This window comes from Manis javanica, chromosome 17 (genome assembly GCF_040802235.1).
Source record: "Manis javanica isolate MJ-LG chromosome 17, MJ_LKY, whole genome shotgun sequence".
Lineage (NCBI taxonomy): Eukaryota > Metazoa > Chordata > Mammalia > Pholidota > Manidae > Manis > Manis javanica.
Window position 1 is genome coordinate 31,810,270 of NC_133172.1, and position 144,179 is coordinate 31,954,448.

General features: G+C 38.1%; 2 protein-coding genes across 7 annotated transcripts; both read left to right on the forward strand.

Moving 5' to 3' along the window:
• The first annotated feature begins 21,014 nt into the window (after positions 1-21,014).
• Positions 21,015-39,041, forward strand: CNEP1R1 (CTD nuclear envelope phosphatase 1 regulatory subunit 1). 2 transcript variants are annotated; one of them, XM_036998458.2, is made up of 6 exons: positions 21,015-21,133; positions 22,209-22,280; positions 24,656-24,729; positions 33,854-33,963; positions 34,085-34,139; positions 37,685-39,041. In XM_036998458.2, the coding sequence occupies exons 1-6, from the start codon at positions 21,109-21,111 to the stop codon at positions 37,724-37,726; spliced, it is 378 nt and encodes a 125-aa protein (XP_036854353.1). In that variant the 5' UTR covers positions 21,015-21,108; the 3' UTR covers positions 37,727-39,041. The 2 variants fall into 2 exon arrangements, with proteins under 2 accessions (XP_036854353.1, XP_073081600.1); XM_073225499.1 differs by lacking the exons at positions 21,015-21,133; positions 22,209-22,280; positions 24,656-24,729 and adding an exon at positions 32,485-33,076.
• Positions 39,042-50,930: 11,889 nt separating this feature from the next.
• Positions 50,931-94,471, forward strand: HEATR3 (HEAT repeat containing 3). 5 transcript variants are annotated; one of them, XR_005056054.2, is made up of 18 exons: positions 50,931-51,269; positions 51,385-51,557; positions 53,258-53,345; positions 54,521-54,633; positions 57,236-57,345; positions 59,569-59,709; positions 61,190-61,467; positions 65,479-65,569; positions 65,675-65,832; positions 66,107-66,189; positions 67,788-67,924; positions 73,367-73,455; positions 88,611-88,754; positions 91,036-91,212; positions 91,914-91,991; positions 92,871-92,979; positions 93,261-93,417; positions 93,681-93,814. XR_005056054.2 is itself a non-coding variant. In XM_036998479.2 (16 exons), exons 1-15 carry the CDS (start codon positions 51,132-51,134, stop codon positions 91,989-91,991), a joined length of 1,998 nt encoding a protein of 665 aa, XP_036854374.1. In that variant the 5' UTR covers positions 50,931-51,131; the 3' UTR covers positions 93,681-93,806. The 5 variants fall into 5 exon arrangements, 3 of the variants coding, with proteins under 3 accessions (XP_036854374.1, XP_073083069.1, XP_036854399.1); XR_001854624.3 differs by lacking the exons at positions 91,914-91,991; positions 93,261-93,417 and having other exon boundaries at positions 93,681-94,471; XM_036998479.2 differs by lacking the exons at positions 92,871-92,979; positions 93,261-93,417 and having other exon boundaries at positions 93,681-93,806.
• Positions 94,472-144,179: the final 49,708 nt, after the last annotated feature.

Consider the following 144,179-nt stretch of genomic DNA (forward strand, 5'->3'; position numbering starts at 1 on the left):
AACCACTAGTTCATTCTTGGAGTCTCTGAGTCTGCTGCTATTTCGTTCCTTCAGTTTTGCTTCATCGTTATACTCCACAAATGAGGTAAATCATTTAGCATTTGTCTTTCTCTGCCTGGCTTATTTCACTGAGCATAATGTCCTCCAGCTCCATCCATGTTGTTGCAAATGGTAGGATTTGTTTCTTTCTTATGGCCTAATAGTATTCCAATGTGTATATGTACTACATCTTCTTTATCCATTCATCTACTGATGGACACTTAAGTTGCTTCCATTTCTTGGCTATTGTAAAAAGTGCTGCGATAAACATAGGGGTGCATAGGTCTTTTTGAATCTGAGAAGTTGTATTCTTTGGGTAAATTCCAAGGAGTGGGATTCCCCGGTCAAATGATATTTCTATTTTTAGTTTTTTGAGGAACCTCCGTATTGCTTTCCACAATGGTTGAACTAGCTTACATTCCCACCAGCAGTGTAGGAGGGTTCCCCTTTCTCTGCATTCTCGCCAGCATTTGTTGTTCTTAGTCTTTTTGATGTTGGCCATCCTTACTGGTGTGAGGTGATATCTCATTGTGGTTTTAATTTGCATTTCCCTAATGATTAGTGATGAGGAGCATCTTTTCATGTGTCTGTTGGCCATCTGAATTTCTCTTTGGGAGAAGTGTCTCTTCATATCCTCTGTCCATTTGTTAATCGGATTATTTGCTTTTTGAGTGTTGAGGCATATAAGTTCTTTATATATTTTGGAGGCTAACCCCTTGTCAGATATGTCATTTACAAAAATATTCTCCTATATTGTAGGATGCCTTTTTGTTCTGTTAATGGTGTCCTTTGCCATACAGAAACTTTTTAGTTTGATGTAGTCCCATGAGTTCATTTTTGCTTCGTTTCCCTTGCAAGAGGAGATGTGTTCAGGAAGAAGTTGCTCATGTTTTTATTCAGAAGATGTTTGCCTGTGTTGTCTTCTAAGAGTTTTATGGTTTCATGACTTACATTCAAGTCTTTAAATCATTTCGAGTTTACTTTTGTGTATGGGGTAAAACAATAATCCAGTTTCATTCTCTTGCATGTAGTTGTCCAGTTTTGCCAACACCAGCTGTTGAAGAGGCTGTCATTTCCCCATTGTATATCCATGGCTCCTTTATCATATATAATTGACCATGTATGGTTGGGTTTATATCAGGGCTCTCAAGTCTGTTCCATTGGTCTGTGGCTCTGTTCTTGTGCCAGTACCAAATTGTCTTGATTTCTGTGGCTTTGTAGTAGAGCTTGAAGTTGGGGAGCATAATGCCCCCAGCTTTATTCTTCCTTCTCAGAATTGCTTTGGCTATTTGAGGTCTTTTGTAGTTCCATATAAATTTTAGAATGATTTTCTCTAGTTCATTGAAGAGTGCTGTTGGCATTTTGATAGGAATTGCATTGAATCTATAGATAGATTTAGGCAGGATGACCACTTTGACAATACTAATTCTTCTTATGCATGAGCATGGGATGGGTTTCCATTTATTGGTATCTTCTTTAATTTCTCTTAAGAGTGACTTGTAGTTTTCAGGGTATAGGTCTTTCACTTCCTTGGTTAGGTTTATTCCTAGGTATTTTATTCTTTTTGATGCGACTGTGAATGGAATTATTTTCCTGATTTCTCTCTCTACTAGTTCATTGTTAGTGTATAGGAATGCCACAGATTTCTACATATTAATTTTGTATTCTGCAACTTTGCTGAATTCAGATATTAGATCTAGTAGTTTTGGAGTGGATTCCTTAGGGTTTTTTTATGTACAATATCATGTCATCTGCAAGCAGGGACAGTTTAACTTCTTCCTTGCCAATCTGGATGCCTTTCATTTCTTTGTGTTGTCTGATTGCCATGGCTAGGGCCTCCAGTACTATGTTGAATAGAAGTAGGGAAAGTGGGCATCCTTGTCTTATTCCTGATCTTAAAGGAAAAGCTTTCAGCTTCTCATATGATGTTGGCTGTGGGTTTGTCATATATGGCCTTTATTATGTTGAGGTACTTGCCCTCTATACCCATTTTGTTGAGAGTTTTTATCATAAATGGATGTTGAATTTTGTTGAATGCTTTTTCAGCATCTATGGAGATGATCATGTGGTTTTTGTGCTTCTTTTTGTTGATGTGGTGGATGATGTTGATGGATTTTTGAATGTTGTACCATCCTTGCATCCCTGGAATAAATCCTACTTAATCATGATGGATGATATTTTTGATGTATTTTTTAATTCAGTTTGCTAATATTTTGTTGAGTATTTGTGCATCTATGTTCATCAGGGATATTGGTCTGTAATTTTCTTTTTTTTGTGGTGTCTTCACCTGGTTTTGGTATTAGAGTGATGCTGGCCTCATAGAATGAGTTTGGAAGTATTCCCTCCTCTTCTACTCTTTGGAAAGTTTTAAGGAGGATGGATATTAGGTCTTCACTAAATCTTTGATAAAATTCAGCGGTGAAGCCACGTGGTCCAGGTGTTTTGTTCTTAGGTAGTTTTTTGATTACCAGTTCAGTTTCGTTGCTGGTAATTGGTCTGTTCAGATCTTCTGTTTTTCCTTGGTCAGCCTTGGAAGGTTGTATTTTTCTAGAAAGTTGTCCATTTCTTCTAGGTTATCCAGTTTGTTAGCATATAATTTTTCATTGTATTATCTAATAATTCTTTGTATTTCTGTGGTGTCTGTAGTTATTTTTCCTTTCTCATTTCTGATTCTGTTTATGTGTGTAGACTCTCTTTTTTTCTTGATAAGTCTGGCTAGGGATTTATCTATTTTGTTTATTTTTTCAAAGAACCAGCTCTTGCTTTCATTGTTTCTTTCTATTGTTTTATTCTTGTTGATTTTATTTATTTCTGCTCTAATCTTTATTATGTCTCTTCTTCTACTGACTTTGGGCCTCATTTGTTCTTCTTTTTGTAGTTTTATTAATTGTGAGTTTAGAGTGTTCATGTGGGACTGTTCTTCTTTCCTGAGGTAGGCCTGTATTATAATATACTTTCCTCTTAGCATGGCCTTGGCTGCATCCAACAGATTTTGTGGTTTTGAATTATTGTTGTCATTTGTCTCCATATATTGCCTGATCTCTGTTTTTATTTGGTCATTGTTCCATTGGTTATCTAGGAGCATGTTGTGAAGCCTCCATTTTTCATTTTCTTTGAGTAATTTATTTCTAGTTTCATACCTTTGTGGTCTGAGAAACTGGTTGGTACAATTTCAATCTTTTAAATTTACTGAGGCTCTTTTTGTGGCCTAGTATATGATATATTCTTGAAAATGTTCAATGTGCACTTGAGAAGAATGTGTATTCTGCGGCTTCTGGGTGTAGAGTTCTGTAGATGTCTGTTAGGTCCATGTGTTCTAATGTGTTGTTCAGTGCCTCTGTCTCCTTACTCTTTTTCTGTCTGGTTGACCTGTCCTTCAGAGTGAGTGGAGTGTTGAAGTCTCCTAGAATGAATGCATTGCATTCTATTTCCTCTTTTAATTCAGTTAGTATTTGTTTCACATATGTAGGTGCTCCTCTGCTGGCAGCATAGATATTTATAATGGTTATATCTTCTTGTTGGATTGACCCCTTTATTATGTAATGTCCTTCTTTGTCTCTTGTGACTTTCTTTGTTTTGAAGTCTATTTTGTCTGATACAAGTACTGCAACTCCTGCTTTTTTCTCCCTATTAGTTGCATGAAATATCTTTTTCCATCCCTTCACTTTTACTCTGTGTATGTCTTTGTGTTTAAAGTGAGTCTCTTGTAGGCAGCATATAGATGGGTTTTGTTTTTTTTATCCATTCAGTGACTCTATGTCTTTTGATTGTTGCATTCAGTCCATTTATATTTAGGGTGATTATCAATAGGTATGTACTTATTGCCATTACAGGCTGTAGATTCGTGGTTACCAAAGGTTCAAGGGTAATTCCCTTACTATCTAACAGTCCACCTTAACTCCCTTAATATGCTATTGCAGACACAATCTAAAGGCTCTTTTCTTTTTCTCCCCCTTTTTCTTCCTCTTCCATTCTTTATATATTAAGCATCATATTCTGTACTGTTTGTCTATTCCTTGATTGACTTTGGGGATAGTTAATTTAATATGCATTTGCTTAGTAATTAGCTGTTCTACTTTCTTTACTGTGGTTTTATTACCTCCGGTGACAACTATTAAACCTTAGGAACACTACCATCTACTGCAGTCCCTCCAAAATACACTGTAGAGATGGTTTGTGGGAGGTAAATTTTCTCAGCTTTTGCTTATCTAGAAATTGTTTAATTCCTCCTTCAAATTTAAATGATAATCTTGCAGATAATCTTGGTTCCAGGCCCTTCTGCTTCATTGCATTAAATACATCATGTCACTCCCTTTTGGCCTGTAAGGTTTCTGCTGAGAAATCTGATGATAGCCTGATGGGCTTTCCTTTATATGTGATCTTATTTCTCTTTCTGGCTGCTTTTAATAGTCTGTCCTTATCCTTGATCTTTTCCACTTTAATTACTGTATGTGTTAGTGTTCTCTTCCTTCGGTCCCTTGTGTTCGGAGATCTGTGGATCTCCATGGCCTGAGAGACTATCTCCTTCCCCACACTGGGGAAGTTTTCAGTGATTACCTCCTCAAAGACACTCTCTATCCCTTTCTCTCTCTTCTTCTTCTTCTGGTATCCCTATAATGTGAATATTGTTCCATTTTGGTCACACAGTTCTCTTAATATTCTTTCATTCTTGGAGATCCTTTTCTCTCTCTGTGCCTCAGCTTCTTTGTATTCCTCTCTTCTAGTTTCTATTTCATTTATCATCTTCTCCACCATATCCAATCTGCTTTTAATGCCTTCCTTTGTGCTCTTCAACAATTGGATCTCCAACCGGAATTCATTCCTGAGTTCTTGAATATCTTCCCATACCTCCATTAGCATGTTAATTATTTTTATTTTGAACTCCATTTTTCAGAAAGACTCATGAGGTCCATGTCATTTAAATCTTTCTCAGGAGTTGTATTAATAATTTTACTCTATACCAGGTTCCTTTGGTGTTTCATATTTGTATATGGTGCCCTCTAGTATCCAGAAGCTCTACTCTCTGGAGCTGCTCAGCCCCTGAAGCAGTGTCGGGGGTGGCAGGGGAGTGGTATTGGTGTCTGAGGGGAGGAAAGAGCTGTTTCCTACTTCCTGGCCGCTATGCCTATCTCCATTGCCTGAACCAGTGGGCCAAGCACACAGGTATAAGCTTTTGTTCCAGAGCAGCTGGATATGGATCTCTGCTTTCCACAAGTGGCTGGAATCTCAGTGTCTCTGGGAATTCTGCCTGTCTTAGCTTTCCAACCCTGTAATCAGAAGCAGCTAAATAACCATGAGTATCATGAAAGCACCATGAAATGTAGGTTTGTGCTCCCAGAGCAGATCTCCAGAGTTAGATATTCAGCAGTCCCAGGCTTCCACTCCCTCCCAGCTCAATTTCTCTTCCTCCCACCAGTGAGCTGCAGTGCGGAAAGGACTTGGGTTCCGCCGGGCCACAGCGTTGGTACATTACCCTGTTCGGTGAGGTCTGCTCTTTTCTCCAGTTGTATGCAGTCTGGCACAGTCCTCTTTCCTGTTGCTCTCTCAGGGTTTGTTGTATTAATTATATTTTCATATTATATGCAGTTTTAGGAGGAAGACTCTATCTCACCTCTCACACTGCCATCTTTAATTCTAAGTATCGATACATTTGACTAAATTAAAATTAATAACTTCTGTTTATCATCTTTTGCTTATAAACAAAGTGAAAATACAAGGTATAAACTGAGAGGAGACACAATAAATATTACCAGTAAAAGATCAGTATCTATAACATGTAAAGAATTCTAACAAATCACTAAAAAAAAGTCCAAGAGTAAAATGGCAAAAGACAGACAGGCATATCACTAAAGAGTAACCACAATGAGATATGATTTTACACTCACTGGATTGGCAAAATTAAGAAGTAAGGACATGGAGCAAATGTCAAATTTTAATACTGGGCTGGTGAAGGGTCAATTATTATAACTACTTTGGAGAATAATTTGGTATATGTGATGAAGTTGACTATGTTCACACCACATGACTCAATAATCCCATGCATGGGTATATACCCAAACTAGATTAAAGAATTTCCCACCCTAAGGGTTGGTTGATCATGAAATCATTTCATGAATCAACATCTTTTTAAAAAATGAAAGAGGGTACCATAGAAAACACCAAGGTACATCACAAAAAGTCCCAATAAAATGTGGCATAAACCACATTTCTTACCAAGAGTAGAAGGGGCAAAAAGTTGAAAGCCACTAACCAGAAGAAATCCCTGTACAAGTACACCAGGAGATGTGTACAAGTGTTGTTCATAATACAAATAAGAGAGAAAAGAAAAAACAATCCAAAATGTCTAACAGCAGACTATATAAATAAACAATGGATCTTACAATGGATTATTGAGTAATGGTGAAAATTACTGCCTGGTGAGTACACACATCAACACAGCTTTATCTTAGAATTAGTACCCGTGAGTAAGCAAACCAATTCTCAGAGAAATATTTGCAAAATGATACTACTTTTGTGAAATTTGCAAACAAGCAAAATCAAGTAGTAAATTGCTTAAGAATACATATATTTGTGGTAAAACTATGAAGGAAAGCAAGGGAATAATTTAAAACAAACTTAAAAAAGAAGAATGAATCCCAGTAGTGCTGAGGACACTTGGGACATCAGAGGGTTTGCTACTGTTCCATTTCCTAGGTAGTGAGGTGGGTTCACAGGGCCATTCTATGGTCATGCTTCATAACCTCCTCATGTAATCCTTTTATATTTTTTGCATACCAAACATATTCTCATTTTAAAAGGGGAAAGTAGTCTCTTGGGCTTCAATAAGGAGCATGTCCAGAGACGGGGGTGAGGTTCCTGAGTGGAAGTAGGGGAGGAGCAGATAGGAACCATTGCAATTGTCCAACTGGTAAACAATGGCGGTAAGGGTGATGAATGCAGAAAACAGATTTGGAGGTAGCATTGACTTGGCAATGAATTGCATATAAGGAATGAGGAGGAAAGAAAATTAATCACTGGCCAATGGAATAGAGCCCAGAAACAGACCCATGCAGACAAAGAAACTTGACTTATGACAGCACTGTTCAAGCAGATCTACAGGGAAAAGATGGGCTATTCAGTAAAGGGTGCTTGAACAACTGCTAGTCCACATGGAAATGAAGAGAAATTGGATACATCCCTGACCAGGCTGAAGAATTTAGTGTGAAAGGCAAAACTTAAGAATGTTTAAAAGAAAAAGTGAATGGATTTAAGGTCCATTTTTAAAAATGCAAATGGGAGAGAAGGAAGGGCAAGAGTAACTCCTAGCTTTTTGGCTTAAATAACTGAATAGATACTAAAAATATTAATCATAATAGTTATCCTTTATATAGCACTACATACAGGATGGGCACTTTTCTAAGCATTTTCTGTGCTTTATCCCACTCAATCCTCCCTCACACCAGTCCTGTAAAATAGCTTCTCTACTGTTGCCATTTATAGGCACAAAACTGAAACAGGAATGTCAGGTAACTTACCCAAGATCCCACAGCAGGTAAATGGCACAGTATTGATCAGCTGCAGAGACTGTCCATGGAAGATTGACAAAACCAGAGTGCGGTGCTTGGACTGCAGAGGACTCCCCAGAAGTACTTTGTGAAGGAAGCAAAATTCTCAGAGCACCTCAAAATGGTGACAAGTCTCCTGGGATTTCCTTTCCCCATCTCCCCTCACAGCAATCCCCCAGGAGGGTGTGCATGGCAATGAGGGGTGAAGGAAAGGTAGAGTTTTATGTAAAAGAAGTCCCAGAAAGCTGCAAGCCTAAGCTGTCCTCTCTGTCAGTGGCTAATCAATCACTCTTAGGATGTTCAAACTTTGCTTCTTTCATTCTTTTTTTTTTTGTAACTAAGAATGTTTTTAAAAATGTATTGCATGACATCAGTGTGCATTTTTTTCATTGTGGTAAAATATCCACCACACAAATTTCACCATTTTAGCCATATTTTTTTTCATTTTAGCCATTTTTAACTGCAAAATTCAGCAGCATTAGGTACATTCACATTGTTGGCAACCATGAAAGCTTCATTCATGCTTAACACATCTTGAACACTTGATACGCACCAAGCACTGTTTTGGATGCTGAAGGACTTAAAACAGGTCTTCATCTTGATGCAGCCCACATTCTAATTGGACAGACAATAAACATGGAGGAAATAAATAAATATGATTGTATCAGATATTGACAGGTGCTAGGAATAAATCAGGGCAGGGCAGTGACCACGGCTGCTATGAAGCACGTACTGTTTTCCAACAGTGATTTGAGGACTGGCAAGTAGTATCTCAGTGTATCCCCACTCCAGTGCTTTGGAGATAGCACCTGTCCGCATTTTATGTGGAAATAAAGTGAAGCCCAGAGGGCTTCAAATTCCACAGTGAATAAGTAGGAAGGGAGGGTGGGCAGGCAGATGGTGATGGTAAAAGAACTACTTAAGCCTGAGTGATCCACTGCCTCTTTGAGGAGATAGTATTGAGCTGAAGCCTAACATACAAAAGTGAGCCAGGAAAAGAGATTTCCAAGGAGAGAAAATAGCAAGTGCAAAGGTCCTGAGACATGCTAGACTCTTTCAAGGAACAGCAAAGAGCCCATAAGATTGGAGCCAAAGAGGTCAAGTGTGGGGTGCAGGTAGGAGGGTGAAGATGTGGGTAAGGGGTAGGGGAATGGAGAGATGACAGGGGAGGGGAGTCCTGTGAAAAGCAGCCATGGTGGTAGACAGGGTCAGAGCCTACCAAGCCCTGTGTAGGGTGATGTGGATAAAGAGAAGGTTCTCATGACCAGAAGTCTCACCTGGCTCTGATTGGCTCACTCACTACACACGTGTTGGTAATACGTTGCTATTGACTCTATAAAAGAGCTCCACCCAGTGCTCTGGGCAATATGGTGGCATGGCTGCATGGCTGCAGGAGAGCAGAGGCTGGAGTGGTGGCAGTGCCGAGGACAGAGACTGAGATGGCTGCGAGGGCAAAGAGGCCCAGAGGCAGAGACTGGCTTGCTGCATGCACACTTGCTCTGAGTGGACGGGATTCTAGTGTTTGACCTGCCACCATGGGAATAAAGTTGTGTGTAAACCCTTTCACCCAAGAACGTTCCATTGTCATTTCTCAGTCTCACTGAATCCATAGTGAACTTGTCTGGGGCTGAAACCCATTGGCAAGACAGATGACCAACTCTCCTGGTTTGGCCCAGGACAGGTTGGTCACACTGCTAGGTTAGATACTCAGATTTTATGCTAAGTGCAAAGGAAAGCAATGGGGAGGTTTTACACATGGGAGAGCCCTTCTGGCCATTTTACAGAGAAAACTAGTAGTAGGACAGGAGGAGGGAGAAAGGAAGACCACTGAGGGGCTTTTACAATCCTCCAGGTAAAGTGATGGTAGCTTGGACTTGGGCGACAGGGGTGGAGGTGAGAAGTGACTAGATTTGGGATACCCTTTTGAAGTAAGGTGAATGGAATGTGATAGATGGGATTAAGGGTGTACCGAGTGGGGGAGAGGAGGTGAAGACAGGATGACCACCAGGCTCTTGGCTGAGCAACTGGCAGATGCTGAAAGGGCAGGTTTCGGGGGGGATCAATGCAAGTCCATGTCCTCTGAGAGGGTCCCTAGCCCCCAGACCAAGGCTGAGAGAGAGGCTCCAGAGACAAGGATGCCAGTTCCCACACTCTCTGACCTCAGTTCTCCTCCTCCTCCCCTCTCTCACACAGGCTCTTTGAAGCTCACTTTACAAAACAAACGCCCATCTCCACCACCCTGAATTACAATGGGGCAAGGCCCTGGTGCAGAAAGACTGGGGTGCCCACTGCAGGAACAGTCAGGCATCTTACTCGAAATGGGACACATCTGGAACCTCCTTCAGCCAAGGCATGTTAAATCCAGTCTACCCTCTTGGCTTTCTTGTCTGATACAGATCTGTAAAGAGTGAAGCTCTGCTTTGGGTAAGAGCAATTTTGGCTCACGTGGATTTTCTCAGGGGTTTATAATGAAAAAGAAAGTCAGGTTTCTGACAGAAATGAAGTGTGATCTCACTGATTGGTTCAACAATAAGGACTCGTTTTGCCAATGAGAGTAAATGGTGAAGTGTGTCCATAAATTAAATGAGTTCAATAAGCTCTTTCTAGCTTTTGATGAAAATATATTTAAGGTATAAGATAAAAACTTTATTTCTCAAAAAATATTAGCAAAGGTATATTTAAATTACCAACATTACAATGTTCCCAGTTGTTTCTGAATGTATTGGATTAGACAAGCTGTCTCTAAGTGAAGGAGGACCAGGCAAAATTAGTTCTCATTTGGCACATCTTGGTAAAGCCTTTTTTATATATTTTCCAGAAACTGAGTCAGTGAGAGGGTCTAAGGACCAAGTAATAAATCCTTTTGCAAAAAAGGAAGTTTCCACAGGACTAAGAAGGACCTAATCTAGTGAGAGAGCAATAAAAATATTTTTGATGGTAGGTTATTACATGATAAAGTTTTTTTTTAAATTTAAATCTTGGTAAAATACACATATGATTATCATCTCAACCATTTTTAAGTGTACAGTTCAGAGGCGGTTAAGTACATTCACATCGCTGTGCTACCATCACCACCATCATCTCCAGGACTCTCCATCTAGTAAAACTGAAACTTTGTACTCACTATACATTAACTCTCCATTCCCCTGCCCCCAGCCCCTGGCAAACACCATTCTATTTTCTGTCTTATGAATTTGACTACTCTGGCACCTCACGTAAGTGGGATTATACACTATTTGTCTTTTTGTGACTAGCTCATCTCACTTCATTAATGTTCTCAAAGTTCATCCATGTTATAGCTCAAGTCAGAATTCCCTTCCTTCTACAGGACATATTTTGTTTATCCTTTCATTGATTGGTGGACACTTGGGTTGCTTCTACCTTATGGCTACTGTGAATAATGCTCCTATGGAACATGGGGCTCTCTGAGACCCTGTTTTCAGTTCTTATGGGTTATTTACCCAGATGTAGAATTGCTGGATCATATTGATGTCGGGGTTCTTGTTCACGGAATCGAAGAATGAACTTCGTGAACAGACAAGGCAGGAGATTTACAGAAAGTTGTTATTTAGATACAGAGAGAGAGAGCTTTATTCAGGATAAGAGAAAGTATGGAACTCCCCGCAGGTGCAGGGAGGGGCAAGGCTGCCGCTTGGGGTCTCGGTGTCTAGGATTTTACGCTTGCTGCGGTGGGAGTTTTCTATAGATTCAGCCAGAATGCTAGTTATATTTTAACCTATCCCTGTGAAGGTTTCCCGAATACCCTATTGTAAGCTAATGGGCCTACACCTGACTATGAGCAATGAGCTGTCCTTATACCACTGGGTCCATTGAGGAATACATTGTTACATTGTTTCAATCTCAAGCACCCTGTTTTGTAAGACTTTGTCCTTTTCTAGGGCCCACGCTGTACTCTAACTGGGCAGGAGTAAGCCCTGCTGCCTTCCTATCTCAATATGGTAATTTAATTTTTAATTTTTTTTTTAGGAATTGGCATACTGTTTTCCACAGCAGCTGCACCATTTTACACTCCTACCAACAGTTCATGAAGATTCCATTTCTCTATATCTTCACATTTTATTAAATAATAGCTACCTAATGGGTATTAGGTGTTGTTATATGATTTCGGCAGATGACGCAAAAAGACTTTACAGAACTGAGCAACATTACTTTCACAAAATTCCTTCTATTACCATCTACTTCCTTATGTGGAAAAGGTTCTTTAAGCACTTAGATACATAATAATTAAAATTAAAAATAGTATTCTTACTTTTAATTTTAATGACACATCCATACTAGCAACCCCACTTCCAGGTATATATCCAAAAGAAATGAAATCAGTATCTCAAAGAGATATCTGCTCCCCTTTTGTTCATTGTAGGATTACTCACAATAGGTAAGATATATGTCCATTGATGATAAATGGATAAAAAATATATATGCAATGGCACATTATTCAGCCATAAAAAAGAAGGAATGTCTGCCGTTTGCAACATGTATGAACATTATGCTAAGTGAAATACACCAAACACAAAAAGACAAATACATGTAATCTCATTTATACATAGAAACTAGAAAAGCTGAACTCACAGCAGCAGTAATGAAATGGTGGTTGGCAGGGGCTGGAGGGTGGGAGAAATGGAGTGGTGCTGGTGAAAGGGGGAAAATTTTCAGTTATAAAATGAGTTAGTTCTGAGGATCTAAAGTACAGCATGGTGTCTGTCGTTAATACTGTATCATATACTGGAAATTTCTGAGAGTAGATCTTAAGAGTTCTCATCCTATACACACACACAAGGTAACTATGTGAGACTGTAAATGCATTAGCTTGATTGTGGTAATCATTTTGCAATGAAATCATTATATTGTACACTTAAAATATTGACATTTTTATTTGTCAATTATATCTCAGTAAAGTTGGGGGAAAAAGTACCATTCTTGGTACTGGACATTGTCATTCTAACATGAAGTAATGTTTATGACCTAATTTTTAGAGAACTATACATATCTCATTAAGAAATATATTTCCAATCAATTTTTATTCTATTTATTACTAGTAGTATCTGCTATATATTTATATTGCCTTGATCATTTATTAATAATAATTTGTAATGTAACACAATCCAGAATACTTTTTTAATAGAGCCACTTAGTTGAAGAATTTGTATTTTCAAAAATTTTAATTTAGATGCATCATCTTATTATACAGAAGTATGATAGGATAATTGATTTATAAAACTTTCAAGCATAAAAATATGCTATGTTACAAAAGTTTCCACCAGAAAATGGAAGGGAAATAATAGTCCAAAGAGAAAAGGGGCAATTAAAAAGATTTTATTTATTTCAATGAATAGCTTGTTTATTTTTTAACAGCTTTATTGAGATATAATTCACATATCAGACAATTTACCCATTTAAAGTGTACAGTTCAGTGGTTTTAGTATATTCACAGAGTTGTGTAGTCATCACCCAATTTTATAACATTTTCGTCACCCCAAAAGGAGACCCCCCACTACCCACTAGCAGTCAATTCCTTTATTCCCCCAATCTCCCTCAGCTCTAGAAATCAATAATCCACTTTCTGTCTCTGTAGACTGGCCTAGTCTGACATTTCATGTAAATGGAATTATACAATAAATTCTTTGCAACCCGTCTTTCACATAAAAGAGTGTTTTAAAGGTTCTCCCATGTTGTTGGACATGTCAGAACTTCATTCCTTTTTAGGCTAAATAATATTCTGTTGCATGGATATACCACCTTTCCTTATCCATTCATCAGTTGACAGACATTTTGTTTCCAGGTTGTTGTTTTTTTACTATTATGAATAATGTGGCTATGAATAATCACATACAAGTCTTTGTATAGACACATGTTTTCGTTTTTTGTAAACAGAAATGGGATGTTAGGTCATATGGTGATTTATGTTAACTTTGTTAAAAAGTGCCAAACTGTTTAAGAACTGTTTTCCAATGTGGCTGCACCATTTTACATTCTCACAAGCAATGTACAGGAGTTCCAATTTCTATATATCCTCCACAACACTTGTTATGATCTGTTTTTCTATTCTAATGATCCCCATAGATGTGAATAGTATCTCATTGTGGGTTTTTTTTTCTTTATGGCCATCCCCTTTGATTTAATTATTTATTATTTTGGTATCATTAATGTACAATTACATGAGCAACATTATGGTTACTAGACTCCCCCTATTATCAAATACCCACCACATACCCCATTACAGTCACTGTCCATCAGCATAGTAAGATGCTATAGAATCACTACTTGTCTTCTCTGTGCTATACTGCCTTCTCCATGCCCCCGCCCCTTACATTATGTGTGCTAATCGTAATGCCCTTTTTCACCCTTATCCCTCCCTTCCCACCCATCCTCCCTAGTGCCTTTCCCTTTGGGAACTGTTAGTCCATTCTTGGGTCCTGTGAGTCTGCTGCTGTTTTGTTCTTTCAGTTTTGTCTTCATTCTTATACTCCACAGATGTATGAAATCATTTTAAACTTGTCTTTCTCCACCTGGCTTATTTCACTGAGCATAATACCCTCTAGCTCCATCCATGTTGTTGCAAATGGTAGGATTTGTGGTCTTCTTATGGCTGAATAATATTCCATTGTGTATATGTACCACATCTTCTTTATCCATTCATCTACTGATGGACACTTAGGTTGCTTCCATTTCTTGGCTATTGTAAATAGCACTGCGATAAACATACGGGTGCATCTGTCTTTTTCAAACTGGGATGCTGCATTCTTAGGGTAAATTCCTATAAGTGGAATTCTTAGGTCAAATGGTATTTCTATTTTGAGCTTTTTGAGGAACCTCCATACTGTTTTCCACAATGGTTGAACTAATTTACATTCCCACCAGCAGTGTAGGAGGGTTCCCCTTTCTCCACAACCTTGCCAACATTTGTTGTTGTTTGTCTTTTGGATGGTGGCGATGCTTACTGGTGTGAAGTGATATCTCATTGTGATTTTACTTTGCATTTCTCTGATGACTAGCGATGTGGAGCATCTTTTCATGTGTCTGTTGGCCATCTGAATTTCTTCTTTGCAGAAGTGTCTGTTCAGCTTCTCTGCCCATTTTTTAATTGGCTTATTTGCTTTTTGTTTGTTGAGGTGCATGAGCTCTTTATATATTTTGGATGTCAACCCCTTATCATATATGTCATTTATGAATATATTCTCCCATACTGTAGGCTGTCTTTTTGTTCTACTGATGGTATCCTTTGCTGTACAGAAGATTTTTAGTTTGATATAGTCCCACTTGTTCATTTTTGCTTTTATTTCCATTGCCTGGGGAGATATGTTCATGAAGAAGTTGCTCATGTTTATGCCCAAGGGATTTTTGCCTATGTTTTTTTCTAAGAGTTTTATGGTTTCATGACTTACATTCAGGTCTTTGATCCATTTTGAGTTTACTTTTGTGTATGGGGTTAGACAATAATCCAGTTTCATTCTCTTAGATGTAGCTGTCCAGTTTTGCCAACACCAGCTGTTGAAGAAACTGTCATTTCCCCATTGTATATCCATGGCTCCTTTATCCTATATTAATTGACCATATAGGCTTTGGTTTATATCTGTACTCTCTAGTCTGTTCCATTGGTGTATGGGTCTGTTGTTGTGCCAGTACCAAATTGTCTTGATTACTGTGGCTTTGTAGTAGAGCTTGAAGTAGGGGGGCGTAATCCCCCCTGCTTTATTCTTCCTTCTCAGGATTGCTTTGGCTATTAGGGGTCTTCTGTGATTCCATATGAATTTTAGTGTGGTTTTGATTTGCATTTCTCTGATGGCTAATGATGTTGAGCATCTTTTCATGTGTTTTTTGGCCATTTGTACATCTTCTTTGGAGGTGTAGCTATTCAAATCTTTTGTCTGTTTTTAATTGAATTATTCATCTTTTTATTGTTGGGTTGTAAGGTTTTTAATATATTCTGGACACAAGTCCCATATGATAAATATGATTTGCAAATATTTTCTACCATTCTGTGGGTTGTCTTTCTTTTCACTTTCTCAATGGATCCTTTGAAGCACAAAGAATTTGATTTTTATGAAGTCAAATTTATCCATTTTCCTTCTGTCACTTTTGCTTTTGGTATTGTATCTAAGATGCCTTTGCTTAACTCGAGGTCACAAAGATTTACTCCAAAATTTTCTTCAAAGAGATTTATAGTTTTAGCTCTTAAACAATCCACTTGGAGTTCATTTTTGTGTATGCTGTAAGAAAAGGGGCCAACTTCATTCTTTTGTGTGTGGATATTCAGTTGTTTCAGTATCATTTGCTGAGAAGGCAATATTCTTTCCCCAATGAATTGTCTTGACACTCTTGTCAAAATCAATTGACCATAAATGCAGGGTTTACTTGTAATTCTCAATTCTCTTCCATTGATCTATAAGTCTATCATAGGCTTGTACCACACTGTCTTGATTGCTACAACTTTGTGGTAGGTTTTGAAATGTGGAATGTGAGTTTTCTAACTGTTTCCTTTTTCCAAAATTCTTTGACTATTTTAATCCCTTGATTTCACATAAACTTTAGGATCACTTGTCAATTTCTGCTAAAAAGCCAGCTAGGATTTTAATAAATGTTGCATTGACTCTGTAGATCATTTTGGGGAATATTGCCATCTTAACAATATTGTCTTCCAATCCAGGGATATGGGCTACCTTGCCATTTATTCAGACCTTTATTAATTTCTTTCAATAACGCTTTGTAGTTTTCAGGGTACACATTTTGCCCTTCTTTTGCTAAATTTATTATTAAATAATGTATTATTTTTGATACTAGTGTAACTGGAATTGTTTTATTAATTTAATTTTTTGATGGTTCATCACTAATGTAGAGAAATACAATTGATTTTTGTATATTGATCTTGAACCCTGCAGCCTTGCTGAACCCATTTGTTAGTTCTAATACTTTATTGGTAGATTCCTTAAGATTTTCTATGTATAATATCATGTTTTCTACGAACAGTTTTACTTCTTTTCAATCTAAACTCCTCTGATCTCAGTTTATTGCCTAATTGCTTAATTAGAACCTCCAGAACAGTGTTGAACAAAAGTAGTAAGAGTGGACATCTTTGTCAAGTTCTTGATCTTAATTGGAAAGGATTCACCATTAAGTATGATGTTAGCTGTGCGTTTCGTAGATGCTCTTTATCAACATTGAGGAAGCCCCTTCTATTCCTAGTTTACTGTGTTTTATCATGAAAGGGTGTTAGATTCTGTCAAATGCTTTTCTGCAACTATTAAGACAATCGTGTAGTTTTCCCCACTTTATTGCAATATAATTCACATAACAAAAAATTACCCCTTTAAAGTGTACAATTCCGTGGTTTTTAGTACATTTACAAAGTTATGCAACTATCATCACTATCTACTTCCAGAACATTTTCACCACCCCCAAAAGAAACCTCATATCCATTATCAGTCACTCCCCATTATCCCTGTCCCTAAGTCCCTCCCTGGCAACCACTGCTACTTCCTGTCTTTATGGATTTGCCTTTTCTGTATAGTTCATCTGAATCGAATCCTACAATATGTTGTCTTCTCTGTCTGGCTTCTTTCACTTAATGTCAAGTTTCATCCATTTTGTAGCAATAATCAGTACTTGATTCCTTTTTATTGTTGAATAATATTCTACTAAAAAGAAATACCATATTTTGTTTATCCCTTCATTAGTTGATGGACATTTGAGATGTTTCCACTTTTTGGCTGTTATGAATAATGCTGGTAGGCACATCTGTGTACTAGGTTTTTCATGAACATATGTTTTCAGTTCTCTTGGGTATATCCTTAGGAGTTGAATTGCTGGCTCATATAGTAACTGTATGTTTAATTTTTTGAGGAACTGCCAAACTGTTTTCCATAGTGGCTGTACCATTTTACATTTCTACTAATAATGTATGAGTGCTTTCATTTCTGTACATCCTTATCAAATCTTGTGCTTTTTGCCCATGTCATATTAATTCATTTTTTCATGCCAGTAACTTTGCATTGCTGGGATAAATCACACTTCATCATGTTGTATAATCCTTTTTTCATGTTGCTAAATTCAGTTTGCTAATTTTTTGGAGGATTTTTGTATCTATGTTTATAAGAGATATTCAGGTATTTTGAAAGGATGATGGTGGGTATCAAATTATTATGGTATTTAGATTCCATCAAATATATTTAAAAGAGTGATATAACAACTTTATTCCCAAATGTCAATGTCTACAATATGCCAGAAATTACATTCTTTACAAGTATTCAGACACCTGAAGAAAATTTCATATGTCACTTAAAAAATGTGTGAGGAGGCATATACTTGGTCAAAATTATTTTAGAAGGTATAACCATTGAAACAGTGTGATCACTGTTGTAGTTAACTTTGCGGAGTCATTGAAAGGTTCTGAAGAGTAATGTAGTCTTTTAATGTTTTACAAACCACTGTTTGGGACAACAAATGGAAGAAGTAGACCAATTAGAGATCATTGAAGTAAATCCAGATTATACAGTGGCTTGGAGCAGAGTTGTAGCTGTGGAAGTGGTAAGAAGTGGTGAAAGTGGAACTATATGTTGAAGGTAAAGCCAACAAGATTTGCAAAGTGATCTGATGTATCATGTGGAAAAAGAGAGGGGTGGGGAGAGATCACCAATAACTCCAGCTTCTAGGTGGAGGCTGATCGATCATCCACTCATCTGTAAACCCATCTATATGTGAGTTTAATAACACCCCTTGGTGCACAGAGCTGTGTTGTGAGGTTGAAAGGAAATATAATACTCCTGAACTATGCATACAGCCAGACCCCCTAATAAAATATAGTTAACTTTAACTACTGTATTGGACATCCCTCTTCTAAGCAGATCTTCATCTTAAGCCTGATATTTTAAGTCTTTGGTATTTGTTTTATCTTCTGTTCTTACACTAAATTTTACCCTTACAGAGGGCAGAAGTCATAAATATCTTTGCATTTTTCACTTTTATTCCAGTGCCTGGAATATGTTTTCCTTAAATATTTTTGACTATCTTCTTGCCAAATCTCATTAATATGATATTTTTACAAATCTGTTGCCTTTGATCTCCCCAATACCTTGGTTTCCAAATTTCTTAACCTGACATGACATGAAGCACTACTTTCCTCTCTTCCTCCCTTATTATCCCATCCCCCATGATCCATGCATGCAGATGCCAGTGGCAAGCTAATAATGTGCACCCTTTAGAAGTCATGTTCAACATTTATTTGAGCACAGTCAAAAATGAAAAATATATAGAGAGAACCCTAGGAGGTAGTCCTTAGTGTTCCTTCTGTTGTCCCAAACTCCTGCTAGAAACTTGTACACCCATCATGCAAATAATAGCCCTGCAGTTAACAGAATTGTCTCTTTTGAAGGCAAGGTTAGCAAAGCTCCCACTTATCACAATGTCCTATTCATCAGCCTGTCTCACTCCTCACCTCCCCAGGATCTAGCCCAGGATAGCCTGTCATATACCAGATGTTCAATAGCCATTCTCTAAGCACTGCTGAGTGCCAAGGGAAATGTGATGAATAAGACTTGGAGATGTAGAAATGGAACATTCAGCAAGAAGACAAAAGGGATACTTTGACTTAGGGCTTAAATCCAGGCTATAGCAATAATTGCAAGATCTGGGCAAACTTGACTTTTCTCACTTGTAAGATGACCCTATCAATACTGTAAGGTTGAAGGCACTGAGGGGAGGGGGGAGCACGTCAGACACTGATGATGTGCCAAAGTCCCCGGCTGCTGCCCCCTCGCGAACCTGAAAAATGTGCCTTAGGCTAGCCAATCCTCGCTAAGCTCTCCCTCCCCCTACCTTCTTTAAAAACTTTCTGTCTGCCCTGCTGGGCGCGACTTTCCCAGCCTCCATTTCTGTAGGCTGAGAAACCTCGCCCAGGAATTGCATTCAAATGAACTGCCTGGACCTTTGTTGCCTCTCTTCACCTGCTTATTTCAGCTAGAATTTATCTTACAAATACCTATCTTGATGGCTTTCAAGCTTCAAGTTTGTGACCTTCAAACTTTGTTTTACTGGAACCCTCAGTTAAGTATATGCTTTCCATTATAATCAGAACACAGTGAGCATACACACAACCAAAACAAAAGATCATGAAACGATACTTACCCTTACTTCCAGTGATGCTGATATTTTTTAAATTTTACTATAGATAATTTAAAAGAAATAACAGTCATGATTCATTAAATGGGTTTCAGGACCTCCTCAGGGGTTTTGACCCAAAGTTTGAAAAATATCATCTAGGAGGGTTAAATGAGATAATGTGTGTAAGGGGTTTGGTCCAGGGGAAGGCTCCCTAAATGGAAACTTTGTAAAGTGCTAGGTAAAGGAACCTGTAATAGTGAAGTAATAGGGAGAGGGTGTCAATTAATTCTACTGGCAAGTGGGGAGGAGGATTGAAGGATGAATAAAATATACAAGACACTAATAGTGAAAAAATTCCAGTGCTGCTTAGCAAGTTGTTAGCCCTCATCTTTGCATAAATTGCTTCTTGAGGTTCTCAACTCAAATGCCTGGCCCTATGAAGTTCTCCCTGAATACCAGCTCCTGTTAGCCCTCCTTTATCTCACTGTATGGTATAACCCTGTTACTTCCTTCACAGAACTATCTTTGTCTGAAATCAATTACTTATTTGCATGTGTATTGCCTGCTGTAACCCTTCCCCTTTGAAGACAGGAATCTTGTCTGTCTTGCTTATAACCCATATCCCTGATAAACACAGTGCCTAGCACGTCATGCAATAAATAGTTCTTGAATGAACAAATGACCACAAGGAAATGAGCAAGAAAGTATTTTAATCAAATATAAATGTAGTAAATAACTTACAGATTTTTTTTTTTAAGTTCTAGATACTGGGACTCATACTGTGCCTCCTTCATGATTTACGAAAGTTTGGTGACATGAAAAAAAAGTAACCCAGGGAGAAATGCTTACTTGAGGGATTGGGTAGCTCAGAGGGAGGCACTATAAGAAAATCCATTATTTTTGGTTCTAGTTAGTTCTATACATATGTTATTTCCCTTTGGGTCCTAGAGGGAGGGCCAGCTCTTTGATTTCTGTATCCTTCGTAGGCCACCAGGACTCTGTCAGGAAAGTAGTGGGCGCCCAATAAATATCTGAGGAATGAAAGAACCAAAAAGGAAACAGTAATTATACGTACGAACGAACTGGCTCGGACAGGCTGCAGTTCCTCCCTGGGACAGGAGGCGGCGCCAGCGCTACGCCAGCCCGGCCCCTGGAAGTTCTTGGTCCCTCCGGCGGACCGTCCAACGCTAGGCCCCCGAGGCCGCTGTAGGAGTTAGCCAATAGAGAACTATCTTAATATTGAGGTCCAGCAAGGCACCCAATAAGCGTAGCGGGTCTAGGCAAGGGGCGGTGCGACAAGGAGGGACAGAGGGGAGCGGTTAAGCGTGGGGGTTGGCTTTGCGGGCTGGGCGGGGGCCGCGCAGCTGCGATGCGGACGGGGCTCCGGCGGTGACCGGAGCTTCCGCCCGACATGAACTCGCTGGAGCAGGCAGAAGGTAGGGCGGGTCTCCTGGGTAGCTCGGGCACGTCCCGCGCTCCTCCCGGAAGCCGGCTGGGCTCCGGAGGAACCGGAGTCGCGGAGACTGCGCTCCAGGGAGAGGAGGCCGCGAAGGATGGACTGAGGCGGCCCGGAGCTTGAGGGCGCGGGGTCCCGGCCGGGGGGCCAGTGGGTGAGCGGACGCGGCCCGGGGGCGTTGCGTCTGCTCGTCCATTCCCCCAGCTTAGATCTTGGCTACTTAGCCTTTGCCCGTGCTTCTTGTACTATTTATTCATTAGCAAGCATTTGCCTTTTGTGCCTTGTGTATGCTAATTCTCTTTATTTTACTCCGATAACTTCGCGAAATATATCTCTAATTTCTGCTGTGATTTCTGGTAACTGCCTGGGTAAGGGAGTGCCTCTTGGTCTCCCTTTAAAAGCTCAAAAAATGGGATCGTGGAAATGATACCCACCTTGCTCATTCAGAGGCAGCACCTTGGACGCCTTTTAGAAAACGTCGGCGGTTCGATAGTGCACGAAGATCACCTGTAACCCATCGCGGGAAAGAAAGGGGAGTGTCTTTCCACACACCTGTTAGCGGTAGCAGAAGTCCAGTTAAGACCAGGCAGAAATCGAGCCATTAATTAATTAAATACAAGGGCTGGAAATCGGAATCGGGTAATTAATTGAATTCAGATAGACCTCGAAGGCTTTTGGTGTTAGGTAACACGTTGTTCCGTTTAATAGTTGTTGATTACAGCAGTATTAAAACTCGACCTGATTTTGATCCTTTTGTTTGCATTCCCCACAATTCTAGCGTTTGGCGCCTGCTGAGGCTGCAGCTGATTTTCCATATACCATTCATTTTACAGATTCTTCTAAAAGTGAACCAACCAGTTTCCTTATATGTGAAAGTGTAAAGAAACGTAATGTTTTTGTCAAGTGCTTAAAGCTATCATAGTAAACGAAGTAAATAGTGCAGTGATACATGTAAGTTGGTGTGAAAGACGTGAAGCAGAGTATCAAAAATTTAAGCTTGAGATACCCAAACTAGTAAAAGTGGCTAATAAGAAAATTAAAATCTTTTTACCTAGATCTTAAGGCTTTTGAGAGGAGACTTACAGAATATATTCATTGTTTGCAACCTGCCACTGGACGTTGGAGAAGTAAGTACCTTTTTTTTTTTAAGGGAAAATAAACTGACAGTTGATACTTTTATCACAGCCTGGCAATGATTTGCTTTTATGTAAAATGTCTGGTTAACAAATGCCTGCTTTACTAAACCGTAAGAAATTTTCATTTGCTTTGGTAGTGTTTAGATTTATTTAACATTGTAAGCAATGAATTATGAAGAAATTTTTATGAAAAGGAACTGGCTGACACAGCAAGAACAGTCTTTTAAGTGGTCGAATTTTTATTTTTTCCATTAAAAACACACATACTTTAATTTTTTTATTGAGTACATATTACAAATTTGATGAACAACACATAAAAGTTTCTGTAGCACATTTTTTAACAATTTACAGTTTGCCTACAAATTACTGAAATAGAGTTTTGTTATGGAAAATCTTATTTAACATATACTTGCAAAGATTATGAAATTATCCTTTGTTGATTTTAACAGAGCATAATTGTGCCACTTTGGAGCCTTACCTATAGAAGAAATTCACATTATTACCATCTATCAAAAATATCTTGAGTACCACAAAATATGATTTGAAAGAATTGTGGTTACTGCCCCATAAAACACACAGGAAATTAGGAAACGCAGTACAGTAAACAAAAGGCCTTGCTTGGTAACAGCGATTGGGACTAGTCTTAATTTCTTGGATATTTATTATTGAAATTTAATTCCTGGAAGTACAACAGCACACCTTGAGGACATACATTATTTCAAAGTATAACCCAGTTTGTGGGACCAAAAGAGCACTATTGAAGTTAGGAGTCTTTTTCTATGTCGAGATTTTTTTGTGTAATACTTATTAGATCTGTTTGCAAAGTTTAATTGTATGCTTTGAAAATTCTGGTCAGAATTCACAAGCAGTGATTTTCCCAGCATATCTGGTTTACCTAGAAATTACCCCTAAAACCTTGTTTCACTGCTACTTAAAAGTCTTTTAAAGTGTATATGATGCTGTCCTATCTTATAAAATAATAGTGACTGTACCTTTTCTCTGGATCATGGTCTCATCGCTTACATATAAATGACATTAGCTTGTTTAATGTCCCAACCAAATACAAGTATGTTTCACTTGTGGAATCTAAAAAAACAAAATGAAGGAAACAGCAATAGACTCATAGACACTGAGAAGTGACTGGTGGTCACCATGCAGGAGGGATTGGAGTGGGTGAGTGGGAACAGTGAGGGGGATAAAGGGACACAAAAATTCTCAATCGTAATATAAATTGGTTACAGGGATGGTAGTACAGCATGGAGAATACAGCCAATGATTCTGTAATGCCTCCCTATGTTGATAGCCAATAACTACACTAGAAGGGATGAGGATTTAATAATGTGGATAATAACTGTTGAACCATTGTGTTGTATACTTGAAACCAATATGATTGTATAACAACTATAACATATACTTGTTATCAGCTATAGCTTTAATAAAAAAATAAGTAAAAATAAACATAGGAAATACAGAATTATAAAAAATTGAATATAATCTGTTTTGAGCTAAGAACATAATTTTGGTTATATTACTAAATATCTGAAATGAGATTGTTTTCTATAGCTTACCTCTAAAAGTATATCACCAGGAATTATAAAGTTTTACCCTATTTCTGTTGTTCTTTGAAGCTTGATCTCTACATTTAAAAAAATGTGTGCTTCCTAACTGAAAGACAATAACTGTCTTGATCTCCAGAATATGCACCAAGTCTTGGTGCATCTTTATTTTTTAATAGTACCTTTTTTCTTAATTTTTACTTAGAATCTATTTAGAATTTCTAAAATAATTCTGGCTAATGGGAGAAAGAAACCTTTTCTGAGTTCCACTGTCAGTAATTTCTACCCTGACCTTTCTTTAAGTCCCTTAAAGAAAATCGATACTGATTGGTGTGCTCCACTAGTAATACTGATCCCTAATACTGACCTTTGTTTAATTCAGCAGCAGGCAGTTATCTGCAAGGAAAGATCCTTAAGTCAGAGTTCTCGGTGTATTCATAAAGGAGTCTTTGTTTGGTTTGTTTACATTAGGAAATGAGAGGTTTTTCTGTTTTTTTTTTTATTTGGATTTAGAAGATCAGCAGAATCAGCACAGAGCACATTGAAAGTTATATAGCATAGAATATTAAAGTTTTATCATATTGGTTCTTACTGTGTTTAATGTCGTTAATCATAAGTTCTGGTTAAATAAGGGGGATAGTGTCATCCTCATTACTAAGGTTCATGTGTTTAAAAGAATTCCAGAGTCTAGTGCATTTCCCATTTAATAAAATACTGCATCCTCTGGCTGTATTTACTAAGAACTGGTGGTGGTAGAATCAAATAATTAAACGCTTATTTCCTTACTAATTCTTGTTTATCTTTCATCAGTGCTTCTTATAGTTGTATCTGTCTGTACAGCTACCGGTGCCTGGAACTGGTTAATAGATCCCGAGACACAAAAGGTAGAAGTTTTGATGTAAAATCTTTAGTAGATTAAATAAGATAATAGACATAGCAATGCTTTGTTCATTGTAAATGTTATTCAAGTGCTACCTAAGCAGAGATAACTAATCATTATATTAAAAATGTCCTTGTATTAATTTGCTTAAGAAAAACCTTTGACTTGCAGCTGTGAATTAAGTATCTTTGCAGAAAAAAGGGCTGAAGAAATAGTACTCATGTTACTTCTCATTCATTTCTGAACTTGTGTGCAGTTTTTACATATCTTTTTAAATATTTTTATGTATTTCATTGTAAACATAGTCTTTGTTCTGCTTTGTATGTTTAGTGTCATTAGCGACAGCTTTTAAAAAATTACAGCATTTTCTTCTATGAGTTACCTGTGATGGTACCTTCCCTCATCCCATAATGCATTTGAGACAACTTCACAAGAAGCATGTATGATAAAATAGCAAAATAGAAATGTAATATAAAGTCAAGACTAGAAAAAAAATTAGTCTCTGAATTACCTAATCAATCACAGTCCCGTGGTTTTTCATTGTGAAGAGAACACATGTTTAAGTTTCTTAAGCTAGCAAAGCTTTTCTTTGTCAGCCTTTTCTCTATTAAAAACATGTCCTGCCCAAAGTTTAATATAAGAAACACTAAGAGATCTCCCATTGGGCACTGTCCAAGATATCCCTACACCAAATGCAGTGAAAGATTTAATAGTGTTACTTCTTAAAGCAGCCTTTTATGAAAGCTGAAGTTCTGCCTCCTTCTGTTAACTTGTGCCTTAATTTCAAACTCAGGCTTTTTTATTAGAGAAGCAGTAGATTCCAATTTTTCAGCAGTTTTTTTCCCTCAGTGCAGCTTTATTTAAGTAATAATGGTGTAATTTTCTCAAATTTTAAGCTTACATCCCCTTTTCAACTGTAATTAGGTAGACTACTTTGGGTAGCTTTATTTATAACTAACTTTTAGCATATGTAGAAGAAAAACCTAATAATAAGGCTTTTGTCAGCAGTCTAAATGGCAATTCAAACAGCCAGGGGTTTATTTAGCATGTAGTCTCCCTGATTTTATCCACTGTGGTGGAGGTATAAAAGGATAGGAAACAAGAGGTTGGTGATGGAATTTTATGTTAATAGAGGGGTTTTATGTCAGATAGGAAACTCTCCTGTGTGTTCATGTATAAAAATCTGATCTTAAGTCTGTGCTTGGTACTCATCTTTAAGGGAAGAGTGAAGGAGGCTTGCAGGAAGATTGAAAAAGTTCTATCTTGGGAAATGAATCTGTCTTCTAATTGTGAAAAATATAAGCTGATTTCCGCTAGTTGAGATCTTAATAAAACACAGAATTAAATGTAATTTGGAATAGGCCCAAAACTCTCTAGTTAATATGATTTTCTAAATTAGGTGAGAATATAACTATTAGCCTAAGGGTTGGTTCTTTATATTTCAGTATTTAATAACCTCAAACCTGACAAGACTTTTAAATAGCAATTGTGTGTGTAGCCAGAGTTGCAAACTCAAAAGCCAGTGGCCAGCTGGAAGAACCCAGAGAGGAAAGGAACATGACAGACTGGAAAGGATGTGACTCTGATCTGAAGGGGAAACTGCTGTTTGGATGCAGTTGGATGCAGTTGGATGGAGGAAAGAAGGCTGATACTACTGATCTAGTTAAAACTGAAACATGAAACACTGTATATGCTAACATTGTGCAGGCCACATAAAACATAGCTGTCCTGTGGGAATTAAACTGTCATCATAGGTTTTAAGAACACATTCCCCTGGAATACTAACTTTTCTTCAAGATCTCATCCTTCTGGGAGCTTCTTCCCTCCTGATGTTTTTAGCCTCTCATTTCTTCATTTGAAGAAATTTATTAGACTAGGCCATCTGTCTGCTGCTTTTCATAAGTTTAGTTCTCTGTCTTGAAACATGTACACATTTCTTGGTATAAGAATATTACGCAGATACTATTAACCTGACTCTGTTGCTCCCATTTAGTTACTAGTCCATTTGATGTCTTTTTTTCATGCTCTCTAACCCCTTGCCTTCTCTCCTTGTCTACGTATCTTCACTCCCCTTCAGTGGAATACTTCAGTGCCTGCTCTTGTTCCGATTCTGGATCCTGGACCCTTGTCTGGCTCCATAGTCTTAGAATGCTGTGTTGTCTTATTTTCTGCTATCATCCGATTATGCCCAAATCTAAAATTAGCCCTTTAGTTCTCTTGAACTCTGATTCTTTCTGGATAGCTACTAATTGTTTTAGCCTCCCTGAATGTCCTATGCCCATTTAAATCTCAGTAACTACAAAACCAAACTCCTTTTTTTTTTTTTTTGCCTCGGCATAGGGGAAGAGTGATGTAGCTGAGTCTTTTAAGGCTATGCAGGAGTTAGCGAGGTGGAGAGGAGAGAGATACAGCAGCATATGTGTGTAGGTAAGTCAGGAGATGAGTAGACAGGCCCAGGTTATGAATGGCAGAGTTTGCCCAACCCTCTTAAGGAAGCTTTTTAACAGGGAAGGTAACTAGGTCATGATTGACTTATATTTTCTTTTTTCTTTTGCTTTCATTAATGTACAATTACATGAGCAACATTATGGTTACTAGACTCCCCCCATTATCAAGTCCCCACCAAATACCTACCCCATTACAGTCAATGTCCATCAGCGTACTAAGATGCTATAGAATCACTACTTGTCTTCTGTGTGCTATACTGCCTTCCCTGTGTTTCTCCCCCACCCCATGTTATATGTGCTAATCGTAATGTCCCTTTTTCCCTCTTATCCCTCCCATCCCACCTGTCCTCCCCAGTCCCTTTCCCTTTGGTAACTGTTAGTCCATTCTTGGGTTCTGTGCGGCTGCTGCTGTTTTGATCCTTCAGTTTTTTCTTCGTTCTTATACTCCACAAATGAGTAAAATCATGTGATACTTGTATTTCTCCGCCTGCCTTATTTCACTAAGCATAATAAATACCCTCTAGCTCCATCCATGTTGCAAATGGTAGGATTTGTTCTCTTCTTACGGCTGATTAATATTCCATTGTGTACATGTACCATATCTTCTTTATCCATTCATCTACTGGACACTTAGGTTGCTTCCACTTCTTGGCTATTGTAAATAGTGCTGCAATAAACACAGAGGTGCATATGTCTTTTTCAAACTGGGCTGCTAGATTCTTGGGTTAAATTCCTAGGAGTGGAATTCCTGAGTCAAATGGGATTTCTGAGTTTTTAGAGGAACCTCCATACTGCTTTCCACAATGGTTGAACTAATTTACATTCCCACCAGCAGTGTAGGAGGGTTCCCCTTTCTCTACAACCTCGCCAACGTTTGTTGTTGTTTGTCTTTTGGATGTTGACCATCTTTACTGGTGTGAGGTGATACCTCACTGTGGTTTTAATTTGCATATTTCTCTGATGATTAGTGATGTGGAGCATCTTTTCATGTGTCTGTTGGCCATCTGAATTTCTTCTTTGCAGAAGTGTCTGTTCAGCCCTTCTGCCCGTTTTTTAATTGGCTTATTTGCTTTTTGTTTGTTGAGTTGCGTGAGCTCTTTATGTAATTTGGATGTCAACCCCTTATGGGATCTGTCATTTATGAATATATTCTCCCATACTATAGGATGCCTTTTTGTTGTACTGATGGTGTCCTTTGCTGTACAGAAGCTTTTTAGCATGATGTAGTCCCACTTGTTCATTTTTGCTTTTGTTTCCCTTGCCCAGGGAGATATGCTCATGAAAAGTTGCTCATGTTTATATTCAAGAGTGTTGCCTATGTTTTCTTCTAAGAGTTTAATGGTTTCATGACTTACATTCATGTCTTTGATCCACTTTGAGTTTACTTTTGTGTATGGGGTTAGACAATAATCCAGTTTCATTCTCTGACATATAGCTGTCCAGTTTTGCCAACACCAGCAATTGAAGAGACTGTCATTTCCCCATTGTATATCCATGGCTCCTTTATCATTTATTAATGGACCATACATGCTTGGGTTAATATCTGGACTCTCTGTTCTGTTCCACTGGTCTGTGGGTCTGTTCTTGTGCCAGTACCAAATTGTCTTGATTACTAATGGCTTTGTAGTAGAGCTTGAAGTAGGGGGGCGTAATTCCCCCTGCTTTATTCTTCCTTCTCAGGGTTACTTTGGCTATTCAGGGTCTTTTGTGGTTCCATATGAATTTTAGAACTATTTGTTCCAGTTCGTTGAAGAATGCTGTTGGTGTTTTGATAGTGATTGCACTGAATCTGTAGATTGCTTTAGGCAGCATGGCCATTTTGACAATATTAATTCTTCCTAACCATGAGCAGAGGATATGTTTCTGTTTATTGGTATCTTTAATTTCTCTCATGAGTGTCTTGTAGATTTCAGAGCATAGGTCTTTCACTTCCTTGGTTAAGTTTATTCCTAGGTATTTTATTCTTTTTGACGCAATCATGAATGGAGTTGTTTTCTTGATTTCTCTTTCTGCTAGTTCATCGTTAGTGTATAGGAATGCAACAGATTTCTCTGTATCAATTTTGTATCCTGCAACTTTGCTGAATTCAGATATTAGATCTAGTAATTTGGAGTGGAGTGGGGTTTTTTATGTACAATATCATGTCATCTACAAGCAGGGACAGTTTGACCTCTTCCTTACCAATCTGGATGCCTTTTTTTTCTTTGTGTTGTCTGATTGCTGTGGCTGTGACCTCCAGAACTATGTTGAATAGAAGTGGGGAGAGTGGGCATCCTTGTCTTGTTCCCGCTCTTAGGTGAAAAGCTTTCAGCTTCTCACTGTGAAGTACGATGTTGCCTGTGGGTTTGTCATATATGGCTTTTATTATGTTGAGGTACTTGCCCTCTACACCCATTTTGTTGAGAGTTTTTATCATGAATGGATGTTGAATTTTGTCAAATGCTTTTTCAGCATCTATGGAGATAATTATGTGGTTTTTCTTTTTATTGATATAGTGGATGATGTTGATGGATTTCGAATGTTGTACTGTCCTTGCATCCCTGGGATGAATCCTACTTGATCATGATGGATGATCTTTTTATATATTTTAAAATTCGGTTTGCTAATATTTTGTTGAGTATTTCTGCATCTATGTTCATCAGGGATATTGGTCTGTAATTTTCTTTTTTTGTGGTGTCTTTGCCTGGTTTTGGTATTAGAGTGATGTTGGCCTTGCAGAATGAGTTTTGGAGTGTTCCCTCCTCTTCTACTTTTTGAAAAACTTTAGGGAAGTCAGTATTAGGTCTTCACTAAATGTTTGATAAAATTCAGCAGTGAAACCATCTGGTCTAGGTGTTTTGTTCTTAGGTAGTTTTTTGATTACCAGTTCAATTTCATTGCTGGTAATTGGTCTATTCAGATTTTCTGTTTCCTCCTGGGTCAGCCTTGGAAGGTTGTATTTTTCTAGAAAGTTGTTCATTTCTTCTAGGTTACCTAGTTTGTTAGCATATAATTTTTCATAGTATTCTCTAATAATTCTTTGTATTTCTGTGGTGTCTGTAGTGATTTTTCCTTTCTCATTTCTGATTCTGTTTATGTGTGTAGACTCTCTTTTTTTCTCAGTAAGTCTGGCTAGGTGTTTATCTATTTTGTATTTTTTCCTCAAAGAACCAGCTCTTGCTTTCATTGATTCTTTCTATTGTTTTATTCTTCTCAATTTTATTTATTTCTGCTCTGATCTTTATTATGTCCCTCCTCCTGACTTTGGGCCTCATTTGTTCTTCTTTTTCTAGTTTTGTTAATTGTGAGTATAGACTGTTCATATGGGATTGTTGTTCTTTCCTGAGGTAGGCCTATATTGCAATATACTTTCCTCTTAGCACGTCCTTCGCTGTGTCCCACAGATTTTGAGGTTTTAAATTATTATTGTCATTTGTCTCTATATATTGTTTGATCTGTTTTTATTTGGTCATTGATCCATCGATTATTTAGGAGCAAGCTATTAAGCCTCCATGTGTTTGTAGGCTTTTTCATTTTCTTTGAGTAATTTATATCTAGTTTCATACCTTTGTGATCTGAGAAGCTGGTTGGTATAATTTCAGTCTTTTTGAATTTACTGAGTCTCTTACTGTGGCCTAGTATATGATCTATTCTTGAAAATGTTCCATCTGCACTTGAGAAGAATGTATGCTGTTGCTTTTGGATGAAGTGTTCTGTAGATGTCCGTTAGGTCCATCTGTTCTAATACGTTGTTCAGTGCCTCTGTCTCTTTACTTATTTTCTGTCTAGTTGATCTGTCCTTTGGAGTGAGTGGTGTGTTGAAGTCTCCTAAAATGAATGCATTGCATTCTATTTCCCCCTTTAGTTCTGTTAGTATTTGTTCCACATAAGTAGGTGATCCTGTGTTGTGCACGTAGATATTTATAATAGTTATATCCTCCTATTGGACTGACCCCTTTATCATTATGTAATGTCCTTGTTTGTCTCTTGTTACTTTGTTTGTTTTGAAGTCTGTTTTGTCTGATACAAGTACTGCAACTCCTGCTTTTTTCTCCCTATTAGTTTCATGAAATACCCTTTTCCATCCCTTTACTTTCAGTCTGTGTATGTCTTTGGGTTTGAAGTGAGTCTCTTGTAGGCAGTATATAGATGGGTCTTGTTTTTTAATCCATTAAATGACTCTGTGTCTTTTGATTGGTGCATTCAGACCATTTACATTTAGGGTGATTATCAATAGTACTTTAGATTTGTGGTTACCAAAGGTTCAAGGGTAATTCCCTTACTATCTAACAGTCTAATTTAACTCACTTCTTTTGCTATTACAAACACAACCTAAAGGCTCTTCTTTTTTCCCCTCCTTTTTCTTCTTCCTTCATTCTTTATATGTTAGGTATCATATTCTGTACTCTTTGTCTATCCCTTGATTGACTTTGGGAGTAGTTGGTTTGATTTTGCATCTGCTTAGTAATTAATTGTTCTACTTTGCTGTGTTTTATTTCCCCTGGTTACCCTTAGGAATACTTCCATCTATAGCAGTCCCTCCAAAATGCACTGTAGAGGTGGTTTGTGGGAGATAAATTCTCAGCTTTTGCTTATCTGAAAATTGTTTAATCCCTCCTTCAAATTTAAATGGTAACCTTGCCAGGTAGAGTATTTTTGATTCGAGGCCCTTCTGCTTCATTGCATTAAATATATCATGCCACTCCCTTCTGGCCTGTAAGGTTTCTGTGGAGAAATGTGATGATAGCCTGATGGGTTTTCCTTGGTATGTAATCTTTTTTCTCTCTCTAGCTGCTTTTAAAAGTCTGTCTTTATCCTTGATCTTTGCCATTTTAATTATTATATGTCTTGATGTTGTCTTCCTTGGGTCCCCTTGTGTTGGGAGATCCGTGCACCACCATGGCTTGAGAGACTATCTCCTCCAGATTGGGGAAGTTTTCAGCAATTCCCTCCTCAATGACACTTTCTATGCCTTTTACTCTCTCTTCTCCTGGTACTCCTATAATGTGGATATTGTTCCATTTGCATTGGTCAGACAGTTCTCTCAATATTTTTTCATTCTTAGAGATCCTTTTTTCTCTCTGTGCATCAGCTTCTTTGTATTCATCTTCTCTAATTTCTATTCCATTTACCATCTCTTCTACATCTAATCTGCTTTTAAATCCCTCCATTGTATGTTTCATTTCAGATATCGAATTTGTTAATGATTGAATCTCCGTCTTAAATTCGTCCCTGAGTTCTTGAATATTTTTCAGTATCTCCATGAGCGTGTTTATGATTTTTATTTTGAACTCTCTTTCAGGAAGATTGGTGAGTTCAGTTTCATTTGGCCCTTTTTCTGGGGTTTGTGCTGCCCTCTAGTGCCCAGAAGGTCTAGTCTCTGGAACTGCTCAGCCCCTAGAGTGAGGTTGGGGGTCGTAGGGGAACATCGCTGGTCCCTGGGGGGAGGAAAGATCTGTTTCCTGATTCCTGGTTGCAGTGCTGGGCCAAGCACACAGGTGTAAGCCTCTGTGCTTTGCGTCTCTAGCTGTTGTAGGCAAGGCCTGTGCAATGACTGTCGGTTTGTGAGCACGTGCCAGCAGGCCAGGAGGAAAGCGCAGCAAGCTGCATGTCACAGTGGGGGGCCTCAGAGCTGAGTAGCCAGCCAGGGGAATGAAGGTCCTCAGAGTTCCCAACCTGCTGGGCAGAATGCTGCCAGACAACCTTGTCCACCTATCCCTTCTCCCACGTAGCAAGCTCTGTGCAAACTCTGCCCCTTCACCAGCCCTCTCACTGCTAGGAAGCCTCTCAGACAGCCTGCCTTTCCTTTGTCCCAGAGCGGCAGGATGCGGATTCCTATCCTCCACAAATGGCTGGAATCTCGGTCTCAAGCACTCTGCCTGTCCCAGCTCCCCAACCCCACCAACCTCCAGAGCACCACACAATGTAGGTTTATGTTCCAAAGCAGACCTCCAGGGCTGGGTGTTCAGCAGTTCTAGGCTTCCACCCGCTCCGTGCTCTGTTTTTGTTTCTCCTGCCGGTGAGCTGGAGTTGGGGAAGGGCTCGGGTCCTGTCAGATCGAGGCTTTGGTATGTTACCCTGTTTCTTGAGGTCTGCTCTGTTTGTGAGGTCTGTAAGCAGTCTGGTGCAGCCTTCTTTCCTGTTGCTGTTTTAGGGCTAGTTGTATTAACTATATTTTCAGACTATATGTGGTTTGGGGAAGAATTCTCTGTCTCACGTCTCCCATCCCCATCTTGAATAATCCCCCTTCTCGACTTAACATTTTCATTGAGATAAAAGGCCTCTTTGTTCATTCAACAATATTTATTGAGCACCTATCTTTCCCAAGTGCTGTTTCAGTTCATGGGAGACCAGCAGTGTGCAACAGTGTCACTGCTCTCATGGGACTTACGGTCTTACGCTTTTTAAATTACTTCTCACTAGGAAGGGTTCACTAAATGCTTTTGGTGGTATGGTTTTTTGATAATAGGAATAAATTTGTAATAGTATAAGTATTTAAAATGAATGGAGAGAATATTGCTATGTGTCTTGCTCTATTGATATAAAACATTATGGCAAAGCAATATGGAGAACTAGGATTATTGGAAGTTTTGACATTGTCATATTTCAGATCATTCAAATGTCACATATGCATAAGTGGGAAAGTAGGAATCAGTATTGCTTTAAAATTTTTAACATCTTTATATTTCAAACTCTTTTTAGGTGTCCTTCTTCACATCACTGTGGAATCATCCGTTTTTCACTATTAGCTGTATCACTCTAATAGGTTTGTTCTTTGCTGGAATACACAAGAGAGTAGTTGCACCATCAATGTATCCTTCACCACAAATTGAGTTTGGTTCTCTGAACTAAATTAAAGCACCTTCTCAATTATCTAAGTCTTTTTAAAAGCTTACTCTTGAAATAAATTTTCCTTTGACCACATTTATTCAGTATAGCTGCTCGATGTCGAACTGTATTAGCAGAGTACAACATGTCTTGTGATGATGTAAGTATATTTATTAGAAAATTGTAGACTTATGTGAGAGGATTGTAATGTTTTGGCATCGGTAAAACATACATTTTACTAACAAATTTCCTCCATGGAATTAATAGAGGGAATATTCCTTACAGCACCGATTCTAAGATACATTTTTTTTTTTTTTTTACATTTTATCATCTCTGAAATTGAGATGCTTCTAATAATCATTAGTGTCCTGCAATTAAATAAGTAGAGTTGATAGTTTAATCTTTCTTAATAACATAAAAGTATGATTCATCTTATAATTGAAACCATCATAGAGTTAATGAAATACAGTGGGCTTTGTTTGCCAAAAATAGCTCAGTGGGTGTTGGTTTTATAAACTATTATGTATCAAATGGTATTCTGTATGTAGGATCTTAAATAGAGTCATAGATTAATTGATGGACTATAGACATATGAATTTACTGTGTTTTTAAAAGTTGATCATGTGTCATCATAACTACCTCACAATTTTGATTGCTTATTTTATTAATAAAGGTGTGTTTACCTTCAATTTTAAAAACTATTAAACAAATAATACCTAACCCAATATAGAAAATTAGAATATGAAAGAAAAAAAGGGTAGTAGGGCAGGAAAACACCTGGATTGATGGAAGAGAATAAAGACTAAATACTTCGATCTTGTTTTTTTTAGAGGATAAGATAGTATTTCAAGTCAAAAAGGATGAAATACATTATTGAATAGTGTTAAGGCAATTGGCTCTTCATTTGGGGGAAAAAATGAATTTAGATCTTGCCTCATATCATTAAAAAAACAAAATTCCAGATAAAGTCTTAAATATGTTTTAAAATATACACACATCCCACCAGGAAATCATTAGAAGAAAGTATAGATGAATATGTTTATTACCTTGGATAGGAAAACACCTTGATAGACAGAACAAATGCCATAATGGGAGAAGTTGAATGCATATAATTGTAGCAACGTTTAAAAATTTTGTATAGCAGAAGGCAAGAAATTAAGTAGTGATTAGAACAAAGTATTTGTAAGGTATCTGATAGATGGAGGATAGTATCCAGAATGTGTGAAGACCTATTAAGAAATCCAAAGATTAAGAATGAGAAAACTAAGTCATATCATAGAAGTGGAAATACAGATGTTCAATAAACTTGTAGAAAGACTGAACAGCTGCATTTATAAATTGGGAAAGACAAAGTAAAACTGAGTTTCCATTTATATAACCTGTCAGACTGGCAAAAATTAAGTACTTTGGTAACTCCAGTACTGTGGTAAAGTGGATGCACCCACACACTGTGTGTTGGGAACATCGGTACAGCCATTTTGGAAGGCAGTTTTCTCGTCATTCATACAAATGTGAAATGTGTGGGCCTTATGACTTAACCATTCTGCTTCTTTCTACTCTGGGTAGAGGGCCATCATACACACACACAAGGAGGCAAGTACAGGACTGTTCATTGCAATATCCTTTGTGTAGTGAAAAAATGGAAGCAATTGTTAAGTTTCTCAGCAGGGGAGTGGTAAGAGACTGGTGGAGCTACATCATAGAAAACCAAAAGTAAACCTAAAAATATAGACATGGAGGGATCTCTATAGTATAATGTTAGGTACAAAAAGTAAATTATCAAAATGCTGAATTTGGTACCTTTTTTTTTAAAGTTTTAATTACAAAAATTTTCAAACATAGAGCAGTATAATGAACTCCAATGTACCCATCAGCCAATATCATATCCAGCTAATGGCCATTCTTACTTCATGTGTACCCCTGCCCACTTTACCCTCATTGGATTGCTTTGAAACAATTCCCAAGGTACATGTTTTACATTAGAAACACTAAATTTTTATTATTTATATATGTGAATATAAATCCATAGAAAACAGTCTGGAAGAATTCCTGCTAAAACTGGTTTCTTCTGTAAGAGGGTTAGAATGGAAAGGATGACAGCGTATCTGTTAAATTGTTTATAGTGAGGTTACATTAATGCCTTACTCATTTTAAATAGATTAAAAGTATGGGTAAACAAATAGCAGTATAATCATGCAGTAGAATACTGTATATTTTATATTGTAACAGCAATATAAGAAAGTACAAACTACTTAAGCGTTGTAACATGGATGAATCTCAGAAACACATTGAGTGAAAGAAGTGGATGCAAGAGAACACACGTATGATCCCATTTATTTAAAGATCAGAGACAGGCAGAATTATCTGGTAGGCAGTATGGCGTTGTAGGGAGAGGGAACACCATTGACTGGAGAGAGGCATAGAGGAACTTTCTGAGGGGTGGTGATGTTATATAGCTTCATCCACATAACTTTCTGGGTGGTGGCTACATGGGTGTATATATTTGTCAAAACTGAAAACTACATAAGATTTGAGCATTCTGCTCTATGTAAATTACACCTCATGAAGCAATGGGAAAATGAGTTTCTACTAAGATACAAGGGATTACCAAAAATTAAGGGAAAGTGTGAATCAGGAGGCAGCCAGAGTCCTGACAGTTTTGACCTGAGGATAATAAAATATGTTAATTATAGCCACCTATAATCATACCAGCCAAACATAACCACATTTTATATTTTGTGTATACTCTAACTTGCTTTTCATAAAAAGATGATGTTAGGGATTTTTCAAACCTGCTTCTTTGACCCAGTGTAAGGATTTAAAAGCCACCATTTATTGGACGTTTAAGTCCTGGGCTTATTCTTTTCATCTGCATTATCTCTATTAAGGTCTTCCATTTTGTCTAACTACGTATCGTCCCATTTTATGAATGCATCATAATTTAATCCCTTACTAGACAGACACTTCCAACTTTCCATATTATATATGTGTGTGTTTTCCACCAGCACTTAAGCTCCATGAGTTCATTACTGGATCCCTAGCATTTCATTCAAAGCCTGGTACATGTTGGCATTCAGTAACTGTTGAATGAAAGAATGACACTTATTTGTACATCTTTACACTCGTATCTAGTTTTCTTCAGATAAATTCCCAAAAATGGAATTGTGTGGATTATGTGGTATTATTTTTTATATATATATATGAATATGACAGTTGACCCTACCCTACAGAAGAATTGTGTTCACTTACGCTGAATGAACACCAGCAGTGTACACATATGTATTACTGCAATCATTGGTTTTTAACTAGAAGAAATTAAAAATTAAATGTTGAGAAAGGAGAAATGTTTTTGCTCAAGTACATGGTTTAATTATGTTCTATAGACTTTGTTTGGTAAGGATCATAAGTCAGTCTGTACAAGTTGGAATTCTGTTTTATCCAGGGGCTTGATTGGCTGATTTTTAGGTGGCCAGTAGACGGAATTCATTAAGTAAAGGTTGCATGTGTGTTCTTTAAAATACAGATTTTAGAAGAAGTCTCCACACAAAGCTTGTAAAATGTAACTATATTAATTGCTTAGTAATTGACTAAATTTAGAGGTATTTTGATACCCTTTAAATGTCCACTAAAGTTTATCGGTAAGTGGTGTGGTTTTAATAGAACTGTGTATTAAAATGGGTTTTTGGGTTTTTTTTGTTTTTACAGACAGGAAAACTAATTTTGAAACCTAGGCCTCATGTTCAATGACAATCTGCATTCATTGTTACGGGACCTAAAAGAGCCTTTCTTCAAAGAAATGATACAGCAAAAAGCCATAAAGGATTCCTTTTACAGTTGGATATGTGAAGGTCATAGCCACAACTGACAAGAATTGTGCAATATTTACCCAGATTGTCTTGATAATGGTGACTCGTGTTATCAGTGCTTCGGTACTTTTGATTATTTGTGTTTCAGTATTAGTGTCACTTTAGTACTTCAGCTTCTGCAGAGATCTTTGCAGTTGAAGTATGTATGTATGTTACTAAGTTAAACTTAGAAACAGAACCTCATCCAGTTTTTATAATGTATTTTTGCAGACTACTGTAAATAGCAAATCAATGCCAATGTTAAAGAGGAAAATGTTATGTGGACTTTATTCTCCTGCATCAGTATTTCCACAACATGTGCTTGCATCTCCACAGCTCTTTACAACCAACTACTGTGTATAGCTGTGCCTTTCATTCCTGTGCTCCTCTCTTAACCATAGTGCAGGAGAAACATCAGATTGTGCTTAGACTGAGAAAAACTCATCTCCATTATGTTGTAAGAGATTATAGATGTTTAGAGAAACCATTTTTGTTAAACCAGATAGTGAATTTCAGCCACTGTTGTGGTGATATTTTCCAGTCATTGTTTTCATTTAATGCTAAATATACCTTATATTTTTTTAAATGATTTTAAGAACCCTCCAAAGGCTTCTGAATATACAAGTTTACTTGTAAAGTACGTATTGTCTGGGAATTCGATAGTCATTGTTTTAGATAATTGGATTTTATGCTGTGTAGATATGTTGTTTTACTAGTATTGCACAGGTGTAACTGATCATCCACTCCATCACAAAGATAACTTGGGAGCGGTGCCACAAACAAGTCTACAATTCTCACTGTTTAGAGAGTGTTATTGACATACTGTGTATGCATATCAGCCACATGTACTATAATCGCCCTTAAAATTAAACTATTGGGATTGCTGTAAATATTTTAAAGAACTAGAGGTGCCTTTTACCTGTTTATTAGAAGATTTTGAAAAGGTTTAAATTATTTCATGAGCAATGTTTTAAATCTCATTTAACATAAAGCTGAAAATTCAATAACAGGATAAAAATTTTTTAACAAGCCTACCATTTAACTTAAATGTGTTCATGTTGGCATTCACATGTATAAAATTTTATTCTTCAAACTGTAGCAATAAACCCTCTGATCCTAAGAAGCCTTAAGAGGGTATTCTATATATTCTGCATTGTTTTATTTTCTGTAAATTTTGTAGGTAAATACATGCATAAAAATAAATACTTTATATATAATTAGTGATTGGGTTTTTTTCTTGGTTTACTGTAAAGATAAAGGTTTATTGTAATTTTTCTGTAACTCTGAAAGATTTTTAAGACATACTGTGTCAGATATAGGCTAGTTCCAAGCAAGATATTTTTACTTTAACTCTGCATCTAGTAGAGCAAATTTCAAGAGGCAATTGTAGGTACCCATTTCATAGACTATGATTATTTTTAATATGTCTTTTTTTCATCGTTGTCTTAATAACACTTGGCTCTTAATCAGGAAATACAGATTTTCTCAAATTGTGCTTTGCAAACTTGGATTTCCGGTTTCTTCCAGGAGTATAAAGCTGAAGAGGGATTTTGTAGGTTCATAATCCTTTTGGGAGTCATCAGCTATTTTAAGTATTTAATGAGTGCCTTGAATCTTCTCCCCTGGAACAGTATGCCTGTGTACTTAAATATGGTTGGCATACTTTCAAGGATTTCCTGATGCTAGACAACTTGGAATTCATTGGCTCAAAGAAAGAAACTTTAATTGTTGAGAGTTCCAATGATTTTCACACCTTTACTTGAAGCAGCACAATTCATTTTCAAAGAAAGTCTTTGCTCTGGTTGAGGTGCCCAGGAGTGTTTGCCAGGTTTGGTTCACTTCACCAGCATCCTCACCCTCCCATCCCCCCTTCCATGTTATTAGGAAATTACTGATTGAGTCCAGTCCTAAGTTTACAAGTGGGAAAGACAGTCTTAGATTTTCAAAATAACTTTATTCTAGGTCTCCATGACTTATTAAAGATAAAATCAGCACCAGAATCTCTTGACTTAGATCGTGTGTGTTGGTTGAACTTAATACATGAAATACATGAGCTGTTATAGTGTTGGAATAAGAGGATAATATCAAACATAAGTGTATAACAATCTTTCAGCCTTAAAGTATTCAGTATTAAATGTGCTGATTTGTGTAAAGCACTTAAACGGCGTGGCTAGAGTAAATGCTCAGCAAATCTAGTTATTAAACTAAATCCTAAAAGTAAAAAATATATATATCTCATTGCAGTTTTACCCAATGTCAACATCTCAGTGGAGATAACCATGAGAAACTGTGCTTATCTTTTGAACCAAATAAACTCCTAAATACTGGATTAAATGCAAAGAGGCTATTTGGCCCCTAATAATTAAGAAATCTAATCAAGGTGTTTTCCTCTTCTCAAGCAACCTCACAGGAAACAAGATTTTTGACTGCCTCCTAGTGCTGCTTCTTGAGGGGCTCTTTTCTCCTGTAGAACTGGACTCTTGATTGGCATTTTGTAGAGACACCTAATAATCCTAGCTGACGAGATGCTCTGCCTTCAGCAGCAGCGAAAGTGGCTCTATCATTTCCTCTCCTGTTGAAACCGTAGGAACTTGAGTCTCATTCTTCCTTCAGACTACATTGCCCATATTAGTTTACATTAGGTAAGTATAAATTCTATCTTTGCCCCTCTTTTTTCCACAAAAAAATAGGAAGTGTATCTTATCTGCATCATGGAACACAAACACTTTAAAAACTGCCGTTTTTAGGGTATGGTTGATTGTCTGCTATGGAAGTCTGTGTGAAAGACAAAAAGAAAATAAAAGGGTACCTGTTACCTGAAAGTGTTAGCTGTACTCTTTCACCACCTTTGCAGACTGCCCTTTACATGGACAGTAATTTACTGGGTATTAATAATATATGAGGAAGAATTTCTGCACTCTCTGAACTTGTTTTCTAGTGGGGGATACAGACCAGTGACAGAGGAATTACCATGGGGCTTCAGTGTTAAGGAAGGTAAGAATTGTAGGTTGCCCAGGGTAAGCGGGTCCAGCCTGGCAAGACTTTCTACAGAGGTTCTTCCCAAAGAGACCTGAAGGGTCAGTGGTGGAGGCGAGAGTAGGGCGCCAGGCAGTTCTGGAATGTGGCTGGCAGCGTAGAGTTGTAGAGGGGCTGTGCCAGGAGAGAAGGCTGGAAGTGAGTAGGAACCACGGATTGAAACTTCTGTGAAATGGGATGCCACCAAAGGGTTTTGAGTAGCAAAGTGACTTAACCGGATTTGCATTTTTAGGATTGTGAGTGATGACTGTGTGGGCTGAAGGGGTATGGCTGGGGAGGGCGGCTGGGAGCTACTGCTGTAGTCCAGGTGAGAGGTTCCTGAACTCGAGCTCTGGTAATGGAACCAGAGAAGTAAAAGCTTTTGGAAGCCAAATGGGTGGGACTTGGGGAGGCCAAGAGAGGTAGCATTTGAGCATAAAATTTCACCACCACCACCTCTTTTTCCATCCTGTTTAACCAGTTACAGAAATAAATGTTCCATGATCACCAGTATTTGGGAACTGTTACAACCTTCTCTTGGAAACTCCCCATACTTCAAAGCATGTTGAAAGTTCCAGGTGGTCCTGCAAGAGAGAAACCTGTTTCTGCCTATTTTCCCGCCATTTTCTGAAATAACATTCACTGTGGATATTTGGATATTTTTCATGGTTTGTCTTCCAAACTCCTTTTGATACCCTTGCTAGGTGTGGGGAATGCCAGCCGAATCAGTCCTATCTCTTGCCCAGACAATCCAGAAAACTTCCCTGACTCCTTTGCTGTTGGGACTGGGCATCTGGGGGGCCACAAAGCTGTGATTCTGTTGCAGGCTACTTAATAGTGCTCAGTGATAGTGACACAGTGTCCACACCAGGCCAGTTCAGTGGCATGGGTTTGGGCATTTTTTCTGAACGTTTAGCTTGGGATTGGTCTTGGTAGACCTCCCAGACATTCTAGTATCTCCAAAAGATAATATCCTTTCAATAATTGGTTTTCTGTTTAATCAGCCCAAGTCAGCTTCTCTTACTGGCAACTAAGATCTTGACTGACAGAATATTATGTGGAAGTAGTGTTCCGAGGAGCACACTTTGAGGAGAGCTGATCTGTGTAAGGGAGTAGGGAGCAGCTTGAAACCAAGTATGATGTCACCTGCCAGGTTAAGGGGGCTTGGGGCCATGTCTCATTAAAAGAGCCCAGGCTGGTGGTTTGACTGGGTTGTCACAATTCTTCCATTAACCACTTGGGCAAGTGATGTACTCTGTCTGAACCTTAACTTTCCTTATTTGTTCTTATGCATATATATCTTGCAGAATTGTTATAAGAAGTAAATGAGATAAAATGTGCAAAAAAACATCACTTTGTGTTCGTTTTTTTTTTTATTACAGACTAATTTTTTATTAGTCTCTGTCATATTAGCCCTTGTTATGTGTATACCTTTAGTACCCAAGAGCACCTAACATGGGAGATACTAAGTAACTGTTGGTGAAATACAAAGGAATGAATCTTTGATATTTTATATAATTTTATAAAAATTGGGTTTTACATAATTAAACCAAGTCCTAAGTTTTCTTACATAATTTAGCTTGGGGGAAGTGCTTAAGGTAGAAGTCTAAGTACTAATATTTGTAATTTAAAAAATAGTAGGGAAACTTAAATAACTTAAGTCTATTTTCCTGCCATTAAGTAAATCAAAAGAGAAATACATCCTTGCTAGAAGTTGCTTTTTACATTTTAAGTTTCATATAATTAGTTATTAGTATCATTAGACTCTTTTCCCTGTCCTGCCCTGAAAACCATTCAAAACAAAAACCCAACAAATTGTTGTTATGGAAAATTAAACACATGAAAGTACAGAAATCACAATACTGCAATACTGCATCACATTAAAAATTAACAGTAATTTCATACCATCAAATATTCAACTCATACTTCCCCAACTGTCTCATAAGATTCAGATAAACATGAACAGCAACTGTTTAGAAAAACAGTTTAGGGGCTGGAGCTGGGCAAGTGAAATCCCTATTTCTGAATTATACCTGATAACATTTGTGAACTTAACTTATGCATGTAAAATACATTCCAATAAAAAGATGAACTTCTGCCAAGAGATTCCACAGTAAACACCAATATCATAATTTACTGTTACTGTTATGTATTAACAACTGCCTAGGAAATTAATCCAACACACAACCACAGTGGAAGTCCACGCTGACCACTGTGCAGTGTCCTTAGAGCTAACTCCCAGTTCAGATAAGAGCAGGGCTAGGAGAGAAATCACAGGGAAGAAACTGGAATGAGTATGTTTGAATGTATAAAAAATGTTCATAGACAAAGATGTTGGACACTTGGATAAAAGTAATGACAGGTTGATGGAAAACCAGGATAATGCCAAAAGGCAGTTACTGCAAGAAAAATGAAAAGTTGTACAAGAAAGGAACTGTGGTTTTAGTGGACTTCTTAGTTCAGCAGTGAGCAATTTTTGCATTGTCCTAGTACTTCAGAGACTGTTGATTTAATGAAGAATGATGTTACAATTTTGTTGGATGAAGGGAGAAATGTGGGAGGGGAACTAAGTCCTTACCTACCAGGGCAAGAACTCAAGAGAATATGTGATACTGGCAATTTAGAAAGAGCAGCAGCTTATTATTTGGGAATATGGAGGTAATAATAGGAGAAACAGAAGGATTGAGAGTGTGTTTTTCTCCTAGAGAGGGCTTGGGGCTGGGAAGAAGTAACGCAAGGGACTGCAATTCTTTTATGACTTCAAACTGTGTATGAACACGCAATATTTATTTTCAATGAGGTGGCTAAAACCAGATTGCTAGATGGAATAATTCATTTCTCAAGTGGGAAACAGTTGTAAAAAGTACTTAGCACGGTTTAGGAGCCCTTGCTTTGATCTTACACAGACATTCCCTGTGTCCCTTCCCTTACCTGGTGTTACCCAAACTTTCATTTCCTCAATTTACTAGCTATACAGTAAATACCAGCAGATTATTCAATGGGAGACAATGCATTGTAGTCATTACAAGGCAACTCAAGTTTCAATCCTATCTTTGTCATTTACAAATCATGTGTTCTTAACACAAGCCAGTAGTTTAACTCCTCTGTGCCTCAGTTCCATCTTTAACGTAGGGATATGAGGGTCACATGGGATTGTTGGCGGGCTAACTAGCTTACATATGCAAAGCTCTTAGAGCAGCATCTGGTACAAGTGATGGCTCAGTACATACCAACATCAACAGGACGCTCACTCTCCAGATAAATCCAGGATGACCTAGAACCCGTTATAAGAACCAATGAATCTGGAGGAACAAATCAAAACAGGGATACGTCCTGTAGGCTTCTTTAAAAATCAATTTTATTGAGGCTAATCTACGGACACTAATTCTCTGACAAAATACAATTTTTAACTTGACAGTTTGATGAATTTTGATAAATGTAGCACTCATGTTACTATCACCACAAGCAAGATAAAGAACATTTTCATCACTGAAAGGGTCCCTTTGCATCACTTCTCAGGCAGTTCTTGTCCCCAACCTCTGGTCCTGAGCAAACACTGTCTGGTTTCTATCACTATAGATTAGATTTGTGGTTTCTAGAATTTCATATAAATAACATCATAGTATAATCATACAGTATAATTAATACTCCTGTGTTTGGCTACTTTTGCTCTACATGTTTTTGAAACTTTTTTTATGTTAGTACATGCATTCATAATTCATTCCTTATTCCTATTTTGTTTCTCCACTTACCCATTGATGGGCATTTGGGCTGTTTCCAGTTTGGGGCTATTATTAATACAGCTTCTATGAATATTCATTATAAGTCTATGTGGATATAGTCATTTTTCTTGGGAATACCTTGGAGTGGAATTGCTGGATCATAGACTGTATGTAACTTTACAAGAAACCGTCAAACTGTTTTCTAAAGTATTTGTCCAATTTTACCCTCCTACCAGCAATGTTTGAGAGTTCTAGTTGCTACACACTGACTAAAATGGCTAAAATAAGAAAAACTAACAATACTGGTGTGGTTGAGAATATGAAACAAGTGGTTCTGTTGCCTTTTGGTAAATAGGATGCTTAAAAAGTTTTCTCAGTATCCTGGGGCAATATAAATTAGTACCTGTTTGGTCATAAGCATTTAAGATTTATCACTTTCCAAAGGTTCGGTGAGTTAAATGGGATTTAGGGCTATCTGTATTAGGATAAAATCCATCAAGTTGAAGTAACTTATTCTAACCTAGGTATTTTCCAGTGTTTATTTTGGCCAAACAGCTAACAAGGCAGATAATAGATCTCAAAGGCAAATATATGAATATCCTACACCACCAAATTGATCTGGTTCATTTCAAGCAATGACCACTAGATACTCACTTCTTTTTTCTGAAAAATCTTTTAAAATATTAGTTCTCTATGTGAATAAATTTTTAACCTACCAGTGTAAAATGAATTCAAAAGCTACATCGGCGACTGTATTTTTGTCACTCATGCTATTGGGTAAATATGTGAAGTGACAGTTTGAAGTCTGAACTTTTTATAGAGAGGCTATATATTTCTTTTTGCAAGTGTAACATGTTATCAGCAGCCATGATTCTTTAGAGTTAACCTAACTTTGCATGTTTTATCACACAATACAGATTCCTAGTTACTTTGCTGACTTTTTATTTTACTTGAGATGCATAACAAGCTGTCAGTCATTTTTGAAAAGTCCTTTCTTCTATTTTTCCTTGAAAAATTTGATAAATCCTAATTTAGATCTGGCATGGAAGGTAATGCAAAAGTAAAAATGCTCACGGTTGTTTATAAAAAACTGAAGTTCTATTAGCCCACTGATCAACTGAAGTAAATAAAACAAGCACTGAAATACAGGAAATCACAGCAGTAACTGTTGGATTACTCAAAGCTAGTCTTGACACGCTCCATTAAGATCAGATAGTAATGTACCAGATCTTCCCTGGAAAGCTAGAGGTTCTTATACTGAGAGTGGTTTACTGACAGCTGAGCAAGCAGAGTAAGAAACTACCAATAGGGAGGAAATGCTTGCTGCTCATTTGGGAGCAAATAAAATAATCTGCAGTATTAAATAGGCCTATTTAGAAAATTATATAATTTTTAAAGTGGAGAATTTTATAAGAACTCTACAAATGTGAGACTGTTTTACTACATGGAACTCTTGTGCTACAACTAACCAGGAAAAGACATCCAACAATATCCAGATTAATGACTTTGACATTAATCCAAAAAGTATCAAATGCTGAGGCAGACCCAGACATCAATGGCAGGAGCCCTAAATCTTGTAGCAGAGTCTTCTGGGCACCAAGGGCAGCCACTAACCAGCAATAGGTGAGTGTGGGGGTAACAGGGAAGGAATGAGAACCACATCAAAGAGGAAGAATTATGCTGTATTTCTTTTTTAAAAATTCCATGGTTAAAAAAAATAAAATGCATACTACCTGCCCATTCCAGAAAATCCAAGAAATAAGAGAAGCCAAAAATAAAATTGTTGAAAATCTCATTTAATTCCACCCAAAGGCATATACAGGTGACACTTTGGTATATATACTTTCTTAGGTATTTCCTTTGTGTATTTTTCTAAATTGGAGTCATAGTAAATATGCTGTTTTGTAAATAACCTGCCTTGTTACCTCATAGTACCTGGTGAACACCTTTTTTGCCCTATGAGTAAACACTGTCAGAGTATGGCTTTCAACATGTTAAAAATTTGACTCTCCTATAATGAGTGTGTGTCAGTTTCTTAATGAAGAAACCAGGAGGATGGTAAAGCTGGTTTAAGGGAGAAACGAACTTATACAGTCAGTGAGGAAAAAGTGTGCTTAAAAAATTGCAAGGTTAGATATGGAATTGGTTAGTGTTCTACAGGGCAATGGAGTTGTATCCTGTGAGGTTATATTTTCAACTGGACAGAAATAATTTGCATCTTCACTGGATAAAAGCATTTGCAATTTCTTAATCTCAAAATTAATTCTAACTTCATAGAATCTAGGCCCATAAGGAAATAGTCACTCAACAAAAGTACATTGCTGTAGTGATTCTCAACCGAGGGCAGTTCTGCCTCCCAAGGGACATTTGGCAATGGCTGCAGTCATGCTTAGTTGTTAGAACTGGAAAGTGCTACTAGCATCTAGTGGGTAGGGGTCAGGGTTGCTACTAAACAGCCTACAATATTCAGGACAGTCCCCCACACAACAAAGAATTATCCAGCCCCAAATGGCTATAAGGCCCACCTCTCTACCCACTAGATGCTAATAGCACCCCAACAGTTGTGGCAACCCAACTGGCCTCTGAGGGTTTAACTCTCTGATGATGAAATCCCCTCCATTCAGAACCAGGGATGTAGATTTGCGCTGTACAGAATGGTAGCCACTAGCCATGTGTAGTTATCCAGATTATGATGAATTAAAATTGAAAATTTTAGTTGTCACAATAGACATACTTCAAGTGCTCAATAGTAAGTAGGACTAGTAGCTACTCTACCAGACAGGACCAACAGAGAACATTCTTATCACTGTAGAAAATTCTACCTGTAATTTAGAGAAATAATCCATTGATGAGTCTGTTAGACATTGGGCCAATATAATACTGAAGAATAAATGCAATCATCCGCTTTCCTTATTTCCAAGTTTTGGGTAATTTTTCCTTAACAGTATACTTGCACGATAACTTTGTTAAAGACAGCATAGAGCTCCAGTACTAACTAGAGTGTAAACCCTATGACATCAGGGCCAGGCTTAGTTACCACATTCCCCCAAGTACCTAGTGGTATGCCTGACACATAGTAAGCACTCAGCAGCAAACATTCTTTGAGTGAATGAAGCAGAATTTCTGATGGGCAATAGATCCCTTTGCAATGACTTTCTGGGGTTGGCTGTCAGCAATTACATTATTATAACATAACTTGAGAAAGTTTTGAAGGAAGACCAAATAGGAAATAGCAGCAAGACTGCTTATCCCAGGCTCTGACACCTGCTCAGGAGACACTCAACCTTCAGGCTTCCTTCCAGAAAGCCTTTCTTGAAATAACATGGTTCATATCCCTCTGATATGTCAAGACACTTGACAGTCTTTGTAAATGGAGATAGTGAAGTCTAGAAAAGGGAAGCAACCTTCCCTTGATCATATAGTCCGATAGTGGCAGACCTAGAACTAGAGGCTGGTGTCTGATTATCTGCAGATGACTTCACCAACAGCAACATTCCTTATTGGATCACTCCTGAGTCACTTTATGTAGGGCCTGCTGAAGCAGCCTGCAGTAACCATGTAGAGGGAGTAGGCAGCTCAGGGACTTTGATTCAGCTGAGTGCCGGGCACTGGTAATACAGTCTGGCAATGGCCCCTGCTCTTTATGGCATTCACAGGCTAGTGGGGGCTACATGCAGGTATACTTTTAATGACAATGCATGGACAATCCTAAGAGAGGTACAGGGCACACAAAGAATACTTGGAGTGTCTGCCAGGGCAGGAGACAGATGAGGACAATAGACCCAAGTGGACGGCCATCTTTTTGGTGTACATCTCTCATCCCACAGAGTTAATAAAACTCAAGAGGAACTGGAAGTAGATCTGAGTCTGTGTACCAGGAAAACGGAAACGACCTCATGCCAGGGTGTGCTGTGGAAGCTTGTTGAGTTACACAGTCCCCAGGCCTAGGGGAGGGGAAGCCAAGGGCAGCTTCTAGGAAGACTGAGGAGGCTTTTGGCAAAGAGACAATGGAAGCATGGGGCAGAGTGCTGTGGCCACAGAGTATGTGTATGTACAAGTCTGAACCCGATTCTACATGGTTCAGTCATGCATCTACATCGGCCAAAGAGTTTAAAGAAATATTGATCAGAATGTGTTTTAGGAAGATTACCTTACACAAATGCAAATGGGGAAAAACAGGAGTCTGGGAGAACAACTAGCATGTATTTAAAGCAAAACTTGTCCTGCCTATAATTGATTACAAGCACTTTTATTTATCTCTAGGGAAGAGGCCTCTAAGCAGTCTAATTCAAAAATTCCCTCTGGACAAAGATAAACAGTAGGAAAGGCATGATTAGATAACCATTGCTTGACTGGATTTTTTAAAATGACTGTTTAAGGAATATTAATCTGGTTAAAGGTCCCTGGGCTTCTCCTAAGACTGACATCTTAGTTGGTTCTTTATTTAAGCTCATTAAATAAAGTTTATCACTTATTTTAGCAAAAATGCTCATTTCTCACAGGAAAGAGTTATTAATGAAAATAGACCACAAAATTCTGTTCAGCTAAGGTTTTGCACCATTTTTTCTCACTCATCCCCACAATGAGAGGAACTGCAGGAATCTTTTTCCCTCCTCTTGTTCTGTCTAGATACATGCCCTACTCTTTCCTTATTATGTGGTCTCTATCCATTTAAGAAATTCCATACCTATTTTGTGACAGGCCTTGGGCCAGTGTTGGAAATACAATGGTAAGTGCAAACAGGCAGCCTTATCCTCCCAGGGTTCAGTGTCATTGGGGAAAAGGTATATATGAGAATGTGTATGAGTGTCATGTATAACTACACACAAGTTTAAATTGTAACTATAATTTTGAGCTGTGCTTTGAAGCAAAGGAACAGGATAGGTACTGTCTCAAGGGAGGCCTGTCTCAGACTTTGAAATCAGAGGAGGTGCCTAAGCAGAGGTAACACTTGCACTCACCAGGACAGGGTTGGAGCTAAGGCTGTTCAAAGAACTGATGCAGAGAAGTGCTTGGCCCTGTGGAGGGTGGCAAAGGGCGGGCAGAGTGCAAGAGGTGATGTGAGATGAAGCTGGAGGCTGGGAGGAGACCCTGCCTTTGATCCTTATCTTATGAGAAAGGGAAGCCTTTAAAAGATTTTAAGCAAGGGAGTGAATATGAGAAAGTTGGGAGGACACTTGAAAAAAAACAATCTAGCTGCTCTATCAATGCACAGCATGGAAGAAGAGAGACCAGAAGGCCGTGTAGTCAATACAAGAGAGGACAACAGCTTGGATTATGGAGGTGACAGATCAGTGGCCAGATAAGAGCGATCAAGGAAGTAAAACCTACCAACATGTATTTGGGGGCTCCAAGATTTCCTTGAACCTAAAATTGGTCTTTGATAGGCCAGAGTTTTTACAAGTTTAGCCATGCTTCTGTGATTATTTTTCAAAACATGGTATTGTAATTAATGTTACTTCCCTTAGTAGACAGTCAACTCTCTGAGGGGAAGGTTGCCATGGAGTGGAACTTCTCTCCCATGCAGGGTTGGCCTGAAAGCTATGCATTTATTGGTTGCTCGTGTTCATCTAAGTATGTTTAATTATAAAGACTACATGAGATTCTCCTGTACTTTTCCTTTCTTAGCACTTACAATTTTAAATAGTTATTTGTATAATAATATATTTAACACATCTCTTACTAAACTGTAAGCTCCATAAGGACAGAACAAAGGACAGGGACCAAATCTGTCTTGGTTATTGCTTTACCCCAATGCACTGTAACTGGTGCTCAGTAAATATTTGTGAAAGAATCCTTCTGTTAATTGTTAAATGAAAATTTCAACTGAACATTTACATAGTATTTATTATGTGCCAGTGCCTATTCTTAGCACCTTAAACACAAACACATTTAATCCTTACAATTCCATAAATGTATATATTATAGGTGTCCCTATTTCACTGATGAGGAAACTGAAGCAGGAAGATTAAGTACCTTATTAAGGAAGTCTGAATTATCAAATATAGTTGTACATTCGTTTTAAAACTTAACTGGGTTTTGTCAATGACAGGAGACCGTGCTAGGCCCTGGGGACACCAAAAATCGTGGTTAATAGCTTTTGAGCACCATACATCTGGTTTGGTGTTAGGGGCTTTAGCTAATTTTACTTAAGCCTCACAGTAACTTTGCAAATTAGGTGTCCTTAAATCCCATTTGATTATCATGGAAATACAAGTTTGGCGAGGTTCAGTAACTTGATGAACTCACTAGCTGGTCGGAGTGGGTATTTACGTTCAAGTCCAGCCTCCTTCCCAGGGAAATCCACAGGACCCCGCCCCTCGGCCGGAGCTGGCCCCGCCCGTCCCCCCGCTACGCCTGCGTGTTCGGCGCGTCAGCCTCCGCTCCCGGCTGCGGACGCGCGGCGCGTCTGCGCATTGATTCCACACGTGGACTTGGGCGGTCAGTGCGTCCCGCTGAGCAACGGCACGAAGTCCCTTCAGCGACAAGACCCCGCCACCAGCTTGGTGGCATCCACCCTCTCTATATTGCCCTCCTTTCTCTGTCTTCTCCACCCCAGTGCACATCGCCATGGGCAAGAGCCGGACGAAGCGCTTCAAACGACCTCAGTTCTCTCCTACGGGAGACTGTCAGGCCGAGGCGGTGGCAGCGGCGAACGGCACTGAGGGACAAGAGGACGACGGGCCAGCGGCGGAGCTACTGGAAAAGGTGAGGTGGGCGCGTCGGCCCCGAGAGACAGGCTTCGCGTTGAGCCCCCAGGCAGCGCCGCGCGCCCCTGCGCCTGCGCTCTGCAGGCCCTCTCATACTCGCTCCCGTCCCGCAGCTCCAGCACCCGAGAGCCGAGGTCCGCGAGTGCGCCTGCGCGGGGCTGGCCCGGCTGATGCAGCAGCGACCCGTGCTGCCGGGCCTGGCGCGTCGGGACGCAGTGCGCCGCCTCGGGCCGCTGCTGCTGGACCCCAGCCTGGCAGTGAGGGAGACGGCGGCCGGCGCGCTGAGGTGAGCCGGGAGGCGGGCCATGGAATCCAGCAGCGCCTTCTGTGTGCCAAGCACAATAGCTTATCTCGTTTCCCGCTCAGTGCGCTTGCCTGGGGTATCTCGAGGGGGAAAGGACATATGCAAGAGCTGCCCAGGGTCTCCCATTTGCATAGGGAAGATTTGAACTCAGGGCCCCAGAGGACCCCATGATCCCCAGACTACGCGCATTCCGTCCACCTGGCTGCTTCACCTGCAGCAGCCACCTGCCAAAAGTTTTCCCCTGAAGGCCTGGCGCACTGGTACCCTCTCCAAGAGCCCGCCCAAGGCCCGAGGTTCAGTGAACCTCCATTCCATTGTATGTGCCAGGTGTGTTAAGTGCAAGGGATTTTGAGCAGACAGGACACCGAGCGAGGCAGGCACTATCTCTGCCCTCACAGAACCCATACTGATGAGGAGGCAGACAGGAAACTGAACAGGTGAAACATAATAGTAGCTAGTGAGAAGTCCTATGAAGAAAACCGAGAGGATAATGGGTTGGAGGTGGGAAGTTAATTTAAATTGGGTGTTCTCTAGGTGACATTTGTCCTGATAACGGATGAGAGCCAGACATGGAAAAACTGGGAAAGAGTATTGTCAACAAAGGGAACATCAAAGTGAGGCAGCAGGGGGTTTGGCATGGTTAAGGAAAGGTTAGTGTGGCTGAGTAAAGGAGAGGGCATTATAGGAGATGAGAGATGGACAAGGACTGGGTGGTTTAAGGGCCTATTCTCAGCAGGAGCGACATTATCTGATTTACTTTTTGAAAAGGCTACTCTGATGACTGTGCAGAGAATGGACTGCAGAGGGGGCAAGAGTAGTTCTATAGCTCTCTACATCATGTTTTGTTCATTGATTTAGCAAGTATATATTTAGTGCTTACTGTGCATCAGGCAGTGGTCTGGGTTGTGGGCATGTGGTGTGAGCAAGATAGATGTAGCTTCTATCTTTAGTGGATCTTGCAGTATTGAGGGAGATGGGCATTAACCAAATAGTCACAGAACTGTACAATTAACAACCAGTGATAATTACAAAGGGTGCTGTGAGAGGGTATAACTGGGGGTTCAGGGAAAGAAACCCTAAGGGAGGGACGTTTGAGTTGAGATCTGGAAATTAATCGCTTGCTGAAAGAATCAGTGTCTAAGAAGCCTTCCCTTTCTCCCTGAAGCATACACACACTGGAGCTGCTAGGAGTTTGTGGAGGCATCTTCTGATTTATCTTCATATACTCACTGCCTGTACGCTCAGAGGGCAAGCAATGTCTTACCAGTTAAAATTAAACATAGCCTAGTTTCAGGGGATGTCATTCGCAGTAGCCTCATCCTTGCTGCCCTTGAAGTCTTGTTTCCAAGAAAAAGTCTTTTCGTATAAAACCAGGCTGTGCTTTATTCACGTTAAAAAGGAAGTCATCTCTCCTCTCCCCTCCCTATTGCCATGTGTCAGGTGCATAAACTGTCTCAGACCTCAATTACGTTGTTGCATGACAAAGTCATTTGTTTACATCATGAAGAACAAGGATTAGAGCAGGTAGGAATCAGTGGATTTGTTCTGCAGCATTTTACAGAAATCATAATCGCTTTCATCTGGGAAACGTTAGGTATGGTTAGAAATAGAAATATGTGAGCCTAATAGTGCTTTATGACATGTGATCTAAAAGTAAAACATATCTTAAACTTCTTGTGTAGAAATCTCAGTGCTTGCGGAGGTTTTGAAGTTTGTGATGACATGGTGACCAAGGATATCATGACTCCTTTGGTTGCATTGCTGAAAGAGGTATGCAGTTTTTCAATATAGCTTTTAGTATACAAACTTAGATTTTGTTTTTGTTTTTAGTACTTTGGTGTTAGTTATTTTGTCTTCCCTCAAACTATCCTATGGGAATCTTCCTGGAAACACTGATCTGTCAGTCTTACTGTTTTTGTTTCCACTGACTTTATTTATATGCTAGTTGGAAAAGACCTTCCTAAAACTGACTCACTCCTTTAAACTTTAAGTTTCATACAGTAACAATAATTAGTATGTATTATTTGTTTATGTGCCAGGTGCTGTTTTGTGTTCTGTGTATGATTTAATTAGATCCTCACAGCAGTCCTCATTGGCAGGTATTACACCTATTTTACACGTGAGAAAGCTGAGGCACAGACAATTGCACTTTGCCAAGAAGATTGTATCATTGAACATCATGTTGGTTATTGTGTGATGTAGTTCAGGGATTAAGGAGCTCTCTTTGGTGTGCCTCTGGCCCACTATTCTGTATTGATGGGTAATTTACTTAAGATTGTATAAAGAATAACAACTTTTGATGAAAGGCATCAGTCTTGTTTCCTTGAGAGCAGTGATTCTCAACTGGGGGCAGTCTGCCTCATGGGACATATGGCAATGTCTGGAGCTATTTTTGAATGTCAAGGCTTGGGGGCAGTGGGTGCTGCTGGTATGTTCCACCAACTTTGGAACCAGAATACCTGGATCTGAATCTCAGCCTCTCTGTATACTTCAGCAGTCTCCCTATGCCTCAGTTCCCCATTTTGTAGCAAAAGTTGTTCGTTCAGTGTACAGGGCTATGGTAAGAATTAAATGACAGTATATGCAGAGTGATTAGGGTAGTGCCTTGCACAGAGAAGGCACTATGTAGATGTCAGCACTTAATTATGTGTTATGTTTCTTTGCCTTGTTTACTGTCTTTATCACATTAGATAAAATACTTTCTACTGATTTTACATTTTCATCTAAAATGTGAAATGCTTTATATCTAGTTTGTACAATGACTTGTGAACCTTTCTTGTCTATTTCTTTTGCAGGATTGTGGGAACTGTATGCTTATGAGAATTTGATTAGCTTGTTAACCACTGTAATTTCTGATGTTTAGTTTTTGATTCTTCACTATAATTAGCCTTTTTGTGTAATTATTCTTTTGAACCAGGGTGCTAAACATTGATATTTGGTTACAGTGTAGTGCTGGACTGGATTCAAATGAGATGTCTCCACAAGAACAAAAAGATCAGAACAGAAATTATATTGAGAACATAGCCAATGAGGCTGTGAATGTGCTGTGGAATATATGGTAAGATGCTTTCCTAAAACAGCCTCCTGCTTTGATGCTACTCAGGCTTTTGCTCTTTCTTTTAAACTGCAGAGGAACCTCTGTTCTTGTTGGTAGGCATGCAAATCTTTGATGTTAATGCTTGGTAGGAGGTAGTCTTAAAAGTGACCTCAGATCAACCCTCCTTCCCTGACTCTTTTTCCTCACAGCACAGCATCACTACATCTTTCTTGCTCTAACCCTTCTCTCCAGTCATTACTGTTGACAAAAATAAGAGGGATCATGGCCATTATCACCTATTGTGCCCTTTCTCTCCCACATACTTTAAGCAGCAGACAACTGTCTTAAATAAAGCTAGTCAGGCCCCTGTTAATAGCTGCTTTGGCCTGGCATCACCAGTGAGACGGGGGACACAACCCTTGGCTGGTGCTTTCCTCCTCTACCCTGGCAGTTGCCACTTGACAAGGAAGTAGATGCCAAAGAAGAGCTCCAGTAGGAAGAAGGCCAAGCTCCATTCCATGATGCCATGATAGGAGTGGTAGAGTGGACTTGCTGGTACAAATGGTAATGGCTAGAAACACTACCTGGATTTATTTTTTGTCTACCCAATTTTTTTTTTTCACTTCCTAAATTGTTTATTTTGAATTTAGTTCTGGCAATATGGATTTTTTTTTAATTAAGGTATTGATTTACACTCTTACGAAGGTTTGTCTATCCAATTTTATGTCCCATCTTTCTTGCAAGATTCTGTTGTAGTTCCTAATTTTTTTTTTTGAGAGGGCATCTCTCATATTTATTGATCAAATGGTTGTTAACAACAATAAAGTTCTGTGTAGGGGACTCAATGCACAATCATCAATCAACCCCAGGCCTAATTCTCAACAGTCTCCAATCTTCTGAAGCATAACGAACAAGTTCTTACATGGTGAACAAGTTCTTACATAGTGAATAAGTTCTTACATGGTGAACAGTGCAAGGGCAGTCATATCACAGAAACTTTTGGTTTTGATCACACATCATGAACTATAAACAATCAAGTCAGATATGATTATTAATTTGATTTTTATACTTGATTTATATGTGAATCCCACATTTCTCCCCCTCCCCCCTTTTTTTTTTAAATAAAATGCTGAAGTGGTAGGTAGATGCAAGATAAAGGTAGAAAACATAATTTAGTGCTGTAAGAGGGCAAATGTAGATGATCAGGTCTGTGCCTAAGTATTAATCCAAGCTAGACAAGGGCAACAAAACATCCATGGATGCAGAAGATTTCTCTCAGTATAGTTCCTTATTTTTAATGAGCAGTGATTATAACTTCTGGCCTAAAAGCACAGATATTTCTTAGAATACAAGATTAAGTTGTGTCCTGAAAAGTGGCCTACATAGCAATTCAAACTTACCTATGATTTCATTTTAAACTGGTGGGTACATTTCATCAGGAAAATTGAAGAGATCAGATTTGAGGAAATGGCATTTGAGCAAGCTGGTGGGTGCTATTTTTCTGTGCACCAAAAACTCTAACTTACATAAATTGTTGGACTTGGAAAATTTTTTGAAATTCCTTTGAAAAGAGCCTGAAAATGTGATCTCCACAGTGTTCTTTCTTTCCTGAGTGCCTATCGATGTCATTTCTAGTTTTCATAGCTCCTAACATTTTTGTTTCATAATTTATCTCTTTAATTATATTTACACACGTACATATTTTAAATTAACACATGTATTCCTTATCTTCGTGACTCTACCTGACTTCACTGTGGGCTTCTTGAAAGAGGCTTACAGTAGTCTTGCAGTAACTAAGATGGATAGATAGACAGACAGAGAGAATCATTTATCTTTAGGTAACAAGATTGAATTTAATAATTGAGTCAGCTCTGTTAACTTTTAGTGTGTCATGTATATATATGTGGAACAGTACTATTCTCTGGAAACATGGATAAAATTATTATAATTAGCTCTGTTTTCTCTATTTAGTATGTATGTTTATTAATACTGATAACATTAATTCTGAGTCTTATTAGAAGGTAGTGTAAGTTAAAGGTATTTATTATAGTAATTTCTCTTGCAGACTGCAAATTGTGCTTGTTGAAATTATAATAGTCTAGAAAGAATGAATAAGTAAACTTTAATTTTACTGTCTTTTACATTAGTGCTTTTCATATGAGGCCTTTTACTCTTATTTAAACTTACTATTACTGTGGTAGTGGAAAGAACAGTATGCTGGACCCAAGGAGCCATCACTAACAAAATGTGTCATCTTTGCATTGATCACTTCACCTTTTAGGACTTGGGTTTCCTCATCTATAAACTGAGGAGTTGAAGTAAATTACTTCTAAGATCTCATCTAGCTCTGACCTCCTTTAAGGAAACAGGCATGCAACTAAAAAGATTGACTAAAGGTTCTTACTTTGATAGAAATTTTAAAAACCCAGGTAGACAGTTTTGTTGATGTACAAGTGAATGTGAATGGACATTGGTTTCTTCATCTCTAAAAATGGTTGGGTGTTTGATTCCAACTCTGGTTCTTTTTTATAAAGCTTAATTTTATTTTTTCGTGATTTCTGTGGTTGATTTTTTTCCTGTTAAAATGTGAATAGTAAAACTTTTTTTTCCCCCTTCAATTTAGTGAATGCAGTAGTAGAGCAGTGTCTATATTCAACAAAGAAGGGTGTTTGGAGATTGTATTAAAGTATTTAAGTAGGTTTTCCACCAATGTTGACCTGGCTATTTCAGTAGGTAAGTGAAGAAAAGGTGATGGTTTATTAAGTATGTATGGCCTTATTCAAAAATTTTTATTCAGACATAGCATGTTTATTCTACAAGAGTGATTTTTTTTCTCATTATACATCAATGTGTAGCTGAGTTCTGTTTGTTCTCAATCTTTTAAAATCTGTGATTAGTACTTAACTTACTCATATAATTTTCCCACTCTTCACTATGAAAGGGAGGAAGGTAATTATGTGAGTTTATGTCGTTTCTAATATTACCATTCTTAGAAGCCTTGATTATTTCTTGAAGCTTTCATCTCTGATTTACTGAGAAACAGTAACTCAACTATCAGACCTTTGAGCCAGTTAATTGGAATCTCTACCTCTTTAAATGTCTTGTATTATTGTCTCCTACTTCCAACAGAAAACTGATAACCTGTGTTTTTTTTGAGAGAGGAAAATAAGTGATTGGAATTTCACATAGGCCTGCTTCCCTGCTTGGGGACAGGAAGAGCAAAGTTTGGCAGCTTCAGCTGGCTTGGCTCCCTCACCTTCTCTCTGTGGGGTTACAGAGCCACTAGGCAGAGGGAGTCCTAGGCCAGCAAGGTGAGGAGACAGAAACAGGGGGGGTGGATTGCTCAACAGAAATCTGGGAGAATGGAGAGCATTTCTTTTCTGCCCATCATAATGGCAGGCATCCAGATGTCCTTTTATTTAACTGTGAATTTATCCTGGCAAGGACTGATTGTCTTCCCTTTACCAATATTACTCTTGGCTCTAATGGATACTCTTAAGAGAACAGAGGGGAAATAATTGTGAAATAAATGCTACTTGGAAAAATTTAAAAATTAATTTCTCAAAATGGAATCTTTGACCAAGGAGAGATTCCTGAGTAAATGTGGATTTTAAAAACAGTTGAGAAATTGGTAGGTGACTTTTAATCTCAAAGAATAGTTTTTATTACAATAAGAGCAATCAGGAAAGTTAGTTCATAGCTTTTATAAGAAAAACTCACTTCTCTTATTGCACCTTTAGTTTTGTAGATTAAGTTACTTTTATTTTCTCTAACGAACTTTTAAGGGATGGATGAGAATAAAGTGATTTTGCATTGTATAACTGTGTCTTCCTCTTCATTCAGCTAGATTCATCATTTCTTAAACATTTTTTTAAATGTTTTTAAAATGTTAAATCACTTTTCATTTGAAAATCAAACAAGGTTTACATACAATAAAGTGAGCTAAGATTCCATCCTGTGTATTTCTTTGAACTTGTACTGTCTTTATGGTTACTTGTCTTGACTTTCTAAAGTGAATTTTTGCCTTTTAAAAAATTTCCTTTGAATATATGTGTATGTACATATTCACATATGTATATATACATATATACATGTATGAATATACATGTGGATTTGTGTGCAAATACATTTTGGGAACTAATCTAGATCATAGCAGTTGCATGTATTTTGGCTAATGGGCACGATCTACTTTGAAATTCTAGAACAGTATTTGTTTGGAATACAGTATCTCAAAACAAATTTGGGCTTGCTTCCTCTTTTGTGCTTCAGAGGTGTCTTCTGTTCCAAATCTTTCATGTAATCCCAGTTGTTTTATACTTTCAGTTAATTATTTCTAATATGGACGTTGTAATCCATTTTTTTAATGCAAGGAGGAGTTAAGTGTTAAATGGATCATGTGTCTATTAATATTTTACTTGTCCCTTAATTTGCCCATATTTTTATGTAAAGTACTTTTATGTAAAGTATTTTTCCAGAAATAGCCCTAACATTTCAGGGTCATGGTGAATTTAGAAGAAGCCAGAATGTCCCAAAACCTAGGGCTTGTTATTAACAACAGAACTACTCAAAGATGTCTGTGTACTGCTGTTTGATCCACAGACTGCTGCTTGTCTGTGATGAGTACAGAAATTGAGGGTGAGCCTCTATAAATGATAAATGTTTATAGTAATTCCACATTGTCACAACGTTTAAGAGCCTTTTAAATTATATTTTATAAATATATGCTTTTGTGAAGAATTGGAAATAAAGAAAGAAGAAAAAGATCTTTTATAGTACTGATAGTTTGGGAAGCCTCATTTATATGTACCATCCTTGAGAAAAAGCATGTATATCCTACAAAGCTATATGTGTCTGAAGAAGTTGTAAAGATACGAATGTTTTCTGATGAGGTATATTGCTATAAGTTATCCTAGCAGAATTCATTTGTTTCTGAATATTTAATTTTTGTCTTTATAGCCTATTGTTTGCAGACAGTGACAGAAGATAACCCAGACCTACTGAAATCTTTCAGTGCCCCAGCACTGCATGTGCTGGAATCAGCAATGCTATCTCCTGCCAATACCATGGAATACATGCTATTAAAGACATTGGTGGCAGGTAAAATTTAGCCATATATGATAGAGTGTTCTTTTAGTAGCTTGTAATGGGCAGAGATAGGGGCCAAAATTCAATCATTCTCTTATTTTACTACATCAAGGCCTTCCATGCTTATGTTTGTTCTGAAATTTTTAATGTTTAAAAGGAGATCCTTAATTCAAGTGGTTGTGCATAATTGCAAAGCCTTCTGAAGTAGATTTATTTTCAGTTTAACAAACTACTGTTGTCTGATAAAGGAAATGCTATTGTCACGATCCCCTCTTATTTATGAACCAGTGAGTTCAGAAATTGACTGTGGGAATCCAAGACATGACCACTCACTTCTCTGTAAGTTCCTTATCCCCATCTCTTTTCTCTACAAAATGTCTAAATACAAAACTGAGAAATAATCTGATCATCTGTTAAGTAGTAGGTAATTTATACTGTTTCTTTATTTCCTCTTCCCTTTAGCCTTTCAGAAGTAATTTAGCTTGAGAGGGTTTTTTTCAAGTGGTAAAACTCATAAAATTTGCCATCTTAAGCATTTTTAAGAGTACATTTCAGTAGTGTTAAGTACATTCACACCATTGTGCAACCAATTTCCAAAACTCTTTTCACTTTGCAAAACTGGAACTCTGTACCCATCAAACAACTTTCCTCTTCTTCTTCTTCCCAGCCCTTGACAACCACCCATTCTACTTTCTGTCTGTATGAATTTAATTACTCTAGGTGCCTCATCTAAGTGGAACCATGCAGCATCTGTCTTTTTGTGACTGGTTTATTTCAGTTAGTGTAATGTCCTCAGAGTTCATCTATGTTGCAGTATATGTCAGAATTTCCTTCCCTTTTAAGGCTGAATAATATTCCAGTGTATGTGTATAGCACATTTTGTTTATCCATTCATCCATGCATGGACACCTGGGTTCCTCCCACCTTTTAGCTATTCTACTCTGAATATGGGTATACAACTACCTCTTTGAATATCTGCTTTCAGTTCTTTCAAGTAAATATTCAGTATTTTTATTTTAGTAGTCACTGTTTTTTTTTAAATTAGTGTAACTAGTTAATGGTAGCTGCTGTTCTATTTTGATAAACATAAAACCAAGAACCTGCTCTCTAGCTTGTCCAGGAGACCTTGGAATTTTAGTACATTCCATCCACTCTTGGAATATATAAGAAGCTACATAGGAGAAAAGCTCAGGTTAGGACCGAAGAAAATAAGGAACTTAATTTGTCATTTTACGGAAACTTGATCAGTGGTCTGTATCAGAGAAAGTCATGGAGAGTGGCAAGCAAGGGAGATGATTGTGAGGGATTATAATAAAGGGAGCTGCCTTTGCGCCAAGTTTTTTGACATTTACTAGAAACTGAACAAAAGCAGTGGGGTTGAGATTTTTTTGAAATTACACCTAATCTTATTAAAAAAGCCAATCTTGTGGGAACAATATTAAATAAAATTTCACAGGTGATTCCTTTGTCCTTACTCTAATTTTTTCCACAGGCACAATTTGGAATCTAAAGGACATTATTCCATCCAAGAGTCAAGCAGAAATCATAAATGCCATACTAAAGATCTTATCTGAAGTCTTGGAAATGGATGCTGGTGAAACAGTTATTAAAATGAAGGAGGCTGAAACTCAAAGGTTAAAAACTGCTGCAGAGACTGAGGAAATATTGGACAATGTGAATAGGGATGATTTGATTGAAGATGATGAAATGGAAGAAATTCCTCAGAGAAGAAAAGTCAGAAGGAAAACTTTCATGTCAGATTTACTTCCAGTAAGTCAGATTGATGCTTTCAAATTGGATTAATACAGCTATTTTCTTTCAAAAAATATCCTTTGTGGAAAAATATTAGAGCAAAATTAATTATAAGGTGAATTTTTGGTAAAAATCAGTCATGTTTTCCCATTAACTCAGTAGAAACATAGAGCCATCTTCATAAGTTGGGTCTTCCCACTGCAGTTACACACTGTTTCCTACATTATCTTACTTTGCTAGATTGTCCCTTTCATTCTCATGTCTTTTATTTTAGTATTTAACCAAACCAAAGTAGCAAACCAAACCTTCATTTACCCACTAATGCTGAGCAGAGAAGGTTGGGTGCTTGTAAGACTCAGTGGTCGTTCATAGTTTTTGCAGACTGGATGGCTGTGACACACTTGTGCTAGTGGAGTGGGACATTGGGGTAAGGGTGAGCAGTCTTGGGTGCAAGAAACATTTCAGCTGAGCCAGTCAGCAGAGATGAGGCCATAATGTGGGAAAACATTTCTGCCCAGGAGGAGGGCCAAGTAGTCGGGAAGACAAGGTCAGTGAGTTGGGCTTTATTCCTTGAGGTGCACATTTTCTGTGCTCCTGCTGTATGCCAGGCACTGTGCCAGATGCTGATGAAAGATGATTAAGATATTTTTCCTGTCTTCAGGGACCTTTTCCACCTCGGAAGGGCAGACACATAATTAAAATTTATTATAATGCCTGTGCTTATAACAGTGATAGGACTGTGCACAGATTTCTGAAGGAGTAGTTTCCACAGAGTAGGCATACCAGCCTGAACCCAGATGGGAGAGGAAGGAAGAGGCCTGAAGAGAGAATGCTTTTTTGGGTAGAACTCCTGGGCTGCCTTAAAGGCTGGGGTTAGAAACAACATGGTGAAACAGGTTAATGTTTAAGGAGCCTGGAGGCAGGAAGACTTGTCAAGAGGCTGCTAAAGTCCTTCTGAAGAAAATGACCATGCCAGAACTGGAAGAATGCTGTTAACGTACATAACAGTACAGTAGTCCCCCTTATCCACAGTTTCAGTCACCCACAGTCCACTTCAGTCCAGAAGCTGATGACCCTCCTCCTGATGGTCAGCAGTAGCCTCACACTACGTCACAGTGCCTGCATCATCCGCCTCACTTCATCTCATCACGCAGGCATTTATTTTATCGCACAACATGACAAAATGAGTGAGTACAGTGCAGTAAGATATTTCAAGAAAAAGACCACATCCACATATCTTTTACTACAGTATATTATAATTGTTCTACTTTATTATTGTTATCTCTTAAAATGCCTAATTTATGAATTAAATGTCATAGGTATATACATACAGGAAAATACATAGTATATATAGGGTTCAGTACTATCTGCAGTTTCAAGCATCTACAGGGGGCCTTGGAAGCTATCCCCTGTGGGTGAGAGGGGACTGCTGTATACTGTTTTCTTTCATTCACAAAGCCTTGTAAAGTATGAATTGGTGATGTTTTAAATACATCAAAATGTTGTAGTTAGAACTACTTTCCAAACCCCTGTGAACAGCTGTTAGTTAGTTAGATGCAGAGCATTATATTATGTGCTGGGGTGAATACAAAAATGAGAAGGCCATCTTGCTCTTGAGTTGCTTGCAAATCATAAAATGGCTTAAAAAATCAATTATCACCCCCCCTTTTGGTGCAAGGGTACACATATTTGAATCCAAGATTTATTCCTTGTCTCATTTGTGCATCTGAGTCAGAGTTGAGTAGAATTTAAAATCAGGAAAGCAAGATAGACAAAGGCATAGCTATGCACCTCATCCTCCCAAAGGAGTGCTTATGAAGAAGCCTGACAGCATTACCTCTCCAGCTGTCACTGGAAGGATAATGTATAGATCTGGGATGTACATGGTTTCATAGCCACATGTGGAACATACCAGGTGACGGATTGGGGTTTCGGGGCTCTTCTGCAGCTGTTGACATTGCCCTAACTTTATCCTGCCTGGTGCATGAATACCCTGTTTTACCACTCCGAATTCCTGTCAGAGTAGAAGCTGAAATTATGGCTGGACTGTCAGGGAACCCTGAAATGTCTGAAGTCCCTTGCATGGAATGGGAGAGCGGCACTCCTGAGTATTTTCCACATGTCCAGTTTTCTTCCAAGGGGCTTCTAAAGGAATTAAGTGGGGACTGAGATCAACAAGTCTTCCAAGATTAAGTGCCACTGTTTAAAAAGTATCAATATTTAACTTATTTAGAGATTTCTTTTGTAAGTATTACTTAAAAATAGAATTTTGCTGCTTATAAAATGAAGTGTTTTCATAACAAAAGCTTGTTTTTTAAAGTCTATTAACATAACTGAGTAGACTGGATGATTAACATGCTGCTCAGTCCACCAATATGTAAATGCCAGTAGGGTGCTAGGCATTATGCCAATTCGTGCCAGGAATTCAAATTCTTAGTCAGCTCTGGTCTTTCTCACTCCCAGTGGCTTGGGCACGAGTCCTTTAGGATCAAAACCTTTCATTGCTTCATTTAACTTAAGGTATAACCACAAATGTGAAAGAACTAACCCAAGTTGTTGTTTTAACATACGCTGAAGTAGAGTACTCCTTACCCAGCTTCCGTGGTTATCAATTATCAAATCATTGTCTGTTTTGTTTCATCTGTTTCCTAACCCACTCTCCCCTTTCAACTACCGACAGTTTTGAAGCAAATCACAAATGTTGTAACATTTCAGCTAGATTGGTTCTTTATCTCAGTTTGATAACAATAAGAAGCAGGGAAATATTCTGAGCAGGAGTTATATAAGGAAGTTTTGAACTTCATTTCAGAATTCTTCTAAGCCAAATCTCGACACGTTTTAGGTAGATGAGAGCCCAGCAACAACTTGTCTTATTTAACTTTGAGTCTAAGAAATGTTTTTTTAGTTGACTATCATACACATACAAAACAAATAGGAATAATTTTTATGTACATTCTTGCCAGCAGTAAAAGGAATACAAATACAGGGATTCCTAAACTACATCTTATTAAATTGAGATTTTTTTTTTTAAGAACATGGTTAGAAATTACAGTTAATTGTTGCACAAGGAAGTTGCTGGAAGATTCTAAATGAGTATAGACATTTTGGAAAGGAAAATTGGAATTTGTCACAGGATCTGTATATAGATGTGTTTTTAACCACTGACCCAGTAAATCTGAAGAAATAAGACATCCAAGTATTCTAAAGTATTCCACACTAGTGAAATGCTTAATAAATATCAGGGTATCCATTCAGTGGAATTTTGTATAGCCATTAAAAAGGCAATTAGAAAACTTGAAATTGAGTAACATTCAAACAATAAAATATGCATTATTTTTAGCTTATGCATTATTTTAGAATATCAGTGTACCTATTTCACTTTCCATAGGTGACTTGAGAATTAAGGTTATATAAATTTATACAACCAATTTTGACAATGTTAATTGGTAAGTTCATGTTACTTATATCCAAAGAAAAAAGTTATCCTTTCTTCAGTCTTAAAGAAATACTTTACATCTTCAAAGAAAGCCCAGAAGCAAGCTTAACTGTTTCTTAGTCAAGCTCTGTTGGTCATATAAGGGCTTGTTAATAATTCTCGTTAGTGCGGTCTTTTCCAAGAAGACATCAAAGCATCTAAAGCCCGTTCATTGTGTCTAAGTGCTTAGTGTCTGAAATGAACTCTTGTTTTAATTTTAGTATGCTGAGTTACTTACTAACACATTAGATTAAATTTCAGGGTGAATTCAGTTCAGGATTCCTGAATCTTTATCTCTTCAGCTAACTCAGCAACACTTAGAGACTAGCTAGCTATGCAGACAGATGGAAACCCAGTTACAGTGGCATGCTCCACAGTGCCAAGAGGAATCGTAATGCTTGTTTATACTTTCAGCACTTTATGACTTCTCTTCTGCCTACCCTACCCCCATACACTCTCTCCAAGTGCAAAAACATCCAGTAGCCTTAGACTAAGGAAATTCAAGTGAAAATATTCTCCTAAAATTGAAAGTTGGTTTGATGTTTATTTTTTAGCCCACTGACAAGGAACTGAGAGAGACTGTAGCATTCCTGACGGCTCAGCAGACTGCTCTGGAAATTATCGTCAACATGTGCTACAGTGAAGGTTTGTCACCAGTTTACATTTAGACATTTTCCCCCTGGACTGACAGGGCAGCTTTCATGAAGACTTTTTAAATATTCAGTTATGTGTGATTTGCACTCTTCCCAGATCCCACTGATGATGAGTGGGAAGAGCTATCTAGCAGTGATGAAAGTGATGCATTTATGGAGAATTCCTTCAATGAATGCAGTGGGCAGCTGCTATCTCCCCTCTGCCTTTCCCATGAGATTCACACTGCTCTCACCAACTACCTCATCCCAAAGAAGGTAATCTGTTCAGTCTGTGCTCATGGAGCATGGGAAAGGCTTAAGAAGGCTGTTCTTCTGTATGCAAAAGAAGTGTCACACTTCCAGGTTGTAGGTAATTGTTAAGGTCTGTATAACAAAACCAAATTAACAGTCCTGGAAGTAGGCTGGAAAGTATCTTTATCAAGCCTAACTATTTCACTTAGAGGTAATACATAAGGATTCTATAAAAGAATCATGTGTAATATGACTCTACTCTTTAACCTTTGCTTTACTGCCCCTTTTTTAAACCTAGATTTTTGAGAAAACTGCCTTTCCAAACATCACTGCAGTTGACATATGTTCTAGGACCCCCACTTGGAAGCCTTTGATTAGAAAGTAAGAACTTTTCTATTTTCAAAATAATTTGTCAGTATGTTACCAAATGAAATGATGGACCATAAATAGAAGATGCTGACACCAACCCCCCTCCCCCCGATTCAGGAGTTCTATTCCTGTGTATATTCCCTACAGAAATGTATGTACACTATAAGACATGTACACTATAAGACATGAGAATGTACATAGCAATGTGGTTCACAGTTTCCCCAACCTGTAAACAACTTCAATGTCCATCAGCGGAGGAACAGATATATTTTGACATAATCATGAAGTAGAATACATACAGCAATAAAAAGATTTTGAACTAGAACTGCTCACAACATGGATGAAACTAACAACATTGAGCAAGAAAGCAAGCCACAAAGAGTATACCCACTGTGATGTAATTTTTACGAAGTTCAAAAAACAAGTAACAGACTACTTTGTTCAGGTATGCATACATGTGATAAAGCTATAAAGGGAAGCAGGGAAATGTTTACTATAAAAATGTGGATAGTGGTGACCTTTAGGGGACAGGGAGGTAGAGTGTGAGGGTGCCAGCCATGTTTTTTTCTTTCCTAAATCCATGGGCATTTACTTTATGAACTATTTGTTAAACTCTGTATATGCATTGAGCACTTTATGTATGTCATATTTCACAATTAAAAATAATTTTATTAGTTCAGCCATTGTGGAAAGCAGTATGGAGGTTTCTCAAAAAACTAAAAATAAAAATACCACTTGACCCAGGAATTCCACTTATAGGAATTTACCCTAAGAATGCAGGAGCCCAGTTTCAAAAAGACATGTGCACCCCTGTGTTTATCGCAGTACTATTTACAATAGCCAAGAAATGGAAGCAACCTAAATGTCCATCAGTAGATGAATGGATAAAGAAGATGTGGTACATATTCACAATGGAATATTACTCAGCCATAAGAAGAAAAATCTTACCATTTGCAACAACATGAATGGAACTAGAGGGTATTTTGCTCAGTGAAATAAGCCAGGCGGAGAAAGACAAGTATCAAATGATTTCACTCATCTGTGGAGCATAAGAACAAAACAAAAACTGAAGGAACAAAACAGTAGCAGACTCACAGAACCCAAAAATGGACTAACAGTTACCAAAGGGAAAGGGACTGGGGAACATGGGTGGGAAGGGAGAGAAAAGGGGAAAAGGGGGCGTTATGATTAGCACACATAATGTAGGGGGGTGGGCATGGGGAAGGCAGTATAACACAGAGAAGACAAGTAGTGATTCTATAGCATCTTACTATGCTGATAGACAGTGACTATAATGGGGTATGTGGTGGGGACTTGATAATGGGGGGAATCTAGTAGCTCATGTAAGTGTATATTAATGATGCCAAAATAAATAATAATTTTAAAGATACTTCCATGCATAGAAATTTTTCTGATGCAGATTCTTTATGACTCATAAATGTGTGATGCCACAGAGGCCTTGAATGTTCAAGCAATTTGATTTAATAGATTAATAGTTCACCTAGGATTCTTTGCTACCTGCCCTAGACCTCCTTACAGATATTCCCAGTCAGAACGTGCAGTTAAATGTTAATCCTGAATGCTATTGGATAATTTCACTGCCTTTCCAGAATGAACACTATACAATGTAGAGCTCTCGTGTGTCTCCAGAGTCTTGTATCTCTCCTGGATATGGACCATCTGGGAGGATCTACAGCCCTTCAGACACTTGCACAGCATCTCTCACAGCTGCTCTTTTCTCAGCCAGGTAAATATTTAGGCCTTATTGTAAATGACCACTAGATGGAGCAAACTTGTGAAGGGCCAGGAACTTGGACTTTGTCATGTTGATTGTTGTCTGTAGAAACCTTTCCAGCCACTAACAGTCATATGTTTATAGTTTCCACTGGTAGAAAGTCAAAACAAGGTATACAGGTTAGTAGGTCTCTGGGTTATATTTTTCTTTTTTATTAGAAGTGCTTGCATCCAGTTATGTCAGGCCAATGAAGGCTGACTCACAAATAAAAATGTTAGGTCTCATTAAGACTTAAGTAATTCTCTATTCTTTATTTTTCTTTTTAAATATAAAACCGCTCAACTTACATTTGATTGGGTAGTACATATATGTATTACAGAATCCACAAGTTATTAGACTATGTGTAAAGTGGAAAGCCTCCCTCCTCACTCCACCCCATTCCTCTCCCACAGTCAGTCATGTTACAGGTTTCTTGTGTATTCTTCCAGAGAGATTTCTGTATGTATGTGTGTTCCTAAGGCAAATCGTAGACTACCATACACACAGTTCTACACCTTTCTTTTTTTTAGACACCTTTGCATGGTTAAGAGCTGAATCTCTAAGTTACACGTCTCTGATATGGGTTAATTTCATTGGTACACAGAAACCTCGAGCGAATACTATATGTAGCTAACTATTCTTTTTAAATAACCTATCCGTATAGGGTTTAATATATGCCCTTCTAACATATTTTCATAATTCATGGCAGACTTGTAAAGTGGAAAGTTACAGATATTCCCAGTCAGAATCTGAAGCTTAGGTTAAATGTTAATCCTGAATGTTGTTGAGTAACTTAGAGAAATAGCATTCTCTCACTGCCTTTCCAGAATGAACACTATACAATGTAGAGCCCTTGTGTGTCTCCAGAGGCTTGTATCTCATTTAACTTGGCCACATTAAACTGTAGGAGTTCAAACAAACAGAAAAAGAGACTGAGAGAGAGGAAAAAGCAGCATCTCATGTAGAAAGGGGAATTCTTCACATTACCCAGCAAGCATCTGGAGTGAGAGTATTAATAGATGAATCTGCTATTCTCTCACCTCTTGAAGTTCAGAGTGTCCTCAGATTTTTTTAGGGTAATCTTGAAGGTACACAGTCCTTGCTTTCTGCATTAACTTTAGAACCTAACCACCAAATAAGATATAATTCCACTGTATTATTCATATATTTCATGGAAAGCTGATTAACATTTCCTCTTCTAGACTCAACCTTAAGTCCAAGAGCTGAAACTCTTAAAAGATGAAAATATGGTGGCTTTTGACTAAATACAAGTTTCTGTATAAACGTTCATTCAACAGTTGGTCCTCAGTTCTTTAGACATCTAATTTGTACTCTACCAACTTCATAAGAGGTGCTGTGTGTATAATGGCATGTAATTTTAAAGTTCTAGATGAATTTTTTTTAATTAAGTAAATGTTCAGAAACTCACATGTTGTTACTGTTCTGTCTCTACCAACCTTTAAACATTTTTTAGTTAACAGATGTTGTTTTAAGTGATCTCAGGCTGTACATCTCTAGCTGGTGTGATCACAGGAAAACTATGCCTAGCCATGTCTGCAACAGGATGTGAGCAATGCTAGCCCTATTCCCATTCTAAGCCTGGGCAAGCTCTGGAGAAAAGAGGTGGCTTGTCAGTGTGAGCTGGCCAGATGATGACTAGCTTTGTATTTCTCTCTGGGCCTATGAACCTGGAAGAGATCTGGATGGCATGGAGGGTAGGGGAAGTTTTATTTGACTTTTGCTGGCATTCTGGCTCCGGTCAGCCCAGCAGCATATCCCTTGGGGAAAGGGAGGGGCTGCTATTGCTCATGCCCACTCCCAAGCACCCATTCCCTGTGTTCCCTGCAGAATGCAGAGCCAAAGAGGCATCCATATTCAGGCCCCCTGGTGAGCAGGACCTACCTAAGCATCTTACTGCTTGCAGGGCCTGCCTAACTTGAGGGAACCCTGTCTATCCTAGTTCAGCAAGCTGCCATCTCTTCATTCTGGGCCATTTCTTAGTGAGAGTTCTGTCAAGGTACCACAAGCCCCATCCCTAACCAGTATGAAGAGTTTATTTCGCTTGAAGTAAATGCACACATTCTGCATGCTATACAGAAAATACCTAGATGTGTGTCTTCCAGTTTAGCTTGCTATTTGTGGTCACTAATGCCTGCACATTTATTACCTGGGAAAGATCACAGGAAACCAGACCAAGATGAGCCTTGGAGAAATAATGGGAAGTTTCTGAATTATGGGAAAACATAATTCAACACTTTGATTTTAAATAAATTCCAATTTTGTTGCTATTGCTGACATAACCTTTTCTTACCAGAATGAAAGTTTTGATTAAGGATGATCACTTATATTTACAGATGACATTCTAGTAGCCCTTCTAAACTTTTGAGATTTATTAAATAATGTAATCCTATGTGTTCTGTATGGATAGTGTGAGTTGCTATTGGAGAATTGGGTGAATTGGACTGAATTTTTCTAACATTTTTGTATTACCATGCCTAAAAGTTAAAATGTATGAGGATCAGAGAGTTCTATCTAACTTGTTTTAAATCTAATGCTAAAGTGCAGGCCTGAATGATTATAAAATTTGTGATACATATCTATATTATATTTGTAGCTGATATTAGAGATAAAAGGAGAAAGTTTTTAGTAGAATCTGGTCCTTGCTTTCAAAACATTAATATCTTTGTTGCCTACATTAAAACTGTTGACCTTCAAAACATCAAGAAATTTTTAGCAATGTTATATTTTCAAATTGGGTCAGTCTGTCATTTGCTCCCATTACATGGGTTCTAAAATCAGTTAGGATTCCCTGTTTTGCTAGATTTGGGGAAGCAGATGTTTAAAAATCAGTAAAAAATTTACCTAAATATAATTTGCTGCTTGATTACTTGTGAGCTTATTATTTACCTACGTTTAGGCATGCTACAAATTTTTAAATACTGTATAGAATTGTTAAGGGAAAATACTTTGATTCACCTCTTAACTTTTTTTGGCATTTACTTAATTTCTTTGACAATGCCATGTGTGTTGGCCTGTTACTGAGGATTTGTTGGAAAGACAAGGTGGTTTGAAATTCCTTTCCTAACGTTGGGTAAATGACTAGAAATGTGAATTAAATCAAAATTGCCCAAATGTTTTTCTTAATTTAGGGGAAGTATGAATTACACATACATAACAGTACTACCGTTTAGATGAGGGTTTTGAATCTAAGGTAATGATTATTTTCCTAAGAGTGGAGGACAGAAAAAAATAGATTCTGAGATGTGTTCTAGTTTGTATTTAGTTCTTCATAACATGGTTTAGTTGTTTTTTGTGCAGTTAATGAATTTCTAGGGCTACACTTGTGTCTGTCTGTAATCCAATATAAATATAACTTACTTTACAGAGCTAGTATGGTGACCTTTTGTAGCTTAATAATAATAGTTATATATCAGTTTTGAGTGCTTGTTAGGTACTAAGTTTTATGAACAGGGTATTATTATTCTACCTTCCTGATGTGGAAGCTGAAGTTTAGAGCAGTTGAGGAACTCCTTCAGGGCCATTCCTTTCAGCACACATTTATTGAACACTTACTTTGTGCCATGCACTGTTCTAGATCTGGAGCATACAGGTGTGAACAAGACAGGCAAGGCCACCACGTTCATGGAGCTTGTATTTTCATATAAATACAAATTTAATGTAATTCCGGCTAGGAAGAAAAAAATAAAAGCAGAATGGTGTGAGGTGCCACATTAGGCAGCGTAGTGTGGACAGGCCTTGCTTGTGGTAACATTTGAGCAGAGACCAAAATGAGGGGTCATATAATGTCAAAGGCAGGGTTCCTTCCCAAGTCTGTGGCTCTTAAAGCTATCCTAGTGTCTGCTCTTTGATACTTACAGGAATTCCCTACTTCTGTACATAATGCACATCTGAAAATGAGTGAGCCAAAAATACAATAAACCTTGATTCAAATTGGTGCAGAGGCTGTCTTGCTCTTTTGCAGGCAGCCCGTAAAGGGACATCAGAATCTTTATAGGGCCCCAGGCACCATGGGGCAGAAAGCCAAGGTATCTATTGCTATATAACAAATCACCCCAAAGCTTTATGTCTTAGAAAGACAATAATCATGTGTAATTTCTCATGGTTTCTGCAGTTCAGGAATTTAGGCAGGGCACAGTGGTGTGGAGATGGTTTGTCTCATCTCTGCAGTGTTTAGGCCAGTGGTTCTCAACCAGGGGCAGTTTTGCCCCTTGGGATATTTGGCAATGTCTGGGGGCATTTTTTTGTTGCTACAACTTGGGGTTTCTTCTGGTATCTAGAGTGTAGAAGCCAGGATGCTGCTAAATATCCCACAGTGCACGAGGACCCCACACACACAATGAAGAATTATCTGGACCAAAGCATCCATGAAGTTGAGAAACCCTAGCCTTTGCTGGAAAACAAGGAGCCAGAATCTCATCTGAAGTCTTGTTCATTCACACGTCTGATAGCTGGTGTGGGGACTGTCAGCCAGAACATCCACAAGTGACCTCTTTCTGTGACCTGGGCTTCCTCATAACATTGAGGCTGGATTCCTAGGGCAAGAGTTGAGAGAGAGAAGAAAGTAAATACACGTGAGTCAGGCGGAAGTCATGTCAAGTGTTCTGTTGGTTAAAGAAGTCACAAAGTCCCACCCAGATTCAAGGGGAGGGAAATAGATTAAACATCCTTGTGGGAAGTTGGCTAGGTTCTAGAAGATCGTGCAGAAGTGGAAATACTGTTGTAACTATTTTTGGAAACTATAATCTGCTATAGCAAGTCGGTTGCTTTCCATTCCCACCAAAGGGGTTAGGGAACCAGACTCACCTGGGTGACCCTCACCCTTCTGTGTGACTGGGTTAGCATGATTATTTATTGCTCTTGTTTTGTTGGTCCTATGTGTGAAGAAGGGACTATAGGAGTAAAAATGAGCAGGAGTGGGAAGAGGAAGTTGGGTCAGTTAAAACAATAGAAGCCACTGAAAACCTTAGAGGCCTGTAAGCAGCAGTTCTGGTCAAGGTTGTGGTTGGGATTGGCGGGGAATCACTCTGATTTGGGAGATGGCTACATCTGAGGTCTGTCCCGCACCGAGAGGGCAATCTGAAATCAGAATTCAGTCCAGCTAGCTCAGGCTTATCACTCATTACAGTGCAAGTTAAATGAAAATCCAACATCTGGACATCCAGGGCTGTCTGTGCAGCACTCCCTTGTGATTATTTCACTCATGGTTGTCTGTCAGACTTGAGTGAACAGTTCATAGGGGACTGTGAGCTGGAAGTTGTAGCTCAAATATCGAAGGTGCTTTTCCTGTAATAGCATATTTTAACATTAACATGCTTTGTTTTGATTCTGTTTCTTTTTCTACAAAATAACTTGTCTTAGAGAAAGGCAAATTTCTATTTCACTTTTATATTTTAGATTTTGCTAAGCATGTTGACTTTCTGGAAGCCATAAGTAGTGCCTTGAGGGCCCTTTTGCAGACAATGGCCTCCAAAAACATATCTCAGGTAAGATTTTTAAAATTTTTAAGTGAAACTACCAAAAATTATGTATTATGGAAACAAAATTCATTCCTTAACCATTTTAAAGTATTTATTACAAGAATAATGCATGATCCCCCTAAAATGAAAACGAAAGCGTTTATAATAAAAAGTAGAATATTCTCCTTCCTGCTACTACCACCAAACACACACACAAATTTTTATTGATAGGACTATTTGACATATCTGTTGAAAATAGTTTCTCTGAATGTCATTTGTCTTTAAAAAATATTTTATTATGGAAATTTTCAGGGATGCCCTCCTGACCACCCACAGTGATCCATCTGCACGTCTGTGATGAGTGCATTATCACTCTTACTTTGTACTTTTTATTAAGGGAATTTTCAAACGTTCCTAAGAGCAGCAATAACAGTATAATGAGCCTGCCTGCACCATCACCGAGTGTCAGCAGGTTGTCAACATGTGTCATTCTTGTTTCGTTCATCCTCCCTACTTTCTTGCTTTTGCTTCCTGAAGTAGTTTAAAGCAGATAAACTCATTTCATCCATAAATACTTTATTATGTGTTTCAGTTTGTGTTTGTGACAGAAAATGAACTTTTTAAACAACCACAGTACCATTACCCCAGGCCCCCAAATTAACAGACATTTCTTAATTATCATTTGATCTGCAGTCTGAGTTCAGTTTTCCCTGATGGCCATAAAAATGTCTTTTTCAGTTGGTTTGTTCACATCAGAATCTAAGCAAGATCCACACATTGCTTTCAGCTGATATTTTGGCCACTTAGGTATTTTTTTTTCAAACCACTTAATGAGATTTAATTATTTTACCATACTACTCACCCATTTAAAGTGTGCAATTTAGTTTTTAGCATATTCAGGGATTGTTCGATTTCTTAATCTATAACATTTCCTCTACCTACCTCCCTTCCCACATGCTGTTTACTCACTGAAGCAGCCATCATTTGTCCTGTAGGATTTTTCTCATTCTCAGGTTTGGCTGGCTATCACAGTGGTATTGTTTAGCATGTCCCTCCATCCCCGTATTTCCTATAAATTGGGAGCTGGGTCTAAATTAGATTCAATCAGGATCACATTTTTGGTAAGACTAATTCATAGTGCTATCTGTACATATTTTCTACTTTAATATCACAAGTTGTATATTATAGCAAAGTAGTACTGTTAATATTAATCAGTGGATTCACTTAATGGTTCTGGCAAACCAGTAATTATTATTGTCTAGATCCATAATTTCATGAAGGGTTGCATCATTCCTTTTACATTTATTAGCTGTGTTTCTTCTACAAATCAGAACTTTCTGTTGCATCTCTTATTTGGTGACTTAGAAATAAAATTCATAACAAAAAATAGCAGGATAAGTATATGAGTCTCCCCTACCTTTTTTCCAGAGTAATGATTGATGTCTTAGTAGTCTGCAAATGTGACCAATGAGAGTTTTATTTATTAAGGTATCATTGATACACACTCTTATGAAGGTTTCACATGAAAAACATTATGGTTACTACATTTACCCATATTATCAATTTCCCCCCGTACCCCATTGAAGTCACTGTCCATCAGTGTAGGAAGATGCCACAGAGTCACTACTTGTCTTCTCTGTGCTATACTGTCTTCCCTGTGACTCCCCCCACACCAAGCATAATATGCCTCAATCCCCTTCTCCCTCCCTCCCCAGCCACCCTCCTCCACCCCTCCCCTTGGATAACCACTAGTCCCTTCTTGGACTCTGTGAGTCTACTGCTGTTTTGTTCCTTCAGTTTTGCTTCGTTGTTATACTCCACAAATGAGGGAAATCATTTGGTACTTGTCTTTCTCTGCCTGACTTATTTCACTGAGCATAATACCCTCTAGCTCCATCCATGTTGGTGCCAATGGTAGGATTTGTTTCCTTCTTATGGTTGAAGAGTATACCATTGTGTGTATATACCACATCTTCTTTAGCCATTCATCTACTGATGGACACTTAGGTTGCTTCCATATCTTGGCTAATGCAAATACTGTTGCAATAAACATAGGGGTGCTTATGTCTTTTTGAATCTGAGAACTTGTTTTCTTTGGGTAAATTCCTAGGAGTGGAATTCCTGGGTCAAATGGTATTTCTACGTTTAGTTTTTTTAGGAACCTCCATATTGCTTTACACATGGTTGAACTAGCGTATATTTCCACCAGCAGTGTAGGGGGGTTCCCCTTTCTCCTCTTCCTTGCCAGTATTTGTTGTTCTGAGTCTTTTGGATGCTGGACATCCTTACTGGTGTGAGGTGATACCTCATTGTGGTTTTAATTTGCATTTCCCTGATAATTAGCAATGTGGAGCATCTTTTCATGTGCCTGTTGTCCTTCTGAATTTCTTCTTTGTAGAATTGTCTGTTCATATCCTCTGCCCATTATTTAATAGGGTTATTTCCTTTTTGGTTGCTGAGGCATGTGAGTTCTTTATATATTTTGGATGGTACCCACTTATCGGATATGTCACTTACAAATATATTCTGCAATACTGTAGGATGCCTTTTTGTTCTACTGATGGTGTCCTTTGCTGTACAGAACCTTTTTAGGGATATGTCACTTACAAATATATTCTGCAATACTGTAGGATGCCTTTTTGTTCTACTGATGGTGTCCTTTGCTGTACAGAACCTTTTTAGTCTGATGTAGTGCCATTTGTTCGTTTTTCCTTTTGCTTTCCTTGCCCGAGGAGATGTGTTCAGGATCAGATGTTGCTCATGTTTATATTCAAGAGAGTTTTGCCTATGTTTTCTTCCATGAGTTTTATGGTTTCCTGACTTACATTCAGGTCTCTGATCCATTTCGAGTTTACTTTTGTATATGGAGTTAGACAGTAATCCAGTTTCATTCTCTTACATATAGCTGTCAAGATTTCCTAACACCAGTTGTTAAAGAGTCATTTCCCCATTGTATATCCATGGCTCCATTATCATTGACCATATATGCTTGTGTTTATATCTGGGCTCTATTTTCTGTTCCATTGATCTATGGGTCTGTTGTTGTTCCAGTACCAAATTGTCTTGATTACTGTGGCTTTGTAGTAGAGCTTGAAGTCGGGGAGCGTGATCACCTCTCCTTTATTCTTCCTTCTCAGGATTGCTTTGGCTATTTGGGGTCTTTTATGGATCCATATGAATTTTAGAACTATTTGCTCTAGTTCATTGAAGAAATGCTGTTGATATTTGATAGGGATTGCATTGTATCTGTAGATTTCTTTAGGCAGGATGGCAATTTTTATTTAATATTAAGTTATTGATATACACTCTTATGAAGGTTTCACATGAAAAAACAATGTGGTTACTACATTTACCCTTATTATCAAGTCCTGACCCATACCCCAATACACTCACTGTCCATCAGTGTAGAAAGATACCACAGATTGACTGTTTGCCTTCTCTGTGCTACACTGTTTTCCCTGTGACCCCCACACCATGTGTACTAAACGTAATACCCCTCAATCCCCTTCTCCCTCCCTCCCCACCCGTCCTTCCCCACCCCTCCCATTTGGTAACCACTAGTCCCCTCTTGGAGTCTGTGAGTCAGCTGCAGTTTTGTTCCTTCAGTTTTGCTTTGTTGTTATACTCCACAAATGAGGGAAATAATTTGGCACTTGTCTTTCTCCGCCAGGCTTATTTCACTGAGCATAGTATCCTCCAGCTCCATCCATGTCATTGCAAATGGTAGGATTTGTTTCTTTCTTATGGCTGAATAGTTTTCCATTGTGTATATGTACCACATCTTCTTTATCCATTCATCTACTGATGGACATTTAGGTTGCTTCCGTATCTTGGCTATTGTAAATAGTGCTGAGATAAACATAGGGGTGCATATGTCTTTTTGAATCTGAGAACTTGTATTCTCTGGGTAAATTCCAAGAAGTGGGATTTCCGGGTTGAATGGTATTTCTATGTTTTAGTTTTTTGAAGAACCTCCATATTGCTTGACACAATGGTTGAACTAGCTTACATTCCCACCAGCACTGTAGGAGGGTTCCCCTTCTCCAAATCCTCACCAGCATTTGTTGTTCTTAGTCTTTTCGACGCTGGACATCTTTACTGGTGGGCAGTGACATCTCATTGTGGTTTCAATTTGCATTTTCCTGATGATTAGTGATGTGGAGCATCTTTTCATGGGCCTGTTGGTCATCTGAATTTTTTCTTTGGAGAATTTTCTCTTCATATCCTCTGCCCATTTTTTAATTGGGTTATTTGCTTTTTGAGTGTTGAGGCATGTAAGTTCTTTATATATTTTGGAGGCTAACCCCTTGTCAGATATGTCATTTACAAATATATTCTGCAATACTGTAGGATGCCTTTTTGTTCTGTTGATGGTGTCCTTTGCCATACAGAAACTTTTTAGTTTGATATAGTCCCATGTGTTCATTTTTGCTTTTGTTTCTCTTGCTAGAGGAGATGCATTCAGGAAGAAGTTGCTCATGCTTATATTCAGGAGATTTTTGCCTATGTTGTCGTCTATGAGTTTTGATAGTTTCATGACTTACATTCAGGTTTTTGATCCTTTTTCAGTTTACTTTTGTGTATGGGGTTAGATGATAATCCAGTTTCATTCTCTTGCATGTAGCTGTCCAGTTTTGCCAACATCAGTTGTTGAAAAGGCTGTCATTTCCCCATTGTATGTCCATGGCTGCTTTATCATATATTAATTGACCAAATATGTGTGGGTTTATATCAGGGCTCTCTAGTATGTTCCATTGGTCTGTGGGTCTGTTTTTGTGCCAGTACCAAATTATCGTGGTTACTGTGGCTTTGTAGTAGAGCTTGAAGTTGGGGAGCATAATGCCACCAGCTTTATTCTTCCTCCTCTGGATTGCTATGGCTGTTTGGGGTCTTTGGTGGTTCCATATGAATTTTAGAACGATTTTTTCTAGTTCATTGAAGAATGCTGTTGGCATTTTGATGGGAATTGCACTGAATCTGTGGATTGCTTTAGGCAAGATGACCATTTTAACAATGTGAATTCTTCCTATCCATGAGCATGGGTGTTTTTCCATGTATTGGTATCTTCTTTAATTTCTCTCATGAGTGTCTTGTAGTTTTCAGCATATAGGTCTTTCACTTCCTTAGTTAAGTTTATTCCTAGGTATTTTATTCTTTTTGATGCAACTGTGAATGGAATTGTTTTCCTGATTTCTATTTCTGCTAGTTCATTGTTAGTGTATAGGAATGACACAGATTTCTGCGTATTAATTTTGTATCCTGCAACTTTGCTGAATTCAGATATTAGATCTAATAGTTTGGAGTAGATGCTTTAGGGTATTTTATGTACAATATCATGTCATCTGCAAACAGGGACAGTTTAACTTCTTCCTTGCCTATTTGGATGCCTTTTATTTCTTTGTGTTGTCTGATTGCTGGCTAGGAGATCCAGTACTATGTTGAATAGAAGTGGGGAGAGTGGGCATCCCTGTCTTGTTCCCGATCTTAGAGGAAAAGCTTTCAGCTTCTTACTATTAAACATTATGTTGGCTGTGGGTTTGTCATATATGGCTTTTATTGTGTTGAGGTACTTGCCCTCTGTACCCATTTTGTTGAGAGTTTTTTTCATAAATGGATGTTGAATTTTGTTGAATGCTTTTTAAGCATCAGAGAAGATCATCATGTGATTTTTGTCCTCCTTTTTGTTGATGTGGTGGATGATGTTGATGGACTTTCTAATGTTGTACCATCCTTGCATCCCTGGGATGAATAATCCCACTTGATCATGATGGATGATCTTCTTGATGTATTTTTGAAGTTGGTTTGCTGATATTTTGTTGAGTATTTTTGCATCTATGTTCATCAGGGATATTGGTCTATAATTTTCTTTTTTTATGGTATCTTTGCCTGGTTTTGGTATTAGAGTGATTCTGGCCTCTTAGAATGAGTTTGGAAGTATTGTCTCTTCTTTACTCTTTGGAAAACTTAAAGGAGGATGGGTATTAGGTCTTCACTACATGTTTGATAAAATTCAGCAGTAAAGCCATCTGGTTCAGGAGTTTTGTTCTTATGTAGTTTTTTTGATTACCAATTCAATTTTGTTGTTGGTAATTGGTCTGTTCAGATTTTCTGTTTCTTTCTGGGTCAGCCTTGGATGGTTGTGTTTTTCTAGAAAGTTGTCCATTTCTTGTAGGTTATCCAGTTAGCTTATAATTTTTCATAGTATCCTTTAATAAATCTTTGTATTTCTGTGGTGTCCGTGGTGATTTTTCCTTTCTCATTTCTGATTCTGTGTATGTGTGTAGACTCCCCTTTTTTCTTGCTAAGTCTGGCTAGGGGTTTATCTGTTTTATTTTCTTGAAGAACTAGCTCTTGCCTTTATTGATTCTTTCTATTGTTTTATTCTTCTCAATTTTATTTATTTTGGCTCTAATCTTTATTATGTCGCTCCTTCTACTGACTTCGGGCCTCATTTGTTCTTCTTTTTCTAGTTTTGTTAATTGTGACTTTAGACTGTTTATATGGGATTATTCTTCTTTCTTGAGGTAGGCCTGTGTTGCAGTAAGCTTTCCTCTTAGCACAGCCTTCGCAGTGTTGAATTATTGTTGTCATTTGTCTCCATATATTGCTTGATCTCGGTTTGTATTTGGTGATTGATTGATCCATTGGTTACTTAGGAACATGTTGTGAAGCCTCCATGTGTTTGTGGAATTTTTCATTTTCTTTGAGTAATTTATTTCTAGTTTCATACCTTTGTGGTCTGAGAAACTGGTTGGTACAATATCAATCTTTTTGAATTTACTGAGGCTCTTTTTGTGGCCTAGTATATGATCTATTCTTGAAAATGATCCATGTGCACTTGAGAAGAACGTGTATTCTGCTGCTTTGGGGTGTAAAGTTCTGTTGATGTCTGTTAGGTCCATCTGTTCTAATGTGTTGTTCAGTGCCTCTGTCTCCTTACTTATTTTCTGTCTGGTGGATCTGTCCTTCAGAGTGAGAGGAGTGTTGAAGTCTCCTAGAATTGAATGCATTGCATTCTCTTTCCCCTTTTAATTCTGTTCGTATTTTTTTCACATACGTAGGTGCTCCAGTGTTGGGTGCATAGATATTTATAATGGTTATATCTTCTTGTTGGATTGACCACTTTATCATTGTGTAATGTCCTTTGTCTCTTGTGGCTTTCTTTGTTTTGAAGTCTATTTTGTGTGACACAAGTGCTGCAACTCCTGCTTTTTTCTCCCTATTGGTTGCATGAAATATCTTTTTCCATCCCTTCACTTTTACTCTGTTTATGTCTTTTGGTTTAAAGTAAGTTTCTTGTAGGCAGCATATAGATGGGTCTTGTTTTTTTTTATCCATTCAGTTGACTCTATGTCTTTTGATTGGTGCATTCAGACCATTTACATTTAAGGTGATTATCGGTAGGTATGTACTTATTGCCATTGCAGGCTTCAGATTCGTGGTTTTCAAAGGTTCAAGGTTAACTTCCTTACTATCTAAGAGTCTAACTTAACTCACTTAATATGCTGTTATAAACACAATCTATAGGTTCTTTTTTTCCCCCTCCTTTTTCTCCCTCCTCCATTCTTTATATATTAGGTATCATATTCTGTACTCTTTGTCTATCCCTTGATTGACTTTGTGCATAGTTGATTTAATTTTGCATTTGCTTAGTAATTAACTGTTCTACTTTATTTACTGTGGTTTTAGTGCCTGTGGTCACAGCTATTAAACCTTAGGAAACTTCCATCTATAGCAGTCCCTCCAAAATACACTGTAGAGATGGTTTGTGGGAGGTAAATTCTCTCAGCTTTTGCTTATCTGAAAATTGTATAATCCCTTCTTCAAATTTAAATGATAATCTTGTCAGATAGAGTATTCTTGGTTCGAGGTCCTTCTGCTTCTTTGCATTAAATATATCATGCCACTCCCTTCTGGCCTGTAAGATTTCTGCTGAGAACTCTGATGATTGCCTGATGGGTTTTCCTTTGTATGTGATTTTTTTTTTCTCTCTGGTTGCTTTTAATAGTCTGCCCTTATCCTTGATCTTGCCACTTTAATTACTATATGTCTTGGTGTTCTCGTTGGGTCCCTTGTGTTAGGTGATCTGTGCACCTCCATAGCCTGAGAGACTATCTCTTTCCCCAGATAGGGAAAGTTTTCAGCAATTACTTCCTCAAAGACACTTTCTCTTTTTCTCTCTCTTCTTCTGGTACCGCTATAATACCAATATTGTTCCATTTGGATTGGTCAGACAGTTCTCTCAATATTTCATTCCTAGAGATCCTTTTTTTCTCTCTGCACCTCAGCTTCTTTGTATTCCTGTTTTCTGATTTCTATTTCATTTACCATCTCCTCTAGTTCATCTAATCTGCTTTTAGGTACTTCCGTTGTATGTTTCCAGATACTGAATTCTTCAACGTTTGTATCTCATTTCCTGAATTCTTCCCTGAGTTCTTGAATATTTTTCTGTAGCTCCATGAGCATGTTTATGATTTTTATTTTGAAGTCTTTTTCAGGAAGGTTGATGAGTTCAGTTTCTCTAGGCCCTCTTTCTGGTGTTTGTGGGGTTTGGAGTTGAACCAGGTTCCTTTGATGTTTCATATTCATAGTTGGCACCCTCTAGTACTGTCTGGAGCTGCTCTGCCCATGGAGTGATGATGGAGTTCGCACACGAGCAGTGCTGGTGCCTGTCAGGAGGAAAAAGCTCTTTCCTGCTTCCCGGCTGCAGTGCCTGTCTCCACTGCTGGGGCCAGTGGGCCGAGTGCACAGGGAGATGTCTCTGTGGTTTGCACTTGTAGCTGCCCTAGGCGGAGCCACCCTCTAGCTATCCTGGCACAATGGTGGGGGCAGCCAGTTTGCAAGCTGATGCCTGCTGGAAGGAAGGCTCAGCAGGCTGTGTATCACTGTGGGTGCCTTTTAGGTGCAAAGCCAGCCAGGGGGAAGGAGTGCCTGAAGCTCCTGAAAGTTCCCAACGTGCTGGGCAGAGTGCACCCAGACCATTTTGTCCACCTGTCCTTTCTAAGTAGCGAGCCCTGTGCAATCCTTGCCCTTTTAACAGCCCTCTTGCTGTTAGGAAGTCTCAGACTGTCCACCTTTCTTTTATCGCAGAGCAGCTGGCTGTGGATATGTTTTCCACAAGTGGCGGGCATCTCAGTCTCTCCAAGTATTCCGCCTGTCTTCACTTTCCAACCCCACTAATCTCCAGAGCACCATGCAATGTAGGTTCGTGCTCCCAGAGCAGATCTCTAGGACTGGGTGTTCAGCAGTCCTCGGCCTCTACCTACTCCCTGTTCCATTTATCTTCCTCTGGTGAGCTGAGGTGGGGGAAGGGCTTGGGCCCCTCCAGGTCACGGCTTTGGTACTTTACCCTTTTCCTTGAGGTCTGCTCTTTTCCCCAGCTGTAGGCAGTCTGCCACAGCCTTCTTTCCTGTTACTCTTTTAGGATTAGATATATTTGCTGTATTTTCTTATTATATGTGGTTTGGGGAGGAGGTTTCTGTCTCACCTCTCACGCTGCCGTCTTTGACCAATCACATTTTTTTAAAGTATTATGAACTCATAGTTTTTAATGTATTTATATTTCATTCCATTATTATTTTTTATGCAAAAATTGTTCCATCTTAGATAGTAGGAGTCTCTTGACATTGGCTTCTGTGTCTCTGATAAGAACCCAGTAGATTTGATGGCTTCTAGGCAAAAGGAGATGCCCCTGCTCATCTTGTACTTCTCCTGCTTAAAGCCTGAAATCAGTTATTTCTCCAAGAAGCTCTGACTTATTTACTGGGAAATTGAATTTTGGAGTGCTTGTTGCTATGTTGTCACTGCTTTTAGACATTTTACTGGAATAGCTAGGAATTGGTATTTTTTTAGGAAGAGAAAAATAAATCATAATTTCATACCAATAATTCATTTAAATAAAAAGTGTAGAGTGTTTTTACTTTTGATCATATAATTGTATCTTATTTGTGCTGTAAATTTGGCTGCTTAGTGACATTGAAATTATTACTTGCTTTGTCCATACTTAATAGTTTCAAAATAACCATGCTGTTTTTACTAACAATATCTCTGTTGAATGCAGTTTAAAGTTTCTTCCTGATTCTCCTTGTCCTTAAGAAAAATCCCTCTACAATTATACACTTAAACTATTGTGTTTTGAAGTTGTTGAGAAAATTCTTTTTGTGACTTATTAAAAACTTAACTTCCATTGTTTCAGCTTTTTAAAGAGATTTTTTTGCTTTAATTTTTATTTTTTAATTATGTAAAATATTTACAGATTATTCAGAGTTAGAACTGAAATGAGATATATTCAGAGAAAAATGTGGTATATTCATGCAATGGAATATTATTCAGCTTTGAAAAAAGAAAATTTAGACACATGCTAACATGGATGACCATGTCGTCCTGGTCATGGACATTATTCTAAATGAAATAAACCAGATGTACTGTCTGATTCTACTTATGAGGTATCTAGAGTAGGTAAATTTGTAGAGACAGAAAGTAGAACAGTGGCTGCCAGGGGTTGGGGGAAGAAGGGAGTAGGGAGACATTGTTACTGGGTATAGCATTTCAGTATGGGATGATAGAAACATTTTAAAGAGAGTTGGTGGTGATGTTTGGTTGTACAACAGTGTGAATGTACTTCCATCACTGAACTATATGACTTAAAAATAGTTAAAGTGGTAAGTTGTATGTTATGTATATTTTACCGGGAAAAAAAGGTCATATTTAGAGAGGTCTAGCTTCTAACCTTATGCCTGTTTTCTTTCCTTTCTATTGATAATCATTCTTGGTTTTTTAATTTATTATTCTATTTTTTAAATAAGGAAGTATTTATGTATTTGTATTTCACCCTTTTCTTAAAACTAGTGCCTTTGTACCTTTTCTCTCTTTTAGTCATCTTAGTATATAGATATCTTTCCAATTTCATTTTTACAGCTTCATATTGTATAGATATTCCATATGTATTCAACCTGTCTGCTACTGATGGATATTTTAGTTTCCAGCCTTTTGCTATTACAAATAGAACTGCCATGGATAGCCTTTTTACACATGTTATTCTGTATTTTTACTATTATGTCTTTGGGATGAATCCCTAGAAGTGGGCTTACTGGGTCAGAGAATAGATGGAGTTGTAATTTTGCTAGGTATGGCTATAGTCCCTGCCTTAGTTTGAACCATTTGAATCTCTACCAGCAGTGTTTTGAGAGTGCCTGTTTTTCTAGAGCCTCACCAGCAAATATACCAGAATATATTGTCAAAATGTTGGATTTTTACCAGTCTGACAGGTGAGAAATTATATGTCAATTTTAACTTGCATTTCTCTTGTTATAAGGAGTTGGACATGTTTTCATGTGTTTTAAGGGACTTTGCATTTTTTTTTTGTATCATTAATGTACAATTACATGAGCAACATTTTGGTTACTAGACTCCCCCAATTATCAAGTCCCCACCACATATCCCATTACAGTCACTGTCCATCAGTGTAGTAAGATGCTACAGAATCACTACTTGTCTTCTCTGTGTTACACTGCCTTCCCTGTGACTCCCCTCACATTGTGTGTGCTAATCGTAATGTCGCTTTTTCCCCTTTTCCCCCTTATCCCTCCCTTCCCACCCATCCTCCCCAGTTCCTTTCCCTTTGGTACCTGTTAGTCCATTCTTGGGTTCTGTGATTCTGCTGCTGTTTTGTTCCTTCAGTTTTTCCTTTGTTGTTATACTCCACAGATGAGTGAAATAATTTGGTATTTCTCTTTCTCTGCTTGGCTTATTTCACTGAGCATAATACCCTCTAGCTCCATCCATGTTGTTGCAAATGGTAGGATTTGTTTTCTTCTTATGGCTGAATAATATTCCATTGTGTATATGTACCACATCTTCTTTATCCATTCATCTACTGATGGACACTTAGGTTGCTTCCATTTCTTGGCTATTGTAAATAGTGCTGCGATAAAAATAGGGGTGCATCTGTCTTTTTCAAACTGGGCTGCTGTATTCTTGGGGTAAATTCCTGTAAGTGGAATTTCTGGGTCACATGGCATTTCTATTTTGAATATTTTGAGGAACCTCCATACTGCTTTCCACAGTGGTTGAACTAATTTACATTCCCACCAGCAGTGTAGGAGGGTTCCCTTTTCTCCACAGCCTCGCCAACATTTGTTGTTGTGTGTCTTTTGGATGGTGGCGATCCTTACTGGTGTGAGGTGATATCTCATTGTGGTTTTAGTTTGCATTTCTCTGATGACTAGCGATGTGGAGCATCTTTTCATGTGTCTGTTGGCCATCTGAATTTCTTCTTTGCAGAAGTGTCTGTTCAGCTCCTCTGCCCATTTTTTAATTGGCTTATTTGCTTTTTGTTTGTTGAGGTGCATGAGCTCTTTATATATTTTGGATGTCAACCCTTTATCAGACATATCATTTATGAATATATACTCCCATACTATACAGTGCCTTTTTGTTCTACTGATGGTGTCCTTTGCTGTACAGAAGCTTTTTAGTATGATGTAGTCCCACTTGTTCATTTTTGCTTTTGTTTCCCTTGCCTGGGGAGAAAAAGTTGCTCATGTTTATGTCCAAGAGATTTTTGCCTGTTATTTTCTAAGAGTTTTATGGTTTTATGACTTACATTCAGGTGTTTGATCCATTTTGAGTTTACTTTTGTGTATGGGGTTAGACAATGATCCAGTTTCATTCTCTTTCATGTAGCTGTCCAGTTTTGCCAACACCAGCTGTTGAAGAGGCTGTCATTTCCCCATTGTATATCCATGGCTCCTTTATCATATATTAACTGACCATATATGCTTGGGTTAATATCTGGACTCTCTATTCTGTTCCACTGGTCTATGGGTCTGTTCTTGTGCCAGTACCAAATTGTCTTGATTACTGTGACTTTGTAGTAGAGCTTGAAGTTGCGAAGTGACATCCCCCCAGCTTTATTCTTCCTTCTCAAGATTGCTTTGGCTATTCCGGGTCTTTTGTGGTTCCATATGGATTTTAGAACTATTTGTTCCAGTTCATTGAAGAATGCTGTTGGTATTTTGATAGGGATTGCGTTGAGTCTGTAGATTGCTTTAGGCAGGATGGCCATTTTGACAATATTAATTCTTCCTACCCAAGAACATGGGATGAATTTCCATTTATTAGTGTCCACTTTAATTTATCTTAAGGGCTTTGCTCTTCTTTCCTGTGACTGTTTCTGTCTTTTGCCAGTTTTGCTTTTGGAGTGGTAGTCTTTTTCTTCTTTGTAAATAAGGACAAATCCTAGAGCTCCTGTCTACTGCAGCAGAAACTTTGGGGACAGGACCAGCAACCTATGTATTAACAAGTTCCCCTAGTGATTCTCATGCACATAAAAGTTTGAGAATCACTATTCTGAACCATCCTTGATCCTTCCTTTCTAAAATCGTCCAGTTTTTACTAACATGTCATTAGACCATGCCACCTTCTTCTCTTGGCTACCATCATCTGCCATCCTCATGGGCACCTCATTCCCTGAAGATTCCTGCTGTGGGGCTCTGTCACCTTTCACCAGGCCTGTCATAATTCTAGGTAATTTCAGTACCACAGCAATGCTCTTGGCAGTGACCTGGCCTCGTTCCTGGCTCTCCTTTTTTCTAGTAGTCTTGTCTTTCTTTCTTCCGTAGGTGTTCCGTGGCCATACCTGTAGAGCAGTGCTTCCCAAACTTCATCTTGTTCCAGAGTTTAGTGGGAATGTCTCTGGGATCTAGTATTAAATATATGCTCTTGGCTTCTAATATATACTCTTTACTTGAAATTTATTTTCTTTGTATATTTGAGAATGTTTTTCAAGAACATAACTTTTGAGCCTCTATTTCTATGAAATGGAAATGGTAATAATACCTGGCCTGCCATATGGCTCTTGAGAATATCAGAAAATCCTATATGGTGTGGCCTATAGGACTATAAAGTATTTTTATTTATTTTCTGTAATATCCAGCAGTAACTACTGGGTTAGTCAGATGTTTAAGTAAAATTGCTTGAGTTCATGCTTAGTTAATGGTAAGTCATCCATATATATTAAGATCATAAATTCTCGGGTTGGCTGTGTACTGGGCATGAGCATAGAATTTTGGAACTAGAGGGATCTTATTTTCTCATGCTTTATAAGGAGAGGAAACCAAGGACTAAATTTGCTGAGTGACAGCACCAAAACTGGAATGAACTGTCCTTCTTCCCTGCCTAATTCTTTACCTTATAGGTTTGTATGCATTGGGCAACTTAAGCTTGTGAGTCATGCTTGTGGTAATGCAGCATGAACAGCCTTGTCCTAGCATAAAAAATTCTGTAGTTGGTGGAATTCTTTTCATTAGAGAATTTCCTAGAAACCTGGGCATATTAAGTTACCTTTAAATTTGGCAGAAGCATTGCAAATGATTTTGAAATGAGTTTGATGATTAAGAACTGTTTAGTATTTTTATATATAACAAGAGCTAATATTTAGTGAATGCTTACATGCATTAATTAATCCTTATTGCAACTCTGTGTGAGGATTTTTGTCCCAGTGTTAATGGTAAGGAAATGGCAAATTTAGTAGGGTAAGTACCTTGTACTAGATTGCCAATCAGTAAATGGCAAAGCTAGGATTTGAACTCAGGATGTCAGATTAAAAATCCCAAGCCCTTAATCACCACACCTTGTGTTGCTTCTTATAGGAGATAACCTGGCAACACAACTTTTATGATACTTTTGTCAATGTATGTGTTCAAATTAGCTTTAAATGAAAATTATCGCTATGTAATTTAATGGTTTTTGTAACCCTTAATAATAATTTACACATCTCAAGGTAAGTTCTTACTTTGTATAGATTCAGCCAATTTTTAGTAAAGGTACATGATCCTATTTACATTTTCAAAACATTGATCAGTGTTAAAAAACTAGAGTCTCTTTAGCCTGTGTACCTCTGAAAATTTTCTTCAAATAAAACTAATAGGAACTGAATCCCTTTTTATAGGCTTGCACCTATGATAGATTGAATAATGACAGGGACTTGCATAGGCCTCATCTTGATTCAGAACTATCATCTATATTTAGGAGTAATTAGAATGTGTAATAACTTCTCTGCCAAGAGTTTATGTCATTGAGAGTCATGGAGCCTGTAGAAGAGATTGCTGTCAATCCTGTTATACATGCTATTGAAATTGGTCAAGTTTAACACTGTACATTGTCTTCTTTTCTTTCAACAGTGCATGACTCCTGATCAGCTGATGACCCTGTGTAAAGCAGGCATTCATAGTAGTAATATCAATGTTAGAGTAAATGTTGTTAGTATTTTAGGAATTACTGGAAGTGTCCTAAGCAAAGAAGAAGGTACATTTGAAACTCTTAAGGTAAAACAATATGCTTCTGACCTAAAATGTTAAATCATTAGAAATAGGGGAAGAATAACTGTTAGCCAACTTCTGTATCACTCCAGGGATTTTTGATAATTTTTGATATATGGGCACATTAGAGAGAGTATGGCTATGTGGCTATGTTTGTGTACACATACACAAATGGGCGTGTATATGTATAACCACTTCCCTTTAAAAGTATAATTTCCAAGGTTCGTTTAGAGGAACAGCAAGTTTTTCTCAGACATAAGATGTTTTTAAATGTTTTTATGTAGTGGCATTTCTAAGCATGAAGAAAACTACAGAGAAAGTATAGTAAATATTGCATACCCATCAAGCATATTGTAACAATTATTAGTATCCTATCATAGGTACTAAATATAGTTTCTTTGCTGGGTGTGTTAAAGTAAATTGAAGATATCATGGTATTTCACTCCTATTGGTTCAGTAAGCATGTCTTAAAAATAGAGAGTTTCTTCTATAACTTTATTACCCTTCTTTATTCAGTTAACAGTCATTTCTTAATATGTCTAACACCAGGTCCATATTCAAAATTTTCCAGTTGTTCCCAAAGTATCTATTTGCAGATAGTTTGTTAAACTAGGATCTAAGTCAACCCTACATGTTGTGTCGAGTTTTGGGGTCTTCTAAGCCGGTTTTAATCTGGAACAGTTCTCCCCAGCACCAGCCACCACTTATATACATATATACACAGTTCTTCCTCAGGTCCTGGGTCGATCTTCTCATGGTGTCCAACCTTCTGGATTTGTCTGATCGCTTCCTGTGGTGTTAAGCTTCTTCCTTTACTCTCTGTATTTCCTGAAAACTGGAAGCTAGATATAAAGGCTAGGTTTGGTTCACATTAATCTTTTTACAAAGTGCCTGAAAGGTGGTGCTGTGTGCTTCATATATCTTGGATATTAAATCTAACTACTGTCTCAGAGGTTATCTAGGCCACTTCAATTCAGATGATAAAGTTTGAGGCACAGAGAGTGTAACAGACTGTTCAAGAGTCATCCTGTTTTTTATGATGAAGAGGGAGCTTGGACTTGGTGTTCTTAGCATTTCCACCCTCAACCCCTAGTACCAGATGTGCACATCAACCTTAAGGCACAAAGAGTAAAGCAGAACAGCCAAGACAAAACAAGCTTATTCTTGAACAATTCTTCGCAGATTTGTTCTGTTCGTTAGCTTGCTAACTGTGAAAATATGGGTAGATGCTAAAAATCATTACAGTGAAGGAAAATGAGATTGTGTTGTTTTTTTTTTAGCAATATGGAAATTTATTATTTCACAACAAAAAATTAAGAAATAAAGAGTCTCTGGGTATAGTATACATCTTCCTCAACTTACAATGGGGTTAAGTCCCAATCAACTCATTGTAAGTTGGAAATATTCTAAGTCAAGATGCATTTAATATACCTAACATACCGAACATCAAGCTTAGCCTAGCTTGTCCTAAATGTGCTCAGAACACTTACATTAGCCTACAGGTGGGCAAAAATGTCTAATACAAAGCCTATTTTTTTTTAAAAAGTCATAATAAAATAAATTACTTTTATTTAGGTTGATAAATTTTTTAAAAAGCTAAAAAACTTAGTGTAAATTATTGATGTTAGAATTGAGAGGGCATCACTAGCATTCTTACAAGTTTTAAAATGAAAAAAGTGACTATATTTATGATATTAACTTGAACAAACTATATAAAATGTACAAATTCCTTGAAAGTTTCCAACTATCAAAATTATCTCAAGAAATATATAAATATTTTGATATATTTTTAAAAAGTAAACAGAAATCCTGAATATATCCATTAAGGAAAGTTAATTCCATTCTTATCAGTAGCATTCATCTCATTTCTTTTTTTTTTTTTGAGAGGGCGAGATTGTGTTATTTTTTAAATTGTCTTAATGGTTTTCCTATAACTTAAAAAGCATATTTTTGTTTTTGTTTTTATTAGACAGTATTTATATGCATTTGACACCATGGGAAAAGTCTTTCGGAGGGAGATAGTAAAATTTAATAACTTCCAAAATTAATCTTCATATCATTTGTAGGTCTTAATTCATTTTAGTTAGAAATATAAACTCTAATATGTTTATCATGTTTATATTATACTTGGTATATTTATTTGTATATGTTAAATCTTTTAAGAGTTTTAATTTTCCCTGGTATTTTTATATAAAATATTATGAATGAATTGTTGCCACATTTAAATTAAGTACTTATTTTGGAAATTCGACTCTTGAGTGATAGTAGTGTGTTTCGTTGTCTCCAGACCATTGGATGCTTTCTCCTTGAGGTTGCCACCAAAGATCCCTCCCTTGTAGTAGCAGGAGAAGCTTTGGATGCCCTCTTTGTTGTTTTTGCAGATGGTAAAGAAGCTGAAAGGGCCTCAGTTCAAATTAAATTGTTATCTGCTCTAAAAGAATTTCAGCCAGTCTTTAAAACGAAGGTATGTAGCCATTTTATTTAAAAAGTCTCAATATTCTTTGGGAAGAGGGTGTATTCCCTCCCTGCAGTCTCAGTGGTCCATAGAGCACTTTACCTCCAGTCCCATGTTATGATGGCTGGCTGCGTCAGAGCCCAGTCACCCTTTCTGTTGAATCACTGACTTGAGCCAAAATGATGTTGACAAGTTCCTCTTTCCATAGCACTTTAGTAATGTTAACAGTGCTTCTGTATAAGCACTACCATCTATCCTACAAACTACTTTCCTATACAGTTTAAATTTATTTTATATTACATAATGCATTATAGGTTGATTTCATTGTTAGGAATATTTCCTTTGGTGCTCTGAAAAAAAGGCACACTCGAGGCCGGTCTGTATTGGAGAATGTAGCTACCTGCTTCTGCCCTTTTATTGATTGCTTGTTTCATCAGGAGCATCAAAGCTAACTCTGAGTCAAAAAATTTTTTCAAAGACTTTTGGTGGCAGGGTGAAAAGCAACCAGGAATTTCAAAAACAGTCTTACATCACATGTCCGTGAGTTTACTGTTCTCCTGTTTAAATCTCCATTTGTAAATTATGTCATTTTGAGAAATAAAATTATTTGTAGTTTTCACTTTCAGATTTTAAAGTGAAAAAAGATTTGCTTTTAAATCTCTGTCAAGAGAAGTTTCAATGAAAAATTGCTTGTTTTTGTTGCTTTCCAGTATGTATTTCATCTGTCTAACAAGCATCTAATGCAGAATTCCATTCTCATGGAGGGAATGCTGCCATTGAGTTTTTAGGTGAATATGATTGTGTGTCTAGAAATTTAAATTTTCTGAAAAAACTTAAGGCATAAAAAGTAGTTTTCTTTTACAGAAGAAAAGAAAAATACCAATATACAATGTGCACATTCCATGTCATTGTTTTATCTGAAGTCAGTGTTGGTTTAAGAACAGTATTATCACTTTATTTTTAGCATCTTCATATTTTGGCATCTTACATTTTAAAATGTGACTAACATTTAGGTGACTACACTGGTGGGGGCAGGTGGAGAGTGGATTGAACAATTTATTCTTAAGTATGCTTTGTTCAAGTGCGTAGTTTTTTTTTTAGATATAATTGACATAGCATTATATTAGTTTTAGGTGTACAACAATAATTTGATATATATATTGTGAGATGATCACAATAAATTAACATCTGTCACCACACATAGTGAAAAATTTTTTTTCTTATGATGAGAACTGTTCAGATCTACTCTCTTAGTAACTTTCATATATAGAATGCAGTGTTGTTAACTAGTCACCATGCTGTGCATTACAGCCCCAGGACTTCACTTTATAACAGCGAGTTTGTACCTTTTGGCAACCTTCACCCATTTTGCCCACCCACCCCCCATCTCCCCAGTGTTTGTCTTTTTAAGCAGTAAAAGGTCTTCTTGTCACCTATTCCCTCCCTCATAGGTAAGCAGTTAGTATTTTTTCCCTTTATTATCTAAAAGGTACATGATATATTCATAGTCATGTACTTTGTGTGTTTTTGCTAACATTATCTTCTAGAGATATTTCTATACTAGTACATGGAGGGTGTCTACATTATTCTTAAATATTACAGACCCTTTATAGTTCTGAAAAAGGAGTTTGTAAAGTAAGGAGCAAATATCCCCTATTTCCTTGCAGCTACAAGGCAAGCAGATGTAGTTAGGAGTCATCAAACTCTGCAGGAACAAATGCTTAGAGAGGACTTACGTAAACTGAGAACCAGGAAAACAGCTCCTAACCCTGGAAGGTCTGTTGTTGTAATTGATTGTCCTACTTAATATGTATTGCTATGGTAATGATATTTAATTAAATAGTTTTCTTTTCTTAAAGGTATAAAACCTTAATGAAATTTCTTTGTTAGCCAGAAGGGCAGCCTATAGTTTTTGCTATGAAACACCTTTGTGAATAAAGCCACAGTTGCATTAAAGGCTGTTTGGTATATATTTAACCCCAAACTGCATTTAAACACAGTACAATGCATTTTACCAAAGAACTTCTCTAGAGCAGTGGCTCCCCCTGTATCAGCAGCACCATCTGGTAACTTGCTAGAAATGCAGATCCTTGGGCCCAACTCCACACCTACTGAGAACCAGAAGTGGGATAGGCCCACTACTCTGTTTTTAACAGGCCTGCCAAGATGACGCTGTTGCACTCTAAAATCTGAGATCACTGCTCTGGACTAGAGGTGAGGTATAGTTCACATACCATAACACTCATTTTTGTAAAGTCTACAATTCAGTCATTTTTGTAATTCATTTATAAGGTACACAGTCTTAATGTATCTTGATGGCCTCCGTACTGTGTTCCATTACCTTGTAGGTGAAAATGTCTCACTAAATTCTAGCAGCTGTTTGTTCTGAAAATAAATACATGCCCAAATTAAATGCTTTCTTATTTAAAGGAATTATTACTACATACCAAATCACATACTATTTTTTTTTTCTGCAGATACGAAAGGAAGGGAGAAGTAAATACACATCAGATCAGCTGTGTGTTCTCGATAATGTGAAGATGAATTTGAGAAGGTTTGTCGCTTACCAAGAAACCATTGAGAAAAAATTGACTACTTGAACCATTGAAGAGATGGATTCCTGCCCCAGTGTTCAATGCTGAAGCGTACTGAAGGGCCTACTTGGAATATATGTGTCTCTGAAAGTTATTTTTTAATGCCTGTATTCTGTACATTAATTTGAAGTTCATAAAAACTTGAAAACCTGTCAGAAATACCTTTTTAAGAAGTTAAAGAACCTGGGATCTGTGTGATATTTCTGGTGCTTTCTAAATTATGTTTGCAGCATGTTAATATCTAGAAACAAGAAGAGTGGAAACACAAAGGAATCTCAGGTGAATTCTTCGTGAACAATGCAGAAATTTCCAAACAATCATGTTTTCCTTGAATTTTGCAAAAATGGAAATCCAAAACATTGCTTGGATTCTCTTTTAATAAGCCAGTATCATTTTATATCAGCTGCATCTTTAAGTCAACTATGAAGACAAACTTTATACAATTGTTTGGTTTCAAGTATACCCATTATGTTTAACTTTTGTGAAGAAGTAAATGAGTTGAACTTGTATTCCTCTATTTAGTAGAATATAGTAATGAGATAATGAGGTCACTGTCATCCTCTATATAAATGAATTTGATCAGTTGCTGCTTTGTAACATCACTCCTTGTTTAATTTGATATGGAATCAGAACTGGGAGAAAGTGTTTTTTAATAAATAACTTTTTAATTGAAAGTCTTTTGTCATACAAAATCTTTTAAAAAATACTTGATGACCTATTCCTAGATGTTTGCTTGCTAAAGGATATTGCTTTGACTATATGTGTATATTAAAGACAAGACCTAAAAGAGGAATCTACCACATTACCCCCAATAGCCTTGAAGTAATAGGGAGACAGCCAGGGCAAAGGGAAGGAGTTTTGAATGTATGTCATTGTCTGAGAGGGGCCCCTAGAACGGCTCCACCATCCGCCTGTTTGCCTCATCAGAAGAGTTCTCCATGGAGATTTGAAAATTTCCCTCATTTGATCTCAGTTGCTCTGTTAAAAGGCCCAGTACACAGTATATGATTCCAGTTTGTTGTGGTTAACATCCATCATCTCACAGTTATAATTTTTTTCCTTGTGATGAGAATTGTTAGGATTTACTCTCTCAGTAACTTTCAAATATACAATACAGTATTAACTATAATCACCACACTGTACATTACATCCCTAGGACCTATTTGTCTTTTAACCGAAAGTTTGAACATTTGACTCCATCCATTTTTCCCACCCTCTTCCTCAGCAACCACCACTCTGTTCTCTGTATCTTGAGCTTGGTTCTTTTAAGATTCCACATATATAAGTGAAATCATACAATATTTGTCTTCGACTTAATTTCATTTAGCATAGAGCCATCAATGTTGTCACAAATAGGATTTCTCTTTTCATGGCTGAATAATATTCCATTGTGTATAAATGCTGTTTTCTTTATCCATTCATCTGTCAGTGGAGCTGGAGGGTATTACACTCAGTGAAATAAGCCAGGCAGAGAAAGACAAGTACCAAATGATTCCCTCATTTGTGGAGTAAAGCCACAAAGCAAAACTGAAGGAACAAAACAGAAGCAGACTCACAAACTCCAAGAAAGGACTAGTGGTTACCAAAGGGGAGGGGTGGGTGAGGGTAGGTGGGGAGGGAGGGAGATGGGGATTGAGGGGTATTATGATTAGTACACATGGTGTTGGGGGGCTCACGGGGAAAACAGTGTAGCACAGAGATGATAAGTAGTGATTCTGTGGCATCTTATTACACTGAGGGACAGTGACTGCAATAGAGTATGGGGGGGAGGGCAGAACTCAATCATATGGGTGAATGTAGTAACCAGATTGTTTTTCATGTGAAACCTTCATAAGAGTGTATATCAATAATACCTTAATAAAATTTAAAAAAATGAATGAGGAAGCCAGTAGAAACTCCAGTGTGGTGGGATTTCATTGCAAGTTGTGACCAGTGGGGCAGATCAGACCTCCAAGGCTTTGTGAGATGTTACATGTCTATCATAAAAGCAATGAGAAAATGAAGTCCTTAAAGTATTTTTTTTTAATCAGAGAAGGATAGAGGGAGAAGAGAGATGATATGACCAGACTTAAATTTTGAAAATCTCTACCTTGGCTACAGAGTAGAGAAAAAATAGAGGTGAGCCAGAGGAAAGCAGGTGGACCAGTTAGGAGGTTACTAGGTAGTTTAGCGGATAGATGGTGTGTTGGTTCTGATCAGTGTGGTGGTGATGAAATAGAAGGATTCGGCAGCAGGGGGAATGGGTCAGATACAAAGGGGACTGTAGTAAGATACAGGGAAGTGTCAGGGTTGACTCAGGTTTCTGACTGACATAACTTTTTGGATGATGTCACCATTTACCAAAATGGGAAACACTAGAAGAGGAACAGGCTGATGGAAAATTGATTTTCAATTTGTTACTGTATCAACTAAGACGTGTTTGAATGCAAACACCAGAAAATGTGAATCCATGGTCTTAAATTGTAATGAACTAATATCTCACATAAAGTCCAGTGAGAAGGTGGTTAACTCAGCAGTTCTTTGACATTATCAAGTCTCCAGTTTCTTTCCACATTTTTACTCTGCCTTCTGTACTACACAGGCTGGCTCCCTTCTGTGTTGAAAGATGGCTAGATTCATTACTGTCCAGAGCCCAAAAGGGACTTTCTCTTCATTGGGTCTCCTTGTAAGCTGCACAGGTGTACCAGAAGCCCCACAGCAGAATTCCCCTCTGTTTCAGTCATGGTAATTAATGTTATATGCTATAACAATCTCAGTATCCAAGTGGCTTAACAAAAGAAAGATTTATTTCCCACTCACCTCACAGTTTCACGTGAGTTGGGAATCTAATATCTTTCTTCACCTGCTCCCACCATCTGGGAGTCCTTTTCTTTCAGCCTCATGGGTGGGTACAAGAGAGTGACTTAAGGATCTCACTTGAAATTTTAGGACCTGGCTGTAAGATGACAAGCATTATTTCTGCCCACATTCCATCCATTGGCCAAAACTAGTCCCCCACCTAACCTAACAGCATAACCAAACCTGGGAAATGTAATCTTAGACTGTGCCCAAGAAGAGGAGCTGGGATTGGTTAGCATGCAGCCAGTCTGCTGCATCTTCCTATTCCTACCACTGATAAGGAGAATGGAATTCTTGTGTTTGAGTCTAGATTTTCCTCTAATATTTTAATCAAAAAATATATTGCAACAATTTCAGTGCAAAAGCAGCATTAATGGAGCCATCTTTTAGCCACAAAAGGGAGTTAGCCACTCCTCTCATTGGGTTTTTTTTAATGAGATAAAAAGTTCATTAGGGTTTAAACCAGTTGATTCACATTTGCTATTGTTTGCACAAGATGAAAGTAGAAACCATGTGACCATCTTAATAGATGCAGAAAAAACATTTCACAAAAATCTAACATTCTTAGCAAACTAAGATTAGAAAGAGACTTTCTTAATCTCTTAAAGAACATCTTCAAAAACCTACAGCCAACATCATACTTAATGGTGAAAGACTGAATTGTTTCTGCCTAAGATCAGAAACGTGGAAAGGATTTCCACTCTCACCACTTTTATTCAATATCATGTTAAAGATCCTAATCAGTACAATAAGGAAAGAAAATGTTTTTAAACATAAGTGTAAGAAAGGAAAAAATGAGACTGTCTTTATTTGCAGATGACATGATTATGTATATAGAAAATCCTTTTAAAAAATACAAAATGCTACTAGAATTAGTGAATTTAGCAAGGTCACATGATACAGGATCAATATACAAATCAATTGTATTTCTCTGTAGTAACATTGAACAATCCAATAAATAAATTCACATGGCAATTCTCTTTATATTAGCATCCAAAAACATATTTAGGAATAAATTTATAGATGGTATATAATATCTGTACGCTGAAAACTTCAAAAAATTGTTGAGGGAAATTAAAGAAATTAAAGAAAACCCAAATGAATTGGAAAATATACCATGTTCATGGATTGGAAGATGATATTTATACCCATCAATCTGTGGATTCAGGGCAATCCCAATCAAAATTGCAGCAGGCTTTTCTGTAGATATTGACAAGCTGACTCTAAAATTTATGTGGAAAAGCAAAAGGACTTGGAATATACAAAATAAGTTTTAAAAAGATGAGCAAAGTTGGAGGATTTACACTACCTGATTTAAAAATAACTAGAAAGCTGTGGTGATTATGTTATTGGCAAAAGAAAAGACAAAGAAATCAATGGAACAAACTTGAGAATCTAGAAGTAAACCCATAATTATATGGTCAATTGTTTTTCCACTACAGTGCCAAATTAATTCAATGGAGAAATAATAGTGCTAGAATAGCTGATACCTATATGGAAAAAGACGTATTCAAGATATAAGGTTTAATAAAATTTAATATTCTTTACTAATTCATCAACCACATTCTTAAATGCAGCTGATGTTTTTTCTATAAGAGCACGAGGGAGAAGAATACAATGAGTATTAGTACAGTTTGGTGCCAATGCCTTGATTCATACTAGCTGCCAGCAGTTTTATGAACCATTGCTTTTGTGCCCACAATATTGAGATTTAGTATTTCAGTATTCTTGCAAAAATAGTTCTGACTTTCAAGGCCCACTAAGAGATCTGTGGAACACACTTTAAGAGCTATTAGTCTAGAAAGAGTTAAAAATAGAAAAGAAGGAGGACTGAGATCAAACCTTGAAGAGATCTAGTACTTAATAGCCCCGCTGGAGAATGACCATTTAGGGAAACACAGGAGTAACCTGAGAGGCAGGAGAAAAAGCAGAAGAGTGCAAAGTCAGGGAAACTAAGGGAATGCTTTCAGAAGGAGGAAGGGGCCAAGAGCATGGAAAACAGGTTAAGGTCCAGTAAGAGGAGCGATGAGCAAGGTCCACTGGTTTAATGATGTGGTGTCACTGGTGATGTTACTAAAAGCTATTTCTGTGAAGTAATCAGGCCACAAGTTAGCTTGGAGGGAGTTGGGGTGTGCAAGAGGTGAGGAAATGAAGCTGGTGAGGAGGACCAGTCTGCAGGGAGATTGGTGAAGGAAGAAAAGGCACAAGGCAGCAGCTGAAGGAAACAGTCACAGTTGTTAATTTACTATAAATGAATGAATTGTTAATGCATTGCATATGTAGGAAAGAACAAAAGAAAATTCTAGATGACTGCTGGTTTCCAGCTTATGGAGCTAATTGAAAAATGGTCTATTTGTCCAGATGGGAAACAAGGTCCAAGTAAGGTGGAACATACCAGTAATTTGAATGGAGTAAGTATTTACTTAGAAAACTTTAATTTCCTTTTTAAGGAAGAGGCTTTTTTCCACCCAAAACTTCAAAGCCTGCTTACTATTTCTGTTGGTAAAAAACATTGAGAATTTCAGGTCTTGGGGTAATGCTCTTTTAATCTTGTCTCTTTTCGAGTTAAAAGTTCACATTAGTTTACTATTTAACCAAAAAACTATATGTCTTCATATAGTAGAAGATTCTCAAACTTTACCATATTAGAGAAACTTATATCTTTAATGGAAATGATTTTGGTTCTTTAATTGAGCATTTTCTTATTTCAATGAAGAGAATTAACTTGAGTTATATTTTTCTATTCAGAATGAGAAATTATAAGCAAATGGTTTCCAGTTTTTGCCGAAATGTACTTTTATCCTCCCTAATCTTATATAGGAATCCTAATTATGAGAATGCAGTTGATATAAAATTTTAACATTTTCAGCAATGTGTGCCTGTCTATGAAAACAACAAATTCTTTTTGAATAAAAGAGCTACTATCTTGAATTACTTCCATTTAGTATGAGTGAAACCGGGAAAAACTTTTTCCTACTCTCATCTGTAGGAACAAATTTACTGAGTTTATTTAACATAAAAGATAAAGATATTCAAGTAAAAATGAAGTTTTTAAAAAAAATGAATGCTACTGAATTAAAGGAATAATGGGTTTCTTTTTAGGGTCATCAGATTTGAAATTACAGAGTAGCACAGATACAGAACATGGACATGAAATGATTTCACAAAACTGTTAGAAACGCAAAAAACTATCTGCTAACAAGCTGGAAAACCTAGAAGAAATGGACAACTTCCTAGAAAAATACAACCTTCCAAGACGGACCAAGGAAGAAACACAAAATCTAAACAGACCAATTACCAGCAAAGAAATTGAAGTGGTAATCAAAAAACTACCCAAGAGCAAAACTACCGGGCAAGATGGGTTTACCGCGGAGTTTTATCAGACATACAGAGAAGACATAGTACCCATTCTCCTTAAAGATTTCCAAAAAAATAGAAGAAGAGGGAATACTTCCAGACTCATTGTATGAAGCCAGCATCACCCTAATACCAAAGCCAGGTAAAGGCCTCACCACAAAAGAAAATTACAGACCAATATCCCAGATGAACATAGATGCACAAATACTCAACAAAATATTAGCAAACCAAATTCAAAAATACAGCAAGAGGATCATACACCATGATCAAGTGGGTTTTGTTTCAGGGATGCAAGGATGGTACAACATTCGAAAAACCGTCAACATCATCCACCACAAAAACAAAAAGGACAAAAATCACATGATCATTTCCATAGACGCTGAAAAAGCATTCGACAAAATTCAACATCCATTCATGATAAAAACCCTCAGCAAAATGGGTATAGAGGGCAAGTACCTCAACATAATAAAGGCCATATATGAAAAACCCACAGCCAACATCATACTGAACAGCGAGAAGCTGAAAGCATTTCTTCTAAGATCGGGAACAAGACAGTGATGCCCACTCTCCCCAATGTTATTTAACATAGTACTGAAAGTCCTAGCCATGGCAATTAGACAAAACAAAGAAATGCAAGGAATCCAGATCGGTGAAGAAGAAGTCAAACTGTCACTATTTGCAGATGACATGATATTGTATATAAAATACCCTAAAGACTCCACTGCAAAACTACTAAAACTGATATTGGAATAAAGCAAAGTTGCAGAATACAAAATTAACACACAGAAATCTGTGGCTTTCCTATACACTAACAATGAACTAATAGAAAAAGAAACCAAGAAAACAATTCCATTCACAATAGCATCAAAAAGAATAAAATACCTAGGAATAAGCCTAACCAAAGAAGTGAAAGACCTATACCCCAAAGACTACAAGAAATTCTTAAGAGAAATTAAAGAGGACAGTACAAATGGAAACTCATCCCATGCTCCTGGCTAGGAAGAATTAATATTGTCAAAATGGCCATCCTGCCCAAAGCAATTTACAGATGTAATGCAATCCCTATCAAATTACCAACAGCATTCTTCAACGAACTGGAACAAATAGTTCTAAAATTCATATGGAACCACCAAAGATCCCGAATAGCCAAAGCAATACTGAGAAGGAAGAGTAAAGTGGGAGGGATCTCGCTCCCCAGCTTCAAGCTCTATTACAAAGCCACAGTAATGAAGACAATTTGGTACTGGCACAAGAACAGAGCCACAGACCAGTGAAACAGAATAGAGACTCCAGACATTAACCCAAATATATGGCCAATTAATATACAATAAAGGAGCCATGGACATACAATGGGGAAAGGACAGTCTCTTCAACAGATGGTGCTGGCAAAACTGGACAGCTACATGTAAGAGAATGAAACTGGATCACTGCCTAACCCCATACACCAAAGTAAATTGGAAATGGATCAAAGACCTGAATGTAAGCCATGAAACCATAAAACTCTTAGAAAAAAACAGGCAAAAAAATCTCTTGGACATAAACATGAGTGACTTCTTCATGAATATATCTCCCTGGGCAAGGGAAACAAAAGCAAAAATGAACAGGTGGAACTATATCAAGCTGAAAAGCTTCTGTACAGCAAAGGACACCATCAATAGAACAAAAAGGCATCCTATAGTATGGGAGAATATATTCATAAATGACAGATCTGATAAAGGGTTGACATCCAAAATATATAAAGAGCTCATGCACCTCAACAAACAAAAAGTGAACAATCCAATTAAAAAATGGGCAGAGGAACTGAACAGACAGTTCTCCAAAAAAGAAATACAGATGGCCAACAGACATATGAAAAGATGCTACACATCACTAATCATCAGAGAAATGCAAATTAAAACCACAATGAGATATCATGTCACACCAGTAAGGATTGCCACCATCCAAAAGACAAACAACAACAAATGTTGGCGACGTTGTGGAGAAAGGGGAACCCTCCTACACTGCTGATGGGAATGTTCAACCATTGTGGAAAGCAGTATGGAGGTTCCTCAAAAAGCTCAAAATAGAAATACCATTTGACCCAGGAATTCCACTTCTAGGAATTTACCCTAAGAATGCAGCAGCCCAGTTTAAAAAAGACATATGCACCCCTATGTTTATCACAGCACTGTTTACAATAGCCAAGAAATGGAAGCAACCTAAGAGTCCATCAGTAGATGAATGGAAAGAAGATGTGTACATATACACAATGGAATATTATTCATCCACAATAAGAAAACAAATCCTACCATTTGCAACAACATGGGTGGAGCTGGAGGGTATTATGCTCAGTCAAATAAGCCAGGTGGAGAAAGACATGTACCAAATGATTTCACTCATCTGTGGAGTATAAGAACAAAGGAAGAACTGAAGGAACAAAACAGCAGCAGAATCACAGAACCCAAGAAAGGACTAGCAGTTACCAAAGGGAAAGGGACTGGGGAGGATGGGTGGGAAGTGAGGGAGAAGGGGTGGGGAAGAAGTAAGGGGGCATTACAATTAGCATGTATAATGTTGGGGGGAGCATGGGGAGGGATGTGCAACACAGAGAAGACAAGTAGTAATTCTGTAGCATCTCACTACGCTAATGGACAGTGACTAATGGGGTATGTGAGGGGGACCTGGTGAAGGGGAGAGCCTAGTAAACATAATGTTCCTCATGTAATTGTAGATTAATGATACCAAAAAAATACTGTTAGAAATAGTTGCTAGCCTTTTTCCTTTCCTTTTTCAAAGATTACATGTCACTCCAGCCTTTAAAATATTACTCTAATGAAATAAGCAACCTTATATCATACAATTATTTTCATTAAATTTTGCACATGAATGTAGTGCATTTCACAATTCAATAAAATACACTGATAAACTACCAAAAAATGTTCAAAGACATATGAATGATATGGAAATGTTCACCTTTGGTCCTTCCCTTTCACCTTGAATTATAAGGTAAAATAATTTCTGAAAAATTCAGAAAATGACATTTTCTATTGCTCTACTGAAAGAAGTTATATTACTCTCATTTTTTAAAAGTTACATTTAATAAAACATGTTACATGTGTATGACAAACAATTCAAACAATGCAAAAAGAGTCCTTGAAAAGTTTTTCTGTCTCCCAGTCCCTTTCTCCAAAATTAAGTACCTGTACCAGTTTTGCATATATGCTTCTAGAAATGCTCTTTGTATAGTAAAGCACATGTATGTTTTCTTCCTCTGTTTTGTACACAAACAGTAGTATACCCTTCTTTTAAAAATTTTTTTTAGAAGTTTTATGATGAAAGTGTTCAGACTTACACAAAAGTACAGAAAATAGCATACCATTATGGGTCCTAAGTATTCGTCACTCAGCCTCAACCACAAATGGCCAACCTGGTTGCATTACAATATGTTAAGACTCTTCTCAAATCCACACTGACACTATCCAGGTAGAATAGGACATAGGACAAGCATCATGGTTGATTTTTCCTGCCTATGGTGAAAAATGCCAAGATATAAATAGTATACTAAGAACAGGAGGGATTCCATCTTAACGCTAAGATACCATTTTAAAAATGAGAGAGTTAGGAGGTAAGATTCCTAACATTTTATGGTGTTTAGCCAAAAACTGCCCCAATCTTAAGGCAGGGCAAGCAGTCCTCAATGATGTTTTCATTGCTTGAGGGTAACCATCGTCTTGGAGAAGAAGGGAATCAATAAATTCCTTGTGTTAAATTTATCTTACAGAATATTAGAACTGACTGTAGATGGTGACATAGTCTTTCACTGGAGATAGATGTCATGAGACCACAGACAGCCTAGGCTCCCCTGGCCTTTTACCCAATTCTTTTTTTTAATGGTATCATTAATATACAATCACATGAGCAACATTGTCGTTACAAGATTCTCCTCATTATCAAGTCCCCACCATTACATTCACAGTCCATCAGCATAGTAAGTAAGATGTTATAGAATCATTACTTGTCTTTGTGCTATGCTGCCTTCCCTGTGCCCCCCACTACATTATGTGTGCTAATTATAATGACCCTTAACCCCTTTCTCCCTCCCTTACCCCCCACCCTCTCCAGTCCCTTTCCCTTTGGTAACTGCTAATCCATTCTTGGGTTCTGTGTTTCTGCTGTTGTTTTGTTCCTTCAGATTTACTTTGTTCTTATACTCCACAGATGAATAAAATCATTTGGTACTTGTCTTTCTCTGCCTGGCTTATTTCAGACTGAACATAATACTCTCTAGCTCCATCCATGTTGTTGCAAATGGTAGGATTTGTGTTCTTCTCATGGCTGAATAATATTCCATTGTGTATATGTACCACATCTTCTTTATCCACTCATCTACTGATGGACACTTAGGTTGCTTCCATTTCTTGGCTGTTGTAAATAGTGCTACAATAAACATAGGGGTAGAAATGTCTTTTTCAAACTGGTCTCCTGCATTTTTAGGGTAAATTCCCAGGAGTGGAATTCCTGGGTCAAATGGTATTGCTATTTTTAGTTTTTTGAGGAACCTCCATACCGCTTTCCACAATGGTTTAATTAATTTATATTCCCACCAAAAGTGTAGGAGAATTCCCCTTCCTTCACATTGTCGCCAATATTTCTTGTTGTTTGTCCTTTGGATGTTGGCCATCCTAACTGGTGTGAGGTGATATCTCATTGTTGTTTTAATTTGCATTTCACTGATGATTAGCTATGTGGAGCATCTTTTCATATGCCTGTTGCCCATCTGAATTTCTTCTTTGGAGAAATGTCTGTTCATATCCTCTGCCCATTTTTTAATTGGCTTATTTGCTTTTTGTTTGTTGAGGTGCATGAGCTCTTTATATATTTTGGATATTAACCCCTTATCAGATCTGTCATTTATGAATATATTCTCCCATACTATAGGATGCCTTTTTTTCTACTGATGGTGTCCTTTGCTGTACAGAAGCTTTTTAGCATGATGTAGTCCCACTTGCTCATTTTTGCTTTTGTTTCCCTTGCCCGGGGAGATATGCTCATGAAAAGTTGCTCATGTTTATATTCAAGAGTGTTGCCTATGTTCTCTCTAAGAGTTTAATGGTTTCATGACTTACATTCAGGTCTTTGATCCACTTTGAGTTTACTTTTGTGTATGGGGTTAAACAATAATCCAGTTTCATTCTCTGACATGTAGCTGTCCAGTTTTGCCAACACCAGCAGTTGAAGAGACTGTCATTTCCCCATTGTATGTCCATGGCTCCTTTATCGTTTATTAATGGACCATACATGCTTGGTTTAATATCTTGACTCTCTGTTCTGTTCCACTGGTCTGTGGGTCTGTTCTTGTGCCAGTACCAAATTGTCTTGATTACTAATGGCTTTGTAGTAGAGCTTGAAGTAGGGGGGCGTAATTCCCCCTGCTTTATTCTTCCTTCTCAGGGTTACTTTGGCTATTCAGGGTCTTTTGTGGTTCCATATGAATTTTAGAACTATTTGTTCCAGTTCGTTGAAGAATGCTGTTGGTATTTTGTTAGGGATTGCATTGAATCTGTAGATTGCTTTAGGCAGGATGGCCATTTTGACAATATTAATTTTTCCTACCCAAGAGCATGGGATAAATTTCCATTTATTCGTGTCCTCTTTAATTTCTCTCAAGAGTGTCTTGTAGTTTTCAGGGTATATGTCTTTCACTTTCCTGGTTTGGTTTATTCCTAGGTATTTTATTCTTTTTGTTGCAATTGTGAATGGAATTGTTTTGCTGATTTCTCTTTCTGCTAGTTCATCGTTAGTGTATAGGAAAACAACATATTTCTGTGTATTAATTTTGTATCCTGCAACTTTGCTGAATTCAGATATTAGATCTAGTAGTTTTGGAGTGGATTCTTTAGGGCTTTTTATGTACAATATCATGTCATCTGTGAACAGTGACACTTTGACTTCTTCCTTACCAATTTGGATGCCTTTCATTTCTTTGTGTTGTCTGATTGCCGTGACTAGGATCTTTAGTACTATGTTGAATAAAAGCGGGGAAGTCAGCATCCTTGTCTTGTTCCTGATCTTAGGGGAAAAGCTTTCAGCTTCTTGCTGTTAAGTATGATGTTGGGTGTGGGTTTGTCATATATGGCCTTTATTATGTTGAGGTACTTGCCCTCTATACCCATTTTGTTGAGAGTTTTTATCCTGAATGGGTGTTGAATTTTGTCAAATGCTTTTTCAGCATCTGTACAGATGATTATGTGATTTTTGTCCTTCTTTTTATTGATATAGTAGATGATATTGATGGATTTTTGAATGTTGTATCATCCTTGCATCCCTGGGATGAATCCCACTTGATTATGGTGCATGATCCTCTTCATGTACTTTAGAATTTGGTTTGTTAATATTTTGTTGAGTATTTTTGTATCTATGTTCATCAGGGATAGTTTTCTTTTTTCATGGGATCTTTACCTGGTTTTGGTATTAGAGTGATGCTGGCTTCATTGAATGAGTTTGGAAGTATTCTTTCCTCTTCTATTTTTTGGAAAACTTTAAGGAGAATGGGTATTATATCTTTTACAAATGTCTGATAGAATTCAGCAGTGAAGCCATCTGGCCCAGGATTTTTGTTCTTGGATAGTTTTCTGATTACCGATTCAATTTCATTGCTGGTAATTGTTCTGTTCAATTTTTCTGTTTCTTCCTGGGTCAGTCTTGGAAGGTTGTATTTTTCTAGAAAGTTGACATATCTTCTAGGTTATCCAGTTTGTTAGCATATAGTTTTTCATAGTATTCTCTAATAATTCTTTGTATTTCTGTGGTATCCATGTGATTTTTCCTTTCTCATATCTGATTCTGTTTATGTGTGTCGACTGTCTTTTTTTCTTGATAAGTCTGTGTAGGGGTTTATCTATTTTGCCTATTTTCTCAAAGAACCAGCTCTTGATTTCATTAATTTTTTCTATTGTTTTATTCTTTTCAATTTTATTTATTTCTTCTATGATCTTTATTATGTCTCTCCTTCTGCTGACTTTGGGCCTCATTTTTTCACCTTTTTCCCCCCATTCTTAAAAACCCAAATTCTAAACCTTTAAGTGCATCTCCTCTCTGAGGTCACTCACACTCCTGTCTGAGTGTGTACTGTCTTATCAAATAATGTTTATTGTTGCACAAGCCTATTGCACTTCATCTCTGAACTCTTTTTTTTAAGTTTTTAAATTAAAGTATCATTGGTATACAATCTTATGTTGGTTTCAAATATACAACACAGTGGTTCAACAGTTACCCATATTATTAAATCCTCACCCCCTCTAGTGCAACATATACTTTTCATACTGTTCCATCTCTTGATTTTGTTAATTAATGTCTTAGGGATACTTGCATAACAACATATATTGAACCACCCACATTTCTTTTAGCAGCTTCACATAATTCTTCTGCAAGGTTGGAACCATAATTTAATTAGTCTTCCTCTAGTGGGAGGCAGCATTGCATCCAGATCAAGAGCTGAGACGCTGGAGCCAGGTAATCTGGGTTTGAATTCTGACTATTACTTCCTGTCTGTGTTAACTTGGACAAATAAGTTGATTTCTGTGACTGTTTACTCATCTGAAAAGAGAGTAATTTCATCAGCCACTCACTAGGTTTGTTGCTAAAGGGTTCAACAAGTTAATATACGTAAAACACAGAAAAGTGTTTCACACATAGTAAATGTTTCACAAATTTTTCTTACATAGATGGATGTCTAGATTGTTTCTAGCTTTTTGCTCCTGCAAACAATGCTGTAGTGACTATTCTAGTACTTGTGTGAATGTCTATGCACAAGATCCTAGAACTTGAATCAACTAAAGGGTAAAAGAAAAAAATGTGATATATTATAATGTGCCTTTATCAGAGAGGCTTCTCATACCCCTCATCTAAGATGGCACACTCCACATGCACTATGCCCTCTTACTCCTGTTTTTCTCTTTTACAACTTATCACCATTTGACATATACATTTATTTAAAACACAACTTTTTAAATCAAAGTATTGTTGATGTACAATCTTATGTTAGTTTCAAATATACAACACAGTGGTTCAAAAGTTACACATATTATTAAATCCTCACCCCCTCTAGTATGGTTACTATCTATCAACATAGTAAGATGTTACAGAATCGTCAACTATATTCTCCATGCTGTACTACTGTCCCTGTGACCAACTTATATTGTGATTGTGAATTATTGTGCCCCTTTATCCCCTTCACCTTCCCCCCTGCAACTCCTCACCCTTGGTAACCACTAGTCCCTTCTCAGTGTCTATGAGTCTACTGCTATTTTGTTCCTTCTGTTTTGCCTTGTAAAATATAACATTTTTAATTCCATAAATTAGCCCAAATTCATTCTCTACATTTGGAAAGAAACATAACAACTGGGAATCTGAGAAACGTCCTGTATCCTAGATTGTTTTCATTGCTTTAAAGAATATAGTCAATAATATTGTAATAACATTGTATGGTGACACTTACATAGTGAACATTTCATAAATGTATATAAATGTCTAATCACTATGCTGTATATCTGAAAATAATGTAATTGTATATGTCAACTATACTTCAATTAAAAAGCAGAACTAAAAAGAAATAAAAATTGTAAAACACTTAAAAAGGAAAGAACTGGGTGTCTGGAAATCTCATGTTAAGTAATGCTCACCACACTTTCCTCAACTGATGGGAAGTGAGGGAGAAAGGTTCCTGCCCGCTGTGGAGAGCTTGCAGTGTCCCTGCAGAGAATGAGAGGCCTGTGAGTCTCTGTGATACATGTAATGACATGGACAGCCAAATAAATTCTGGAGGAAGCAGGAGAAAAGAGGCAATTAATCCTGCTTAGAAGCTCAGGAAGAGAGATGTGGCAGATGCTGCCTGGCACATACCTATTCTCATCCCTACCACTTGGGTGTACATCAGCCTGGCTTCCAGAGGCCAGCCCTTGCATTTCCTTGTCCCAGGAGGACATCTTTGACCCCCAAGGAATGGATGAACCCTTCCCCTTGCTGATCCCTGCACCAGTGACTGGCAAGAGGAGTATATGAATACCCAGCAGTCTTGCCCCCCGGGTACAGTGATTTTGACATCCCAGAGTTCTCCAGCAGGATTAAGTCAGTTACTCACACTGACCCTTGCTGGAAAACAAACCCTTTATTGCTGTCCTCCCTTCCCCATCGGACTGCTTCTCTGGCATCTCCTGGGATCACCTCCCACGTAAACTTCTGGCACTTGAAACCTTGTAGAGCTGTCTGCTTCTGGGGGAACCCAAAGCAACAAGACATATTTCAATTGTGTTTTGGGGGGGAAATTGTGTGTGTGTGTTTCATAAATTCACATTCTGGGTGTGTGAGAGTTTTGTGCATTAGCCACACCCATGGAGTAGTGCTAGTTATTTTAAATTGTGAGTATCTTAGATTTCTTGACTTAGGACAGAAGATAATTCTCATTTCCATTTACCAAACTAATATCCTCCTGCAGATTTCAAAAAGTGCTTAAGTCAGTCCAAATCTCTATTTAATGGAAATTAATTTAATTATGGATTAAATTATATTTAGTCTCTTCTCAGGATCAGAATAATACAGCTGTTTGAACTGATAAAAAAAAGTGTTAAAAAATACTAGTGGGCACTTGCCCATGGCAGGGACCAGCTGTGTGTGCTAGTGATGGCGGCGCCAGAGGGGCCTGGTAGTGGCCCGTGCAAGCTGGTGGTGGACGAGTGGCCCAGGAGTGGCCCGCATGAGCCTGCAGCAGCAGTGTTGGTGGTGGAGTGGCCCAGGAGCAGCCGTGCCACCAGCAACCACCCAGAATCTCCTCTGGTACACAGCCACCCGGGCCAGACCCAAAGGCTGCCACCAGCACACAACTGCACAGCAGGGGCGCTGCTCTTGCAGGAGAGCACACCCTGGGCACCTGGCACTCCCTGGAGGGCTCTGCACTACCCTGACAGAGACCCCGCCCACAGTAGCTTAGGGGACTAACCCGGAAGCTGCTCCAGGAGTGCAGGTAACCGACACAGGCAGCGGAGAAGGGCAAGGCAACCAGCAAGCAGGAAAAGACTTTGTTCTCCCAGCTGACACATGCACTACCTGCCTACAGCTACCTCTATCACCATGAAAAGGCAGAAGAATTTGGTCCAGTCCAGAATTACCTATACAACCCCTGAGAGAGGGACTGGGGAGATAGACTTAACCAATCTCCCTGAAAAAGAATTCAAAATAAAGGTCATAACCATGCTGATGGATCTGCAGAGAAATATGCAAGAGTCAAGGGATAAAGTTGGGAGAGAGAATACAGAAACAAAGCAATCTCTGGAAGGACTTAAGAGCAGACTGGATGAGGTGCAAGAGGCCATTAATGGAATAGAAATCAGAGAACAGGAACACAGAGAAGCTAAGGAAGAGAGAGATAAAAGGATCTCCAGGAATGAAACAATATTAAGAGAACTGTGTGACCAATTGAAATGGAACAATATTCGCATTATAGGGGTACCAGAAGAAGAAGAGAGAGAAAAAGGGATAGAGAGTGTCTTTGAAGAAATAATTACTGAAAACTTCCCCAAACTGGGGGAGGAAATAGCCTCTTAGACCATGGAGGCCCAAATAACTCCCAATACAAGGAACTCAAGGAGGACAGCACCAAGACGTATAATAATTAAAATGGCAAAGATCAAAGAAAAGGACAGAGTATTAAAGACAGCCAGAGAGAGAAAAAAGGTAACCTACAAAGGAAAACCCATTAGGCTATCATCAGACTTCTCAACAGAAACCTTACAGGCCAGAAGAGAATGGCATTATATATTTAATGCAATGAAACAGAAGGGCCTTGAACCAAGTATATTGTATCCAGCACAATTATCATTTAAATATGAAGGAGGGATTAAACAATTCCCAGACAAGCGAAAGTTGAGGGAATTTGCCTCCCACAAACCACCTCTACAGTCTATTTCAGAGGGACTGCTCTAGAAGGAAGCACTCCTAAGGCTAAATAGATGTCACCAGAGAAAATAAAATCACAGCAAATAAAGTAGACCAACCAAATACTAACTAAAGGCAAAAAATAAAATCAGCTACTCACAAAAGCAGTCAAAGGAAACACAAAAGAACACAGAATAAAACACCTAACATATAAAGAATGGAGGAAGAGGAATAAGAAGGGAGAGAAATAAGGAATAATCAGACTGTGCTTATAATAGCTTAATAAGTGAGTTGTTAGACAGTTAAATAGTAAAGAAGCTAACCTTGAACCTTTGGTACCACAAATCTAAAGCCTGCAATGGCAATAAGTACATATCTCTCAATAATCACCCTAAATGTAAATGGACTGAATGCACCAATCAAAAGACACAGAGTAACAGAATGGATAGAAAAGCAAGACCCATCTATATGCTGCTTACAAAAGACTCACCTCAACCCAACGACATACACAGACTAAAAGTCAAGGGATGGAAAAAGATATTTCATTCAAACAACAAGGAGAAAAAAGCAGGTGCTGCAGTACTGGTATCAGTCAAAATAGACTTCAAAACAAAGAAAGTAACAAGAGATAAAGAAGGACATTACATGATAAAGGGCTCAGTCCAACAAGAGGATATAACCATTCTAAATATATATGCACCCAACAGAGGAGCACCAACATATGTGAAAAGAATAACAGAATTAAAGGAGGAAATAGAGTGCAATGCATTCTTTCTAGGAGACTTCAACACACCACTTACTCCAAAGGAAAGATCCACCAGACAGAAAATAAGTAAGGACACAGAGGCACTGAACAACACACTACAACAGATGGACCTAACAGACATCTGCAGAACTCTACACCCAACAGCAGCAGGATACACATTCTTCTCAAGTGCACATGGAATATTCTCCAGAATAGATCACATTCTACACCACAAAAAGAGCCTCAGTAAATTTTAAAAGATTGAAATTCTACCAACCAACTTCTCAGACGACAAAGGCATAAAACTAGAAATAAATTGTACAAAGAAAACAAAAAGGCTCACAACACATGGAGGCTTAACAACATGCTTCTAAATAATCACTGGATCAATGACAAAATTAAAACAGAGATCAAGCAATATGTGGAGACAAATGACACCCAGCATAAAGCCCCAACTCCTGTGGGATGCAGCGAAGGCAGTTCTAAGAGGAAACTATATAGCAATCCAGGCCTATTAAAGAAGGAAGAATATTCCCAAATGAATAGTCTAAAGTCACAATTATTGAAACTGGAAAAAAGAAGAACAAATGAGACCCAAAGTGAGCAGAAGGAGGGACATAATAAAGATCAGAGAATAATAAATAAAATTGAGAACAATAAAATAATACAAAAAAATCAATGAAACCAAGAGCTGGTTCTTCGAAAAAATAAACAAAATAGATAAACCCCTAGCCAGACTTACTAAGAGAAAAAGAGAATCTACACACATCAACATAATCAGAAATGAGAAAGGAAAAATCATGATGGACCCCACAGACATACAAAAAGTTATTAGAGAATACTATGAAAATCTATATGCTAACAAGCTGGAAAACCTAGAAGAAATGGACAACTTCCTAGAAAAATACAACCTTCCAAGACTGACCAAGGAAGAAACACAAAATCTAAATAGACCAATTACCAGCAAAGAAATTGAAGCAGTAATCAAAAAACTACCCAAGAACAAAACCCCTGGACCAGATGGATTCACAACTGAATTTTATCAGACATATAGAAAAGACATAATACCCATTTCTCCTTAAAGTTTTCCAAAAAATAAAAGAGGAGGGAATACTTCCAAACTCATTCTATGAAGCCAGCATCACTCTAACACCAAAACCAGGCAAAGACCCCACCAAAAAAAGAAAATTACAGACCAATATCTCTGATAAACATAGATTCAAAAATACTCAACAAAATATTAGCAAACCAAATTCAAAAATATATCAAGAGGATCATACACCATGACCAAGTGGGATTCATCTCAGGGATGCAAGGATGGTACAACATTCGAAAATCCATCAACATCATCCACCACATAAAGAAAAAGAAGGACAAAAATCACATGATCACTTCCATAGATGCTGAAAAAGCCTTTGACAAAATTCAACATCCATTCATGATAAAAACTCTAAGCAGAATGGGTATAGAGGGCAATTACCTCAACATGATAAAGGCCATATATGATAAACCCACAGCCAACATCATACTGAACAGCGAGAGGCTGAAAGCTTTTCCTCTGAGATTGGGAACAAGACAGGGATGCCCACTCTCCCCACTGTTATTCAATATAGTACTGGAGGTCCTAGCCACAGCAATCAGACAAAACAAAGAAATACAAGGCATCCGCATTGGTAAAGAGGAAGTCAAACTGTCACTATTTGCAGATGACATGATATTGTACATAAAAAACCGTAAAGACTCCATTCCAAAACTACTAGCACTAATATCTGAATTCAGCAAAGTCGTAAGATACAAAATTAATACACAGAAATCTTTTCCTTTCTTATATGCTAACGATGAATTAACAGAAAGAGAAATCAGGAAAACAATTCCATTCACAAGTGTAACAAAAAGAGTAAAATACCTAGGAATAAACCAAACCAAGGAAGTGAAAGACATATACCCTGAAATCTACAAGACACTCTTAAGAGAAATTAAAGAGGACACTAACAAATGGAAACTCATCCCATGCTCTTGGCTAGGAAGAATTAATATTGTCAAATTGGCCATCCTGCCTAAAGCAATCTACAGATTCAATGCAATGCCTATCAAAATACCAACAACATTCTTCAACAAACTGGAACAAATAGTTTTAAAATTCACATGGAACCACAAAAGACACTGAATAGCCAAAGCAATACTGAGAAGGAAGAATAAAGCAGGGGGCATCTTGCTTCCCAACTTCAAGCTGTACTACAAAGCCACAGTAATCAACAGAAGTAGGTACTGGCACAAAAACCGAGCCACAGACCAGTGGAACAGATTAGAGAGTCCAGATATTTACCCAAACATACACAGTCAAATAGTATATGACAAAGGAGCTATGGACATACAATGGGGGAAATAACAGCCTCTTCAACAGCTGGTGTTGGCAAAATTGGACAGCTACATGTAAGAGAATGAAACTGGATCACTGTCTAACCCCATACACCAAAGTAAATTGTAAATGGACCAAAGACCTGAATGTAAGTCATGAAACCATAGAACCCTTGGAGGAAAACATAGACAAAAATCTCTTGGACATAAACATGAGCGACTTCTTCATGAACATATCTCCCCGGACAAGGGAAACAAAAGCAGAAATGAACAAGTGGGACTATATGGACCTGAAAAGCTTCTGTACAGCAAAGGACAACACCAAGAGAACAAAAAGGCATCCTACAGTATAGGATAATATATTCATAAATGACAGACTCGACAAAGGGTTGACATCCAAAATTTATAAAGAGGTTATGCACCTCAACAAACAAAAAGTGAACAATCCAATTAAAAAATGGGCAGAGGAGCTGAACATACAGTTCTTCAAAGAAGAAATTCAGATGACCAACAGACACATGAAAAGATGCTCCACATCGCTCATCATCAGAGAAATGCAAATTAAAACCACAATGAGATATCTCCTCACACCAGTAAGGATTGTCAAAATCCAAAAGATTCACAACAACAAATGTTGGCAATGTTGTGGAGAAAGGGGAACCCTCCTACACTGCTGATGGGAATGTAAACTAGTTCAATCATTGCCAAAAGCAGTATGGAGGCTCCTCAAAAAGCTCAAAATAGAAATACCATTTGACCCAGCAATTCCACTTCTAGGAGTTTACCCTAAGAATGCAGCAGCCCAGTTTGAAAAAGACATATGCACCCCTATGTTTATCACAGCACTATTTACAATAGCCAAGAAATGGAAGCAACCTAAGTGTCCATCAGTAGATGAATGGATAAAGAAGATGTGGTACATATACACAATGGAATATTATTCAGCCATGAGAAGAACACAAATCCTACCATTTGCAACAACATGGATGGAGCTAGAAGGTATTATGCTCAGTGAAATGAGCCAGGCAGAGAAAGGCAAATACCAAATGATTTCACTCATATGTGGAGTATAAGAACAAATAAAAACTGAAGGAACGAAACAACAACAGAAACACAGAACCCAAGAATGGACTTACAGTTACCAAAGGGAAAGGGACTGGGGAGGATGGGTGGGAACGGAGGCTCACACAGGGAGGGGTGTTAGGGAGAAAGGGGCATTACGAATAGCATGTATAATGTGGTAGATTAATTATACCAAAACAAACAAACAAACAAACAAATAAACAAATACTAGTGGGAAAATGTGAGGGCATTCCTCACACTTGCCATGTCATCGCAAATTACATGGTAAGACAATACAAGAGGGACCTCTTTAAGACTAAACTTAAAATTGCTGGTGTGTTCTGAGGTCTGAATAACTAACTTCAAGGTTAATTTTGGGTATCAAATCTCTGAGTGTGTGGATGGAAATACTGGCTGAGGTGCAGATGAAATTACAGTTGAAAAGCCAATTAATAAGTTCTTATCTCATAAGGAATGAGATGTTCGCAACAACATGGATGGAGCTAGAGGGTATTATGCTCAATGAAATAAGCCAGGCAGAGAAAGACAAGTACCAAATGATTTCACTCGTATGTGGAGTATAAGAACAAAGGAAAACTGAAGGAACAAAACAGCAGCAGAATCACAGAACCCAAGAATGGACTAACAGTTACCAAAGGAAAAGGGACTGGGGAGGATGGGTGGGAAGGGAGGGATAAGGGCAGGGAAAAAGAAAGAGGGCATTACGATTAACATGTATAGTGCGTGGGGGGCACGGGGAGGGCTGTGCAACACAGAGAAGAGAAGTAGTGATTTTACAGCATCTTACTATGCAGATGGACAGTGACTGTGATGGGGTATGTCGGGGGGACTTGGTGAAAGGGGAAGCCTAGTAAACATAATGTTCTTCATGTAATTGTAGATTAATGATACCAAAATAAAAAATAAAATAAAAAATAATAATAATAAGAGGAGAGATGAATTCAGATACTGGAAAGTCAGAGCAATCACACCCCAATTTGAAAAACAACGTTTTAACATAGAAGAGAAACAGTTATAAAAAGCATAAGAACTTGCTTATCCAAACTGTGGCTAGGAGGACCACCTTGATGATTATGTGGATAGTATGGGATTAATGTAAGAAAAGAAATATAAAGTTGTTATTCAAAGACCTGCTTTCTAGAAGAAGAATGGCAGGGGCTACTATGAAGCTCTTCCTTACAGCAATGTTTACAATAGCAGATGATTGCCAACTACCTGTCCCTCTGTACAGTTGTGGCTAAGTCACTACAGTGTAGTCACACTGTGGAATTTTGTATGGAGTTAAAAAAGGAGGAAAGTAGATCTGCATGTACTAGCAAACAAAGATCTCTAAGATAATTGCAAAAAAAAGAAACTTATAGCATGGCAAGGAGAATATAACCAATTATTCAGTAACATCTTCCTATGATGACACACAGTAACCATACTAGAGACAGTGAGAATTTAACAATGTGGGTAACTGCCGAATCATTGTGCTGTGCACTTGAAACCAATAAAAGATTGTACTTCAATGAAAAAATGCACAAAATGCACATTTATATTTTTAAGAAATAGTGCAGTATATATGTTTTTATAAAGACACATATGTGTGTGTGAGTATGCACATGTGTATAGAATTTTTATACTTTTTTTTTGTCTCCCCTGCTAGACAGTAAATTCTATAAAAGCAGGAATTTTGTTTTATATGTTTTATTCACTGCTACACCCTTAGTGCTCTTAACAAAAGCTCAATAGTTATATTCATCTACTTTTATGTGTATGTGCATGTTCCTTTTTTATTTTGCGGTAAAATATGCATAACACAAATTTACCATTTTAACCTTTTTAAAGTGTATAGGTCAGTGGCATTGAGGAAATTCACATTGTGCAACCAGGCATCTCCAGAACTTTTCTCAGTATCCCTACCCGCAATTCTGTACCTATTGGACATTAACTCTCCCTTCCCCTCAGCCCCTGGCAACCTTCATTCTACTTTGTTCTCTATGAATTTAAATACCCTAGGTACCTCATTTAAATGGAATCATATAATATTTGTTATTTTGCAACTGGATTACTTCAATTAGCATAACATCTTCAAGGTTCATCCATGTTGCAGTATGTATCAGAGTTTCAGAGTTCCCTTCCTTTCTAAGGCTAAGTAATATTATGTAATATTCAACATCTTATGCAATAATTATAATATGTTATATATAATAATAATATATTGTACATAGATACATACACGATACATGTATATATTTTATATATACATATGTTATTTTTATATATTATAATATTACGTACACACACAAAAAGTAATATATATAGGGGGTGGAGCCAAGAGGGCGGCATGAGTAGAGCAGCAGAAATCTCCTCCCAAAACCACATATATCTATGAAAATATAACAAAGATAACTCTTCCTAAAATAGAGACCAGAGGACACAGGACAACATCCAGACCACATCCACACCTGTGAGAACCCAGCACCTCACAAAGGGGATAAGATGTAAGCCCCGGCCCCACAGGACCCGCGAGCCCCTCCCTCCAGCTCCTGGCAGGAGGAGAGGAGTCAGCAGGGAGGGAGAGGGAGCCCAGGACTGCTGAACACCCAGCCCCAGCCATCCAGACCAGAGCGCAAACACAGTGCATGCGCAGGACCCTGGATACTATGGAAACAGGGCAGCAGGACTGGTGAGTGGGTGCCTGAGGCCTACGCCGGAGAACAAAGAAATGGGAGCGGCCATTTTTTTTTCCGCTTTTTTTTTTTTTTTTTGGCGAGTGCTATTTGGAAGTCTTAAAAGGACAGGGACCCCAATACTAGGGAAACAGTGAAGCAAGACTGGTGAGCGGGTACCTGAAACTGGCACCTGAGGACAAAGAAAATCATGCATTTTTCTTTTTTTTTTTTCTTTTGTTCTTGCTGTTGTTGTTTTGGCTTGGAGAGTGCTTTTTGGAAGTCTTAAAGGGGCAGGGCAGGACACTTAGCCCAGAGGCAGGGTATCTGGGGATCTCTGGGCACTCTAACCCCCTGGGCAGCAGGGAGCACAGAGGCCCCTTACGGAGATAAATAGCCTCCCAGCCGCTCCCCCTCCAATGGGGCTCCGCCATTTTGGAGCAGCAGCCTGAGCCAGGCCACGCCCACAGCAACAGCAGAGATAAACTCCATAGCACCCGGGCAGGAAGCAGAAGCCCTGCCTGTGCACAGTTGCCCAGCACAAGCCACTAGAGGTCGCTATTCTCCCAGGAGAGGAAGGCCACAAACCAACAAGAAGGAAAGCTCTTCCAGCTGTCACTTGTACCAGCTCTGCAAACTATCTCTATCACTATGAAAAGGCAAAACTACAGGCAGACAAAGATCACAGAGACAACACCTGAGAAGGAGACAGACCTAACCAGTCCTTCTGAAAAAGAATTCAAAATAAAAATCATGAATATGCTGACCGAGATGCAGAGAAAAATGCAAGAGCAATAGGATGAAGTCTGGAGGGAGATCACAGATGTCAGGAAGGAGATCACAGAAGTGAAACAAACCCTGGAAGGATTTATAAGCAGAATGGATAAGATGCAAGAGGCCATTGAAGGAATAAAACCAGAGAACAGGAATGTATAGAAGCTGACATAGAGAGAAATAAAAGGATCTCCAGGAATGAAACAACACTAAGAGAACTATGTGACCAATCCAAAAGGAACAATATCCATATTATAGGGGTACCAGAAGAAGAAGAGAGAGGAAAAGGGACAGAAAGTGTCTTTGAAGAAATAATTTCTGAAAACTTCCCCAAACTGGGGGAGGAAATAATCGAACAGACCACGGAAATACACAGAACCCCCAACAGAAAGGATCCAAGGAGGACAACACCAAGACACATAATAATTAACATGGCAAGGATCAAGGACAAGGAAAGAGTTTTAAAGGCAGCTAGAGAGAAAAAGGTCACCTATAAAGAAAAACCCATCAGGCTAACATCAGACTTCTCGACAGAAACCCTACAGGCCAGAAGAGAATGGCATAATATATTTAATGCAATGAAATAGAAGGGCCTTGAAACAAGGATACTGTATCCAGCACGACTATCATTTAAATATGATGGTGGGATTAAACAATTCCCAGACAAGCAAAAGCTGAGGGAATTTGCTTCCCACAAACCACCTCTACAGGGCATCTTACAGGGACTGCTCTAGATGGGAGCACTCCTAAAAAGAGCACAGAACAAAACACACAACATATGAAGAATGGAGGAGGAGGAATAAGAAGAGAGAGAAGAAAAGAATCTCCAGACAGTGTATATAACAGCTCAATAAGCGAGCTAAGTTAGGCAGTAAGATACTAAAGAGGCTAACCTTGAACCTTTGGTAACCACGAATCTAAAGCCTGCAATGGCAATAAGTACATATCTCTCAATAGTCACCCTAAAAGTAAATGGACTTAATGCACCAGTCAAAAGACATAGAGTAATAGAATGGATAAAAAAGCAAGACCCATCTATATGCTGCTTACAAGAAACTCACCTTAAACCCAAAGATAAGCATAGACTAAAAGTCAAGGGGTGGAAAAACATTTCAGGCAAACAACAGTGAGAAGAAAGCAGGGGTTGCAGTACTAATATCAGACAAAATAGACTTCAAAACAAAGAAAGTAACAAGAGATAAAGAAGGATACTACATAATGATAAAGGGCTCAGTCCAACAAGAGGATATAACCATTCTAAATATATATGCACCCAATACAGGAGCACCAGCATATGTGAAGCAAATACTAACAGAACTAAAGAGGGAAATAGACTGCAATGCATTCATTGTAGGAGACTTCAACACACCACTCACCCCAAAGGATAGATCCACCGGGCAGAAAATAAGTAAGGACACACAGGCACTGAACAACACACTAGAACAGATGGACCTAATAGACATCTATAGAACTCTACATCCAAAAGCAACAGGATACACATTCTTCTCAAGTGCACATGGGACATTCTCCAGAATAGACCACATACTAGGCCACAAAAAGAGCCTCAGTAAATTCCAATAGATTGAAATTCTACCAACCAATTTTTAAGACCACAAAGGTATAAAACTAGAACTAAATTCTACAAAGAAAACAAAAAGGCTCACAAACACATGGAGGCTTAACAACATGCTACTAAATAATCAATGGATCAATGAATAAATCAAAATAGAGATCAAGGAATATATAGAAACAAATGACAACAACAACACAAAGCCCCAACTTATGTGGGACGCAGCGAAAGCAGTCTTAAGAGGAAAGTATATAGTGATCCAGGCACACTTGAAGAAGGAAGAACAATCCCAAATGAATAGTCTAACATCACAATTATCGAAACTGGAAAAAGTAGAACAAATGAGGCCTAAAGTCAGCAGAAGGAGGGACATAATAAAGATCAGAGAAGAAATAAACAAAATTGAGAAGAATAAAACAAAAGCAAAAATCAACAAAACCAAGAGCTGGTTCTTTGAGAAAATGAACAAAATAGATAAGCCTCTAGCCAAACTTATTAAGAGAAAAAGAGAATCAACACAAATCAACAGAATCAGAAATGAGAATGGAAAAATCACGACAGACCCCACAGAAATACAAAGAATTATTAAAGACTACTATGAAAACCTATATGTCAACAAGCTGGAAAACCTAGAAGAAATGGACAACTTCCTAGAAAAATACAGCCTCCAAAGACTGACCAAGGAAGAAACACAAAAGTTAAACAAACCAATTACGAGCAAAGAAATTGAAATGGTAATGAAAAAACTACCCAAGAACAAAACTCCGGGGCCGGACGAATTTACCTCGGAATTTTATCAGATGCACAGAGAAGACATAATACCCATTCTCCTTAAAGTGTTCCAAAAAATAGAAGAAGAGGGAATACTCCCAAACTCCTTCTATGAAGCCAACATCACACTAATACCAAAACCAGGCAAAGACCCCACCAAAAAAGAAAATTACAGACCAATATCCCTGATGAAAATAGATGCAAAAATACTCAATAAAATATTAGCAAACAGAATTCAACAGCGTATCAAAAGGATCATACACCATGACCAAGTGGGATTCATCCCAGGGATGCAAGGATGGTAAACAATTCGAAATCCATCAACATCATCCACCACATCAACAAAAAGAAAGACAAAAACCACATGATCATCTCCATAGATGCTGAAAAAGCATTTGACAAAATTCAACATCCATTCATGATAAAAACTCTCAACAAAATGGGAATAGAGGGCAAGTACCTCAACATAATAAAGGCCATATATGATAAACCCACAGGAAACATTATACTGAACAGCGAGAAGTTGAAAGTATTTCCTCTGAGATCGGGAACAAGACAGGGATGCCCACTCTCCCCACTGTTATTTAACATAGTACCAGAGGTCCTAGCCACGGCAATCAGACAAAACAAAGAAATACAAGGAATCCAGATTGGTAAAGAAGAAGTTAAACTGTCACTATTTGCAGATGATATGATATTGTACATAAAAACCCTAAAGACTCCACTCCAAAACTACTAGAACCGACATTGGAATACAGCAAAGTTGCAGGATATAAAATTAACACACGGAAATCTGTAGTTTTCCTATACACTAACAATGAACTAACAGAAAGAGAAATCAGGAAAACAATTACATTCACAATTGCATCAAAAAGAATAAAATACCTAGGAATAAACCTAACCAAAGAAGTGAAAGACCTATACCATGAAAACTACAAGTCACTCTTAAGAGAAATTAAAGAGGACACTAACAAATGGGAACTCATCTCATGCTCATGGCTAAGAAGAATGAATATCGTCAAAATGGCCATCCTGCCCAAAGCAATATAAAGATTTGATGCAATCCCTATCAAATTACCAGCAACATTCTTCAATGAACTGGAACAAATAGTTCTAAAATTCATATGGAAACACCAAAGACCCCAAATAGCCAAAGCAATCCTGAAAAAGAAGAATAAAGTAGAGGGGATCTCACTCCCCAACTTCAAGCTCTACTACAAAGCCATAGTAATCAAGACAATTTGGTACTGGCACAAGAACAGAGCCACAGACCAGTGGAACAGATTAGAGACTCCAGACATTAACCCAAACATATATGGTCAATTAATATTTGATAAAGGAGCCATGGACATACAATGGCAAAATGACAGTCTCTTCAACAGATGGTGTTGGCAAAGCTGACAGCTACATGTAGGAGAATGAAACTGGATGATTGTCTAACCTCATATACAAGAGTAAATTCAAAATGGATCAAAGACCTGAATGTAAGTCATGAAACCATAAAACTCTTAGAGAAAAACATAGGCAAAACCTTTTAGACATAAACATGAGTGACCTCTTCTTGAACATATCTCCCCGGGCAAGGAAAACAACAGCAAAAATGAACAAGTGGGACTGTATTAAGCTGAAAAGCTTCTGTACAGCAAAAGACACCATCAATAGAACAAAATGGAACCCTACAGTATGGGAGAATATATTTGTAAATGACAGATCCGATAAAGGCTTGACATCCAAAATATATAAAGAGCTCACATGCCTCAACAAACAAAAAACAAATAATCCAATTAAAAAATGGGCAGAGGAACTGAACAGACAGTTCTCCAAAAAAGAAATACAGATGGCCAATAGATACATGAAAAGATGCTCCACATTGCTAATTATCAGAGAAATGCAAATTAAAACTACAATGGATATCACCTCACACCAGTAATGATGGCTGCCATCCAAAAGACAAACAACAACAAATGTTGGCGAGGCTGTGGAGAAGGGGGTACCCTCCTACACTGCTCGTGGGAATGTAAATTAGTTCAACCATTGTAGAAAGCAGTATGGAGGTTCATCAAAATGCTCAAAACAGACTTACCATTTGACCCAGGAATTCCACTCCTAGGAAAGGGACTGAGGAGGATGGGTGGATAGGGAAGGAATAGGGGGGGTAAGAAGAAAGGGGGGAAGGGAGAAAGGGGATGGCTGTACAACACAGAGAAGACAAGTAGTGATTCCACAACATTTTGCTATGCTGATGGACAGTGACTGTAAAGTGGTTTATAGGGGGACCTGGTATAGGGGAGAGCCTAGTAACATTATATTCTTCATGTAAGTGTAGATTAAAGATTAAAAAAAAAAGAAAGAAAGAAAAGGGGGATTACTGCTTGATAGGATAAAACTAACGGTAAATCAACGATTAACGCATGCTTTAAATATCCTTAATTTTGATCACTTAAAGGGTGTCAGATGATCGGCTATGGAGGTACACTTTTCTGATAATATTCCTTTCTCTTAAAAAAAAAAAAGCAGTTCCTATGTGGTGACTTCCAATGAGCTCTACACAATGGTATAAAGGGCATATCAAAGTGTGGGCAAAGGGTCTGTTTGTGTTTATACAGAGGATCAAAGCCTAAGTTGGCTACCCAGAAAATGAACTAAGATACGATATGAAGAAGAACTTCCAACATCAGCACTCTCTGGAAGACTCATACCAGAAGATGATCATCAAAAAACCTCCAGAAAGATCCAGGCGATGCTGCAGTTGTAGCTGCATCCATCCCACCAGTTCCTGGACTTGCCATTGGAATGAAGAAGGAGATATCTAAGCTGGCCTGTGCATACAGTAAAACAACAAATTTGACTGGATCTATACTGTTGGAACTCAACCAAGAATTAGGAGAAGTGCAAGTTGTAGCGCTCTAAAATCTTACGACTACAGACTATCTATGGTTAAAAGAACATATGGGATGTGAACAGTTCCCAGGAATGGGTTGTTTTAATTTGCCTGATTTCTCTCAGACTGTTCAAGTACAGTTGGACAATATCCATCATATCATAGACAAATTTTCACAAATGCCTAGGGTGCCTAACTGGTTTTCTTGGCTTCACTGGAGATGGCTGGTAACTATAGATCTGCTTTGGTTATGTAACTGTATTCCTATTATGTTAATGTGTGTGCACAATTTAGTTAGTAGTTTTAAACCTATACATGCTTAAGTTACTCTACAAGAAGATATCTCAAAGAAATAATCAATCTTCCCATGTTTTATTCCATCTGCTACCTCTATAGCTTTTCTTCTTCCTTCCTAATTACAACCCTTAAATAGAATTCGTGACTCATATCTAATTTACCGAGTATCATAATTCCTCCAAGTGGTAAAGATACCTCAAGACAAATGCTGGCCATAGAAGCCACAGGGAATAAATCTGCAAAGAAGTAAAAAGCTAACCTTTTCAAACAATATGGTTTCTCTCTCACTTACCAACTTTACATCTCCCTGTATGGCCCCAGAAGATGACTGGTTAGCCAGAGACGGGTAACATTTCTCAAGGGAGGAACAACCTAAGACAGGCACAGTCGCAGGGGGGCCATCAGGTGAGAAATTGGGGATCAACAGAGGTGAGACTTAGAACCTCACCCCCCCTGTTTTGAGAGAAATCTGCATCCGTGGATGTTTTAATGCCCTTGTCTAGCTTGGATTAGCACATAGTCTACAGGCACACACCTGATCATCTAAAATTGCTCTCTTACAACACTAAACTATGTTTTCTACCTTTATCTTGCATCTATCTACCACTTCAGCATTTTATTAAAAATAATAATAATAATAATAATAAAGGGAGAAATGTGGGATCCACATATAAATCAAGTATAAAAATCAAACGAATACCCATATTTGACCTGATTGTTTATAGTTCATAATGCGTGATCAAAACCAAAAGTTTCTGTGATGACTGCCCTGGTACTGTTCACCATGTAAGAACTTATTCACTATGTAAGAATTTGTTCACCACGTAAGAACTTGTTCATTATGCTTCAGAAGATTGGAGACTGACAAGAATTAGGCTTGAGATGGATTAATGATTGTGCATTGAGCATTGACTCCCCTATACAGAATTTTCTTGTTGTTAACAACTATTTGATCAATAAATATGAGAGATGCCCTCTCAAAAAAAAAAAGTCAATCTTAGTTCCTTAAAGCTGTCGGTTCATATCTGAGTTTACACACGTGTCTCTCAGGTATGACGTTCCAGTCAAAGCCTTGGTAATATAACCAGTGTTTCTAATTGGTCTTCTTACAAGGAAAGCAGATTCTTATTGAACTTGTGCAAATAAACATACTGCTATGAAGTATAAAAAAAAAAATAAAATAATATATATATACCACATTTGATTATCCACTTATCTGTTGATGGACACTTGGGTTGCTTCTACCTCTTAACTGTGAATAATGCTGCTATGAACATGGGTGTATCTGTTCAAGACTCTGATTTCAATTCTTTCCGGTATCTACCCAGAAGTGGAATTGTTAGGTTGTATGGTAATTCTGTTTTCAGTTTTTTGAGAAGCTGCCACGCTGTTTCTCATAGCAGCTGCACCACGGTACATTCCCACCAACAGCGCACAGGGTTGCAATTTCTCCACATCCTTCACAGAGCTTGCTATTTTCTAAATTTGTATAATAACCATCCTGATTGATGTGAAGCAGTCCATCATTTTTTGAATAATCAAATAAATAAACAATATCTCTAAAGTTAGAATAATTACTATTTATTGCATTGTATCTTGTCTAAGGGTATTTAGTAGTATTGAAAGAATACAGTGTATCTTTTGAGATACACTGTTTCAGTTTTTTATCCCGCAGAACATCGGAGTGTCCATTTTATGCAAGACATCTAATGGGCCCTAAGACAAAGATACTGTTAAACCCAAATTACTGCTTCAATCAAGATAAATAATGTCCATTGTCAAAGAGAGACTGTACCAAAATGTCTTTCAAGATTCCCATACAGTCTCATTTATGGGATGAAATTTAATATTTGAACACAATAAAAAGTAGCATTTATTCTCAAAATATTAAGCCCAGAACTGCCATATGAGCCAACAATTCTACTGCCAAGTATGTACCCCAAAGAACTGAAAACGGGTGTTCACATAAAAACTTGTATACTAGTGTTTATAGCAGCACTCTTCACAATAGCCAAAAGATGGAAACAACCTGAATGCCCACTAATGGATGAATGAGATAGCTAAATGTAATATATTCCTACAATAAAATATTACTCAGCCATAAAAAGGGATGAAGCACTGATGCATGCTACATGGATCATGGAACTGTAAAAACATTATCCTAAGTGAAAGAAGCCAGAAATAAAGACCACATATTATAAATACCATTTATATAAATGTCAAAAGTAGGCAAATCCGTGGAGATTGAAAGCAAATTAGTGGTTGCCAGGGGCTGAGGGAGAGGAGAATGGGGAGTGACTGTCAGATGGGATGATGACAATGTTTGGAACTAGGCAGAGGTGATAGTTGCCCAATACTGCAAATATATTAAGTGCCACTGGACTGCACACTTTTAAATGGTTAATGAGAATTTTTTGCTACATGAATTTTACCTCAGTTAAAAAAAAGTAACATACCTCCAGGCAGTAGTGAGGGTGGGCAAAGTACCAACAGTACAGCAGGGTAGAAGGAACAAATTCTCCCTCCCCATGCTCCAAGCCCACTCTTTGGAAGGACCAACTATCAGTGGTTTCTTGTTACTCCTTTCAGAAAACATTGGTGCTTAGGCTTTTTATTTTTATTTTTTTAACAGAAATTGAATCATATTCTACACACTGCCCACACCTTGCTTTTTCCACTTAAAGAAATATTTTACTAAGTTTTCCATGCCAACATGGTTAGTGCTGGCTCATTCATCTTAACAGTTGCATAGGAGTATTTTATTGATGGAATGAATATACCTTAATTTGTATAGCTAACCCCCTCTTGATGGATCTTTATGTTGGCTACTGCAGACAATGGAACCTTAAATATTCTTACCCAGAGATCTTTGTGCATATATGCAAAAGCATAGTACAAATTTCCAAAACTAGATTTTCTGGATGCTCTGGACAATATTGTGGCTTCCCCCATATTCCTGTGTTGAAGCCCTAACCCTCAATGTGACTGCATTTGGAGATAGATATTATTTAGATTTAGGGAGGTAATTAAGATTAAATGAAGTTATAAGGGATGGACCCTTATCTGAAAGGAGTATGTCCTTATAAGAAAGGGAAGAGGCATCAGAGCTCTCTTTCTTTCTATGGTTGCACATGTGAGAACACAGGGAAAAGATGCCATCTATAATCTAGGAAGAGAGGTTTCACCAGAAACAAACTGTGATGGCACCTTGATCTCAGACTTGCAGCCTCCATAACTGTGAGAAAATGAATTTCTGTTGTTTAAACTGCACAGTCTGTGGTATTCTGTTATGGCAGCCCAAGTAGACTAATAACACTGGGTCAAAGGGGATAACACATCTTTTATTTGGTAAATAAGACCAAGATAATTCTCTGAAGTTTTGTTCCACTTTATACTCTACACACAGTGAATAAGACTTGTTTCTCCCATATACTTGCCAGCACTGGGTATTATCACACTGTTTAATCTCTGTCACACTGATAGATATTTATGTATTGTAATTTTAATGTATGTTTAAAGTTGAGATTTTTCAAAATGTGCATGTGACTTTTTTTTATCACCCTCCCCCAGGCTTGACCCTGTTTCCATCTACCTCTGCATCGTTTTGAATGTACCACTTGCACTTTAGGCAGTATCTTCAGAGACAGGATAACCTGGGTTCAAATGCTGCCTCCCTCCTCCTGCTGGTAAGCTGCAGGGTCTGAGCCTCTTATCCCCACCCTTACAATGGGGAGATGATCACATGACCCACAGAGGCAAGAATGCAATGAGACCAAAGAAGGCAAGGACCTGGCCCCTAAGCAGCACAGCTGGGGCACCATTCACACAGCAGCTGTAGCTGCTAATGAACGGTGGCCCCTGGAACTGTTCAGAGGGTTGGTCCTGCCTGGCAGAGAGCTGATGCCTCAATAACAGGAATAATTCTTTTCTCCTTCCTCTCCTCTTAGCTACCCTCCTTCACCTCAGGTGGGCCTGGAGAAAACTCCTGGATGAAGAAGGAACTGAGAGATCTTCTTTATGCCGAAACAGCTTCCTGGCCACAGTTTCCACCCTAGAAAGGCATGTGTGTGTGACTTTTAATGAGTGAATTCTTTATCCCCTCTCTCCACCCCTGAAAGTCCGCTACATGGTATTTCATGAAAGCTTGTCCAACTATTCAGGGACATTTCGAGTAACTTTTCTTTATTTTTCCATTGCTTTTTAAAAAAAATTGAAGTTATCACTGATATACACTCTCATACTGGTTTCAAATATACAACACAGTGGTTCAACTGTTACCCATATTACTAAATCCTTACTCCCACTAGTGCAGTTACTATTTATCAACATAGGAAGATGTTACAGAATCATTGACTATATAGTCCATGCTATACTACTCTGCCCATGACCGTTACATTATGATTGAGAATTTTTGTGCCCCTTTATCCCCCTCACCCTTCCCACCCACAAACCCCATCCTTTCCCCCATGGTAACCACCAATCACCTCTCAGTGTCCATGAGTCTACTGCTATTTTCTTCATTATGTTTTGCTTTGTTTTTATATTCCACAAATAAGTGAAGTCATATGGTATTTGTCTTTCTCCACCTGGCTTATTTCAGTGAGCATAATACACTCTAGGTCCATCCATGTTGTTGCAAATGGTAGGATTCTTTATTTTTAATGGCTGAATAATATTCCGTTATGTATATGTACCACTTCTTCTTCATCCATTCATCTGTTGATGGACACTTTGGTTGCTTCCATATCTTGGCTTAGGTATATAATGTGATGATAAACATAGGGGTGCATGTATCTTTTCTTTATTTTTATTAAGCATCGTTAATTGTCAATCTTATGTTGCTTTCAAATGTACATCACAGTTGTTCAACAGTCCCCATGATCAACATATATTGTGATTGTGAATTACTGATCCCTTTTGTCCCCCTCCTTCCCAACCCTGCACCCACCCCAACCATTCCCCCTTGGTAACTTGTAGTCACTTCTCACGTCTATGAGTCTACTACTGTTTTCTTCCTTCTGTTTTGCTTTGTTTTTATATTCCACAAATGAAGTCATATGGTATTTGTCTGTCTCCGCCTGACTTATTTCACTGAGCATAACACCCTCTAGATCCATCCATGTTGTTGCAAATGGCAGGATTTCTTTTCTCTTTGTGGTTGAATAATATTCCATTTTGTATATGTTCCATATCATCGTTATCCATTGCTGAACTTCTAGGCTGCTTCCATATCTTGGCTATTGCAAATAGTGTGGTGATAAACATGGGTGTGCATATATCTTTTTGAATCAGGGATTTCGTTTTTTCAGGTAAATTCCTAGGAGAGGAGTTACTGGGTCAAATGGTATTTCTATTTTTAGTTTTTTTAGGAACTTCCATACTGCTTTCCAAAGCAGTTTCACCAATTTGCATTTCCACCAATAGTGTGGGAGGGTTCCTATTTCTACACATCCTTACCAGCATTTGTTGTTTCTTGTCTTTTGGATAGAGGTCATTCTAACTGGTGTGAGATGATATCTCATTGTGGTTTTAATTTGCATTTCCCTGACAGTTAGGGATGTGGAGCATCTTTTCATGTGCCTGTTGGCCATCTGATTTCTCCTTTGGAGAAGTGTCTGTTCAGGTCCTCCACCCATTTTTTAATCAGGTTATTTGTTTTTTGGGTGTTGAGGCATGGGTTCTTATCACATTTTGGATGTTAACCTTATCAGACAAATTGTTTATGAATATATTCTCCCATCTTGTTGGAGACCTTTTTGTTTTGCTAATGGTGTCCTTTGCTGTACAGAAGCTTTTTAGCATGATGTAGTCCTACTTGTTCATTTTTTATTTTGTTTCCCTTGCCTGAGGAGATGTATTCAGGAAAAAGTTGCTCATGTTTATATTCAGGAGATTTTTGCCTATGTTTTCTTCTAAGAGTTTTATGGTTTCATGACTTACATTCAGGTCTTTGATCCATTTCAAGTTTACTTTTGGGTATAAAATTAGACAATAACGCAGTTTCATTCTCTTACATGTAGCTGTCCCGTTTTCCCAACACCAGTTGTTGAAAAGGCTGTTGTTTCCCCACTGTATATTCTTGGCTCCTTTATCATATATTAATTGACCATATATGTGTGGGTTTATATGTGGTCTATCTATTGTGTTTCATTGATCTTTGGATCTGTTTTTGTGCCAGTACCAAATTCTTTTGATTACTGTAGCTTTGTAGTAGAGCTTGAAGTCAGGGAGCATAATCCCCCCAGCTTTGTTCTTGTTTCTCAGGATTGCTTTGGCTATTTTGGGTCTTTTGTGGTTCCATATGAATTTTAGAACTATTTGTTTCAGTTCATTGAAGAATGCTGTTGGTATTTTGAAAGGGACTGCATTGAGTCTGTAGATTATTTTGGGCAGGATGGCCATTTTGACAATGTTAATCCTTCCTATCCATGAGCATGGGATAGATTTCCATTTTTTGGTATCTCCTTTAATTTCTCTCATGAGTGTCTTCTGGTTTTCAGAGTATAGGTCTTTCACCTCCTTGGTTAGGTTTATTCCTAGGTATTTTATTCTTTTGATGCAATTGTAAATGGAGTTGTTTTCCTGATTTCTCTTTCTGCTAGTTTGTTGTTAGCATATAGGAATGCAACAGATTTCTGTGTATTAATTTTGTATCCTGCAACTTTGCTGAATTCAATTATTAATTCTAGTAGTTTGTTGGTAGATTCTTTAGGGTTTTCTATGTATAGTATCATGTCATCTGCAAATAGAGGCAGTTTAACTTCTTCCTTACCAATCCGGATGCCTTTTATTTCTTTGTATTGTCTGATTGCGTGGCTAGGACCTCCAGACTATCTTGAATAAAAGTGGTGAGAGTGGGCATCCTTGTCTTGCTCCTGATCTTAGAGGTAAAGCTTTCAGCTTTTCACTATTAAGTACAAGATTGGCTAAGGGTTTCTTGTATATGACATTTAGTACATTGAGGTAAATTCCCTCTATGCCCATTTTGTTGAGAGTTTTTATCATGAAAGTATGTTGAATTTTGTTTTGTGCTTTTTCAGTATCTATTGAGATGATCATGTGGTTTTTGTCCTTTTTGTTAATGTGGTGTATGATATTGATTGATTTATGAATATTGTATCATCCTTGCATCCTTGGACTAAATCCCACTTGGTCATGAACATATATGTTTTCAAATCAGGGATTTTGTTTTCTTTGGCTAAATTCGTAGGGGTGGAATTACTCAGTCAAATAATATTTCTGCTTTTAGGTTTTTGAGGAACCTCCATACTGCTTTCCACAGTGGCTGTACCCATTTATATTCCCACCAACAGTGTAGGAGGTTTCCTGTTTCTCCACGTCCTCACCAACACTTGTTATTTCTTGTGTTTTGGATGGTGAGCACTCTGATTTTTAGTGTGAGATGATTCTCATTGTGGTTTTGATTTATGTTTCCCTGATCATTAGCAATGTGGAGCATCTTTTCATGTACCTGTTGGCCATTGTATTTTTTCTTTGAAGAAATATCTGTTCAGGCTCTTCACCCATTTTTTAATCAGGTTGTTTGTTTGTTTGTTTTGGTTCTTTATATGAGGTGTATGAGTTCTTTATATATTTTGGATGTTAACCCCCTATCAGATGAGTTGTTTATGAATATATTCTCTCATACTGTAGAGTGCCTTTTTGTCAAATAACTTTCTTATTTACTGTCCATTTCTTCTTTCTTCTTTCATATTTCATGTGCTGAAATGTCCATAAAAGAAATAAAAGCAGGAAACCATAATTTGGAGGCTTCTGATATTGAGTAGTAAGATACTTTAATTCAGAGTGATTTGAGAAAACGAGGTATAGGTCACAATATTACAGCTCAACATTATCTTCCTCTAGAGTCAAATTACCTCAGGTGCCTACTCACAATGTGAAATGGATTTAAACAGTTTCAGAACAGAAGGGTTATTACATGTGTCCAGAGCACACTTAGAAGTAGGGATAGAAGGGATGTGCAATTTCTGTTCCTGGAAATACGTTGAGATGGATTCTTCCTGACCATTCTTCTTTCTTCCTCACCACTTGGGAGTCCAAGGATGTTCCACCAGGACCCTCTGCTCCAGGGGCTCCCAGGAACCCCCTTCAAGCTAGGCATCTCCCAGGTGCATGCATTCCAACCAACTGAGAAAGGACTTAGCTACGATGACATATATTGACTGGGAAAAACGCACACTTAACCATGGACCATTGGACTGTGAACAAGGTCCCTGACTTGTGCCTCTTTGTACCCCAGTGTTAAATGTTGGTGGGATGAGTGAATGGATATATGTATGAATTAATGAACGAATGGCAAAGACACCAATTAATTATCTAAGTGTTTCTTGTGAAGGATGTTATTTTGGGCAAGAGGTTGAGTACAGCTTTTGGCTTTCATAGGCTTCAAAGTCATGACCTTGTAGCCACATTGGCAAGATGTGTGGCTTGAACAGACTGAATAATCAAGCTGATACAGCCTTAGTGTCACTTGTGAGAAATTGTAATGCTTTACACACCCACACACATACACAATTACACAAAACTAATTATGATTTTAAGAAGCTAGACAGAAACTATATCTTGCAACTCACGGGTTTTTAGCCATTAATTCACAGATGTTGATTAATCATTGAACATTTATCATGGTTGTGTGTTTTCAGGTCCAATTTTAGAACTTTGAACGAGGTCAATAATCTGGTATTGCTGTGGTCATAGTCCCTCACTAATTAATGAGAGTGAGTAACTGTGTCTCAAATATTCTCCAGAGCTCTCAGAGAAATGACTTTCAGTGTTTCTTCAATTTGTTATATAGGCTAGTTTCAAAACAGGGGCTAAATTTTGAAACTCTTCCACTAGCATGATGTCACATGAATTCTTTTTATGGGGTAACCCTAGCTGCTCCTAGTCATGACACATGGTATGTGGCTTTCAGAGCTCTATGCTGTACTCTTCAGTTTTCCTTGCTAGGTAAGGTGTGCTGTATGTTTGTCCTCAACCTACAAATTTCCAGTTGGCTTTTTTCCACCTCTACCAAACAAATATGGAAATTGGCTCCCACTATTTTGACTGTACTTTTCAAAGCCTACTAGACCATCCCAAAACTCGAGGGTAACTCTGTAACTTAAGTTATTCAGATTTTTCTTGAATGAAAAGACTTCCAGGATTGATACACAAGAACAATAAGGGAAAAGCTTGGCGTCCTTGGTCTTGCATTTTACCTTAGAAAAGGCCCTTTTGGCTTGGCTTACACATGTTTGCAAACAAAATTTGCCTTTCTGCCTCTTTGTAAGGCAGTCAAAGCATGATGTACCAATTCAAAGCATATTTCATTCTGTCTGCAGCAATTCTTTTGTGCCACAAAACATCCTGGAGGAGAATCAGGTAGAATTGAATAATAGACAAGGTGTTGCATGGATTGGAAAGGCAGAACACTGACTAAAGGAGTAAGTGCTGAAGAAATGATTTTACTATGGAAACCATTAAAATTTGAAGTCATGGGGGCTATTTTATTTTGTTGTGTGTGTGTGTTATGTGTATGTGTTTAAGTGATACATTCATAGAGTAAAATTTTTCTCAAACACTTCAAAAGGATATAAAGTGATGTGAGTCTTCCTCCTTCATGAATTTCTATTTTCCATCCTCAGACTTCTGTCAGTTTCTTGCATACCTTTCTAGAAACAGTCAACATTTATGCAGATATACACATAGCCACACACACATGACTAGTAGCATATTATGACACTGCTGTCCACTTTGCTCTGTTTTGCTTTTCCTTAAGAATGTATTCATCAGCAAATATTTACTGGCCATCTCGTATATGATGGATCCTGTTCTAAGTATATGGCTTACAGCAATGAACTATATCAGTTTTCTATTGCTAGGTAACAAGTTACCACAAATTTAGTAGCTTAAAACAACAGACATTTATTACCTGTTTCAGTGGGTCAGGAGTCTGGGCACTACTTAGCTGAGTTCTGTGCTTCAGGTTGTTGCCAGACTGCAACCATGGTGTCAGCAGGGCTGTGCTCTCATCTGGAGGCTTGATTAGAGAAGAATCTGCTTCTAAGTTCACTCCAGTTGTTGGTAGAAGTCATTTCTTTGTGGTGATAGGAGTGAGAGCTTCACTCTTTTCCCAGCTGTTGGTCAGAGGCTCTCATTCCTGGAGGCTGCCCTGAGGCAGTTCACAAATGGCAGCTTGCTTCTCCAAGTCTAGCAGGAGAGTGAGAGCAAGTCTGTTAGTAGGAAGGAGACTTATATTATGAAACATATTCATGGGAATGACATTCCATCACTCGGCCATAGACTACTGGTTAGAAACAAATCACAAGTCCCACCTGCACTGAAGGGAAGGGAATCACACAAAGATGTGAACACCAGCAAGTGGGGAACATGGGGAGCCCTTTTAGCATCAATCTGCCAGAAAAACTAAGCCCCTGCTGCCATGGAGCTTACATTATAGTGGGGGAAGACAGAAAACAAAGGAACAGACAAATAAATGCGAGGTGCTGTAAGTAAGTGTCGAGCAGAACAGTAAAGCTGGATAAATGGTACAGAAATGTACAATTGTTGCAGAAGGGGGCAGACAGGGAAGGCCTCTCAGGGGCCTTCCACTAGAGCAGACACCTGAAGTATGGAACTGTGGGACCCGCACAGGCAGCTGAAGTGGGTTCCAGTGTAAGACAGAAAGTGCGCAGGCCCTACCTTCTGAGCATGCTCCCATGTCTCTGGAGCATATGGCTCAGGTAATAGGACATGAGGCCAGACACAGCATGGAGTCAGATCAGGCAAGGGCCTTGGGGATGCAAGAAGATCTGAGTAGGATCAGAGCTATGGGAAAATATGGGGCAGGGGTGAAAGACTGCTTGGCTTACCTTTTTGCAAATGATCCCATTGTTTCTGGGGTGAGAACAGACTGAAGGGAGGTGTTGGTGGAAGCAAAGAGACCAGTTTGTAGGCTGTTTTAATAATCTCAACAAGAAACAATGGTGGCTTGCCCCCAAGTAGGGCTGGTGTGTTTCCTGGGAAGTAGGTGGCTGTGGCCTGAAGGCAGAGGCTGCGGCATTGATGGTGGTGCAGTGGATGTGTAGTGGGAGGGCAAGAGAAATGTTAAGGGTGAAGATACATAAGACAATAAGAGGAATGGGTTTTGGCAGAAGAAATCTAGAGTTTGATTTTATTATACAGTTCAGAGGGTCAAGTTTGTGCTTTTAGAAGTTCACTCTGGGTACTGTGAGATGTTGGATTGAGGGAGTTAAAGTGTGGACATGCTGGGACCTGCAACAGGAAAGATATTGTGGTAGCCTCAGCAAGAAGTGTGGTGGTCAAGGCTCAGTGGACAGAGTGGGAGTAGAGGGAAGGGAGTGGGTTTGAGAGGGTTGTCTGTATGTAGGAGGGACAGTTTTATTGGGAGGAAGATTATACTTGTCTGATAAGCATAAAGCAGAAGGTGATTCTCAAAGTAGAACAAGAACTAGAGTAAAATTGGATTTTCCACAGGGGCTAAGGAAACTTCTTCCCTGACCAAGGACCTTGGTTCAGGCTGCTATAACAGAATACCAGAGCCTGGGTGGCTTATAAAAACATACATTTATTTCTCATGGTTCTGGAGGCTGGAAGTCCAAGATCAGAGTTTCAGCATGGGCACATTCTGGCGAGGACCCTCTTCTAGGTGGCGAACGGCCGACTTCTCATTGTGTCCTCATGTGGTGGAGAGCAGAGAGAGGAAACAAGCTCTCTCATGACTCTCATAAGGGCATCAGTCCCACTCATGAGAGTTCCACCCTCATGATCTCATCTGATTACCTCCCAAAGGCCTCTCCTCCTGTACCATCACACTGGGGAATAGGGCTTCAACATATGAATTTTGGGAGAACATAAATTCCATCTATAACATTCTGCCACAGGACCCTCCTAAATTCATGTCCTTCTTTCATGTAAAATACACTCATTTCATCCCCTAGATTCTAAAAGTCTTAACTCATTTCAGCACCAATTCTAAAGTCTAAAGTCCAAAGTCCCATCTAAATACCATCTAAATCAGGGATGAGTGGGATTCAAGGTGTGATTCATGCTGAGGCCAATTCCTCTCCAGCTGTGAACCTGTGAAACCAGACAAGTTATGTGCTTGCAAATTATAAAGGTGGAACAAGCGTAGGGCAGAACTTCCCATTCTAAAAGGGAGAAATAGGGAAGAAAGCAGGGGTAACAGGTTCCAAGGAAGTCCAAAACCTAGCATGGCAACTCATGAGATCTTAAGACTCCAGGATAATCTTTGGCACCATGATCTGCACTTTGTGCCTAAGGGGCTAGAAATCCTACCTCCCTGATTCACTGGGGCAGTGGCCACCTCCACAGGGTAGGGGTACTACCCTTGGAGCTCTACAAGGCAGGAGTCAGTCCCCAGGACTCCTCCAGAAAGCCCCACCCCCACAGCTCTTGGCACCCCTGCCCCTACCGCTCTGGGAGGAGGCTGTCTGGCCTCCATGCAAGACAACCATCCCTTCTGAAGCCAAGGCAGCCCTGATGATCTCTGCGTCATCTTCGGGGTTACTGCTCCCTTGTCTTGAGGAATAGTGCACTATCTCAGCCAAATAGCGCTACGTTCTCATAAAATCCACGAAGTCTGATAGCATTCCTTTACTTCTTCCCATCTCCTTCTCCTTCAGTTCAAACTGGCAGTTTTCTTCCTGGGGTGGCTGGTTAATCTGTGGTTCACACCCCTACTCATTTCCCAGTGACCCAAATGGTTGGTTGGCCATATCCTTAGTGTTCTCATATTTTTTGCAATGGGCATAGGCTGGGAATTTTCCAAATCATTAAGTCCTATTTCCTTTTTCTTAACAGTTCTGTTTTTAAGTAATTTCTCTCCTCTTGAATTTTACAGTAAGCAGCCAGGAGGAGCTGAACCACACCTCAACATTTGCTTCAGTTAAATGCCCAGCTTCATTGCTTGCAAGTTCTACCTTCCATAAAGCACTAGAACACAAACACAATGCAGCCAAGTTCTTTGCCACTTTAGAACAAAGATCGCTTTTCCTCCGATTCCCAGTAATAAGTTCCTCATTTCTATCTGAAACCTCATCAGAATGGCCTTTACCATCCATATTCCTACCAACATACTGTTCATAACTACTTAGGTTTTCTCAAAGAAAAGTGAGGCTTCCTCTATAGTTCTTTTCTTTCTGAGCTCTGATCAGAATTATCTTTAAGGGTAGAGACTGAATTCTTCTAGTCTCTACCCATTACCCAGTTCCAAAGCCACTTCTGCATTTTTAGGTATTTGTTATAGCAGCACCCCTACTTCTCAGTACCAATTTTCTGCATTAGGGTTCTCCAGAGAAAGAGAACCAGTAGGATATATATGCACACACACATACACATGACTTATTTGGATTTATTGTATATAATATATATCCATATACAGAGATTTATGAAGATTTATTATGAGGAATTGGTTCATGCAATTACAGAGGCTGAGAAGTCCTATGACATGCAGTCTATAAACTGGAGACCCAGTAAAACTGACAGCGTAATTCTGCTCAATTCTGAAGGCCCGGAAAATGAGCAAGACAGGAAAAAAGGGGCAAATTATTCCCTTCTCTGCCTTTTGTTCTATTCATGTTCTCAACCAATAGGATAAGGCCCACCCACATTGGGGAGGGCAATCTACCTCACTGAGTCCACTGATTCAGATGCTAACTCATCCACAGCATCCTCACAGACACACCCAGAAATAATGTTTTATCAGGGCACCCTATAGCCAGTCAAGTTGATACATAAAATTAAACAAACCAAATAAAACTTTTTTGAGAAGGTCTGCACTGCATTTCAATTTATGTAGGTTCTAGCAAGAGAATATTCTGGAGTGAGCCTTTGACCTTTAGTAAGAACATTTATCTTTAGAAATGGAATTTCTCTGCTTTAGCTATTCAATGAGCGTTGACAAAAGCAGTTGTGGTAAGTACCTTCTTAGGCAAGATCACCCTATCTGGGTTCTTCTTCATCCACAGACTGCCCTGCAGTGATGAGTTACTAGAATTGTACAATGCAGAGTAATTTGGGTGTTGGATCTTAGCTGAGGTTCTGGGCTTTCTCTTTAGACTGTGACTGCCCAAGAACCATCACTGGCTTTGCATCCTCATGGCCAAGGGTGCTGTTTCCCTTACAACAGGAAAGGTGGTTGAAGGAGCTGCCTTAATCAATTTGTGAAAACTTGAATGTGAAAAATGTCTGGACTTTTACTGATTGGTCAAAATTATGAGAAAATGCACCCACATTCTCGCAGAGTTTTTTTTTTTTTCTTTTTTCATTTTTACGAATTCTTACAGAGTGAATAAATTCTTACATGGTGAACAGTACAAGGGCAGTCATCACAGAAACTTTCGGTTTTGATCATGCAATATGACCTATAAACCATTAGGTCAAATATGAATATTCATTTGATTTTTGTACTTGATTTATATGTTGATCCCACATTTCTCCTATTATTATTATTATTTTTATTTTTAATAAAATGCTGAAGTGGTAGGTAGATGCAAGATAAAGGTAGAAAACATAGTTTAGTGCTGTAAGAAGGCAAATGTAGATGATCAGATGATCAGGTGTGTGCCTATGGACTAAGTATTAATCCAGGCTAGACAAGGGCAGCAAGACATCCACGGATGCAGAAGATTTCTCTCAAAGCAGAGGGGGTGAGGTTCTGAGCCTCACCTCTGTTGATCCCCAAATTCTCACCTGATGGCCCCCCTGCGACTGTGCCTGTCTTAGGTTGTTCCTCCCTTGAGGAATCTTACCCGTCTCTGGCTAACCAGTCATCTTCCGGGGCCATACAGGGAAATGTAAAGTTGGTAAGTGAGAGAGAAGCCATATTGTTTGCAAAGGTTAGCTTTTTACTTCTTTGCAGATTTATGCCCTGTGGCTTCTATGCCCAGCACTTGTCTCGAGGTATCTTTACCACCTGGAGGAATTATGATACTCGGTAAATTCGATATGAGGCACGAATTCTATTTAAAGTTTGTAATTAGGAAGGAAGAAGAAAAGCTATAGATGTAGCATATGAAGGAAACTTGGGAGGATTGATTATTTCTTTGACATATCTTCTTGTATAGTACCTTAAGTATGTATAGGTTTTAAACTACTAACTAATTTGCACACACATATTGACATAATAGGAATACGGTGACATAAACAAAGCAAATCTATAATTACCAGCCATCTCCAGTGAAGCCAAGAAAACCATTTAGGCACCCTAGGCATTTGTGAAAATTTATCTATGATATGATGGATATTTTCCAACTGTACTTGAACCATCAGACAAATTAAAGCAGCCCATTTCTGGGATCTGTTCACATCCCATATGTTCTTTTAACCATAGATAGTCTATAGTCATGAGATTTTGGGGTGCTACAACTTGCACCCCTCCCAACTCCTGGTTGAGTTCCAACAGTACAGATCCAGTCAAATTCGTTGTCTCACTGTATGCACATGCCAGCCTAGACATCTCCCTCCTCCTTCTCATGGCAAGTCCAGGAGATGGTGGGCTGGATGCAGCCACAACCGCAGCATCGTCCGGATCCCTGTGGAGGCTTTTTGATGATCATCCCCCGGCACGAGTCCTCCAGAGAGTGCTGATGCCGGAAGCTCCTCCTCATATCGTATCTTAGTTCATTTTCTGGGTATCCAAGCTAGGCCTTGATCTTCTGCGTAGAAACAAACAGACCCTTTGCCCACACTTTGACATGCCCTCTATACCACTGTGCAGAACTCATTGGAGGTCAGCACACAGTAACTGCTTTTTTTTTTTTTTTTTTTTAATTAAGAGAAAGGAATATTATCAGAAAAGAGTACCTCCATAGCTGATCATCTGACACCCTTTAAGTGATCAACATTAAGGATATTTAAAGCATGCGTTGATCTTTGATTTACCAATAGTTTTATCCTGTTAAGGAGTAATCCCCCTTTTCTTTCTTTCTTTCTTTTTTTTTTTTTAAATTTTTAATCTACACTTACCTGAAGAATACTATGTTTACTATGCTCTCCCCTATATCAGGTCCCCCCTAACAACCACATTACGGTTACTGTCCATCAGCTTAGCAAAATGTTGTAGAGTCACTACTTGTCCTCTCTGTGTTGTGCAGCCCACCCTCCCCTTTCTCCCTCCCCCCCATGCATGCTAATCTTAATACCCCCCTTCTTCTTCCCCCCCCTTATCCCTCCCTGCCCACCCATCCTCCCCAGTTCCTTTCCCTTTGGTACCTGTTAGTCCATTTTTGGGTTCTGTAATTCTGCTGCTGTTTTGTTCCTTCAGTTTTTCCTTTGTTCCTATACTCCTCAGATGAGTGAAATCATTTGGTATTTCTCTTTCTCCACTTGGCTTATTTCACTGAGTATAATACTCTCCAGCTCCATCCATGTTGCTGCAAATGGTTGGATTTTTCCACTTCTTATGGCTGAGTAGTATTCCATTGTGTATATGTACCACATCTTCTTTATCCATTCATCTACAGATGGACATTTAGGTTGCTTCCAATTCTTGGCTATTGTAAATAGTGCTGCGATAAACATAGGAGTGCATCTGTCTTTCTCAAACTTGATTGCTGCGTTCTTAGGGTAAATTCCTAGGAGTGGAATTCCTGGGTCAAATGGTAGGTCTGTTTTGAGCATTTTGATGCACCTCCATACTGCTTTCCACAATGGTTGAACTAATTTACATTCCCACCAGCAGTGTAGGAGGGTTCCCCTTTCTCCACAGCCTCGCCAACATTTGTTGTTGTTTGTCTTTTGGATGGCAGCTATCCTTACTGGTGTGAGGTGATACCTCATTGTAGTTTTAATTTGCATTTCTCTGATAATTAGCGATGTGGAGCATCTTTTCATGTGTCTCTTGGCCATCTGTATTTCTTTTTTGGAGAACTGTCTGTTCAGTTCCTCTGCCCATTTTTTAATTGGGTTATTTGTTTTTTGTTTGTTGAGGCGTGTGAGCTCTTTATATATTCTGGACGTCAAGCCTTTATCAGATCTGTCATTTTGAAATATATTCTCCCATACTGTAGGGTTCCTTTTTGTTCTATTGATGGTGTCTTTCGCTGTACAGAAGCTTTTCAGCTTAATGTAGTCCCACTTGCTCATTTTTGCTGTTGTTTTCCTTGCCCGGGGAGATATGTTCAAGAAGAGATCACTCATGTTTATGTCTAAGAGGTTTTTGCCTATGTTTTTTTCCAAGAGTTTAATGGTTTCGTGACTTACATTCAGGTCTTTGATCCATTTTGAGTTTACCTTTGTATATGGGGTTAGACAATGGTCCAGTTTCATTCTCCTACATGTAGCTGTCCAGTTTTGCCAGCACCATCTGTTGAAGAGACTGTCATTTTGCCATTGTATGTCCATGGCTCCTTTATCAAATATTAATTGACCATATATGTTTGGGTTAATTTCTGGGGTCTCTAATCTGTTCCACTGGTCTGTGGCTCTGTTCTTGTGCCAGTACCAAATTGTCTTGATTACTATGGCTTTGTAGTAGAGCTTGAAGTTGGGGAGTGAGATCCCCCCTACTTTATTCTTCTTTTTCAGGATTGCTTTGGCTATTCGGGGTCTTTGGTGTTTCCATATGAATTTTTGAATTATTTGTTCCAATTCATTGAAGAATGTTGCTGGTAATTTGAGAGGGATTGCATCAAATTTGTATATTGCTTTCGGCAGGATGGCCATTTTGACGATATTAATTCTTCCTAGCCATGAGCATGGGATGAGTTTCCATTTATTAGTGTCCCCTTTAATTTCTCTTAAGAGTGACTTGTAGTTTTCAGAGTATAAGTCTTTCACTTCCTTGGTTAGGTTTATTCCTAGGTATTTTATTCTTTTTGATGCAATGGTGAATGGAATTGTTTTCCTGATTTCTCTTTCTATTGATTCGTTGTTAGTGTATAGGAAAGCTACAGATTTCTGTGTGTTGATTTTGTATCCTGCAACTTTGCTGTATTCCGATATCAGTTCTAGTAGTTTTGGAGTGGAGTCTTTAGGGTTTTTTATGTACAGTATCATATCATCTGCAAATAGTGACAGTTTAACTTCTTCTTTACCAATCTGGATTCCTTGTATTTCTTTGTTTTGTCTGATTGCCGTGGCTAGGACCTCCAGTACTATGTTAAATAACAGTGGGGAGAGTGGGCATCCCTGTCTGGTTCCCGATCTCAGTGGAAATGCTTTCAGCTTCTCGCTGTTCAGTATAATGCTGGCTGTGGGTTTATCATATATGGCCTTTATTATGTTGAGGTACTTGCCCTCTATTCCCATTTTGCTGAGAGTTTTTATCATGAATGGATGTTGAATTTTGTCAAATGCTTTTTCAGCATCTATGGAGATGATCATGTGGTTTTTGTCTTTCTTTTTGTTGATGTGGTGGATGATGTTGATGGATTTTCGAATGTTGTACCATCCTTGCATCCCTGGGATGAACCCCACTTGGTCATGGTGTATGATCCTTTTGATATACTGTTGAATTCTGTTTGCTAATATTTTATTGAGTATTTTTGCATCTACGTTCATCAGGGATATTGGTCTGTAATTTTCTTTTTTGGTGGGGTCTTTGCCTGGTTTTGGTATTAGGGTGATGTTGGCCTCATAGAATGAGTTTGGGAGTATTCCCTCTTCTTCTATTTTGTGGAACACTTTAAGGAGAATGGGTATTATGTCTTCTCTGTGTGTCTGATAAAATTCCGAGGTAAATCCGTCCGGCCCCGGGGTTTTGTTCTTGGGTAGTTTTTTGATTACTGTTTCAATTTCTTTGCTTGTAATTGGTTTGTTTAACTTTTGTGTTTCTTCCTTGGTCAGTCTTGGGAGGTTGTATTTTTCTAGGAAGTCGTCCATTTCTTCTAGGTTTTCCAGCTTGTTGGCATATAGGTTTTCATAGTAGTCTTTAATAATTCTTTGTATTTCTGTGGAGTCTGTCGTGATTTTTCCATTCTCATTTCTGATTATGTTGATTTGTGTTGACTCTCTTTTTCTCTTAATAAGTTGGGCTAGAGGCTTATCTATTTTGTTTATTTTCTCAAAGAACCAGCTCTTGGTTTCGTTGATTTTTGCTATTGTTTTATTCTTCTCAATTTTGTTTATTTCTTCTCTGATCTTTATTATGTCCCTCCTTCTGCTGACTTTAGGCCTCATTTGTTCTTCTTTTTCCAGTTTTAATAATTGTGATGTTAGACTATTCATTTGGGATTGTTCTTCCTTCTTCAAGTGTGCCTGGATTGCTATATACTTTCCTCTTAAGACTGCTTTCGCTGCATCCCACAGAAGTTGGGGCTTAGTGTTGTTGTTGTCATTTGTTTCTATATATTCCTTGATCTCTATTTTGATTTGTTCATTGATCCATTGATTATTTAGTAGCATGTTGTTAAGCCTCCATGTGTTTGTGAGCCTTTTTGTTTTCTTTGTAGAATTTATTTCTACTTTCATACCTTTGTGGTCTGAAAAATTGGTTGGTAGAATTTCAATATTTTGGAATTTACTGAGGCTCTTTTTGTGAGCTAGTATGTGGTCTATTCTGGAGAATGTTCCATGTGCACTTGAGAAGAATGTATATCCTGTTGCTTTTGGATGTAAAGTTCTATAGATGTCTATTAGGTCCATCTGTTCTAGTGTGTTGTTCAGTGCCTGTGTGTCTTTACTTATTTTCTGCCCGGTGGATCTATCCTTTGGGGTGAGTGGTGTGTTGAAGTCTCCTACAATGAATGCATTGCAGTCTATTTCCCTCTTTAGTTCTGTTAGTATTTGCTTCACATATGCTGGTGCTCCTGTATTGGGTGCATATATATTTAGAATGGTTATATCCTCTTGTTGGACTAAGCCCTTTATCATTATGTAGTGGCCTTCTTTATCTCTTGTTACTTTCTTTGTTTTGAAGTCTATTTTGTCTGATATTAGTACTGCAACCCCTGCTTTCTTCTCACTGTTGTTTGCCTGAAATATGTTTTTCCATCCCTTGACTTTTAGTCTATGCTTATCTTTGGGTTTAAGGTGAGTTTCTTGTAAGCAGCATATAGATGGGTCTTGCTTTTTTATCCATTCTATTACTCTATGTCTTTTGATTGGTGCATTAAGTCCATTTACATTTAGGGTGACTATTGAAAGATATGTACTTATTGCC

Excerpts from the sequence above, each read along its gene's own strand:
- CNEP1R1 (XM_073225499.1), top strand. The coding sequence starts at position 32,804 with ATGAAGGTCCTCAGAGTTCCCAACCTGCTGGGCAGAATGCTGCCAGAC. Across the intron at positions 33,077-33,853 it reads CCTCCAGAGCACCACACAAT|GTGTCCTTCTTCACATCACT; the intron begins GTAGGTTTATGT and ends AACTCTTTTTAG. Across the intron at positions 33,964-34,084 it reads AGAGTAGTTGCACCATCAAT|TATAGCTGCTCGATGTCGAA; the intron begins GTATCCTTCACC and ends ACATTTATTCAG.
- HEATR3 (XM_073226968.1), top strand. The coding sequence starts at position 51,132 with ATGGGCAAGAGCCGGACGAAGCGCTTCAAACGACCTCAGTTCTCTCCT. Across the intron at positions 65,833-66,106 it reads ACTACCTCATCCCAAAGAAG|ATTTTTGAGAAAACTGCCTT; the intron begins GTAATCTGTTCA and ends TTTTAAACCTAG. Across the intron at positions 88,755-91,035 it reads GTACATTTGAAACTCTTAAG|ACCATTGGATGCTTTCTCCT; the intron begins GTAAAACAATAT and ends CGTTGTCTCCAG.